The sequence below is a fragment of the Rattus norvegicus genome, chromosome 1 (assembly GCF_036323735.1).
Source record: "Rattus norvegicus strain BN/NHsdMcwi chromosome 1, GRCr8, whole genome shotgun sequence".
Lineage (NCBI taxonomy): Eukaryota > Metazoa > Chordata > Mammalia > Rodentia > Muridae > Rattus > Rattus norvegicus.
This window is the reverse complement of record NC_086019.1, coordinates 72,011,758-72,132,546: the sequence shown is the minus strand read 5'-3', so window position 1 is coordinate 72,132,546 and position 120,789 is coordinate 72,011,758. Positions and strand designations below refer to the sequence as shown.

At 37.4% G+C, this 120,789-nt stretch overlaps 1 protein-coding gene and 2 pseudogenes across 1 annotated transcript; 1 reads left to right on the top strand and 2 right to left on the bottom strand.

Moving 5' to 3' along the window:
- Nucleotides 1–16,791: 16,791 nt before the first annotated feature.
- On the bottom strand, nucleotides 16,792–30,416 carry Vmn2r116l-ps13 (vomeronasal 2, receptor 116 like, pseudogene 13; annotated as a pseudogene).
- A 24,256-nt stretch (nucleotides 30,417–54,672) lies between these two features.
- LOC134484198 (uncharacterized) lies at nucleotides 54,673–57,330 on the top strand (annotated as a pseudogene).
- A 14,323-nt stretch (nucleotides 57,331–71,653) lies between these two features.
- Nucleotides 71,654–87,211, bottom strand: LOC120097717 (vomeronasal type-2 receptor 116-like). The gene is made up of 6 exons (XM_039095864.2): nucleotides 86,997–87,211; nucleotides 84,765–85,056; nucleotides 83,600–84,412; nucleotides 81,665–81,892; nucleotides 74,396–74,519; nucleotides 71,654–72,573 (listed from the first exon to the last, which is right to left on the bottom strand). The coding sequence occupies exons 1-6, from the start codon at nucleotides 87,188–87,190 to the stop codon at nucleotides 71,654–71,656; spliced, it is 2,571 nt and encodes an 856-aa protein (XP_038951792.1). The 5' UTR covers nucleotides 87,191–87,211.
- Nucleotides 87,212–120,789: the final 33,578 nt, after the last annotated feature.

The following is a 120,789-nucleotide window of genomic DNA, read 5'->3' as shown; positions in this document are numbered from 1 at the left end:
AACTTTGTGAAAATGAACTAAGAGATGTTTATAAAAGTACACGCAACTTAAAAAAAACACAAATAGATTGGAAATAAAGAAAATCCTCCTGCCACATAATTATCAAAACACAAAATTTACAGAATAAAGAATATTAAAAGTAGCAAGCAACAAAGGCCAAGTGCTATACAAAAGAAGACCTATTAGAATTACACCAAATATCTAAACAGAAAATTTACATGAATGAAGGACCTTGTCAGATTGCTTGCAACCTGCATAACACCACAAATGTCAAAGTCAACTAGTATACCCAACAAGAATCTCAATCATCATTGGTGAAGAAAACAGTGTAGTTCCAGTAATTTAAACAAAATCTATCCAAAAATCCAGTGATACAGACAAAATTAGATGAAAATTGCAACCAAAGAAGTGTAAGTATATTCAAGAAAACAAGAGACATGTAATTTCATATAAGCAAAAACAAGGAAGCAAACACACTCACCACCACCACCATCAACATTACCACCACCACCACCACCACCACCACCACCACCACCACCACCACCAACAACAACAACAACAACAACAAAACCCTCATGAATTAATAATCATCAAACAATAATATATCAATAACATATCTCGATATAAACAAGCTTAATTACACCCTTAAAAACAAAGGCTAAGAGAATGGATGGAAAAACAGGATCCAACATATTGTTATATACAAGAAACATACCTCAGCAATAAAAGTAGACATTAGCTCAGATAAAAGAAATGAAAAGTTGAAAATTTTTTTACCTAACCAATAGTTCCAAGAAGCAAGCTGGTGTAGTCATTTCTCATGTCTAGCAAATAAACTTTCAACCAAAATTTATCAAAAAATACAGGGAAGGACACATCATCACTTTCAGAAAAGAAATGTTGCTAAAGCTTAATTCACATATCTAATCTTGTTGTGGATTGCCCTGCTGATGTTTGTATTCTGATTTTAATTTTGCTTCCTCAAGAAGAGCTGCCCTGATGAGGAATAGTTCACATACTCAGGTGATTTCATGTGAACCTTCTCCTATTTTAAGTGGTCAAAAAAAGGCTACAGCCTATGATTGGCAGTTGAAGGGAAACATTGGGCTGGAAGTTATAGAGTGTGGGGCAAGAGAGGGAGTAAAAAGGAAAAAGACTGAAGAAGGGGAGGTAGAAGGAACATGGAGCAGAACCACATGGTTCTGAGAAGCTACAAATAGCAAGGGATGTCATAGCTGGGAAAGACAGTAGTGTAGTGACAAATCTGACTAATCTGGGTGTATAGCTTTTAAATATTGTAACTGAGTTGTGTGTTTTTCCATGGGCTTATTTTGCTTGGAAATTTACTGCAACAAATTGGTGCCTATCATATTGATTAGAACCCAACTAACCTGAGAAAAAAGTCCACTGCCCCTTCAAGCACCAAAAATTACATCTGGGTAGGAAATCTAGAGCTTTCAGCAATGTGTGAATTGAAATCTGACTAGGTATCTGGATTATACAGAGATCTGCATAGTGGTCTCCTCCCCATTCCCCAAGCTGACAGCTCTAGGGAGGAGCATCACCTCAGCCTGGAGCTCGATTTGAGCAGGCTGGGTATCAGATTCCCTGGGAGGGCAAGGCTATCCTGGAATTCGACTTCCTGCAAGGCAAGAGGTACTTTTCTGACAGACACAGTGAGTTGATTAGGCATCTACAGAGGAGGAAGTCTTTCCCTGCTAGCTCCTCTCTATCCCCCTTGTCTACACAGGACTAGAGGACAGCCAGACTTGCTCTCCTGAATGTTTCTGCTACAGAATACTGGAGATCAGCACACAGGCTGCCAGCTGCAACCCAAACAAAAGAAAGAGATCCTGCTCAGAAACACTGAGTGTCAGACACTCCCTGCCAAAAAAAAAAAAAAAAAAAATGGAGAGGACTGAGGTGTCCTGAATCGAACAGAAGTGGGGAAAAAAACACAAAGGCCTACAAATCATGTAATAAGAATTATACATTGATTATACATACACACACATACATACATACATACATACATACATACATACAGATGAGAAACGTAATAAATACCTTTATGTGATGATAATTTGAACGGTTTGACAGGGATAGATTTAAATAAATTAGACACTTCGGAATTTATTATTACTGCAATATTTATTCTCTTGATTTACTGTGTCTTCTCATAAAACAGGGCCCTAGATAAAAACGTATGTACCTTAGAAAACAAATTAGAGCAAACACTTGAAAATTTCATAGATGAGACTGAGCAACAGACAAATAAACTTAAAACTTTGCAACATGGTCTAGAGAGAACACCAGATCAAAATGTCCAGGACAGTATAGATCATTATAAGAAGTTCAAATTGGTGAAGAAGAAAATGAAAGAAGATACAAAAATGACAAGATCTTCATGCTCATGGATTTGTATCATTAACAGTGTAGAATAGGTCATCTTCTTAATAGCAATCCCTAGATTCAAAGAATTTCCCATGAAATTTCCAACGTGGTTCTTTAAAGCCTTTGACAGAGCAATTTTCAACTTCTTATGTAAAAAAAGAAATACCCAGGGAAATTAAATAATGAAAAATTCTCAACAATAAAATAACTTTTTAAGAAAACATCATCACTGAATTAATTTGTATTACAGAGAAATCTTAATAAAACCTTTATGGCACTGGTATAGGAACAGACAAGTTGATCAATGAAATAGAATCAAAGTCTGAAAAAAAAACATGCACTTATGGACACCTGAATTTTGGCAAATATGCAAAACTATACCATGGAGAAAATAAAGCATTTCAACAAAAGATTTTGATCTAACTGGATATCTTCATGTAGAAAAATAGAAACATAACCGTATTTAGCACCCTGCAAAAACTCAAGTTCACATGGGCCAATGACCATTAAAACCAGATACAACTAATTGTGATTGAGTAGAACAAAGGGAATAGCCTTGAACTCATTGGTATAGGAGCCAGTTTCCTGAAATGAACATACATGTTAAGGCTCTAAGGTCACCAATTGATAAATTGGACATCAGGAAACTGAAAAGGTTCTGCTGGGCAGAGGATATTGTAACTAGGACAAAATGACAGCCTATAGGTCGGGAAAGGATCTTCAATTACAAATTCCAAAATGTATGAAGAAGTAAAGAAATTAGACACCAACAACCCAAATAAGCCAATTAGAAAATGGGTTCAAGTATCAGGTCTGAAGAGGGATAACAGAGATAGGTAGATGGTCTTAAGGATGAATATACATCTGCAATTGTTGGGGTGAGGTTGTGGGGGACATCTTGAGGACATGTTAGAGACCAGGGTTAGAGAAGCAAACAAGAATCAATAAGAGTGATCTTAGCAGGGACACCCAACTTCGGAGATGTAGAACCTGAAAAGGGTATCTCCTATGCTAGGCAGGCATCTCAGCAGGACAGCAGGAACACCAACATACCCACAATTTTTTCCACCCAATATTTATACTGTTTACAAGAAATAAAAAGATGGGTGGATGGTGCAGAGACAAAGGTAATGACCTAGAAATAATGATCCCATCTAAAGACCAGTACCATAGGCAAGCACAGATCCCATACACTGTTATTCATACTTTGTCGTGATTGTGGAAAGAAATCTATTGAGCTTGTCCTCTGAGAGGATCCACCCAGCAGTTGATTCAGATAGACAGTGACCCTCTCACAGTCAAATTATAGATGGACTTGTGGTACTCTCATAGAGTTGGGGAGATTGAGGGTCCCAAATGGATAAGGACCTCCATAGGAAGACTATCAGAATCAACTAACATGGATTCACGAGGACCCCAGGGACTTTAACAGCAAACAAAGAGCATATGGGGGCTGGAGTTAGGCTTTTCACTACATATTTCACAGAAGTGAATCTGGGAGTTCATATGGCTCCGGGACGTACAGAATGCAGGCTATTCCAAAATCTGTTGCCTGTCTGTGTGGAATGTTCTTCCCTCTGGGCGACTTGTCTGGCCTCAGTTGGAGATAATGTTTCTACTTCTGCAGAGACTTGATGTGCCAGGATAAGGGTTACTTAGGGGGACCTTCCCCTCCTAGAGAAGAAGGGGCGATGGGGGAGGGGAGATAATTCTGGAGGGGAGTGACCTTAGTGGAGGCAGTGATCAGTGATCAGTATGTAAAATTAATATAAAAAAAGTTCACCTGAAAGTATTGTAAGAGATGCAGACTTTGTATGTGAAAGGAATCATTTTACTAAGTTTAAGGAAAAAAGATGCTTAGGAAGTTTGTTTAAAAAAAGAAGAAGATCCCCGCCCGCAGCAGCTCTCTGCTCCCAAACCCCGTGGGAGAGAGACCTCACCGCCTGGTCAGGTGGGCACTCCCAAGGCTGCAGAGCGGAGGAGACCACCAACACTGCCCACCCCTGCCCACATCCATGGCCCAAGAGGAAACTGTATAAGGCCTCTGGGTTCCCATAGGGGAGGGCCCAGGAGCGGCAGGACCCCTGTGCCTGAGACACCGCCGGAACCTGAAGGAAACAGACCAGATAAACAGTTCTCTGCACCCAAATCCCGTGGGAGGGAGCTAAACCTTCAGAGAGGCAGACACGCCTGGGAAACCAGAAGAGACTGCACTCTGCGCACATCCAGACGCCAGAGGAAAACACCAAACACCATCTGGAACCCTGGTGCACAGAGGATCCCTGAAAGAGCAGCGCAGATCTTCCCAGTTGCTGCCGCCGTGGAGAGGACTTAGGCAGTAACCCACGAGCAAACTTGAGCCTCGGAACCACAGGTAGGACCAACTTGTCCGCTGCAAGAAACCTGCCTGGTGAACTCAGGACACACAGAGGCAAAATTGCTCTAGGACTGGGCACTTCCTGTGTTTACCAGAAGTCCCACACCCGCGGATCCCGGCCCGCAGCAGCTCTCTGCTCCCAAACCCCGTGGGAGAGAGACCTCACCGCCTGGTCAGGTGGGCACCCCCGAAGCTGCAGAGCGGAGGAGACCACCAACACTGCCCACCCCTGCCCACATCCCTGGCCCAAGAGGAAACTGTATAGGGCCTCTGGGTTTCCGTAGGGGAGGGCCCAGGAGCGGCAGGACCCCTGTGCCTGAGACACCACCGGAACCTGAAGGAAACAGACCGGATAAACAGTTCTCTGCACCCAAATCCCGTGGGAGGGAGAGCTAAACCTTCAGAGAGGCAGACACGCCTGGGAAACCAGAAGAGACTGCACTCTGCACACACATCTCAGACACCAGAGGAAAAAACCAAACACCATCTGGAACCCTAGTGCACGGAAGCTCCTGGAAAGGGCAGCGCATATCTTCCTGGTTGCTGCCGCCACAGAGAGCTCGTGGGCAGCACCCCGCGAGCAAACTTGAGCCTCGGGACCACAGGTAAGACCAACTTTTCTGCTGCAAGTGACCTGTCTGGTGAACTCAAGACACAGGCCCACAGGAACAGCTGAAGACCTGTACAGAGGAAAAACTACACGCACGAAAGCAGAACACTCTGTGCCCAGAACTGGCTGAAAGAAAACAGGAAAACAGGTCTGCAGCACTCCTGACACACAGGCTTCTAGGACAGTCTAGCCACTGTCAGAAATAGCAGAACAAAGTAACACTAGAGATAATCTGATGGCGAGAGGCAAGCGCAGGAACCCAAGCAACAGAAACCAAGACTACATGGCATCATCGGAGCCCAATTCTCCCACCAAAATAAACATGGAATATCCAAACACACCAGAAAAGCAAGATCTAGTTTCAAAATCATATTTGATCATGATGTTGGAGGACTTCAAGAAAGACGTGAAGAACTCCCTTTGAGAACAAGTAGAAGCCTATAGAGAGGAATTACAAAAATGCCTGAAAGAATTCCAGGAAAACATAAATAAACAAGTAGAAACCCATAGAGAGGAGACACAAAAATCCCTGAGAGAATTCCAGGAAAACACAATCAAACAGTTGAAGGAATTAAAAATGGAAATAGAAGCAATCAAGAAAGAACACATAGAAACAACCATGAATATAGAAAATCAAAAGAAGAGACAAGGAGCTGTAGATACAAGCTTCACCAACAGAATACAAGAGATGGAAGAGAGAATCTCGGGAGCAGAAGATTCCATAGAAATCATTGACTCAACTGTCAAAGATAATGTAAAGCAGAAAAAGCTACTGGTCCAAAACATACAGGAAATCCAGAACTCAATGAGAAGATCAAACCTAAGGATAATAGGTATAGAAGAGAGTGAAGACTCCCAGCTCAAAGGACCAGTAAATATCTTCAACAAAATCATAGAAGAAAACTTCCCTAACCTAAAAAAAGAGATACCCATAGGCATACAAGAAGCCTACAGAACTCCAAATAGATTGGACCAGAAAAGAATCACCTCCCGTCACATAATAGTCAAAACACCAAACACACAAAATAAGGAAAGAATATTAAAAGCAGTAAGGGAAAAAGGTCAAGTAACATATAAAGGCAGACCTATCAGAATCACACCAGACTTTTCGCCAGAAACTATGAAGGCCAGAAGATCCTGGACAGATGTCATACAGACCCTAAGAGAACACAAATGCCAGCCCAGGTTACTGTATCCTGCAAAACTCTCAATTAACATAGATGGAGAAACCAAGGTATTCCATTGCAAAACCAAATTTACACAATATCTTTCTACAAATCCAGCACTACAAAGGAAAATAAAGGGTAAAGCCCAACATAAGGAGGCAAGTTATACCCTAGAAGAAGCAAGAAACTAATCGTCTTGGCAACAAAACAAATTCACTATTCCTTAATATCTCTCAACATCAATGGCCTCAACTCCCCAATAAAAAGACATAGATTAACAAACTGGATACGCAACGAGGACCCTGCATTCTGCTGCCTACAGGAAACACACCTCAGAGACAAAGACAGACACTACCTCAGAGTGAAAGGCTGGAAAACAACTTTCCAAGCAAATGGTCAGAAGAAGCAAGCTGGAGTAGCCATTCTAATATCAAATAAAATCAATTTTCAATTAAAAGTCATCAAAAAAGATAAGGAAGGACACTTCATATTCATCAAATGAAAAATCAACCAAGATGAACTCTCAATCCTAAATATCTACGCCCCAAATACAAGGGCACCTACATACGTAAAAGAAACCTTACTAAAGCTCAAAACACACATTGCACCTCACACAATAATAGTGGGAGATTTCAACACCCCACTCTCATCAATGGACAGATCATGGAAACAGAAATTAAACAGTGATGTAGACAGACTAAGAGAAGTCATGAGCCAAATGGACTTAACGGATATTTATAGAACATTCTATCCTAAAGCAAAAGGATATACCTTCTTCTCAGCTCCTCATGGTACTTTCTCCAAAATTGACCATATAATTGGTCAAAAAACGGGCCTCAACAGGTACAGAAAGATAGAAATAATCCCATGCGTGCTATCGGACCACCACGGCCTAAAACTGGTCTTCAATAACAATAAGGGAAGAATGCCCACATATACGTGGAAATTGAACAATGCTCTACTCAATGATAACCTAGTCAAGGAAGAAATAAAGAAAGAAATTAAAAACTTTTTAGAATTTAATGAAAATGAAGGTACAACATACCCAAACTTATGGGACACAATGAAAGCTGTGCAAAGAGGAAAACTCATAGTGCTGTGTGCCTGCAGAAAGAAACAGGAAAGAGCATATGTCAGCAGCTTGACAACACATCTAAAAGCTCTAGAGCAAAAAGAAGCAAATACACCCAGGAGGAGTAGAAGGCAGGAAATAATCAAACTCAGAGATGAAATCAACCAAGTAGAAACAAAAAGGACCATAGAAAGAATCAACAGGACCGAAAGTTGGTTCTTTGAGAAAATCAACAAGATAGATAAATCCTTAGCCAGACTAACGAGAGGACCCAGAGAGTGTGTCCAAATTAACAAAATCAGAAATGAAAAGGGAGACATAACTACAGATTCAGAGGAAATTCAAAAAATCAACAGATCTTACTATAAAAGCCTATTTTCAACAAAACTTGAAAATCTACAGGAAATGGACAATTTCCTAGACAGATACCCGGCTCCAAAGTTAAATCAGGAACAGATAAACCAGTTAAACAACCCCATAACTCCTAAGGAAATAGAAGCAGTCATTAAAGGTCTCCCAACCTAAAAGAGCCCAGGTCCAGATGGGTTTAGTGGAGAGTTCTATCAAACCTTCATAGAAGACCTCATACCAATATTATCCAAACTATTCCACAAAATTGAAACAGATGGATCACTCCCGAATTCCTTCTACGAAGCCACAATTACTCTTATACTTAAACCACACAAAGACCCAACAAAGAAAGAGAACTTCAGACCAATTTCCCTTATGAATATCGACGCAAAAATACTCAATGAAATTCTGGCAAACCGAATCCAAGAGCACATCAAAACAATCATCCACCATGGTCAAGTAGGCTTCATCCCAGGCATGCAGGGATGGTTTAATATATGTAAAACCATCAACGTGATCCATTATATAAACAAACTGAAAGAACAAAACCACATGATCATTTCATTATATGCTGAGAAAGCATTTGTCAAATTCAACACCCCTTCATGATAAAAGTCCTGGAAAGAATAGGAATTCAAGGCCCATACCTAAACATAGTAAAAGCCATATACAGCAAACCAGTTGCTAACATTAAACTAAATGGAGAGAAACTTGAAGCAATCCCACTAAAATCAGGGACTAGACAAGGCTGCCCACTCTCTCCCTACTTATTCAATATAGTTCTTGAAGTTCTAGCCAGAGCATTCAGACAACAAAAGGAGATCAAGTGGATACAGATCGGAAAAGAAGAGGTCAAAATATCACTATTTGCAGATGACATGATAGTATATTTAAGTGATCCCAAGAGTTCCACCAGAGAACTACTGAAGCTGATAAACAACTTCAGCAAAGTGGCTGGGTATAAAATTAACTCAAATAAATCAGTTGCCTTCCTCTATACAAAAGAGAAACAAGCCGAGAAAGATATTAGGGAAACGACAACCTTCATAATAGACCCAAATAATATAAAGTACCTCGGTGTGATTTTAACCAAGCAAGTAAAAGATCTGTACAATAAGAACTTCAAGACACTGAGGAAAGAAATTGAAGAAGACCTCAGAAGATGGAAAGATCTCCCATGCTCATGGATTGGCAGGATTAATATAGGAAAAATGGCCATTTTACCAAAAGCAATCTACAGATTCAATGCAATCCCCATCAAAATACCAATCCAATTCTTCAAAGAGTTAGACAGAACAATTTGCAAATTCATCTGGAATAACAAAAAACCCAGGATAGCTAAAGCTGTCCTCAACAATAAAAGGACTTCAGGGGGAATCACTATCCCTGAACTCAAGCAGTATTACAGAGCAATAGTGATAAAAACTGCATGGTATTGGTACAGAGACAGACAGATAGACCAATGGAATAGAATTGAAGACCCAGAAATGAACCCACACACCTATGGTCACTTGATTTTTGACAAAGGACCCAAAACCATCCAATGGAAAAAAGATAGCATTTTCAGCAAATGGTGCTGGTTCAACTGGAGGTCAACATGTAGAAGAATGCAGATTGATCCATGCTTATCACCCTGTACAAACCTTAAGTCCAAGTGGATCAAGGACCTCCACATCAAACCCTATACACCCAAACTAATAGAAGAAAAACTAGGGAAGCATCTGGAACACATGGGCACTGGAAAAAAATTTCCTGAACAAAACCAATGGCTTATGCTCTAAGATCAAGAATCGACAAATGGGATCTCATAAAACTGCAAAGCTTTTGTAAGGCAAAGGATACAGTGGTTAGGACAAATTGGCAACCAACAGATTGGGAAAAGATCTTTACCAATCCTACAACAGATAGAGGCCTTATATCCAAAATATACAAAGAACTCAAGAAGTTAGACCGCAGGGAAACAAATAACCCTATAAAAAATGGGGTTCAGAGCTAAACAAAGAATTCACTGCTGAGGAATGCCGATTGGCTGAGAAACACCTAAAGAAATTGTTCAACATCTTTAGTCATAAGGGAAATGCAAATCAAAACAACCCTGAGATTTCACCTCACACCAGTGAGAATGGCTAAGATCAAAAACTCAGGTGACAGCAAATGCTGGTGAGGATGTGGAGAAAGAGGAACACTCCTCCATTGTTGGTGGGATTGCAGACTGGTACAACCATTCTGGAAATCAGTCTGGAGGTTCCTCAGAAAATTGGACATTGAACTGCCTGAGGATCCAGCTATACCTCTCTTGTGCATATACCCAAAAGATGCCCCAACATATAAAAAAAGACACATGCTCCACTATGTTCATCGTAGCCTTATTTATAATAGCCTGAAGCTGGAAAGAACCCAGATGCCCTTCAACAGAGGAATGGATACAGAAAATGTGGTACATCTACACAATGGAATATTACTCAGCTATCAAAAACAACGGCTTTATGAAATTCGTAGGCAAATGGTTGGAACTGGGAAATATCATCCTGAGTGAGCTAACCCAATCACAGAAAGACATACATGGTATGCACTTACTGATAAGTGGCTATTAGCCCAAATGCTTGAATTACTTTAGATGCCTAGAACAAATGAAACTCAAGACGGATGATCAAAATGTGAATGCTTCACTCCTTCTCTAAAAGGGGAACAAGAAAACCCTTGGCAGGGAAGAGAGAGGCAAAGATTAAAACAGAGACTGAAGGAACACCCATTCAGAGCCTGCCCCACATGTGGCCCATACATATACAGCCACCCAATTAGACAAGATGGATGAAGCAAAGAAGTGCAGACCAACAGGAGTCGGATGTAGATCGCTCCGGAGAGACACAGCCAGAATACAGCAAATACAGAGGCGAATGCCAGCAGCAAACTACTGAACTGAGAATAGGACCCCCGTTGAAGGAATCAGGGAAAGAACTGGAAGAGCTTGAAGGGGCTCGAGACCCCATATGTACAACAATGCCAAGCAACCAGAGCTTCCAGGGACTAAGCCACTACCTAAAGACTATACATGGACTGACCCTGGACTCTGACCTCATAGGTAGCAATGAATATCCTAGTAAGAGCACCAGTGGAAGGGGAAGCCCTGGGTCCTACTAAGACTGAAACCCCAGTGAACTAGACTGTTGGGGGGAGGGCGGCAATGTGGGGAGGGTTGGGAGGGGAACACCCATAAGGAAGGGGAGGGGGGAGGGGGATGTTTGCCCGGAAACCAAAGAATTATTATTAAGTATTAAATAAATTTAAAAATAATAGAAGAAACTAGGACGTTGGCATTGAGAGTCATAAAAATTGAGTAAGTAAACAAAATTAAAATTTAAAAAAGAAAACAATCTTTTTCAATTACAAAATATTTGACCATTAATCAGCAAAGTGTTATCTTCTAGTTGCTGAATGCATTCATTAAGAAGAACTGATTAAGTTTTAAGTGTTAGAAAAGTTGGTATATTTAGGTATTCTTTCCAAAATCAATTTTTCACTCACAAATCATGAACTCTACTCAAGTGACATTGCATTAGATATTTGTACTAATGTCTTGATTGATCCTTTTCAGAAAAATGTCTGGAAGTTGTTTTTTTTTTAATCTTTTGGGCTTCTGACAAATATTTTGACTATGACTTTAAAAACTCAAAATATCAGAAAAGACTCCTCAAAATATCATCAAATAGCAGAAGCACTCCCTTAAAACACTGAGAAGTGGATCTTTTCCCACTGTGCATGAGCTGATTATCTCCCTGATGAAAAAGAACTAATGGAGGGGCATGACCTATAGTATATGAAACATTGTATGACATGAGTGCCATCACTCAAGGTCATGTTAAAAATATCTACCATTAGCCATTCCAAGGAAGAACTGAAAAAAATATTTCTTCAGTATCCTACAGTTAAGGTCTGAGACTTCACAGTTAAAGTACATCTACTCTAGCCTTACCATAAATTCACTTGAGAATTTGGAAAGGTTCACGGTCTGTACACAAATTTTAAAATCAGAAATCTCACAATGATATTGTCCAAAAGCAAGAGTCCTGTGGAAATTATTAAATGTGAAGTCTCCATTAATAATAGTAACACCCCCTGTGAGGTGGTGTGCCATATTTTCTGTATACCGAGAGATTGTCACATTCTTTTTTTCCCCTCCATCTTTATTAACTTGGGTATTTCTTATTTACATTTCAATTTTTATTCCCTTTCCCGGTTTCCAGGACAACATTCCCTTAACCCTTGGCCCTCCCCTTCTATATGGGTGTTTCCCTACCGATTCTCCCCACATTAATGCCCTGCTCCTAACAATCAAATTCACTGGGGTTCAGTCTTTGCAGGACCAAGGTCTTTCCCTTTCACTGGTGCTCTTACTAGGTTATTCATTGCTACCTATGCAGTAGGAGTCCAGGGTCAGTACATGTATAGTCTTTGGGTATTGGCTTAGTCCCTGGAAGCTCTGGTTGGTTGGCATTGTTGTTCATATGGGGTCTCAAGCCCCTTCAAGGTCTTTCAGTCCTTTCTCTGATTCCTTAAACGGGGGTCCCATTCTCAGTTCAGTGGCTTGCTGCTGGCATTTGCCTATGTATTTGCTGTATTCTGGCTGTGTCTCTCAGGACAGATCTACATCTGGTTCCTGTCAGCCTGCACTTCTTTACTTCACCCATCTTATCTAATTTTGTGGCAGTATATGTATGGGCCACATGTGGAGCAGGCTCTGAATGGGTGCTCCTTCAGCCTCTGTTTTAAACTTTACCTCCTTAATCTCTCCCAAGGGTATTCTTCTTCCCCTTTTCAAGAAGGAGTGAAGCATTCATATTTTGGTCATCCTTGTTGATTTTCATGTGTTCTGTGCATCCAGGGTATTTCGATCATTTGGGCTAATATCCACTTATCAATGAGTGCATACCATGTGGGTGTTTCTGTGATTGGGTTACCTCACTCAGGATGATATTTTTCAGTTCCATCCATTTGCCTATGAATTTCATTAAGTCATTGTTTTTGATAGTAGAGTACTATTCCATTGTGTAGATATACCATATTTTCTGTATCCATTCCTCTGTCAAAGGGCATCTGGGTTCTTTCCAGCTTCTGGCTATTGTAAATAAGGCTGATATGAACATAATAGAGCATGTGTCTTTGTTATAGGTTGGGACATCTTTTGGGTATATCCCCAAGAGAGGTATAACTGGGTCCTCAGCTAGTTCAATGTCCAATTTTCTGAGGAACCTCCAGACTGATTTCCAGAGAGGTTGTGCCAGTCTTCAATCCCACCAACAATGGAGGAGTATTCCATTTCTCCACATCCTTGCCAGCATTTGCTGTCACCTGAGTTTTTGATCATAGCCATTCTCACTGGTGTGAGGTGAAATCTCAGTGTTGTTTTGACTTGCATTTCCCTTATGACTAAAGATGTTGAACATTTCTTTAGGTGTTTCTCAGCCAATCGGGTCCTCAGCTGTGAATTCTTGATTTAGCTCTGAACCCCATTTTTAATAGGGTTATTTGTCTCCCTGCAGTCTAACTTCTTGAGTTCTTTGTACATTTTGGATATAAGCCCTCTATCAGTTTTGGGATTGGTAAAGATCTTTTCCCAATCTCATGGTTGTCGTTTTGTCTTAACAACAGTGTTCTTTGCCTTACAGAAGATTTGCAGTTTTATGATATCCCATTTGTCGATTCTTGATTTTAGAGCATAAACCATTGGTGTTTGGTTCAGGAAATTTTCTCCAGTACCCATGTGTTTGATATTCTTCCCCACTTTTTCTTATATTAGTTTGTATCTGGTTTGATGTGGAGGTCCTTGATATACGTGGATTGAAGATTTTTACAGGGTGAAAAGAATGGATTGTTCTGCATTCTTCTACATGCGGACATTTAGGTGAACCAGTACCATTTGCTGAAAATACAATCTTTTTTCCATTGGATGGTTTTGGTTCCTTTGTCAAAAATCAAGTGACCGTAAGTGTGTGGGTTCATTTCTGCGTTTTCATTCTAATGCTCAAAAATAATGTATTCTCTCTGTTACAATAAATGACAGTACCATTTGTGGACCATGTCATGATTTGTTTGTAATACACTTCAGATTTCATTATATATAAATGCATGTTGACTGGGATCATGTTCACAAAGGCAAAGCAAACTGTATATTTTTCTATCTCTGTTCTCAAATGTGGATGACCTGATCATTGAAATGGCGAGAAGAATCCAGTTCCAACTGAAATGAATAATGAAGGGGACAAGGGCTAGGGCAAAAGATGTTTCCTTGGGGGCCAGCTAATACAAATAGGGAAATTATTAACTAAGGACATTATGGAAATTTCCATAAGTAAGGTAAAGAAACTAGAACAGAGACAGCAGCAAGATGCTGAATATGTACAGAAGAATAGTTAAAAATAATTTTGTACAAAATATTCTAGAAAACCTTTTATCTGTTACTTCTTCCTATATCTCTGTTTCAAACAAGGAAATGTGAAAACCCCATCAATTCTTGGAATAGTGTCCTAAATCTACATAAAATACATAATCCCAGAATGTCTGATCTCTTTACATTGTTCTTAGAATTTGGGAATGGCATCAATGGAGACCTTATTCCATGAATTCCCACCCTACAATATCTTACTTGCTGAGATTTGCATAGGTCCAGGTTTGTCAAAATGATAACAGATGTATTTCAATTTGGTCCTGTCAACAACAATGTGCATATCGTGTCATACTCACAAACATAATTAGGCAAAATGTTATGATTTTGTGCAGACCAATGAATAAGTCTGTCTAATTGTGAGTGACTCTTACAACCGCAAAGTGGGATCTCAAATACTAAAGAGTCATTTGGTTAAAACATTAGGGTTTCTGGTCATTTCATCCATGGGAAAAGCAAAGGTCACAGTTATCTTGTGATTTTCAATATTTCTGTAAAAGATTAGAAAATTTATTATGGACAGAGATCTACAGATATCATTTGTAGTCAATTTAACTAACATACTGAACAAGGTGGTATTGCTCCAATCCCTATGCTTTGAAACACATAAGAGATGGGAGAAAGAAGAAAGTGATTGGAATATATTTTTCCACCCATCAACTATGTGTATGTATGCATTTGTGTTATGTTTATGTTAGAGAATTTTGGAACTTTGTAATATGTATATATGTAAGTATTTTTGTGTGTGATTATACATATATGAGTGTGTGTGTGTGTGTGTGTGTATTCACATACATGCATGAATATATATTTGGGTTTGTCTGTGTAAAGTGTGTATAAATGTGTGTTCCATTTGTCATATCTTCACACATATATGTATGTAAAGATGTCTGGGTGTGTTTTACAACTTACTTCTTCTATCAATATGTGTATATATGTATGTGTATTATATGAAAAATAGTTGAAGTCTGTTTGTTGGAACTTTGTTACATTTACCCACTAGTGTGTGTATGTGTGTGTGTGTGTGTGTGTGTGTGTGTGTGTGTATCTATGCAGAAATATACATATATACAAAATGCTTGGATCCTGCCTGCTGGAAATTTGTTCCATCCTCCAACTAGTATGTGTATGTGTATGTGTATGTTTCTACACGTGCATCTGTGTATATGTGTACATAGGTGTTTATGTGAACTGCTTGGAAACTGCTTGCAGGAGCTGGGCTTCATTCATCTAGTGTGTGAATGTGTATGTCTTTGTCTGTATGTCTTTCTGCCTAAGTGTCTACATATGTATTGCTGGAACTTATCTTAGATTCAACCAGTGTGTGTGTGTGTGTGTGTGTGTGTGTGTGTGTGTGTGTGTGTGTGTTTGTGTATTTATTTCAGTGTTTGATCTTTTCCTTTCTTTTCTCTTCTCTAAATTCAGGATGTCAGAGCCAATAATCCCTATGAGTTTCTGAGTAAACCCATGTCTACTGTTCTAAGTACTGACTCGCACAAGCTGCCTATCTTCGGTTACTCTGTGGTGTCAAAGCTGATCTTTTGCATAAAGTCAGCTAAATTCCACACAGAGAAGAGATTATTTCAAGAGGCTGTTCTTTCTCTGACAATTTCACAAGGGTGTTGTTGATGATATACTTAAAGATGAGCATTATAATGTAAAGTGTCTAAAAAATAAGTCCAGTCATCTCTACCCATTTGTGATCCTTTCATTCTAGGTTCCTGTATTCTAAAACCTTAGGGGAACATTGAAAAGCAAACTCCCAGTATAAAATCTTTGTAACATTCTTCTATCCTCTATATCTTTTTTAAAATCTACGTAATTTTAGTTATTTGCATCTCTCTCTCTCTGTCTCTCTCTCTCTCTCTGTCTCTCTCTCTGTCTCTCTCTCTCTCTCTCTCTACTGTGTGTGTGTATGTGTGTATGTTTGTGTGTGTGCATCTGTGTGTGTGCATCTTTGTGTGTGTGTGTGTGTGTGTGTGTGTGTGTGTGTGTGTACGTGTGTGTGTATGTGTGTGATTATGGGCATAAATAGATTCAGTTAATTTTAGTGCCCAGAAGAGAACATCTATTTCATTGTAACAATTGGTACAGGTGTTTGGTAAGATCCGACGGTTGGACTAAGTATTGAATCAGTCCCCCTGTAAGAGCAGGCTGTAATTATGAATGCAATGACAACAATTCATCTTTGGAAATATTCTAACAACCTGTTGGTAAAAATATTCTTTTTCACTTTGTGCTCCTAGAATAATTCTTCTAACTATTATATAGCATCAGGAATTCATTATCTCCAGTTAAAGAGGAAGACTTTTAAACATTGTAGAAGATTGTAGGAGACAATAGGAATGTCAGTAAACATGGTATTGCTAGGCAATATAGTCACAGGAAACAGTGAGAGCCATTCGAAACACAGATAGGTATGGCAATATAATCCAATATTTGGTGATTATGAACCAAGTATATATTTTTAAGAATTTGTGAAATATGAACATGGGAAGATGATTTCACCCTGACCATTTGAAGAGAATTTTGTTCTGGTCTGAACAATACTGTGTAACATTTGGGAACAAAGATGCATCCCAGCATCCCTGCACTGGAGGCCAAAGTGGAGAATATCTCCACCGCCACCATCATCTTGCCTTTGGTGCTATGGTAAACAGGAATGAAAGTGACCCAGACACTGCAGAACACCAGCATGCTGAATGTTATGGATTTGGCTTCATTGAAAGCACCAGGAAGATTTCTGGAAAAGAATGCCAGAGTGAAGCTCCCAAAGGCCAGGGTACCCAAGTATCCCAATACACAGTAAAAGGCAGTGACTGAACCCTTATGACAAACAATGATTATATGGCCATGCTCACATTGTGCATCAATATCAACAGACGGAGGAGAAGCTCCCAACCAGACTGCACATAAAATGACTTGAATGAGAGTACAGACAAGAATGATGTAGTTAGAAGCCCCTGAAACAAGAATGTACTTCATCATTCTTTGTGAGGCTGTGATTTCGAATGCTAGAACGACAGTAATTGTTTTGGCCAACACAGTGGAAAGAGAAATAGTGAATACCACTCCAAATGTGATTTGTTGCAGGATGCAAGTGGCAGAGTTTGGATGGCCAATGAAGAGCAAGGGGCAGAGTAAACAAAAGATGAGTGAGATGAGCAAGATATAGGTGAGAGTGCAGTTATTGGCCTTGATAATAGGAGTGCTGTGATGCTTCATAAAAACTCCAAGAACCACGGTTGTGAATGCTGAGAAGCACAAGGAGATTAAGGAAATTGCCATTCCCAGGGGTTCTTCATAGCTGAGAAATACAACAGCTTTGGGAATGCAGTGATTCTGTTCCGTGTTGGAATATTGGTCCTCTGGACATCGGGCACACAAATCAATATCTAATAGAGAAATGAAGGTATTGTTAGTTCAACTTCAGCAATTTGACTGACAGGATATTTCATGTAAGCATATAGAAGAGGTGTTACCGTGTATGAGTCTAGTTGCTGAGAATGCATTGAATGTCACTGCTACATGAAATAATGGAATCTATTTTGTAATGGATTTAATCATCGTTAGGGAAATGAAAGTAACACATATTTTTGTCTATTTTACAGTATTCTTGTGATCTTTTATCATGGGTGTTTATATTTATTAGTGTCTTTGCATGTAAAATTAAGAGAAGTTCTTATTAACATGATAATAATTGTGTTTATATAGGGGAAGCATGACAGTGAGAGTGAGACCAGAAATTTATATGAATATAACATTGGTGTTTGTCCGTGCAAAACTAAAAGAAATTCATAGTTTATCCAATATGCAGTAGTAACACCACATTCCTAAACCTTTTCATAAAAAGAAGACAGCCTATTACTGAAGGTACAAATGTCTGTAATTTCCAGCATTGTATTTGTAGGAACCTGATAGCCATTCCACTGAGTCACTGAATGATTGCAATAAGAGATAATGTACTTTCTAGTGTAGAAGTCTTTTACATGGAACAATGCATTTGTTGAGAGCCATTATTAATTTATTTAATAAGAGAATACAAATTAAGCTTGCTTTTGAGCAGAATGTGTTGGTCTTGGCGAATACTCGAGTTTGCTTCATAGCACCAAGGTTAACTATCTCCAAACAGTGTTGTTGAATTTCTTATGTCTATGTCTAATGTGAAACTGCATGAATATTACAAAGCAACAGGTGGAAGTTGGTTACCTCCTACAATTTGATGGGATCTGGAGGTAAACCTATACCATCATGCTTAGTGGGAAAGGATTTAACTGCTAAGCCATCTTACTGACAAATAAGTGTCCCTATGAGATGTCACTTAAATTATATAGGTTTGTACAAAATAGACCAGAATAACAACATGCTTGTCATTTGTCTTTATTTTGTCTTGACAAAATAGTTATTTGATTAACTTGGGCTATGGTAGTGTCAATGCCATTGGAAATCTGTGGCTAATTCCTTTCAGATCAAAACAATTTTAACTAAACAATATGTAAAATTACTATTATGAATATGAATAGAGGAAGGAAATACTAACTTGAATATATAATAATTTTGTAAGTTATTATTTGCTGTCTTCACTCATCTTACAGAGAATAAGGATTATTTTTTTAACCATACTCAAATGGCTAACTTTGTCTTCCTTGTGCTTCTGTACATGTAATGTGTCCATAGAGTTATGTAAGGGGACATAGATCAAGACAACATAAAGAATACTTTAAAGATTCATGATCTATGTATGTTTTTTGAGAACATTAAACATTAGAAAATATCTTGTCTAGGGTACACTGGCACTGAAGTTTTCTTCTCACAACTGTTTAGTTGATAATATGCCATCTACTATAACTTTTGATGGAGGCAAAATATAGAACAATATCTACTTTTATCTTAATGAGGACATTTTAAATTATTTTATTCCTATGATGACTAACTAGGAACAAGACATATTTTATTTTAACTTCCACTGTAGACCACTTAAGCATTCCAATAGAGAAACAAGATGATGGTCTGTTTGAAGAACTTATTCCAGCAGGAAACACTCACTTGTCTCATTCGAAATCTCATTTTCTGGGCAGGGTTTGCAATGAAAACAGCATGTTGCATTTCCATCCTTCCCGAATTTTCTATATCCAGGACCACAATCAGCACTGCATACAGAAGTTGGCATCTAATGAAAAGTACACATATGCTGCTAACAGAAATTTTGCTTACTGCTTCTATAATTATACTACATTAGCATGTGATGTTAATGAACTAATTTTATATACCAACTGATTACCAGATTTTACTTAGTGCATTGTATGATGACTGACATCAATATATGGAAAAAATTGAGGAGAAGTTGAATTGTTTCCCAACTCCTTGAAATTCAAGAGCAAAAGCTGCTAGTGTCCTGTGTGCAAACACTACAGAGATTTCAAGCTTGTTATTCTAGTTAATTTCTCTCCCCTAAACACATAACACAATATAAAGATATAGAGAATCCTAATTAAAAAATTATCTCCATCACTTTAGCCTGTCATCCAATATGTGAGGCATATAATAAATTGTTAATTGATGTAGGAGTGCTCAGCCTATTGGGAACAATGTTGTCTCTAGCCAGTGGAATATTAGAAATCATGCAGAACAAGCCAGTATGCAGATTTAAATGAGTTTCCATTGCATTATCCAGATCCATGTCTTTTCTTTTCTTGAGTGTAATCCATGAGTCAAATGGACCTTTCCTTCTCACTTTGCATACTGTTACTGTATAATAGCAGCAACATAGTAGCAATTTAGGAGTAAAGGATATAAAACAGGAAACAAGGCCTCAAATAAGGCATCACATAGAGCCTACAAAGAGTGTGAAAAACTGAGGAAGATTTAGATTTCCTGAAGTTAATTCAAGTATTTCTTAAATTAAGAAAATCTTGGTTTTTCCAATGAATCTCATGATGGGTATCTATATGCTGCATTGGAATTTTGCTGATATCTTCATTCTGTATTTCCATCCTTTATTTCTTAGTTTCCTATTTTCATCACAGAGTTGAATATCTACAGATTCAACTCATGTTCTCTAGAAATCTGGTTAACCACAACTCTTCCTTTTTTGTGTGAAAAAATAATGTCTCACTTTATAGTATTAGTAGTTCTCATCTTCCTTTATAAATCAAAGCACAAGATTTTTCTTCTTTTTACTGGAAGTATTTTTCATTATTCATTTTCTCACTTACTAAGATTCTAAGACATATTTAGGATGAGTTGAGAACATGCATTTCCCTGTCCAAATTTTGTTTGTTTTACTTAAGGCAGAGTATCCATTTCAGCCCCCGTTAGAAAAGAGTCAGTGCGAAAGTCTGACTAGCCACAAATGCTTAGAGATTCTCCTCACACATAATTCAAAGAATGCAGATTAAAGGCATGTACCCCTACAAAACTTGGCCTCCTTTCTGATTTTAATGGAAATTATATGATACTCCTGTTCATGTAATACAATTTGACATAGACAACTTCATTATTGCATAACGTGTTCTAGTAGATTGCCAGATGCTTGTTTTTTCTTTTTTAAATTCTGAAATGATACTAGACTTCATTAAGAACACTTTCTGCATGTTTTTGTGTAAAATATAATTTTATCCTTTAGTTTATTTGTGTGATGATTTAGACTTAACTGATATGCACATTATTAGCCATGCTAACAATCATGGAATGAAGTTATTTGAGCGTAGGTACTTGTATTTTAGCTCTGTTCATTACGTCTATTGGTAAATGACATAGATGTTTAGTCAAGAATTATTTCAGGCATGGTCATCAATGATCAATGAAGTAGGAATCTAATTATATTCCTTCTGTTCAACTTTGTTATTTTACTTCCCTTCATCCCATTTTTATATGTGTGCGCCTTTCATGTGCGTAAAGGATATTTTAATATCCCTCAGGCAGGCCACAAAGGAATGTCCATTTTATGTTAATCATTTTATATGTTTCCATTTCAAATGTTATACCCCTTCCGTGTCCCCTCTCTACCAAGCCTGCTTTCCTTTCCCCTCCCCTTGCCCTCTAAGAAGATACTCTTCCATTTACACTTCCACTTCAAACTTCTTGTATCTCCCTTCTCTGGGGCATCAAGTCTCCACAGGAAAAAGGGATAAAAATGTCAACCATTAATAAACTAATAATTCCCCCTATTGCCATATTTATGTGAGTGTCCTATGCTGTTATCTTTAGCCATGGTGCTGTTTGGGTCATTACTACTACCAGGTCCATATCCTGGCCCCTGGTTCTGTGGAACCCAGCATCTTTGCTGATATCTGTGGTTTGTTTTCTTACCAACATTTCTACAGATATATGTGGTTGCTGCTGTCACAAGGTGAAATATCTAGGCTGGATGTTCTGCAGCCAATGCCCATGACCTGTGATAACACCAAAGGTCATGTGGATGTCCAAGCTGCTTAAGTCATGCTGTCTCCTGGAGCCATACTGATCTGAGTAAGCTTCACAGCTACAAGAGACAAGTGGAATTACAGGATCCATGCTGCTCCATATGGCCATTTCTCGATCCATGGTCCTATTGCACCATTCCACGTCTATGTTAATATCCATGGCCTATATTATGACGGTGAAGACTTGGGAATTTTCATGTTCTGGACTGTAGTGTGAAACCATGATGATGTACATGGGGTGTGCTGACTCTTGAGGACCTTGACAGTGTCTGTGGCCTAGCTGCATTTAGGCCCAAGGTTTCTGTCTCTGCTAACACTATAAAAAATGTAGAACACCATTATTTTTTCTTCTGATGCTGGAAAAAGGCTGGGCAACTACTTTTGCAGTAAATTGAATGATTATATATTCAAAAATGTGAGCGAGGTACAGGAAAGTTTTAGGTAGCAAATCCTACTGTCATCCCCACTCAGACACTTCCCCCACATTCCAAGGAAAAGAAGCAACTTAATCAGGAAGTAAATCCAAAAGAAGGCTTAAAATGTATGATAAAGAACCGGATGTTAGTTAATCACAATTGAGGATTTCTGGAGAGACTTTGGGAGGGAACAAATACATTCTATTTATAAAGCAGGAACCGAGAGTTTTGCCATGTTCCAATGAGTACAAAAATAACAGAATGTGGACATTTTCATTTTAATTTTTATAAAAGTTGCTCTAATGCAGAGGCAGATATGGAAGTAATGGGAACTGGGTATTATGTGAAATTCCCAAGGAATCAATAAAAATATTACGTTAAAAATAAACCAAACTCATTGTGTTTTTTTATTAGAGAAAATGACCATTAATGCTCAATTATTACTAAAATTATTTCTTAATTATTGTTCAGTTGTTACATTAATATTTGATACATTTTCAACAGACATTTTTCTGTCAGGCATTTGAATGTTGTTTATATGTTATTTTGACCTCTTATGCTCATCTTACTTTTTTAAAAGATGTATTTACTTTATATATTTGAGTACAGTGTCACTATCCTCAGGCACACCAGAAGAGAGCATCAGATCCCATTACAAATGGTTGTGAAACATCATGTGGTGGCTGGAAATTGAACTCAGGTCTTTTGGAAGAACAGTCAGTGTTCTTAACCTCTGAGGCATCTTTCCATCCCTCATATTACCTTTTCATATAAGATGGAGTTCTTTTAATGTTCTTAATTTTGTTCATGCTGAATATTTTTCTGTCTCCTTTTATTATAAGAAATAAACTTTCTGTATATTGTAATTAGATTGGGAATTATCTTTTAATTTTTGAAAGACAAAAATTTTATTCTCATCATTTGTTGCAGTCTAAAATTGCCAAACATATAAAGTCCATGTAAAAAAGGTGGCAAAATATGGAACCAATGTATTCACGTGAGAAGGGGAAATAGAATAGACACCATTGGTTAATGTGGTTATGCACTGAAGGGAGTTGGGTGGGATGAGAATATAATGGGATGACATGGGGAGAATGGAGTACAGACTATTTGGAGATACAATTTCTATGGGGTGGCATGTCTGAGTGAAATTAGAAAGCTAAGGCTGTAGAAAATCCCAGAAATCTATGAGGGTGACTTTAGCTAAGTCTCCTAGATAAGCATGATAGGGTGCCTCATGAACCTGGCAAATTTTCCAGGGTAGGGATTGAGTCAACATGCTATCTCCAAAATTTTGATCTAAATTTGTCTTACCTAAAGGTACATGTGAGGAAAGATGGAGCAGAGGATGAGTGGGTAAATAACCAATGAGAGGTTTAGCTTGAAAAACATCCCATGAAAGGAAGTTTACCCCTGATGCTGGACATAATATTCTGTTACACTTGAAGGCAAGAGCCTAATAGATCCATGATATGAAAGGAATCTCTCAGATATTAAAGGATGCAGATGTGGAGATCCATACCCAAACAATAGGTTGAGCATGTGGAATCCTGAACAGGAGGGAAAGAAGGATTTTAGGAGCAAGAGACTTAAAAGAAACCCAAGAAAGCCTACAGAGTCAACTAACTTTCCAACACAAGTCCTCAGAGAGACTGAACCCACTACCACGAATAATGCATGGGACTGACCTAGGCATTCTAAACATTTAACCATTCTGTAGATTTGTCTTTATGTGGGACTCCTAAGAACAATACTGAGGTCTGCATTTTACTCTGTTCCTTTCTTTTGTGACAGTTTATCCTACTGGGCTGCCTCTACTGATCCCAATAAGAGAATATGAATCTGTGCCTAGTTGTTGTGCAACATGATATGCCAAAGCATGTTGATATCTGGATAGTGGAGGCTACCCTTTTCTGAATAATGGTGGAGTAGTGAATGAGAGTGAAGTGAAATGTAGGAGAAAGAATAGAAGAGAAGGTAAGTAAATGGTTATCAGTAAATAAAGTTAAAGAATGAAAAAAATTAATTAAGTACATTTAAAAATGGGTGAAGCTAGTGGAACCTGCTGTCATCCAGAAATGGACTTTATAGGAATGAGGGTTCTCACCTTCAGCTTTCATATCTGCTCCTTGTCCCACTATAAATTTTAAGTAAAATTTGTCAAGGACTATACCATTTCAAAAGCTGAGTATTTCCTTTTCAAAGTCGCTGTTTATATGCTTCTAGCAGACAGATGTCTACGTTTTTCACATTATTTTGATATGTACTGCTACAATATAATGGACATACTCTTGATACCTAGAGTGTCTTCTTTTTCTTGTTCCTGGTGGTTTTAAATTTGATCTTTTAATCATACTTCCTTATTCATCTCTGACTTTCACTTTTCCTTGTTGTTTTATCTCTCTCATAGTTTGAATTTTCTACTTTTTATGCCTCTTCCTTCATGTCCTGCCTATTTTGTCCTCAAACTGGAGCATGCCTTTTGTTAGACTATCCACTAAGATATTCTTTTGGTTTATTTTGTTTATATATTAGTTTGAAGTTCTTTCATTATTTCGTAACTTACTGGAATCCCTTTGTCACATCCTCTCTCAGTGTCTCATTGTATCAATGTATTCACAATTTCATTGTATCCTCCCAGAGATGATTACTGCCCTCTTTGATGTTTTTTTTACTATTTATATAATAATTATTTGATTCCTAGTTTACTGAATCACTGAACATGTCTTTCATTTAAATCTATGATTCTAATGTTTGGAATATTTCCTTGATGATTCACATTTTATATTAGACTCCACATTGGCATTAGATTATGTATGAGTAGAACACAGTTAACATTTTTGTAAGTTCCAGTTATATTCTTCCAGTTAACAGTATATAAGACTCATGTGAGGCCTGAATAGAATACACAGGAGATTTCAATGTTATCCTCTAAATGGATATATAGTTCTGCAAGTATACTTTTAGCTCTTATGTTCTTTTCCCTAAGATTAGCATTCTTAAACATATTGTCGAAGAACAGTAATTTTAAATTTCATACCATCTGAGCAACAAGAGATTTTATTACAAATGAAACAGGGCAGTTTGAATATGACACATGAAAACTAATCACATCAGCATTCCAACCTATATTATACCTAGAATGCATATGAGATTTAATTTTAAAAATTCCTCAACTGCAAATTTTTATTACTAACAATTTCTCTCCATATAGAGAAGGCAACTAAGTACAGACTTCTGTGTTTGAATAAAATATGCAAGAATCAGTGGGGCGAGACAAGTTTCCTTTACTAAGTATTATCTTTTACAAGGTATTTTTCATTGCTGGAGCCATGGCTAAATTCTAGAGAACAATTGTTATTCATGAAGAGGACCAATGTTTGATTTCTAGCATCCGTTAAGTGGCATGAGCCTCTTGTAAATGCTCTGAGATTTGAATAAATCTTCAGCTACCCACAATACTACCCGTGCAGGTGTTGCACATGTATACATGCATACAACACTCTCATACCAGCATTAATAAGGAACAGAAAAATCCAGAGTGTTGTTCATAGGGTATGTAAATTTTTCATAAAAGGTTAATGTCTGGTTAGCAAGAGGTTTTGGAAATTTAGAATTAGTTATTAAACAGGTTTGAAAATTCCATTATAAAAACTGGTAACTTGGTTATGATGACTTTACTCTGTCCTTACAAAGAGCCAGAGTCTTTAAACATCCATTGAAATGGTTTATCAACAGATTGGAAATCACTCTGTAGTAGCAATAATGGGATTAATAGAATATTGCTTACTATACTGGAAATAATATCAAACTGTTTTCTGAAACAGTTAATATTAAAGGAATGAAATAGGTTCTGATACAATGCAAATATACTATATGCCTATTGAAGAATCCTCAATGAATTCCAAAAAGTCATCTTAAACATGAAAATATGAATATAATATAGGATTCTAGAAATTAGTCTCTCACATGACAATAAATTTCATTTCACCAGGTTTATGAAAGTTTGGATGCACGCACTTGACAGTGTAATTTAAATTAATACAATTAGGCTGAACCCACCTGTGCATTTCCTCCGGCCCACTCTGTTATCTCTTCAGAAAAATGTATCTGTTGACCATTTGGAAAATATGGACTAAACATTCCTATTCTAACTTTAAGTTCAAGGCCCTGTGGGGAATTCCAAACATAGAAAATATCATACACTTCCTGCAGTTTGTTTCTTCGGTTCATATTCTCTCTGTCCCCAACAGGATTAGTGAATGGGTTCTTCCTCAGAAAGGAACACAGCTGAAAGACAAGCACCACACTATAGAGTGTACTCTCTTCCTTAAAGTAAGAAAATATATTCTTATTTCATCTTAAAGGAAGCTCTATTGACAAAATGTAGGTGAAATTTCTCAGTGAAAATAAAGAGATGTGCAAAATTATGATGTTATTTTAGTTCTATAAGAGTAGATTAACTCTCAAGCACAAACATGCATGCAGACAGCAAAATATGTTTGCAATATAAAACATACACAAGCAAAAAAAAAGACTTGCATTCATATTGAGGTTCACACGTAATAGAAAAACATATTTATTTACACAAACATACACATACATGCCCAAACACACATGAAAATATAGATGTACACAGAGACAGACTATGTAGGAAAAACCTCGAACAGACACAGGTACACAAAAAACACATATGCATGTATACACACACAGAAATACATGCGTAGAAGAATAATTATGGGTAGACATATATATGTACTGACCTCTATATAGAAAGACAGTAACAGATAAATTGATGATATTGTATGTAGACAAACAAGCAAAAATGAAAAAAAACATACACAAAAGCACCCAAAACACGGAGGCTCCTGCAGACACATGCATTGATAATTATATGCAGGAATATACATACTGACAAAATTCATCATACAGAAAGAATTGGAAACAGACAATCTTATTTTCATTGACATAGGCAGATTGGCAAAAATATCTATAAAAACCTTTCTATTTCTACCTCCTTCTATATTTCTCTATCTAAATATCTAGATGTAGTCATAGATATAGATATATACACTGATATACAGAAACACAGAAACATAAATATACAGTAAGAGACAAACATTAACATACACTCCAACACATGAATGTATTGCACTGAATTCTAGCACTATTTTCTGTGTGCCTATTCTCAGTGCACTAACTGATTCCACAAGCCTAGAGTCAGAAGAGTGTGAGCAGGGATCTTTAGTTAAAACAATCCCCAACAATGATAATAACATATGTAAGAATTAATAAACAAGGACTCATCATGGACAGGACTCCTGTGGATGGACTAAATATATCTTCAGTATTAAAACATATATGATGATACTCAGTTAATATGTAATAAAATCACAGGTCTACACTGATGTATAATGCCTTCTACTCTATTCTCTTAACATTAGAGTTTTATACTAATATCACGATTTACTTAGTAAAAATTCTTTGATTTTGGAAAATATTTAGCACACTTATTTTGGGCATTTTACAGTCTCATAAAACTATGTATTGATAATACTAAACATCATCTAACAGTAGAAATATTACCTTCTTGCAGCTATAACTATAATTTTTGCCATTGTCCTGGGTCATATTATCAAACTTTTGAAAAGTCATCTCATGGAGTGCATGGGCAAAAGCGTACACAGCATTGTATATGTCATAACTCCCTTCAATAAAGGCCATGTCAAAAGTGTGTACCATTAGCCATTCCAGTGAGTGATTGGAAGAGCAGTTCTTCAGTGTCTTACATTTAGATGCTGAGAATTTACAGTTAAGGTGCATCCAATCCAGCCTTACCAGAAATTCATCCGAGTATTTGACAGGGTTTAATGTCTGGACAAAATTTTTAAACCCAGAAATCTCACCATGGTGGTGTCCAAAAGCAAAAGTCCAATATCCGTTACCAAATGTGAAGTCTTTCATACTAAGAGTGACATCCCACTGTGAGGTGGTGATCTATATTTTCTGTATACCTAGAGATTCCCACATTCTAAAGCTCACAACTAATGTACTGTCTGTGTCGCCATAAATGATAACAACATTTGCGGATGATGTCATGATTTGGCTGTAATACACTTCAGCTCTTGACATGTATAAATTCATACTGACTGGAATAATGTTGACAAAGGCAAAGCAGACTGTATTTTTTTCCATCTCTCTTCTCAAATAGGAGAGAAATTGGATGCTTGATCATTGTCTAAGATGACCAACCCTACCCAGTTCCAACTGAAATGAATTATGAAGGAGACCAAGGCAAGAGCTAGAGATGTATCATCAGAGGCCATCTGATATAGATAGGGAAATTTTTCATCATCACTCAAGACAGGATGATAGGGTCTATAAGTAAGATGAAGGAACTAGAACACAGGTAGCAGCATGAGATACATTGTATTCCTAAGAACTTATAAACACATTTTTCTGCACATTTCTAGAAATCAGAGCTAGCTATTATTTCCCCCTCATCTGTTTTTCATATAAGGTGATGTGGAAGCACTATCAAGCTTGTGAATAATCCGTTTGAACTACAGAATGTTGCCCAGGCCTAGTAAAATCATGCTGACACAAACAGATATATGATTTCATGATTGAATTCCCAACCTTCCCCCAATACACACAGACACACAGACACACAGACACACAGACACACACACACACACACACACACACACAGACACACACACACACACACAAAAAAAAACAAAACAACCCAAACCTTACCTTACCTGCTGAAATATGAAGTTGTTTAGGATTATGTGAAGTGTCACAGTTTTTGCCCAATTTAGTCTTGTAATTGCCATTACACACTTGGAGAATTCTTTACAGACATAATTAAGGAGAATATCATGATTTTGTAATCCCATAGAAATGTGACTGTTTAACTGAGATTCCCAATCACAAGAATATTCTGAGAATTTAAATATTAGTGACATATTTGGCAAAAGATCAGGGTTCCTGTTGATTTCATTTATGGAAAAAGCCAAAGCCAGAGCATACTTGTGGTTTTCAGTATGTGTTGTGTAAAAGGTTAGGGTTTTTATAATGGACAGCAATTTACAGATATCATTTGAAGTCAATAAAAGGACAGTCCTGCATTGAATTGCATTGTCCCCACCCCATAAATATTAATATGTGTAATGTGGTTAATATGACAAATGAAACTGGAAGTTCATAAATCCTTGAAATGTTCATGAAATGTCATCCTTCATAATTGATGTTATCACTATTAGTAATAATATCACTTTCCAAAAAGAATGCAACATATCCTTCAGCATCCATATGTTGCTTCCTTACTCTAAATAGAGAATAAATACTGGACTTTGTAAGACCTTAAATCCAGTGAATTTTTAAAGATCAAAATTTGAAGTTAGTGGTGGAAAGATCTCTTAGTTCAATTTTTGATACAACATAAACAGGGACCACATCTAGGAAATGTATGAAAGTAAGTGAATGCTTATATGAAAGCTCTACAGAGCTAGGTGTGTCACCAACATTAGTGACAATAGTACATGCACTGGAAACTACACTGTGATGGAAGGATTATTAGCAGACTCTATGGCCATTTGCATAAATGCACCTGGGATAAACTCACAGAAAATATATGGGGATTCTTTTGATAAGATACCATTGGCTACTATGATATGGAAACTGTCTAGGAGAGGGATGAATGTGATAGATAAATATTCACATTTGTTGTATTGCTCAGTTTGCATCTCTACATGTGTGAAGCTGGAGGGAAATCCTGTTTCAAATTAAAGTTGTAATATAACATTAAGTCTGTAATAGAATTTGGAATTATTTCTTGTTTTGCAGGTTAAAAACAGAGTACAAAATACTCATAGCTTTGCCTTGCTCCTCATCCTCAGTAGTTTTGACAATTATTGATGATGACCTTTCATCATCAGTAATGAAAACACAAAACAACTTACTGTATATCTGAAATGTGACTGAAATATTCATTCTCTAAATGCCATTTTACTGCATGCATCAAGAAAGTACATCCTATTCCCATGTTTCCATTCCTCTCTTCTTTCTGCTTCATTCTCCAAAAGCATCTGGGATAAATAAAATCAGCCACAAGAAGTGGAATGTTCAGGAGCAAGAAGAGTAAAATTATGGTAAACATAATTTTCCTGCTCTGAGCCTGGTAAAATTGATTGTAAAGTGCCAAACAGATCAGCAAATCAAACAGTTACCAAAGTATCCCCGTGTACTATTATCACTGTGACTGAGCAAGATGCTGCATATGTATTTGTTTCCTTTTTTAGAGTTGTTTCTTCACCCCTAGAAGAATCATTGACTCCCTCTCCTGAGAAGCTTCATCTCATGTGCACAGCGCATGTGATAAACATGGTTGATAAATACAGATGAGGATGGTACAGGTAGGTCAATGACATCACTTGTGTTTGTGAAAATTATGGTCCCTAGAAAGATTCTACTTTGTGAAAATTCGGTCCCACAACTGCCTCAAAATCTGCTTATATCAACACATAAAATAATATCAATGAATTTTATTAGTTGATAAATTAATGCTGTGAGACAAGCATTAATGGTTTAGAAAGGACTCAAAATCTCAGGTCACGGCCCTTTTGTCACAAATCCCCAAATAGGAAAAAGCACGATCATGTTTGGAGCTTTGGTATCCACTGAGAATGTAGTATGAACAATGTTACAACAGTGACAGGTATAGAATATTTAAACAAACTGTCTTCAGGACTAAAAATTATGAGAAATGCAGGAATGCCTTGAATATTGCTGTATTCAAAATTATCCAGGTCATTATAGAACCACAATTTACTTACATATTATTATTTTTATCAATATAATTATTTTGATTTGTAAATACATTCTCCTTTATATTTAGAATTTTATTTTCTTCCAATATATAGCATGAAAGTTTATATGAATTTGAAATATTTTGTTTATTTGCATTCTATTCAGTGTTCTGCTCTCAGTCCTCTTGCATTTTAAATATTCAACAAGATCCAAAGAAAATACTAGATCTGTGTATTCATTTCAAAACCTACATAAGTCCTAGCACTCATATTCCCACAAAATTTTAATGAAAAACTAAACTGAATATTTGAGTTCTAAAACATGATCTTCAATAGTGACCAACAGTTCTCACAGATCAATATCTTTAGACCTATTTCTCCTAATTTATATTTGATTTTCTACCTTGATTTTGCTAATTTTATATTCCTGTCGTTGCAGTGAAGAATTCTTACAATTAGTATCTTAGAAGCAAAGAGTAAGTGGTAAGTGAACCTCTGTATAATGAATAAACTATTATACAATTTTCCTCACTCTTCATCCCATAAGAAGAACAACAATATCAGCCAATCAGAACCCACAGAGTTCCCACGACTAAACCACCAACCAAAAGTACACACGGAGCAACGCTTGGCTCAAGCTGCATATGTAGCAAAAGATGTCCTTGTCAGACATCAATGGGAGGAGAGGCCCTAGACGTCAATGGGAGGATCTTGATCCTGTGAAGGCTTGATGCCCTATGTAGGGCAATTCCATGGCATTGAGTATGCCTGAGTAGGTTGTTAGTTGGAGGGGATTACCCTCATAGAAACTGGGTGAGGGAGGATGTGAAAGGAGGTTTCCAGGGGGACCCTGGAAAGGGGAAAACAATTGAAATACAAATTAATGAAATGTCCTATAAGAAACTGAAGAAAAAAATTCAAAAGAAAACAAGCTTTGAACCTTCAATGTCTTCAGAGTTAAAAATTATGGAAAATACAGAAATGCCTTGAATCTTGCTGTATTCAAAATTACCAAGAAAATCATAGAACCACAATTTACTTACATACTTTTTAATTTAATAGTATGACACTGAAAAGGTCTTTGCTATAATTCTACACCCATTCATATTAAAGGTATTAGAGAAATCAGAGATGGCATTTCCTTTTCTTTTCTTTATTAGATTTTTTAAATTTACATTTCAAAAGTTATTCCCATACCTGGTTTCCCAGACATAAGCCCCCTATCCCATCCCACTTCTCTTCTTCTAAAAGGGTATTCCTCTCACCAACCACCCCTCTTCTCTCCCCCAACAATTCCTTACACTGGGGGTTCAACCTTGACAAGTCCAAGGGCTTCTCCTTCCATTGGTGGCCAACAAGGCCTTTCTCCCCTACATATGCAGTTGGAGCCATCAGTCAGTCCATGTATAGTCTTTGGGTAGTGGGTTAGGCCCTGTAATCTCTGGTTGGTTGGTATGGTTGTTCTTATGAGGTTCCAAGCCACTTCAGCTCCTTAAATCCTTTCTCTAATTCCTTCAATGGATTCCCATTCTGAATTCAGTGGTTTGTTGCTAACATTTGCCTCTGTATTTGACGTACTCTGGCTGTGTCTCTCAGGAGAGATCTATATCCAGTTCCTGTCAGCCTGCACTTCTCAGATTCTTCATCAATATTATCTACCCTTGGTAGCTGTATATATATATATATATATATATATATATATATATATATATATATATATATATATATATGGGGCACATGTGTGGCAGGCTCTGAATGGCCATTCCTTCAGTCTCTGGTCCAAACTTTCCTCCGTATCCCCTCCTATGAATGTTTTTGTTCCCCCTTTAAAGAATAAGTAAAGCATCCCCACTTTGGTCATTCAACTTATTGAGCTTCATGTGGTTTGTGAATAATATCTTCGTTAATTTGAGCTTTGGGCTAATATCCATTTATCAGTGAGTGCATACAATATGTGCTTTATATGATTGGATTATCTCACTCAAGATGATATTTTCTAGTGCATTCCATGTGCCTGTGAATTTCCTGAAGTCATTGTTTTTGACAGCTGAGTAGTATTCCATTGTGTAGATGTACCACATTTTCTGTATCAATTCCTCTCTTGAAGGGCATCTGGATTATGTCCAGCATCTGGCTATTATGAATACAGCTGCTGTGAACATAGTGGAGCATGTGTCTTTGCTGTATGTTGGAGCAAATTTTGGGTATATGCCCAGGAGAGGTAAAGCTGGATTCTCAGGTAGTTGAATGTCCAATTTTCTGAGGAATCTCCAGATTGCTTAGCAGAGTGGTTGTACCAGTTTTCAATCCCCAAAACAGTGGTGGAGTGTTCCTCTTTCTCCACATCCTCTCTAGCATCTGTTGTCATCTGAGTTTTTATCTTAGCCAATCTGATTGCTGTGAGGTAGAATCTCAGGGTTGTTTTGATGTGCATTTCCCTACTTACTAAGGATGTTGAGCGTTTCTTTAGGTACTTCTCAGCCATTCAATATTGCTCAGATGAGAATTCTTATTTTAGGTCTGTTTCCTCATTTTCTTAGGGTTATTTCGCTCTCTGGAGTCTAACTTCTTGAATTCTTTATATATTTTGGATATGAGCCCTGTATCAGAGGTAGGATTGGTAAAGATCTTTTCCTAATCTGTTGGTTGCCGTTTTCTAGTGACAGTGTCCTCTGCATTACTGAAGCTTTGCAGTTTTATGAAGTCCCTTTTGCCAATTCTTGATCTTAGAGCATAAGCCATTGTTGTTTTGTTCAGGAAATTTTCCCCAGTGGCCATGTGATCTAGATTCTTCCTGACTTTTTCTTCTATAAGTTTGAGTGTATCTGGTTTGATGTGGGTGTCCTTGGTCCACTTGAACTTAAGTTTTGTACAAGGCAGTAGGAATGGTCCAATTTGCATTCTTCTACATGCTGACCTATACATAAACCAGTACTATTTGTTGAAAATGCTATCTTTTAGCCATTGGATGATTTTAGCTCCATTGTTAAAGATCAAGTGACTGTGTGGTGTGCGTGGGTTCATTTCTCGGTTTTCCATTCTATTCCACTGATCTACCTGCTATTCTCTGTGCCGATACCATACAATTTTTATCACTATTGCTCTGTAGGACTGCCTGAGGTAAGGGAAAGTTATTCCCACAGAAATTCTTTTATTGTTGAGTATAGTTTTTGCTATCCTGTGTTTTGTTATTCCAAATGAGTCTGCCAATTTCTGTTTCTAACTCTATGAAGACTTGTGTTGGAATTTTGATAGGGATTACAGTGAATCTGTAGATTGCTTTTGGCAAAATGATCTTTATTACTATATTAATCCTGAGAATCCATGAGCATGGAAGTTATTCCTGTCTTCTTAGATCTTCTTCAATTTCTTCAGAGATTTGACGTTCTTGTCATACAGATCTTTCATTTGCTTGTTTATATCACACTGAGGTATTTTATAATATTTGGGACCATTGTGAAGGGTGTCATTTCCCTAATCTCTTTCTCTGTCTGTTTATGCTTTGTGTAGAGGAATGCTACTGAGTTGTTTGAGTTAATTTTATACCCAGCCACTTCGCTCAAGTTGTTTATCAGGCTTAGGAATTCTCTGTTGGAATTTTTGGGGTCACTTATGTATACTATCATATCATCTGCAAACAGTGATATTTTTATTTCTTCCTTTCCAATTTGTATCCCTTTGATCTCCTTTCATTGTCTCATTGCTCTGTCTAGGGCTTTGAATATTATATTGAATAAGTAGGAAGTAAGTAGGAAGCCTTGTCTAGTCCCTGATTTTAGTGGGATTTATTCAAGTTTCTCACTGTTTAGTTTAATGTTAGCTACTGGTTTGTTGTATATTGCTTTTATTATGTTTAGACATGGGCCATGAGTTCCTCATCTTTCCAGTACTTTTATCATAAAGGGGTATTGAATTTTGTCGAATGATTTCAGCATCTAATGAAATGCTCCTTTTTTTCTTTAAGTTTGTTTATATAGTGGATTACATAGATGGATTTCCATATATTAAAAAATCCCTGCTTCCCTGGGATAAGCGTACTTGATCATGATGAATGTTTGTTTTGATGTGTTCTTGGATTCAATTTGCAAGAATTTTATTGAGTATTTTCGCATCTATATTCATAAAGGAAATTGTTCTGAAGTCCTCCCTCTTTGTTGGGTCTTTGTGTTGTTTAAGTATAAGCATAATTGTGGCTTCATAGAAGAAAACTGGTAATTTGGGGAAGAGGTGCTTAGTCCTGTTAGAACTAGATGTCCCAAAGTGTGGGGGCAGGGTTACCCAAGGTATCTTTCCATTGTCTATGGTTAAGGAGAGTGGTAATTGGAGGAAGAATTTCTAAGGGCCGAACTGAGAGGAGATGAAGAAGTTAGGAATGTGACTAGGATGTGATGTGAATTAAAATAAATTAATAAATTATGGAAAGAAAAGAAAAGAAAAAATAATTTTTACTTTCATAATATACTTTGATTATGGTTTTGGCTCTATCTAATTCATCCAGCACCTTACCACATCCCTTTTTACCTGGATCCACCTAAATTTTCCCTCTCATTAGAAAACCATTAGTCCTTTTTGGGATACTAGCATATATAAATATAAACTGGACTAAGATAAATAAAAATTAACTCATAAGAATTAGAAAAAATGTAAGCATTAGGAACCCGAAATGTCATGAAAATTAGAGGCTCATATGTTTACAGTACTAGGAATATCATTAAAACTCTAATATTGGAAACAAAATATATGTGCAAAGACCATTTTGGTTAAAATGAGAAAAGAACAATGGTTTACATTAAAAATTTAGAGGTAAGGGGATAGAACTGGAAGGAAATTTGAGACATGGACTTCCAATGTAGTAATTGAGTTCACTTTCTGTTGTCCATATTGTGTTGGGCATGCAGTCTATCTTGATAGTAGTTTGTTTCGTGATGGAGACACGTTTAAAATAAACTAAATTTTTATTGGAAAGTGGTTATTAAGTAGAGATTGCTAATGGATTAGGGATGGGGTATGTTCACATTTCTTATTTCAGTGCAAGATGATTCTGGAAGACTGATGTAGGCACTTTATCTTTTGTTTCTATCCTTGTGTGTCTATTGTGTGCTATTTCTGTTTATTAAGAAAGGCGTGTTTCTTTGGTGACCTAAACCACCACTGGTACTCTGAATTTCTAATCGTCCCTTTCCTTGGCCTGCCCGGAGATATTTTAAGGAGAGATCACATTTACATTTATGAATCTCACTCTGAGCATTTTATCTGGGTGCTGATGTCCGGATTTCTTCTCTTCTATAGAAGAAAGATTTTCTGATGATGGCTGGGCAATGAATTGTTTTATGAATATAACATAATGCTATTAAAAAGTCATATTATTGTTATTTTTATAAAAGTAATAGCATTTGTTTTCTGGGATATTGGTCTATCTATTGTCTACTCTTGGTCACGCAAAGCATTATTTCCTTGAATTCAAACGCATGGAGTGGGTAAACTAAACAATCATATATTGATTGCTTGTTTACTCCTACAGCAAACCCTGCAATATACACCATAGCTACCGTGTAGACAGGACACCATTGTAGAACAATGGTTTTTATGTTGCCATTACCGTTTCTTCCTTGCTAATATGCACTGTACCTTCCTGCACAAAAAAAAAAAAAAAAACCCACTGGAAAAATGGGTGAAGGCTCTGATTAGGCCCCATCACAAATACTCCATGTTCATTACGTTTTATATGTGTTTTTAGAAATGATGCAGCACTCTAATTTTGGAAGTAGCTTACTATATCAAATATATAGTATATCCCTTTATCAAAACGGTTAATTAGAAGTGGTGCAATCTCTGTAGTAGAAGTTTCATTTGTTAACAATTGAGCTGGTGGGATAGCTGTCTTCCTTATTTGGTTATTTCATCTACATCTGTGTCATAGATTCATATAATTGTAAAATCGTCCACTGTTTTAAATTTCTAGATTATTCAACTGGCATTTACATTTTTTATACTCTTTTTTTTCTTTATTAATTTGAGTATTTCTTATTTACATTTCGATTGTTTTTATCTTTCCCGGTTTCCGGGCCAACATCCCCCTAGCCCCTCTCCCTCCTCTTATATATGGGTGTTCCCCTTCGCATCCTTCCCCCATTACCGCCCTCCCCTCTACAACCACGTTCACTGGGGGTTCAGTCTTAGCAGGACCAAGGGCTTCCCCTTCCACTGGTGCTCTTACTAGGATATTCAATGCTACCTATGAGGTTGGAGCCCAGGGTCAGTCCATGAATAGTCTTTGGGTGGTGGTTTAGTCCCTGGAAGCTCTGGTTGGTTGGCATTGTTGTTCATATGGGGTCTCGGGCACCTTCAAGCTCTTCTAGTCCTTTCTCTGATTCCTTCAATGAGGGTCCCGTTCTCAGTTCAGTGGTTTGCTGCTGGCATTCGCCTATGTATTTGCTGTATTCTGGCTGTGCCTCCTAGAGATCTACATCCGGTTCCTGTTGGCTTGCAGTTCTTTGCTTCATCCATCTTATCTAATTGGGTGGCTGTATATGTATGGGCCACATGTTGGGCAGGCTCTGAATGGGTGTTCTTTCTGGCTCTGTTTTAATCTTTTCCTCCCTACTCCCTGCCAAGGGTATTCTTTTTCCCCTTTTAAAGAAGGAGTGAAGCATTCCCATTTTGATCATCCGTCTTGAGATTCATGTGTTCTGTGCATCTAGGGAAATTCAAGCATTTGGGCTAATAGCCACTTATCAATGAGTGCATACCATATGTGTTTTTATGTGATTGGGTTACCTCACTCAGGATGATATTTTCCAGTTCCCTCCATTTGCCTATAAATTTTATAAAGTCATTGTTTCTGATAGCTGAGTAATATTCCATTGTGTAGATGTATCACATTTTCTGTATCCATTCCTCTGTTGAAGGGCATATGGGTTCTTTCCAGCCTGTGGCTACAATAAATAAGGCTGCTATGAACATAGTGGAGCATGTGTCTTTGTTATATGTTGGGGTATCATTTGGTTATATGTCCAAGAGGGGTATAGCTTGATCATCAGGCAGTTCAATGTCCAATATTCTGAGGAACCTCCAGCCTGATTTCCAGAATAGTTGTACCAGTCTGCAATCCCACCAACAATGGAGGAGTGATCCACTTTCTCCACATCCTCACCAGCATTTTCTGTCACCTGAGTTTTTGATCTTAGCCATTCTCACTGGTGTGAGGTGAAATCTCAGGGTTGTTTTGATTTGCATTTCCCTTATGACTAAAGATGTTGAACATTTCTATAGGTGTTTCTCAGCCATTCGGCATTCCTCCACTGTGAATTCTTTGTTTAGCTCTGAACCCCATTTTTTAATAGGGATATTTTTCTCCCTGTGGTCTAACTTCTTGAGTTCTTTGTGTATTTTGGGTATAAGCCCTCTATCAGTTGTAGGATTGGTAAAAATCTTCTCCCAATCTCTTGGTTGTCATTTTGTCCTAACCACAGTGTCCTTTGCCTTACAGAAGCTTTGCAGTTTTATGAGATCCCATTTGTCGATTCTTGATCTTAGAGCAAAAGCCATTGGTGTTTTGTTCAGGAAATTTATTCCAGTGCCCATGTGTTCCAGATGCTTCCCTAGTTTTTCTTCTATTAGTTTGAGTGTATCTGGTTTGATGTGGAGGTCCTTGATCCACTTGGACTTAAGCTTTGTACAGGGTGATAAGCATGGATCGATTTGCATTCTTCTACATGTTGACCTCCAATTGAACCAGCACCATTTGCTGAAAATGCTATCTTTTTTTCCCATTGGATGGTTTTGGCTCCTTTGTCAAAAATCAATTGACCATAGTTGTGTGGGTTCATTTCTGGGTTTTCAATTCTATTCCATTGGTCTATCTGTCTGTCTCTGTACCAATACCATGCAGTTTTTTATCATAGTTCCTCTGTAAAACTGCTTGAGTTCAGGGATAGTGATTCCCCCAGAAGTCTTATTATTGTTGAAGATAGTTTTACCTATCCTGGGTATTTTGTTATTCCAGGTGAATTTGCAAATTGTTCTGTCTAACTCTTTGAAGAATTGGATTGGTATTTTGATTGGGATTGCATTGAATCTGTAGATCGCGTTTGGTAAAATGGCCATTTTTTTCTATATTAATCCTGCCAATCCATGAGTATGGGAGATCTTTCCATCTTCTGATGTCTTCTTCAATTTCTTTCTTCAGAGGCTTGAAGTTCTTATTGTACAGATCTTTTACTTGGCATTTACTATTTACTTTCTTTCCACACATTCAATTCATTTTCAATTTCTCTACCACTTCACCAAATGTTCTTGAAAGTAGTTTTAATTTTTATTTCCATGGTGACTAAGAATGTAGAAAATTCCTAAAGGTAACACACATTTGAACTTCCTATTCTCAGAATTCTTACTTTTGTACCATTTAAAAATTGAGCTAACTTTTTTTGATGTTAAATTTTTCATTCATTAAACATTACTTATGTTCGGTGTCTATATTATAGTATTTGGAATGGAGTTTGTCTTTTTATTAGATATTTTTGAAATCTGTATTAAACCTTAGTGTGCTATAATTTTGAAATCTAATTGTAGGTTTTCTAATTCATAGAAATTTTTGTATAGTGTAGTGACAGTTGAGGTCCACTGTGATTATACTCATACAATGCATAATTTAACATAAGTCTTTCTATATTTCCAGCTTTATTCCTTTTGCTTTCATTATTTGGTCAATCCACAAGATTATTTTATCCTATTTAAGATTTGTTTTTACAATCCTGTTTTTTATTTATACTTTTATGAAATTGCCTAAGGATTGTTTTTGAATATTAGCATTAGCAGAAAAGGCCAGTGTCTAAATCCAGACAGCCCACAATGAGCACTGGAAAAACATTTTGATTTTCAGGTGTGTTTTTCCATTGTCTTTGGCTGGCCTAGGTGGGTGGGGGTGTGCTCTGCCATGCTGCCATTGTGTACTCTAGAAGACAGGTCTACATTTCCCCTTTCGTTTTTTTCTTGGCTAGTAAGTCCTAAGTGTAGCCTGGAAGAAGATGAAAAGGTCAACTTTGAAGGGAAGCTCAAAGGAAGAATATAGTCTTGGTAGCACAGTAACAGAGTGAGAATCAGTTATTGGGTTAATGGGGGAGGGGAGCAGGGAGCTGCATCTCCTTTGCCAAAGGGCATAGAGGCTCTGGGAGGCAGGACTTGGGAAGTTTGACCACGCTTACACCATATGACTGAAGGCAGGGTGTTGGACTTTGGGAAGCCACAGGAATACCACTCCTGGAGTGTGAAGCACGATCTGGAGTGCTAGAACAGTCAGCCTGAGTGGTTCGTAGTTCCTAGGCCTTCAGGGAGACCCAGGGCCATCTGGTTCCCAGAGTCGGGGTCTGCTGGCAGGATCCTGCTCAGGGCCCAGGTAAAAGGAGGGAACTGTAGCTGATCCCACGGTGGGAGTCCTTTGGCTTGTGGGAGATTGACTGTAAGCTTGGGTTTAATGGCGGCCACAGCTAGGTGCTCAGGGAGGCCTTCTATGGAAGAGTAGTCGGTGGATTTATAGGCGAAGTCCTTCTCTACAGCTCCTGCAGGCAGCTCCAGCTCGAAAAAGACAGTTCTTGGTTCCAAAGCTTTTATTTGTCATGGAAGAAAGTGGATGAATAAAACCTTATCCCAATGTCTCAGGGTGGGCCTGAGACTAAAACACTTGCAGAAAAGCGAATTGGCTAGGCTTCCAGGCCTTTAGGTACCTCATTATAAGGAAGATCTGTCTATTGCTAGTAGGGGGACATGGTAGGGAGGCTTAGATGTGTCCTAATCCTCTTTGTAGGGGCCCCAAGGCTTCCATGGCTTTGTTAATTGCCCTCAAATCTTGTAGCACCAGCTGTTCTCCAACCAGCTGTGTTAGGACTCTATGCTTCTCCCTTGATTGAGACCACTGTGGGTCCCAGATGGCTTCACTGCAGAGCTCATCAAGGCAAGGAGTATTAAATCTTTTTTTTTTTTTTTTTGTTCTTTTTTCCGGAGCTGGGGACCGAACCCAGGGCCTTGTGCTTCTTAGGCAAGCGCTCTACCACTGAGCTAAATCCCCAATCCCATTAAATCTTACAATGTTCCCTAGAATTGGGTGTGATTTCGAGGAAGGTTTTTTGCATCTCCTTGGATATTACTTTCTTTATAGGTAAAATCCTCTAATTTAAGATGGTCTCTTTCTGATTAGGTGGTGAGAATTACCTCTAAGTCTTGTAATATATCTCTTCCTTGCTGTATTGGGGGAGGTAAAGTAAGGGGAGAGGCAGGTGGAAGCTCCTTTGTTGTTTTTTGATTGTTTGTTTGTTTCATTATGTTTTGTTTTTTAATGGAACCCTGACCTTGAGTGGGAGAGGGAGGGGTAGAGGAGCAGACCACTTGTTTGGAGTCTCTCCTGAAGCATAAGTAGATGCTGGTGGTTTTTTAGGATCCTGATATTTGAGCTCGTCTGACTGAGCAGGTTCAGTAGCTGTGTTGCTATCAGACTCTCCTATTTTAGATTGTCCTATGCATTGCCGAATTGCTGCTAAGATCAGCAAAATTCACGGAAGGGTGGTTATCCTTGTTGGGTATCTCTGTTTTTCATGAGAGAAGCTACTCCGATCCATGAGTCTAGGCTATAAATATGGTCATTGGCCATACATGGCACTATCTGGAGGACTTTCTTCCAAAAGAAGGAGGTTTGGTTTTGGCTATATTTTTATTTCACAAAATTTTCCATGTTTGACAATATTTCCAGCTAACATATTAAGTCCAGGAGGAATTTTAGCCTTTAGACATCTGTCCTCTTTTCCCTAACTGGTTTGATGCAGGCTAAGCAAACAGTCAATACTGGATGAATATGAATTGGTTATCAGAGAACACTAGAGCAATGTGAATAATTGAATATGTTTCTAGACTAAGATATGAGTGTTTTTAGAAAACACAACAATAGGGCTGGAGAGATGGCTCAGCGGTTAAGAGCACCTGAGAACTCTTCCAGAGGTCCTGAGTCCAACTCCCAGCAACTACATGGTGGCTCACAACCATCTGTAAAGAGATCCAATGCCCTCTTCTGGTGGATCTGAAGACAGCTACAGTGTACTTATATATAATAAATGAACAAATAAAAAAAATAGAATTTAAAAAAAAACCACAACAACAAAAATTCTCCCCACATTTTCTAGCTTGGAATTTCTAGAAATGAGTAGATGATTACATATGTTCTATTTTAAAATCCTAATGCATTTCTGTTGGATAATAAGTACCATTTTTTTGTTTTTGTATCAGATTTTTTAATTTATATTTCAAATGTTTCCTGTCCCATTCCCAGTTTTCCTGTCCACAAATCCCTTATCCCACTTCCCTCCCCTCCTTCTATAAGAGTGTTCCCTCACTCATCTACCCAGTTTTTCCCCCCTCTCCACCCTGACATTCCTCTAAACTGTGGAGTCCAACCTTGGCAAGAGCAAGGGCATTTCCTCCCATTGGTGCCCAACAAGTCCCTCTGTAAGACTTGAGAAAAGCGCTCCAAGACCTATGTTCAGGATGTCCAACTTACTAGACACAGAGATGGAGATCGATGTAAAAAAAGGATGTCTACTGATCCAGTGCACTGAGGTCATTCTGCAGTCATGGTAGAGGCAACCCCCAAGAACAGAGGCACACAGTTTTTATGCCTTTTAGGAGTACATATTACATCAGTAAGTTTACAGTTTGAACTTATTGGCTCAGCATATTGACCTTTAAATCTATTGGCTAGTAAATATAAGACACACATTCACCTCCATCAGGGAGGTAGCTCCCAGCAGGGAGCTATCTTTGGCATGCAGAGGGGGTGGTGCTGGAGTTCCTGCCCCTACTTCAGTTGTGACACTTCTTTTTTTTTTTTTTTTTTTTTATTAACTTGAGTATTTCTTATATACATTTCAAGTGTTATTCCCTTTCCCGGTTTCCGGGCAAAATCCCCCTCCCCCCTCCCCTTCCTTATGGGTGTTCCCCTCCCAACCCTCCCCCCATTGCCGCCCTCCCCCCATAGTCTAGTTCACTGGGGGTTCAGTCTTAGCAGGACCCAGGGCTTCCCCTTCCACTGGTGCTCTTACTAGGATATTCATTGCTACCTATGGGGTCAGAGTCCAGGGTCAGTCCATGTATAGTATTTAGGTAGTGGCTTAGTCCCTGGAAGCTCTGGTTGCTTGACATTGTTGTACTTTTGGGGTCTCGAGCCCCTTCAAGCTCTTCCAGTTCTTTCTCTGATTCCTTCAACGGGGGACCTATTCTCAGTTCAGTGGTTTGCTGCTGGCATTCGCCTCTGTATTTGCTGTATTCTGGCTGTGTCTCTCAGGAGCGATCTACATCCGGCTCCTGTCGGCCTGCACTTCTTTGCTTCATCCATCTTGTCTAATTGGGTGGCTGTATATGTATGGGCCACATGTGGGGCAGGCTCCGAATGGGTGTTCCTTCAGTCTCTGTTTTAATCTTTGCCTCTCCCTTCCCTGCCAAGGGTATTCTTTTTCCTCATTTAAAGAAGGAGTGAAGCATTCACATTTTGATCATCAGTCTTGAGTTTCGTGACACTTCTTGAATAGGGTGTTTACTCAGCAAATTCTTCTGAAGTTCCCAATCACCTGATGTTTTCTAAGATAGCTTTGATCTGCTTGGTTCTAACATTCCACACCTCCTCTGCTACATATGCAGCTGGAGCCATGGGTCTGTCCATGAGTACTATTTGGATGGTGGTTTAGTCCCTGGGAGCTCTGCTTGGTTGGTATTGTTATTCTAATAGTTAATAACCCCTTCAGCTCCTTCAATCCTTTCTTTAACTCCTCCAATGGGGACCCTGTAGTGCAAGGGCACATATATCCCTGGTCCAGGGGAATTTTTTTTACAGGACAGGGAGTTGTCCATGACAGAAAAGAGGAGAAATGTGTTGGCCAATGGGATCATTCCCTTGGCCTATTGGCTTTGTGGGATTCTACCGAGGTCCAAAACACAAAGCCTTCCCCAAGATTTAAGACCTGTCAGCCAACCTATGGCTTTTAAGTGGCTACTGCATTATCAGGTTTTCTATTTGTTTTAAGGAGAAGTTAAATAGATAGACTTTGTCAATGCCCATTATGTGCTGTCAGAATTTAAACGGGATAGAGGGACTGTCTGCCAACACCAGAGAGTAGCTCTGGCCAGGAGACTTTGTAAGAATCTGTTGGAAGACCCCCACTCAATAAGGCCACAGAGACCCAGAATCGCTATAATCTGGAAGAGGTTTATTGTTCCAATGAATGATAGGGTCCCCAAACTCCCAGGCAAGAGGAGACCCCAAGCTCACAAAACACACTTTATTAACATTTTGGCGGGGAATTGAGCAGTCGGCTGAGCTGGAAGACTGGGATTGCTTACCCTGAGGAACATTTAAAATTATTGGTCAACTCGAATAGGAAGGTTGTCTTCTTCATTTGACCCTGTCCTGCCCAATGTTTTTGTGTATGTGTTCTTTTAAAGTTATGCTAAAAATCTAGAGAAATGAAATCAATTCTCTTAGAAGCTTTTAGTCTTTGGACCTTGACTAGAGATAGTTTACAGCCTAGACATGAGAGAGAATGTGTTTATAAAAACTGTCTTCGAGGACTCTCTGGAGATGCTTTGGTGAAAGAGAAGGAAAATGAGCTTAAGCTTTTTTGGAGCTCTCCTAAGGACAGAAGGAGATCAGAGTCTTCCTGCCTCCTTCGTGGCTCCTATTGGAGAAAAGCTTATTTCTTGTTCTGGGTACTTTAGATGGGATATCTGGGTCCCCTTGGTGGGAAACCATCTTGTTCTTTCCCTCTAGGTCTTGTGTCTGTCCTTAGTGAACCAAGGTGACCATGTCTCTCAGTTTATTTCTCTGGTTTTTGTTTGTCTCTCACACACAAAAATCTCTGATAAGGTGCTTCTCTTAAAATTACTGCTAGAAAAAGTGAGAATTGTGTTTGGTCTAAAGATTAAAGATATGTGTAGACGTTTCATTTTGTTTCTGACTCATTTTAAAAGTATAAATATGTTCTACATGCCTTGGATATAGATTACTGGATTTTAAAGTTATTGGGTATGTTTAAAAGTTTGTAACATTGGTAACCATATGTTAGATAAAAACTGGTAACTTGGTTAGAGTAATTCTAGACAACACGTAGAATGAGCCAACAGAGGAAAACAGGTGTTTAAAGGTTGCTCTAACTTTTGTAATACTTTGTACACTTCTTATCCTAAAAACTACTTATAAAAGATAAAATTTTGAGAAGTATATTTTTGAGGTATTGGAGGCTACACTGTTGTGCGTTCGTGTACAGGAATTGGCATTCAAACTTTATGGCCTGAGGGATGGACTGGTACTTTAGGAGAGATTGGATTTTGGAGACTAGATTGTTGGTGGTTGAATTTTGCTTTCCAAAGTTTTGGTTATCGTCTGGATTGCAAAGATTCTGGTTAAAAATTGGCAGTGTTCCAATAGCTGCAGTTTGCAGTTTGATAAAAAAACAGGCTCAAGATTCTAACACACACATATTTGTAATTAAGAAAAAAATCAAAGAGTTAGAGATTGTTACAGGATTTATGAAGGGTTGTTGAGGCTATGGAACTTGTAAGAACATTACATACAACCTGTTTGTTTACTTTAACTACCAATTCAAGACATATACAGAGTATTATAGCTTTGGAGGATTGCTTTTATGTTGTTTCTTTATGTCCTGATGACTGTGAAAGGTTTTCATTTAGTTGAGTTTGATTATAATTTTGGAGAGCCCGTGAAGTGATCTCATTGGAAAGTTTTGCCTCAACGAATCACTTATGGCCCTACATTATGTAAAAAATTGTCGCTGCTTCAATAAAGAAGTTTAGGACTTTGAATCTTTCAGTGTATATTTTTCATTATATGGATATTTTATTAGCTAATCCCTCTGAAAGAGTTTTACTACAATTCTTTGCTCTTATACAAAAAAACTTTTAAAATTTGTGGAGTAGTTGTTGCTCCAGATAAAGATTCAAAGGTAATATCCTGTTTAATATTTTAGACATCAGTTATATTCTAAATAAACTGTGGCACAAAAAGTTCAAGTAAGTAAAGATAGTTTACTTTAAATTATTTTTAAAAGCTTCTAAGAGACTTTAATTGGTTAATTAGCTAAGACCTCAACTTAAGTTCACCACAGGAGGACTTAAGCATTTGTTTGTTATCCTCAAGGGAGATGCAAATTCTAATTCCTCTAGACAATTAATTGGTGAAGGAGGGATAGCTTTGCAGAAGGTAGAGAAAGCTAAGTGTTAACAACAGATACATTAATTATATAGACTATGGTCAATTGTTGGTTGTTTGTACTCTCTTGTACTCCTTTGACAAAAGAGACTATTACTATGGAGTCATTCATCCACTCCAAGTTAATTTAACTCCCTATTATAAAGCTGTATTTGTGTTATTATAGAATTGTAGGATAGAGTCACGGAAGTATTTTGGCAAAGAAACTGATGAAATATTTATACCTTATTACAAACAACAATTTAATTGGTTATTGTGGAATACTGAGATTTGGTCACTTTGCCTTGAAATACACCCATTTTTGGATAAAAAAAGTTCTAGAAAGCAGAGATTATTACAAGATTTAAGAGAAATTAACAAAACTATGATGCCCATGAGACCTTCTCAGTCTGTTCCTCTTTTCTTGTGGCTATACTCACCCCCAAAAATGGCATATGACACTTATTGCCTTAAAATATTGTTATTTTACTATCCCACTAGATCGTAAAGATTGTAAAAGGTTTGCTTTTAAATTTCCTTCCATAAATTTTCATGAGCTTTCTCCTTGCTGTCATTGGGTTGCGTTACTTCAGGAGATGGCCAATAGTCCTACTATGTTTCAGGTGTACATGGCCTGTGCCTTAAAGCCTTTGTGGCAAAAGTATCCACAGTTATGTGTGATACTGATTATTGCTCCAATAGATAAATAATACTGCCTATGATAAACTTTACAAATACATAAGAAATTTCATCTTAATGTTAATTTTTTGAGGTTTCCCTGTACAGTAACTCAAGAACAAACAGCCCAAATATTCAGTCAATGTCTTCAGAATACCCATTTATTTCCTCTCCCAATTTGGGAGTTAAATCAAGATGATTACAGCCTAATGATATTTGACAAATGTTAACCATATTATTGAGATTCCTTATGACTCTTAATTGTAAGGAATTACTATCAAATAGTTATAAAACAGGTATTATAAAACTTTAAAACAATGTCTTAATTAAAAAAGGGGGGAGTTATATCCTTATATGCCAGATAATTATTGAATAATGCTCTTTTTATTTTAAATTTTAAAATTTGGATGCCAAGGAACCCTCTGAGTGTTTATGGCACTCTGTGCCATATACTTAATCTAGGTAAAATGGAAGGATCCACATATTGGGATATGGAATGATCCTGTTCAGGTATTTATAGTGGAGAAAAAGGCATTTTCTTGTTTTTTTCTGTACATTGCTACAGGAATGTGCTAGCTGCCAGAGTGAATGCTGAGACATGCTAATCTGGGAAAAAGAATGATGTTGACTGTGAACTTGCTGAGGGCCCTGACAATGTTGACAAGGAAGCTGTTTTGGACAAATTATTTCTGACCCATTTTTGCTTGCCTATATCCCAGATTTGACAAGGTGCCTTGCTTCAAGATTTTAGATCTTGTGGGACAGAGAACATGGAGACTGTAATATGCCTTCAGAAATTCAAAGAGAGGTTATGACTCTTCTCTTTCTTTTATTGTGACAAGTTATACTGACTTGTCAAGCCAATATTGAAAATAACAGTTTTCATTTGAAAGGTTGGTTCTAGACATTTTCAGAGATATTTAAGGATGGAAATTAATCAACATAATTCACTACATAAGCAATCTTAAGGAGAAAAATAGGAACATTTTATTAGAATCTGAAAAATCATTTGACAAAATTCAATAACCATTCATAATAAAAGTCTTAGAAAGATCAGGAATTCAAGATCCATACTTAAATATAGTAAAAGAAATATACATGAAGCCAATAGACAACATCAAACTAACTGGAGAGAAACTTGAAACAATTCCACTAATATCAGGGCCTAGAGGAGGCTCCCAAATCTCTCCACACTTACTTAATATAGTACTTGAAGTTCTAGACAGTGCAAGTAGACAGCAAAAAGAGGTCAATTGGATATGAATTGGAAAGGAATAAGTCAAAATACCGCTATTAGCAAATGATATTTTGACTATATAAGTGACCCCAAAAGGTCCAGCAGAGAATTCTACAGCTGATAAAAAACTTAAGCAAAGTGGGTGAATTTAAATTAACTTAAACAAATCAGTAGTCTTCCTCTACTCAAAGAGTAAACAGGCTGAGAAAGATATTAGGGAAATGACATCCTTCACAGTAGTCACAAATAATATAAAATACATCGGTTTGACTTTAACCTAGCAAGTGAAAGATCTGTGTGACAGGAATTTCAAGTCTTTAAAGAAAGAAATCAAAGATCTCAGAAGATGGAAAAATCTCCCATGCTCATTGCTTGGCAGGGTTTATATAATAAAAATGGCCATTTTCCCAAAAACAATCTACAATATCAATGCAAACCGCATCAAAATTTGAACTCAGTTCTTCATAGATTTAGAAAGAGCAATTTGCAGATTCATTTGAAAAAGCAATAAACCCAGTATAGTGAAAACTATTCTCAAAATAAAAAATCTTCTTGGGAGAATTAGCATCCTTATTATCAAGGTGTATTACAGAGAAATAGTGATAAAAACTGTATGTTATTGGAGACAGATCAATGGTATGGAACTGAAGACCCAGAAATGAACCCATACACCTGTGGTCACTTGGTCTTTGACAAAGGAACTAAAACTTTACAATGGAAAAAAATACAGCATTTTTAACCAATGTTGTTGGTTCAACTGGAGGTCAGCATATAGAAGAATACAAAATGACTCATTTTTATATCCTTGTACATAACTCAAGTTCAAGTGGATCAAAGACCTCCACATAAAACCAGATGCACTGAAACTAATAGAAGAGAAAGTGAGGAAGAGCCTTGAACACAGAGGTACAGGGAAAACTTTCCTAAACACAACACCAGTGGCTTATGCTCTAAGATCAAGAATCATCAAATTGAACCTTGGACAATTGAAAGCTTTTGAAAGTAAAAGGACACTGTCATTAGGACAAAATGGCAACCAAGAGACAGGGTAAAAGTCTTTACCAATCCTACATCTGATAGAGGGCTATTATATACAAAGAACTCAAGAAGTTAAACAACAGAAAATGAAATAATCCTATTACAATGAGGTACAGAGCTAAACGAAGAATTCTCAACTGGGGACTACTGAATGGCTGAGAAGTACCTAAAGAAATGTTCAACATCCTTAGTCACCAGGGAAATGCAAATCTTAACAAACCTAAGATACCTCCTCACACCTTTCAGAATGGCTAGCACCAAAAATACAGGTGATAGTTGAGGCTGGCCAGGATGTGGAGAAATAGGGACACTCCTCAATTGTTGTTAGGATTGCAAGATGGTACAACTACTCTGAAAATCATTCTGCTGGTTCCTCAAAAAAAAAAAAAAAAGAAAGAAAGAAAAGAAAAGAAAAGAAAGTAGAAATAAGTAATACCTTGGAACCAGCTCTACCACTCCTGGGCATACACCCAAAAGATGCTTTGATATATAACAAGGACAAATGCTCCAATCTGGTCATAGCAGCCTTTTTCATAAAAAACAGAAGCTGGAAGAATTTAGATGTCCTTCAATAGAAGAATGGATTCAGAAAATCTGGTACATTTACAAAATGGAGTACTACTCAGCTATTAAAAACAATGAGTGGGGTTCAGGGTTTAGCTCAGTGGTAGAGTACTTGCCTAGCAAGCGCAAGGCCCTGGGTTCCGTCCCCAGCTCCGAAAAAAAAAAAAAGAAGAAAAAGAAAAAAGAAAAAAACAATAAGTACATGAAATTCGTGGGCAAATGTATAGAACTACAGAATATCACCCTGAGTGAGGTAACCCAGTCAACGTGACAAACATGATATGCACTCACTGATAAGTGAGTATTAGCCCAAACATTAGAATACCTAAGAAAAATTCACATATAAGAAACCCAAGAAGCAGAAAGACTGAAAGGTTGATGCTTCACTTCGACTTTGAAGGTAGAACAAATACTCGTGGGAAGAACTAAAGGGTCAAAAAGTGGAGCAGGGACTGAATCTCCAGTCCACACAACTCATACTGTTTGGGAAATATACAGTCAAAATTCACTGGAGATACCTGTAGTACATACTCTTTTTTTTTTAAGATGTTGTGATTTTATTTCTATTTCTTTTTTATTTTTTCTCCATCTTTATTAAATTGTGTATTTCTTGTTTACATTTCAATTGTTATTTCCTTCCCTGGTTTCCAAGCAAATGTCCCCCTAACCCCTCCCCTTCCTCTTTGATATGGGTATTCTCCTCCCCATCCTCCTCCCAATACTGCCCTTCCCCCAACAATTCTGTTCACTGGGGGTTCAGTCCTAGCAGGACCAAGGGCTTCTACTTCCACTGGTGCCCTTACTAGTTTATTTATTGGTACCTATGCAGTTGGAGACCAGGGTCAGTCCATGTATAGTCTTTGGGTAGTGGCTTAGTCCCTGGAAGCTCTGGTTGCTTGGCATTGTTGTTCATATGGGGTCTCAGGCCCCTTCAAGCTCTTTCAGTCCTTTCTCTGATTCTTTCAACGGGGGTCCCATTTTCAGTTCAGTGGTTTGCTGCTGGCATTCGCCTGTGTATTTGCCATATTCTGGCTGTGTCTCTCAGGAGAGATCTACATGTGGTTCCTGTCAGCCTACACTTCTTTGCTTCATCCATCTTATTTAGTTTGTTGGCTGTATATGTATGGGCCACATGTGGGGCAGGCTCTGAATGGGTGTTCCTTCTGCCTCTGTTCTAAAATTTGCTTCCCTATTCCCTCCCAAGGGTATTCTTGTTCCCCTTTTAAAGAAGCAGTGAAGCATTCACATTTTGGCCACCCTTCTTCAATTTCATGTGTTCTGTGCATCTAGGGTTATTATTATTATTATTATTATTATTATTATTATTATTATTATTATGACAAAATATTATTGAGTCTCTAAAAGAATTTGGTGTTGTTTCTTGGATAGCAGGTACAATGAACAGGATAACATTGTCCTGATCACCATTATCAGAACACTTGATAAATTTTCATGATGACATTCACAAGGAAAATATAAAAGCATCTATTGTTTATGGAGAATATTGTTGAAGTACTCTTTCTCAACTGGTCATTTCACTATTCCAAACGTGAAGATACATCCTGTTTTCAGGTTTCCATTCTTCTTTTCATTCTGTTTCCCTGTCCAAAAACAGCTAAGATTAATGAAAGTGACCATGAGGAGTGGAATATTCAGGAGCAAGAAGAATAAAATAAAAGTGAGCATAGTTTTCCTAAGTCTGGGCAGTAAGAATGGTGAAGAGCCATGCTGATCAGCAAATCAAAGATGTACCTATACATACCAGACTCCTGTCTTTCTGTAGCCAAAGCAGAGGTTACCTCTGTATTCATACCTTCCTTTCTCCAGGTGGTTTCTCACCTCTTGAAGTATCTTTGGCAATTGTTCTGGAGCTCAGTATCTGTTGTCTATAGTGCATGTTTAGACTTGTGATAAATACCAATAACAATGTTTTAGCTAGTTCCATGACATCACTGTGATTTTATAAATTAAAGTCCCAGGAAGGATGACAATTGGGAAAATATGGTCCCAAGACGGCCTCAAAATTTGTTTATGCGAACCCTTTTAGAATGATGTCAATGGATTTTTTTAGGTGACACAAAGTAAGAAATGCATTAATAATTCAAGAAGGTCTTTAAGAGTCAGTGTGTATGATTAAACTTTGAGCAAATTGTCACAAATTTCCTGAAATAGAAAAATACTGCCTCACAGTTTAGAGTTAGGAGAATCTGTGGACTATGCTATAACAGTGACATGAATGACCTGTGTTCTCATTGCCTTGATAAAATATAATTAAGCCAAATCCAGTAATACCTTGCATCCAGCTCTATCCAGAACTCTCCAGGACACCAGAGAAGCACAGCAAAAATATATGTTAAATATTGGTTTTGAAAAACTGAAGAAGATTCAGTGAAAATGCCAAAACTCTGTGCCTCATCAGATATGACATAAGACTTAGCATTTGTTCAATCAATCATTATTAATTATAAACTAAGCTGAATTTTGGGTTCTAAAACATGAATTCCCTCCCTGAACCTCAGGTCTCACTTATTAATACCTGTCTTGATAGGTTTCTTTTAGTTATTTTTTTTTCATTTTCTAGCTTGATTCACTCCTTTTACATTCCAGGAGTGACTGTGAAGAAGTCTTGTATTGAACCTCCATGCAACTCCTCCCATACACAACCATGTTCTTTCCCAAATTCTCAATCTGTTTCTTTCTTTCATTTTAAATTACTCTTCAAATATTTTTTACAGTCCATACATTATCTCCCTAGTGGTCCACCCTCTGTCCGTTCCTTATTCCATACCTCAGCCCCTATCTCCAAGAGGATGCTCCCCCACGCCCCAGGTCCACCCTCAACTCACGAGACCTTCACACACCTTGGCACCTTAAGTCTCTCAATGTGAGGTGCATCTTCTCTCACAGAGGCCTGACCAGGAAGTCTTCTGCTGTGTATATGTTGGGGACCTCATATTTGCTGATATACACTGCTTGATTCGTGGTGCAGTGTCTGAAAGATCTCAGGGGTTCAAGTTAGGTGAAAATGCTAGTCCTCCTATGGGGTAACCCCTCCTCTTCAGCTTCATCTAGTTTTTCCCTAATGGAAACACAGGGGTTCCTGGCTCCTGTCCATCACTTAGTTATAAGTATCTGCATCTGGTACTTTCAGCTGCTTGTTGGGCCCTTCTGACAGAAGGTCTGTTAGTTTCCTGTCTGTAAGTATACAATAGCATCAGAAATATTGTCTCGCTTTGGAGCCTCTTGAGCTGTATCCAAATTTGGGCCTGTCACTGGATTTTCTTTCCCTCAGGTACATCTCAGGTTTTGTCCTTGCATTTCTTTTAGAAAGGAACAATGCTAGGTTAGAGCTTTTGACTGAGTGGTCACAACCCCATCCCTCAACTTGATGTCCTGTCTTTTTACTGTAGCTGGACTCTACAAGTTCCCTTTCCCGACTGTGGGGCCTTTCATCTAAGGTACCAACTTTGAGCCCCCCTCCTACCTCCCGAGTTTACTTGTTTCCATTATGTCTGCTGTCCCACAGGGCTTCAGTCCTGTCCCAACTTAATACATGGTCTTGTTCTCCACCACTGTTCCCATTTTCTCTCTCCCCAACTTCCTCCCTCCCTCTCCCATCTGCCTGATTGCTTTCTTCTCCCTCCATAGTGGCATTGAGGTATCCTCACTTGGGTCCTTGGGCTTGTTAACCTTCTTGAGTTCTGTAGGTTATATCCTGAGTATTCTGTACTTTTCTGGCGGATATGCACTTATTGGTGAGTACATAACATGCATGTCATTTTGAGTCCGAATTACCTCACTCAGGATGATATTTTCTAGTTCCATCCATTTGCCTGAACAACTCATGATGTCCTACTTAATAGGTGAGTAGTAATCTATTGTGTAAATGAACCACGTTTTCTGTATCCATTCTTCCTTTTTGGGACATCTGGGTTGTTTCCAGCTTCTGACTATAACAAATAAGGCTGCAATGAACATAGTGGGACATATGCTCCTGTGGCATGGTGGGCATCTTTTGGATATATCCCAAAAGGTGAAATCCCAAGAATGTTTTTATTTGCATTTTTTGATCACTCATGATTTGGACATTTCTTTAAGGGCTTCTCAGCCATTCAGTATTTCTATATTGTATATTTTCTGTTTAGTTCTATTTTATCCCATTTTTTGATTGATTTTTTTTAAATTTTCTTGTTCCTTATCTTCTTGAGTTCTTTATATATTTTGGCTCCTTGCATTCTATCAGACAGGTGGTTAGTGAAGATAATTTCCCAGTCTGTAGGTTGACGATTTGCCCTATTCCCTATGTCCTTTAACTTACAGAAACTTTGCAGTCCCATGAGGTCCCATTTATCAGCCTGAGCCATTTGACATCTGTTTAGAAAATTTTCCTGAACCCCAAAGCCAATGAGTTTGAGGCTCTTTCCCAATTTCTGTTCTGTTAGATTCAAGGTATCTGGTTTCCTGTTGAGGTCCTTGATCCAGTTGGACTTGAGCTTTGTTCAAGGTGTGAAATATGAATCTATTTTCATTTTTCTACATACAGACTGCCAACCACACCAATACCACTTATTAAAGATGCAGTTTTCTTTCCATTGTATATTTTTGGCTTCTTTGTCAAAGTTTCAGTATCCATAAGTGTGTGGCTTCATTTTTGGGTCTTCAACTCTATTCTACTGACCAACTTGTCTGTGTAGGTACAAATATCATGCAGTTTTTATAACTATTATTCGGTAATATAGCTGCAGGTCAGGGATGGTGATTCCTCCATAAGTTCTTTTATTGTTAAGAATTGTTTTGGGGAGGAAGAGACCGGAAAGACAGAGAGAGGAGCTGTGGCACCACAACATGGATGCTGACCTTACAATTCCACGCTGTACCTTTACAGAATATCACATTGGTGTACTATATTTATGACATTATTCTGATTGGACCAAGTGAGCAGGAAGTAGCAAACACTTTGGACTTATTCGTAACACGTATGTGTATCACAGGATGGGAAATAAATCCAAACAAAATTCAGGAACCATCTATATCAGGGAAATTCTTTGGAGTCCAGTTGTGTGGGCCATGCAGAGATATTCCTTCTAAAGTGAAAGATAAATTATTGCATCTGGCCCCTCCCACCACCAAGAAAGAAGCACAACATTTACTGGGTCTATTTGGATTCTGGAGACAGCACATTTTTCACTTGGGTGTGTTACTCAGGCCCATTTACCGAGTGACTCAGAAAGCTGCTATCCTTTTACGGGGCCCGGAACAGGAGAAGGCCCTTCAACAGGTCCAGGCTGCTGTGCAGGCTGTGATACCACTTGGATCATATTATCCAGGAGACCCGATGGTTCTTGAGGTGTCAGTGGCAGATAGAGATGCTGTTCGGAGCCTCTGGGAGGCCCATGTAAGTAAATCACACAAAGGGATCTTTGGGGATTTGAAGCAAAGCTCTAACATCATCTGAAGACAACTATTCTTTTGAAAAACATCTCTTGGCCTGCTATTGGGCCTTAATGGAAACTGAATGTTTGACAACAGGACACCAAATTACCATGCGACCTGAGCTACCCATCATGAGCTGGGTTTTATCAGACCCTCAAAGTCATAAAGTAGGATGACGTGCAATACAGCGGTCTATTATAAAATGAAAGTGGTATATACATAATCAGGCCCAAGCAGGTCCTGAAGGAACAAGCAAGTTACATGAAGAAGTTGCTCAAATGCCAGTGGTCTCTACTCCTGTTATGATGCCATCTGCTGCCAAGCAGGTACACATACCCTCATGTAGTGCTCCCTATGATTAGCTGACTGAAGAAGAGAAGACTAGGACCTGATATATTGATGGTTCTTCATGTTATGCAGGCACCACCCAGAAGTGGACAACTGCTGCATTACAACAGCTTTCTGGCACAACCCTGAAAGAAACTGGTGAAGGGAAATCGTCACAGTGTGTAGAACTTCGAGCAGTAGACATGATATTACAGTTTGTTTGGAAGAAGAAATGGCCAGGTGTATGATGGTTCGCTGATTCATGGCTGTAGACAATGGATTGGCTAAATTTTCAGGGACTTGGAAAGATAGTGATTGGAAAATTGATCAGAAAGACATCTTGGGAAGAAATATGTGGATAGATCTCTCCAAATGGGTAAAAGATGTAAATATATTTGGTTCCTATGTAAATGCTCATCAAAAGGTGACTTCTCCTGAGGAGGAATTCAATAATCAAGTGGATAAAATGACCCATTCTGTGGATAGTCAGCCTCTTTCCCCAGCCATTGTCATTGCTCAATGGGCACATCAACACAGTGGCCATGGTGGTCAAGAAGGAGGTTTTCTTGGGCACAATAACAGGGATTTCCATTTACCAAGGCTGACCTGGCTGCTGAATGACAGATCTGACAAAAGCAGAGATCAACACTGAGCCCAGATATGGTACCATTCCTCAAGGTGACCACCTTGCAACCTGGGGCAGGTTGACTACATTGAACCACTTCCTTCGTGGAAAGGAAAATGTTTTGTTCCTACAGAAGGAGATATTTATTTTGGTTATAGATTTGCCTTTCCTGTGCATAATGCTTCTGCCAAAACCACTGTCTGTGAATTTACAGAATGTCTTATACATCATCATGGTATACTGTAGAAACACAGTATTGCTTCTGAACAATGAAATTATTTCATACCCAGAGAAGTGAGACAGTGGGCCCATGATCATGGAATATGCTGATCTTACCATGTTCCCCATTATCCTGAAACATCTGGTCTGTTAGAAAGATGGGATTTGAAGACACAGTTACAGTGCCAACTAGGTGGCAGCAGCATGGAGGGCTGGGGCAAAGCTCTTCAAAAGGCAGTATATGCTTTGAATCAGCATCCGATATATGGTACAGTTTCTGCTAGAGCCAGGATCCATGGTTCTAGGAATCAAGGAGTGGAAAAGGAAATATTTTCACTCACTATCATTCCTAATGACCCTCTAGGAAAATTTTTGCTTCCTGTAATCCACAACCCTCGGTTCTGGTGGCCTAGAAGTTTTGGTTCCAGAGCAGGGAGTGCTCCTACCAGGAGCCACAACAAACATTCTATTGAACTGGAAGCTCAGACTTCCCTCTGGTCATTTTGGGCTTCTAATGTCCTTAAACCAACAGGCTAAGCATAGAATAACAGTGTTATGAGGGGGGGGATAGATCCAGATTACTGTGGGAAAATTGGATTGGCTTTCCACAATGGAGATAAGAAGGATTATGTCTGGAGTGCAAGAAATCCTTTAGGGCGTCTCTGAGTACTACGATGCCCTGTGATTAAAGTCAATGGGAAACTACAACAGCCTAATCGAAGCAGGATGGCAAAGGATGCAGACCCATCAGGAATGATAGTGTTGTTCACTCCTCCAGGGAAAGAGTCAAGACCTGCTGAGGTGCTGGCACAGGGTGGAGGAAATACAGATACGGTAATAGAGGAAGGTAGTTATAAATACCAGCTAAGGCCACATAACCAGTTGCAGAAATGAGGATTATAAAGTACTATGAATGCTTCTGTTTTGTTTTGTTAAGAATACATTTGTCCTCTTTCACTTTCTTTAACATCAATTGGGATTATAGTGTCAATACTAAAAGAATGTTCCCAAGGGTCATTGCCCCATTGTCAATTTACAAATGCCTTTACAATTAAATGAGGAATATTTATATAATGTTAGGCATATTCATGACCTTTTTATTGTTTTATATGGACATGAGATGTTATTTGTGTCGAGTTGACAAGGGGTGGATTGTAGTGGCTATTCCTGGTTGTCAACTTGACTATATTTGAAATGAACTACAATCCAGAATTGGAAGGCCCATCTGTGATCCTGATCTTGAGGATGGGAGATACAAATATCTGACCTGGATATTGAGGCATAGTAGCTATGAATCCCAGGAGACCAAGGCAAGGAGATTTCTGAGTTCAAGGTCATCTGGGACAAAGCAAGTTCCAGATCCAGGCATGGTGTTACAAACCTTTAATCTGGGACACACCTTCTGCTGGAGACCTATATGAAGATATTGGAAGAAGGAAGATTTCTCTCTCTCTCTCTCTCTCTCTCTCTCTCTCTCTCTCTCTCTCTCTATCTCTGTCCTCTATTCTTCCTCTTCTTCTTCATCCTCCTCCTTCCCCTCCTCCCCCCTTCCTCCTCCTCCCCCTCTTCCTCCTCCTCCCTGCCTGCCTGCCTGCCTGCCTGCCTGCCTGCCTGCCTGCCTGCCTGCCTGCCTGCATGCCTACCTGCCTTATGGGACTGAACAGCTGCCAGATCCTTGTACTTGTGTTCACAGATGCTGCTGATCATTGTTAGGGAGTTGGACTACAGACTGTAAGTCATCAACAAATTCCATTACTCTATAGAGACTACCCATAAGTTCTGTGACTCAAGAGAACACTAAGTAATACACATTCCAAGACAGCCGCCAAATTAAGTTCATCAGACTCAACCAACCAGATGTGGGGCACAACAGGAATGATTGCACACTGTTGCAGTCGATATAAACAGGGTCTCCCAGCACTGACCTGAAGTGGAAACTTAAGGGTTCTTTGGAAAGTCAGTTCTGCTGGATGCATTTTGCTAAAGCAGACACATGAAAGAACATTTTGCTGAAGCAGACTCAGGTGAAAAGATGTTCTGCTAAAGCAAGCAGGTGAAAGGGCATGTGATCAAGGATTTTTGCTAACAACACTCGTGTATTGGGCAGCCTTGCATTGCATACTTGAGCTCCATTTGTCCAGACTCCATAAGAGTCCCAAAAATCTCCCGGAGGTGTGCTGCAGCTTCTTGACACTTTTGAAGGTCTCAGGCTTATTGGCAGAGTAATGTCAGCTGAGATAGACTTATGTGCTGTGGCAAGTCCAGTGGAGGACACATGATGTTTGTGAGGAAATAAAGTTTCATAGTTTCATAGATATGAGAAACAAAGTTATAAAAACAAGGTTTTGAGAAATATATCTGGTGGTCAGGATGCCTGTAACAAACTTGTGAACTTTCTGAGAGATACATGATGTCATGCTGCACAGTGATATTATAAAGTTCTGGTGCTCAAGATATTGAGGCATTTCTGAGTAAACTAATTAAGACAAAAAAACCCAAAACAACAACAACAAAAAAAAACAGAAATCAAACAAACAAACAAAAAAACCCCAACTATTCTCAGAAAGAACCCACCAACCCTTCCTGTGGCAAATTCCAGGAACAACTGCAAGATGTCATCCTGACCCTTCCCGACCTCCCAGTTCACCCCCCCCCACTCTAAGGGATGTGTCAAATTAGCCCTTTCCCAGTGATTCACCAAGGTCAGGTGTAGTAGAGCTGGATGAGGAAAGTGACAAACAGAGCCAAAAACAGCCCCTTTAGATGACCGGCCAATACCTGACCAGATACTTTGTCCTGTGTACCACCAATGAGAATGGGCCAGCTAACCCTGTTGCTGAAGTCTGCTCTCTGTAATAAATAAAATTTGTGTGCTTTTTGGGTTTAGGGTTGCTTCTCCCTGCGTGGACAAGAAACCCCACTTACATGGATTAAAAAAACTCAAGGCAAAAAAAAATTGTTTTGGCTATTATGTTTTTTGTCCAGATAAATTTGAGAAGTGCTCTTTCCATTTCTTTGAAAAATTGTGTTGGAATTTTGTTGTCCAGGATTGTCTTGAGTGTTTTTGTTAGATTGGTTATTTTTACTGTGTTAACTCTACCAATTTCTGAGCATGGGAAGTCTCTCTATATTCTGAGGTCTTGAACTTCTTTCTTGAGGGACTTAACATTCTTATCATACAGATCGTTCATTTGTTCAATTAGATACACCCCAAGATATTTTATATTATTTGTGACTACTGTGAAGGATATAGTTTCTCTAAATTCTCTTTTAACCCATTTACCATTTGAATAAATGAAGGCTACTGATTTTCTTCACTTAATTTTATACCCAGCCACTTTACAAATGTAGTTGATCAGCTGTAGAAGTTCTCTGGTAGAATTTTTGGGGTTGCTTATGTGTACTATCATATCATCTGGACATAGGGATACCCTTATTTCTCCTTTGCCAATTTGTATCCTCATGATCTTCTTTTGTTGTCTTACTGCTCTAGCTATAACCTCATGTACTATACTGAAGAGGTATGCAGAGAGTAGGAGGCCTTGTCTTGTCCCAGATTTTAGTGGGATTGCTTCAAGTATCTCTTCATTTAATTTGATATTGCCTATGCTTTGCTGTATATACATTTATTTTTTTAGGTATGGGCCTTAAATTTGTGAACCATCTAATACTTTTAATGTGAAGTTGTGTTGTATTTTGGAAAATTCTTTTCTAGCATCTAATGAAATAATCATGTGATTTTTTTCATTGAATTAGTTTATAAACTGAATTACATTAGTGGACTTTCATATATTGAACCAACTTTGTATTCGTAAGATGAAGCCTACTTACTTGATCATGGTAAATGATGATTTTGATGTGTTCATGGATTCAGTTTATGAAAATTATATTGAGTATCTCTGCATTGATGTTCATAATGGAAATTATTCTAAAGTTCATTGGTTCCTTGTGTAGTTTAGGTTTCAGAGCAATTGTGGCTGCATAAAATGAATTAGATACTGTTCTTTCTGTTTCTATTTTATGGAATAGTTTGAGGAGTATTTGTATTAGCTCTTCTCTGAAGGTCTAATAGAATTCTCCACTAAAGCCGTCTGACCCTAGGCTTTTTATGGTTAGGATGTTTTTAATTACTTCTTGTATACCCTTTAGCTGTATGGGCCTGTTTATATAGCTTACCTGTCTTGATTTAACTTTGGTATATTATAACTTTCTAGAAAATCATACACTTCATCTAGACTTTGCAATTTTGTTGAGTATAGGCTTTTGAAGTAGGATCTGATGATTTTTTTTAAATTCCTCTGTTTCTCTTGTTATGTCTCCATATTCATTTCTGATTATGTTAATTTTTCTGATTTTCTCAAAGAACCAGCTTTTAGTTTTGTGATTCTTTACATTTTTCTCTGGGTTTCTATTTGGTTGATTTTTGCCTTGGGTTGGACTATTTCCTGCATTGTATTCCTCTCGAATAGAATGTGTTTGCTTCTGTTTTGTTTTAGAGCTCTCATGTATGCTGTTAAGTTGCTACTGCATGATCTCTCCAACTTCTTTACCATGGCACTTAGTGTTGTGCAATTTTTTCTTAGCACCGCTTTCATTGTATCCCATAAGTTTGGGTATGTTGTGTCACCATTTCCATTAAATTCCTAGAAGTCTTTAATTTCTTTCTTTATATCTTTCCTGTCCAAGATATCATTGAGGAGAAAGTTGTTCATTTTCCATGAATATGTGAGCTTTCTGTTGTGTCTCTTTTTATTGAAGACCAGTCTTAATTATTGTTGATGTCATAGGATGCATGCAATTATTTCATATTTCTTATATACGCTGAGATTTGTTTTGTGACTGATCATATGGTCAATTTTGGAGAAGGTACCCTGAGGTGCAGAGAAGTAGATATATTCTTTTGTTTTAGGGTGAATTGTTCTGTGAATATCTGTTGAGTCCATTCGGTTCATAACTTCTGTTAGTTTCACTGAGTCTCAGTTTGGTTTTTGTTTGCATGATCTGTGCATTGATGAGAATGGCATGTTGAAGTCTCGCATTATTATTGTTTGATGTTCATTGTGTGTTTGGACTATAGCTATGTTTCTTTTACAAACATCGGTACTCTTGAATTTGGGGCATAGATGTTCAAAATTGTGAGGAGATCTTGGTGGTTTTTTTCCCTTGATATGCATGATGTTTTCTTCCTTATATCTTTTACATTTTTGCTTTATTAGTTAGATAAGACTACATAATTTTCCTACTTCCTTTTAGTTTCTTGAGTAGCTCCCAGATGCACTCCACATTCTTTCTCTGTCTCCTTCTGTCTCTTTGTCTTTCTCTCTATCTCAGTCACTTGCTCTCTGAATCTCTCTGACTCTTTCTAATTCATGATTAGTTAACTGTTGCTAATTTTTGATCAACATATATTATGAAAACACATGTATCATAAAAAATTAAAATTTTCAGAATAAAAGTACACCTACGTCCCTAGTCCTGTAATCTAGTCTAGTCTAGTAATCTCCTTGCAACAAAACGAAAAGAAGAGAGCCACAAAAACATAATTTAATCTCTAAATACAAAAATACCAGGAACCAACAATCACTATTCCTTAATATCTATCAACACCAATGGATTCGATTCACCCAATAAAAAGACAAAGAGTTACAAACTGGATACATAAAAAGACCCAGGCTGGAAAACAACTTTCCAAGCAAATGGTTCAAAGAACCAAGCTGGAGTGGCCATTCTAATATGGAATAAAATCAACTTTCAACCAAAAGTCATCAAAAAAGAGAAGGAAGAACACTTCATATTCATCGAAGGAAAATTCCTCCATAATGAACTCTCAATCCTAAATATGTATTCTCCAAATTAACAACATCAGAAATGAAAGCAGAGACATATCAACAGAATCTGAGGAAATTCAAAAAATCATAAAATCTACTAGAAAAGCTTGAAAAACTTGAGAAAGTGAGGAATCTTCTAGACAAATACCATGTACCAAAGTTAATTCAGGAACAGTTAAGTCATCTAAGCAACCACATAACTCCTAAAGAAATACAAGCAGTTATTAAAAGTCTCACCACCAAAAGGAGCCCAGGCCCAGAGGGGTTTAGTGCAGAATTCTAACAGAAATTCATAAAGAACCTCATGCCAATACTGTCCAATTATTCCAAAAAATACAGACAGCTGGAGAACCAGAAAATTCCTTCTATGAAACCACAAGTACTACTATAACTAAGCCATACAAAGGCACAACAAAGAAAGAGAACCTCAGACCTATTTCCTTATGAATATTGATGCATAAATACTCAACAAAATTTTTGCAAAAGGAATCCAAAAACACATCAAAATAATAATCCATCATGATCAAGTAGGCTTCATCCCAGGTATGCAGGGATGGTTCAATATACAGAAATCCATCAACCTAATGTACTATATGAACAAACTCAAAGATAAAAACTACATGATCATTTCATTAGATTCAGGGAAAGCATTTGACAAAATCCAATATCCTTTCATGATAAAAGTCCTGGAAAGAGTAGGAATTCAAAGCATATACCTGAACATAGTAAAAGCAGCTATATACAGCAATTCAGTAGCTATCATCAAGCTAAATGGATAGAAATTTGAAGCAATCAAACTAGAATCAGGGAATAAAGAAGACTGCCCAATCACTCTCTAATTATTCAATATAGTTCTTGAATTCGTAGACGAAGCAATGAGACAAAAAAAAGGAGGTGAAAAAGATACATTTTGGAAAGGAAGAAGTCAAAATATCACTATTTGGATATGATATGAAAGCATATTTAAGTGACCCCAAAAGTTCCACTGGAGAACTACTTAAGTCTGATAAACAACTTCAGCAAAGTGGCTGGGTATAATATTAACTCAAACCGATCATTAGCCTTCCTCTACTCAAAGGATAAACAGGCTGAGAAAAATATTAGGGAAATGACACCTTTCAAAATAATCCCAAATAATATACAATTCCTTGGTGTGTGTTTAACCAAGCAAGTGAAAGATATGTATGACAAAAATTTCAAGTCTTTGAAGAAAGAAATTGAAGAAGATCTCAGAATATGGAAAGAATGCCCATTCTCATGGATTGGCAGGATTAATATAGGAAAAATGGCCATTTTGCCAAAAGCAATCTACTGATTCAATGCAATCCCTATCAAAATTCCAACTCAATTCTTCATAGATTTAGAAAGAACAATTTGCAAATTCATTTGGAATAACAAAAAACACAGGATAGATGAAACTATCCTCAACAATAAAAGAACTCCTGGGAGACTCACCATCCATGACTTCAACCAGGATTACAGAGCAATAGTGATAAAAACTGTATGGTATTGGTGCAGAAACTGGGAGATAGATTCGTGGAATAGAATTGAAGACCCAGCAATGAACCCAGACAACTATGGTCAGTTGATCTTTGACAAAGAAACTAAAACCATCCAATGGGAAAAAGATAGCATTTTCAACAAATTGTGCTGGTTGAACTGGAGGTCAGCATGTAGAATAATGCAAATTATTATCATGCTGTTCAAAGCTTAACTCCACGTGGATCAAGGATGTCCACTTCAAACCAAATATGCTCAAACTAATAGAAGAAAAAGTGGTGAAGAGTCTCGAACACATGGGCACTGGGAAAAATTTCCTGAATAGAAAGTCAATGACTTATGCTCTAAGATCAAGAATCAACAAATGGGACCTCATGAAACTGCAAAGCTTCTGTAAGGCAAAAGACTCTGTCATTAGGACAAAATGGCAACCAACAGATTGGGAAAAGATCTTTACCAATCCTACATCCAATATAGGGCTAATATCCAAATCATACAAAGTACTCAAAAAGTTAGACTCCAGACAGTTAAATAACCCTATTAAAAATGGAGTTCAGAGCTAAACACAGAATTCATAGCTAAGGAATATCTAATGGACGAGAAGCACCTAAAGAAATGTTCAACATCTTTAGTCATCAGGGAAATGCATATCAAAACAACCCTGAGATTCTACCTCACACCAAACAGAATGGTGAAGATAAAAATTTCAGGGGACAGTAGATGTTGGCAAGGATGTGTAGAAAGAGGAACACTCTTCCATTGTTTGAATTCCATTGTGGGATTTCAAACTCTTACAACCTCTCTGGAAATCAGTCTGGATGATCCTCAGAAAATGGGAAGTTGCACTACTTGAGGACCTACCTCTGACTCTCTTGGGAATATATGGAAAAGATGCTCCAACATACAACAAAGACACATGCTCCACTATGTTCATAGCAGCCTTTTTATAATAGCCAGTAGCTGGAAAGGATCCATATGCCCTTCAAAAGAGGAATAGATACAGAAAATGTGGTATAGCTACACAATGGAGTACTACTCAGCTATCAAAAACAATGACTTCATGAAATTCTTAAGCAAATGAAATGAACTTGAAAATATCATCCTGAGTGAGGTAACCACATCACAGAAAAACACACATGGTATGCACTCATTGATAAGTGGATATTAGTCGAAAAGCTCAAATTACCCAAGATGCAATCCACAGACCATATGAAATTCAAGAAGAAGGATGAACAAAATGTGGATACTTCCCTTTTCCTTAAAAAAGGGAACAAAATTTCCATTGGAGGGGATAGGGAGGCACATTCTCTTACTAGAATTCATTTTTGTGGTTGCACAACTTTAGTATAGTCATACAACTGTGTAAGAATGGAGAATATAAAACTTGAGAGAATAGTGTCTTCTAACTAGGGGCATTTAAGGAGATTGATTATACTTTAAGAGGACTGAGTTCAACTGCAGCACCCTATGGAAGATAACAGTCATCTCAATTCTATGTCTTACAAGTCAGAGACTTATTCTTGTGTTTGTAGCTCCTGCATGCATATAATTAAACAACCATATAAAGAAAAAATGAATTATTTTACAATAGAAATCTACTATTTATCATTTATGCCTGGGGATATTTATACTATAAATTCACTATCACTTATAGTTCCTATTTAATACAGTATTATCAAGACCAATGTTTTATTTCAACAGTAATGTGATGAATGCAGAGTTTGGATGGCCAGAGTTGCACAAGCCAGTGCAGGACGAACAACGAACAGCTTTTGAACTCATGGAGTATGGCCCACCAATTAGCACCACCACTATGGTTATATCTCTGTGTCATTAACCATAACGGGGCAAAGTAATAATTAGCGCTTGATCTTAGTGAAGTTACTTCAATTTAGATAATATTACAAAGAAGCTCTGATAGTCAAAGCCCAGGATTTTGGGCTTAGAAAAGATTCCTGTTACTAGTGTGCTTTTCCTTTTATTATTAATATAGTACTCACTAGGTATTAGCCCACCCCTTTTGAACAGATATCTGCAGATCTCTGAAGGTAAACTGTTTTGTAGTGATGCTATATAGACTTTGTAGATTACTTCTTATTTCCTAATGATGATCCTAAAAATTCCTAAAATTATAACAGTTATTTTAATTTAAGCTCTTTTATAGTGAGATTGCTTTTAGGTTTGATCTGATAGTCAAAACTGCAATGAGAACTCTGTTAGTTTCCCATGAGTCACCGTTTATCTGCTTCTGTACAGTAACCAGACATTCTACTGCTGAAAGCACATTCCCAGAGGTGGTAAAACTGTTAACCAAAGTCATAAAAAGGGAACAAATGGTTTATTATAGGTGTGAGGACAGAAGATTAAATATTGAATGGGTATATCTTTCAGCCTCTCAGGAGGCAGTATCTCTAGCACTCACAGTAATAATACTTGATCTTTTCCAGTCATTGCAACTAGAGCAGATTAATGATTCAATCACAATTCCAGGAAAGAACTTAGAGATGTAGATTTTTAGCACTGACCATCAGACTCAGAAAGCATTTGAAGAAATAAGAAATACTTTGATTACTTTAGCTAGTGACTCTTTAAGGTCAGGGAACAAAAAAATTGACAGCACTGCCTGACCTGACTCTAACTGAGGCAGACTGGTGATGATGGATTTCTTATACTCTTTTTTTCCAACAGCTTCCTAATATAATTTAAGAAGAAATTCTGATTAGTATATATGTATTTAGAAAGTTTAAAATGAATATGATTGAATTTTATAGAGAAGTGTAGTTCTGCGATTCTTTTAAGATTCCTATAAGGTTCACTGGTTGGGTGCACAAAAGCAACTGACCCCTGTGGTTGAATTAGGTAAAAGCTGGAAGAAACTGAGAAGTTTGTCAACCTTGTCTCAATGAGCAATCTCAATTAAACTGGACCCCAGAGACCTCTCAGACACTGGATTACCAACAAGCAGAGTACACTAGCTGAGATGAGGCCTTCAACATGTATACAGCAGAGGACTCCTATGTAAGGGTTTAGTTAGAGAAGATACATCTAAACCTCAAGAGACTGGAGGCCCAGTGGTATCAGTGTGGTATGGACATCCTTGTGGAGATTGGGGAGTTCAGGGAGGAGGTATGGGATGTAGAACAGCCAGGGGTATGGACTGGGAGGGAAATAAAATCAGAAGTGTAAAAATAAATAAATAAAAAATTGAAAAAGCTTAAATTTTAATGATACAGTTAAGTGGAACTAGTGGTTTTAAAACTTAATATGAAAAATACTCTATAACAAATAAACACCATAATTTCTGAGCACAGGGAAAAAGGTTACTTTATAGAAAAGTATTAAATAATTTCTATGGATTGAGAAAAGATCTTTACCAAACCTATATTCCATAGAAGACTAATATCCAATATATACAAAATATTCAAGATATAAGACTCCAGAGAATCAAACAACCCTATTAAAACTGGGTACAGAGCTAAAGAAAAAAACTCTACCGTGAGGAATACCTAATGGCAGAGAAGTACCTAAAGAAATGTTCAACATCCTTAGTCATCAGGGAAATGCAAATCAAATCAACACTGAGATTCCACCTCAAAACAGTCAGAATGATTAAGATCAAAAACTTAGTTGACAACAGATACTGGTGAGTATGATGTGGTAAAAGAGGAACACTCCTCCATTGTTTGTGGGATTACAAGCTGTTACAACAAATCTGGAAACCAGTCTGGAGGATCCTCAGGAAAGTAGATATAGTACTACATGAGGACCCACCTATTCCACTCCTGGACGTATACCCAAAGATGCCCCAACATATAACAAACATACATATTCCACTATGTTCATAGCAGCCTTATATATATATATATAATAGCCCAAAGCTGAACAGAGCCCAGATGACGTTCAACAGCAGAATGGATACAGAAAATGTGGCAGGTTTCAACAATGTAATTCTGCTCAACTATTCAAAACAATGATTTCATGAAATTCACAGGCAAATGGATGGAACTATAAAATATCAGTGTGAGTGAGGTAACCCTATCACCAGAAAAACACACATTGGATGCACTCACTGATAAGTGAATATGAGCCCAAAAGCTAAAAAAACCCAAAATACAATCCACAGACCACATGAAGCTCAAAAAGGACAAACAAAATGCAGATGCTTCAATCCTTCTTAGAAGGGGGAACAACAATGTTCGTAGGAGGACAGAAGGAAAAACGAAGACAAAGTCTGGAGCAGAGAGTGAAGGATAGCCATCCAGAGACTTCCCCATTTGGGGATCGAGCCCGTATACATACAGCCACTAAACCCAAATAATATTGCTGATATCAAGAAGTGCATGCTGACAAGAATCTGACATAGTTGTTTCCTGAGAAGCTCTGCCAGCGCATTACAAATACAGAGGCAGTTGCTGTCAGCCAACCACTGAACTGAGAACAGGGTCCCTGTGGGAAAGAGAGCTGTGAAAAGTACACTTACTCTTGGTTGAGGCATTTTGAATCCCAGGAAACCCTAATAGGGATGGCAGGCACATTCCTAGCCTCCCAGCTCAAGGCCTCACTAGCTACAGCTCTCCACAAACCCCTATAGAGAGGCTTGAGAGACACCAGTCACATAGAGCAATGCCCCAAGCCTCTCTTCCAAAGGTGAGGACAGGTTACCTAGGCTCAAGACAGATCAGTCATAGAGGACAACACCCTAAACCCCTCCTCCACAGGTGAAGAAATGACAATAGGTCAAGTAGGCTCAAGACAGATCAGTCTAAGAAACAGAACCACACCCCTGAATATGTAGACAAGGTCTTCCTAAGCTCTCAGGCCAAACAATAGGAAGTACCTGCTGTCAGATACTGACCCATCCAAAAAAAAAAAGTATTTAAGAATCCTGTTCAGAATTAAAAGGGTACAGGGATTATTCCATCTTCTGAGAGATTCTTTCATAAGAGCTGTAATATCCCTGCTTGGAGAAGAGATCTGCTCTCCTGAAATCATCACTGCCAGAAGCTCCCCTCCACCCCTCCCCAGCTCTGCCCATTGTGAGCAACCAAAATGAAGCTTCAATGGCAGAAACAGAACCAGCAGTGGAGGAAGCAAAAGCTGGTCCCCCTACCTTCCTGAGTTCTCTCCCTCTTGCTGGAACTCATGCACCTAGCTGAACCACCCCAGCACCAGAGACCCACAGGTCCTCAGTGGAAGAGTTACAGAAATGATTGAAGGAGCTGAAGGGGTTTTCAACCCCTTAAGAAGAACAATATTAGCCAACCAGATCTCTCAGAGACTAAACACACTATCCAAAGAGTACACATGGACAGACCCATGGATCCAGCTGCATATGGAGTCAAGGATAGACTTGATGGACACCAATGGCAGGAGAAGACCCTGATCCTATTAAGACTCCATACCCCAGTGTAGGGGAATGTCAGATCAGGCTGGCAGGAATGTGTAGGTGAGTAGGGGAACACCCTCATAGAAGAAGCAGGAAAAGGGGTGGGATAAGGAGTTTATAGATGGGAAACTGGCAAAGGGGATAACATTTGAAATGTAAATTAAATATTTCCAATATAAATAATATCAGAAAAAAATAAAGATTTCTTTCTTTTTTTAAACCCCCGATCGCTGTTTGCAAGAAAGAGAAACTAGCTGAAATACCTTCTTGTTTGCATCTTGTTAATCAGTAACAAGTTCTTTCTTTACCTTACCTGTATTATGTAATATTATTTACTGTCAAGGTATTGGGAACATAGTGTTTTTTCATGACTGATGTAGGCTAGCCCCGGGACACAGCTCCTGAGGTGGGGAAGCATGGTCTGTGGCAGAGGACAAAGGTGCAGCTGGCTCGCTGTACCTGGGATACAAGGAGGTAGGGACCCTCAGGTTCTCATACTCTCACTGAATGCCTTAGAATTGCTGAGAACAGAGTGGGACTCCACAAGCTGGATCTAGCCCAGGGCCAAGGGTTAAAAGAGGGATAGCACTCTGGTTGGTCCTGTGGGGGAGAGGTTTTGGCTTCAAGGCAGCACTGTGGAGGGCTGTAGGCTGGGTGGTAGGGAAGACTGGCAGTGCAGGGAGGACTTCTAAGCAAGATTAGACAATGGCTTTGTAGACCAAGGCCTTCTCTGTGGATCCCCATGGTGGATCCCAATGAAAAGAAAGAGTCCATTGTTTTAAGGCATTTATTGGCATGGCTGAAAGCAGATGAGTAAAACCATACCCCTCTTTTCAAGGTTGGCCTGCAGGGAGGAGTTTCTGGGAAGGAAAGTTTATTGGCTAAGTCTCCATGTCTTTGACTATGTCACATAATAGAAATCTGTTCTGAGTCCCTGTGACCTGTAATGACTTGCTTTAATCTGTGGAGGGGGTTGGGCTTAAGTAACTGATGGCCAAAATTCTATGGAGGGATGCGGCTACTGACTGGCCTGGTTTACTGCGAGTCAGTCTAAATGCCTGCCATCTTTTATAGGGTCACTGGGCTTTCAAACCTCTGATCAACTGGGAACCAGTCTGCATTTCACTGACCCACATGTATGTACATATATAAAGTTCTTGTGAGAATTTGTTGGAACTTTGTTCCATCCATCAAATCTATATGTATGTACATGTAACGCTTGCTGGGTATGTTGGAGCTTGCTTCTTCCAACAATTGTGTTTATATATGTCTGTATGTTATATGTAAAATTCTTGAGGCCCGTTTTTTGGAAATTTATTCCACCCAACCTCCAGTACGTGTATATATCTGAATATTTATTTACATGCATATATGCTTATATGTGAAATACTTCAAGTCTGCTGGTTGAAGCATTGCTCCAGTCATTTAACATGTATATATGTATGTGTTTGTCTGTGTCTGTCTATATGTACATATTTGCATGTTTCAAGTGACTGCACCTTGCTTTTGCTTCAACTATTCTGTGTCAGTTTGCATGCAAGTACTATCTTTTACATGTGAGTGTACATGTGTGTGTGTGTGTGTGTGTGTATGTGTGTGTGAATATTTGATTTCCCTGTTTTTTATCTTCTCTAACAGCTCATTGCCAGAATCAACCACAATTAATTTCTGAAGCAACCTCCATTAGCTGCTGTCAGGGCTGACAACTATTGGCTGCATACTTCAGTTTACTCTCTGGTATCAGAACTGATCTTTGTCGAAGCCCTATAAATTCCACAGATTAAGATTATTTCAACAAGTAGTGCTGTCCTTGAAAATTTCACAACTGTGTCGTTTATGGTACACTTAAAGTTGAGGGTTCTTATTAAAAATGCCTTAACATAAATCCAGTCATCTCTACCTATGTCCCATCCTTTTTCTGTAAGTTCCTGTAATTCTGAACATTGAAGAGCAGACTGCCAGTGTAAAGTCTTTGTAATATTCTATATTTTTAACATTTTATGGAATTTGTGTGTGTGTGTGTGTGTGTGTGTGTGTGTGTGTGTGTGTGTGTGTGATTATGTGCATAAATAAGTTCAGGTAAATTTGGAGCCCAGAAGAAACCATCTGATCCTTTGTAACAATTTTACAGGTGGTAGTTTATAGTACTTGGTGGGATTGATTATTGAATCAGTTCCTTACAAGAGCAGGGCTTTATTTATATTGTTGTGACGTCAACCCGTCTCCTGAAATATTCTATCAACCTGTTGAAAAAATAATTCTTTCTCTTCTCTGTTCCCAGAAGAACTCTAGTTCTGAGAATGTTTCAAAATTCTATTACCTCTTTCTGGAAAAGAGGAGGATTGATGTAGAAAATAGTGGAAGATTATACGTGATAAGGTAGACCTCAGTAGACATGATATTGCTACACAATATCACCAAAGAGAACAGTGACAGTCATTCTAAAAATAGACATGGCAATGTAATCGCATGTTTGGTAATTATGAACCAACTATGCATGTGTAAGTCAACTTTATAAAATGTGAATGTGGGAAGATGACTTCTCTCTGATCATTTGAAGAGAATTTCTGTCTGGTCTACACAGTATTGTGTAACATTTTGGAGCAAAAATGCATGCCAACATTCCCGCACTAGAAGCCAAGGTGGAAAAGATCTCAACAGCTACCATGACCTTGCCTTTGGTGCTATGGTAAACAGGTAGGAAAGTGACCCAGACACTGCAGAACACCAGCATGCTGAATGTCATGGACTTGGCTTCATTGAAGGTGACAGGCAGGTTTCTGGAAAGGAAAGCCAGGGTGAAGCTCACAAAGGCCAGGCAGGCCAGGTATCCCAGGACACAGTAAAAAGCAGTGACTGAACCCTTGTTGCAAACAATGATGATGTGACCATGCTCAGACTGTGCATCAATATCAACAGAAGGAGGAGAAGCTCCTAGCCAGATGGCACATACAATAATTTGAATGAGAGTACAAATGGGAATGATGTAGTTAGATGCCCTTGAAACAAGAAAGTACTTCATCATTCTATGAGGGGCTGTGACTCTGAAAGCCAGAATGACAGTGGTTGTTTTGGCCAACACAGTAGAAATAGCCACAGTGAACACAACTCCAAATGTGATTTGCTGAAGGATGCAGGTAGCTGAGTTTGGATGGCCAATGAAGAACAAGGGGCAGAGGAAACAAAAGATGAGTGCGATGAGCAAGATGTAGGTGAGAGTGCAGTTATTGGCCTTAACTATGGGAGTTCTGTGATGTTTCACAAAGACTCCAAGAACCACAACTGTGAGTGCAGCGAGGCATAAGGCCATTAAGGAAAGAGCCATCCCCAAGGGTTCATCATAAGAGAGAAAGATACGAGCTTTGTGAATGCAGTGATTCTGCTCTTGGTTAGCATATTGGTCCTCTGGACACTGGACACACAATTCCACATCTGATGGAGAAATGAAGCTATTAGTGCAGCTTCAACAATTTTACTGTCAGGATATTTCATTTACGTACATAGAAGTTTTTCAATATGTGAATCTGTTTGCTGACAATACAGTTAAGATCAGTTAAGGGCAATAACATAATTGATTTCAGTAATAAATATTTATTGTTAGTATGGAGAATGAAAGCTACCAACTTTTTAGTCTATTTTGCTATATTGTTGTGATCATTTATCATGGGTGTATATTTTTTAAATGTGTTTATATGTAAATATAAGAAATGTTCTCATGAACCTGAGAGTAATTGGGATTATGAGGTTCAACTATGAGGTTGAGAATGAGAACTGACATTTACATGATATCAATTTTTTACCAGCAAAAATAAATAAATCATACCTACTTTTGTCTCATTTTGACTGTAGTAATCCAATATTTATGAGACTTTATCATAAAAGGCTGTAACCCTATCATTGAAGGTAAGATACTCTCTAATACCCACCTTAATATGTTTAGAAAATCTGATTGCAATTTGACTGAATGATTACATAATTGTAATAAGGGATAATATTTTTTTCAAGATTTGAAGTGTTTTATATGGAATAATGCTTTAGTTGTCAGCCAGTATTTAATTTGTTTCAGGGTTATCTGAATTTAGCTTGACTGTGAAGAGAATGTGTTAATCTTAGAGAGTATTTTTGTTTTGTACCCAGCATCAATGTCAGGAGTATTCAAACATCCCTGTTGAATTACTTATGCGTATGATATATGTAGAACTTCATGAAAATCAGAAAAGAAATGGTTGGCTACCTCCTATTGTATGGGTTTGCGGAATAAACTAACTTCATGATACTTAGTGGGAAAGGATTTAATTGTTAAGGCATCTTACTGTCCATAAAATACTTTAAGGACTTCTATTCAATTATATAAGTTGACACCTTAAAAAAAGGGATAAATGCATGGCTATCAATTGACTTTAGTAAATCCTGACTAAATATTTATTTTACTAATATGGGCTATGCATGTTCCACCACCATATGAAAAATTGTGGCTAATTCCTTTCAGGACAAAACCATTTTAATGTATTCTATTGTGGAAAATATTAACTAGGTGCTATTTATACTAATATGGAATAGAGAACTCCTAATATTTATACATAGTGTGTAAACAGTGATTCTCACTTTCCTACATTCAAATAACATTGAACATTTTTTAAAAGTTTCTACTATAATAAAGACATAAGTTTCTGTACAATTTTTTAAAAATAAATGGATTTGTTTCATCAAAAAGTGTCTTTATTATACAAATCTCCTATCTTACTCTTAACAGTTTCCAATAAATTAGAAATTATCATTTACTTTTGCATTAGTCTTACAAAGGACTTTGATTTAATTCCCACTACCCACATGCCTTATTCTGTATTACATGTCCTTCTGTAGTTGATAGTTGTTCATAAACTTATGTAAGGGTACATACATCAAGACAATATAATATAAATGTTTTAAAGATTCTTGAAATACATATATTTTTAGAGAGAATCAAGAGAAAATATCTTCTCTAGAACACATTAACACTATATTTTTCTTATTAAAACTGTTTATTTGAGAATATGTTATCTACTATAAATTTTTGATGTTTCAAAGATATATGACAAGTTCTACTTTTGTCTTAATAAAGATATTTTCAGTTATTGTATTCATATAATGACTAACTTGGGAAACTGATACATATTGTTACCATAGTGTTCTATTTTAGAACACTTCAGTATTTCCTATATGGGTTCCAGTTAATAATCCATTTGAAGATCTTATCCCTGAAGGAAAAACTCACTTGTCTCATTAGAAATTTCATTTTCTGGGCATGGACTGCAGTCAAAACAACAGGCTGGCATTCCATTCTTCCAGACTTTTCTAAATCCAGGACCACAATCGGCACTGCACACAGAGGTTGGCATCTAAAGGAAAAAAGAGATGTATCGTGCTAGCAGGTGTTTGACATACCCCTTCTGTAATTGTGTTAAATAGGTATGTGATATTAATGAGTTTATTTTAAATAAACCAACAAAGTTACTGGATTTTACATAGTACATTGTATGACAGTCATCAATATAAGAAAAAAATTGTGGGAAAGTTGAATTGTTTCCCATCAACATGAAATTCAGGAAGAAGAGGTAATAGTGTCTTGTATGCAACCAGTGCAAATATTGCAAGCTGGTTATTCTATTTAATTCTCGTCTCCTTAAAACAAAGTACATTATAAACACACAAATAATCCTCATAGAGAGATTATCTCCATCAGAATAGTCTCTCATCATATATGTGAAACATATTTTAAATTGGTAATTGATGTAGGAGTGCCCAGCTTATTGGGGGCAGTGTTCCTTCTAGGCAGTGGTACATTACACATCATGAAGAACAAGCCAGTAAGCAGAGTTCCTTGAGTGACTTTGTTTAAGTTGCATTATTCAGACCTTGTCTTCCCTTGATTGTAACTCATGAGCCAAATCTAACTTTTCTTCCTCACTTTCTTTATAGTTAGTGTTCAATTACATCAACTTAGTATTCAAGTATGTGTAAAGGCATACAAAACCAGGAAAATACAAGCTGAAATATCAGAATACCAAAATAATGTCAACAAGTTTAGGACAACAAATCTTAAGAAACTAAGTGGAAATAGAAAAAAAAAACAAAACAAAACAGCTGCATATGATCACCACTATTGCATTTTCGTGAGGAGATGCTGAGTTCCTGTATAGTGAGCTGGAAGATGGAGGGTTTCCTAAGAGAGAAGTCTTTACAAAGCCGGTAAATATGATGAAATTTTACATGGCTTAAAATTAATTATTTCCTAAGTTAAGAAAATCTTGGCATTACAATGACTCTGGTGATGGGTGTCTATATGCTGCAATGTAATTTTGCTGATACTTTGTGCTGAATTTGCATCCTTTGTTTCATGTGCCATTTGATGTTGCCATCACAGAAATAGTACACACAGGATCCTGTGATGGTTTCCGGGAGTATGATTAAGCACAACCCTCCTTTTAATATTTTGTTTTTGTTGAAACAGGGTCTAAATATGTCGTATTGATAGATTTCAACTTATTGTATAGATAAGGACAGACTACTTTCCTTCTTTTTATATATTTATTTTTAATTATGTGATTTCATACCTAGATTTTAAACACTGTTTTGAGGCTGAGTTGAAAAAAAACACATTTTCCCATCTATATTCTGCTAATTAAATTTAAGGCAGAATATCCATTTCATCTCTGATTTGAGTAGATTCAGTAGTAAAGGCAGACTAGCCATGAGTGGAAAGAGATTATCCTGACACTTAATTCAAAGAGTACAGATTAAATACACTAAAAACCTTAACCATATATCTAGTTTTAATGGAAATTCTTTGATCCTCCTCTCCATACAGTACAATGTCATTAGTAAGTTTACCATAGAAAACTTTACTATTACAACATGTGTTCTCTTAGTTTGTCAGGTTTTCGTTTTCCTTTTTTTTTTTTTTTTTGGTTCTTTTTTTTTTTTTTTTCCGGAGCTGGGGACCGAACCCAGGGCCTTGCGCTTCCTAGGTAAGCGCTCTACCACTGAGCTAAATCCCCAGCCCCTCGTTTTCCTTTTTAAAATTCTGAATGAACTCTATATTTTATTAAAAGTCTTTTCTGAATGCTTTTGGATAGTAATAGAGTTCTATCCTTGAATTTAGGTTTGTGATGTTTGACACTTAACTGATATGCATATGTTGAACAATGGAATAAAGTCATTTTTGTGCAGCTGTAGCTTTTTGTATTATGAATGCTACTTATGTTTTCAAAACACCTGTTTGTACTACAGTGTCTTCAAGTAGCTTCTTGGAATCTGTCCTCAGTTGGATTTCATTTGTAAATTAAGACACCAAGAACCAATAGCTGGGAAGGACCGAAAGAGTCTACTTTTAGCCTTCCCAGGGCTTGGAACCAAGAGAAGGAGGAAGGGAGAGGTCTGCCTGCTGGATACTTGGAGTGCCAACAGAGGAGAGGCTGACTCCCATAAGGTAAAAAATACAAGGAAAGTGCCCCAGACTCTGTGCCAAGAAAACCTGCCCCAGAATGCTGTCTGATTGTAATTATGTGCAGCTAAAAAGGAATATAGAATTAATAAGTAATAAGTAGGGATTAACAGCATGGAGGTAGGGCAGTGACCCAGCATTTGTGCTCTTTAATTCATAAGAAAATATAAAGTCTATATGTGTGTTTCATTGACTAACATAAATCATTGAGGCAGGTAGCAAACCAGATGCAGGATTAATTAATACATATTACAAAACACAGGACCTGATCCTTCAGTTGGGATGTTGAAGTCTGTTGGAAGTTCTTAATCAAGACTCAGGAATGTCCACAAAAGATAAAGGCAGGAAGACGATGGTCTTAAAACCCATACCCAAAGTGACACACCTACTCCAACAAGGCTACTATTCCAAATAGTGCCAATACATGGGTGAAGTATATACAAACCCTCACATTCTGTGAGTGCATAAATAACAGAAATTGGACTTTTAACCATAATTTTTTCTTGTTTTTCTTTTTTTTCCAAGCTGGGGACTGAACCCAGGGCCTTGTGCTTGCTAGGCAAGCACTCTCCCACTAATCTCCAACCCCTTAACCATAATTTTTTTAAAATAAATATTTGTACAGTGCTATCATGGAGAAGCAAAATGAGACAATTGGAAATTTAATATGATCATGGTGCATGATATGAAATTTCGAATGAATCAATAAAAATTATGTGAAAAATAAACTAGACTCTTTTTTTATGATTTTTGAGTACAGGTGACCACAAACATTCAAACATCACTAAAAATATTCTGTATATTATATTTTAGTTGTTATTTCAAAAGTGTTAGTTGTTATTTTCGAAAGTGTTTTTCCTGTCACTCGAGTGGTGTTTATACATTATTTTGATCTCTTGTGTTCATCTTAGTATTAAATATGATAGAGTTCTTATAATGACTTTCATAGTGCTCATTGTTGAGTTATGGTTTTTGTAATTGTGTTCATCCTGAAAATTTTGTTGTCTCCTTTTATTATAAGTAATAAATTCACTGGTTATAGTAACTGAGTTGGCAGTTACATCTCTAAATGTTTTAAATATATATTTTTAAATTCTCCTCCTTTAAAAATATAAATGGTATGCTACATCGAACAAAACTTAGGAAGATAAGTAACAAAGATAGAACAAGGTGGGACACATATATCTCCCTGAGAAGGGGAAATAACGTAGACATGGAGGGTGAGTGGGTTTGGTGACTGAATGGGAGTGTGATGGGATGAGAAAAGAAGGGGTAGACTAATAAACAGGTTGTTTGAAGAGAGCACTAAAATGGGAGTGGCAACTCTGAGTCATGCTAGAATATTAAAGCAATAGAAACTCCCAGAAATTTATGAGGATAACTATGGGTAACCTTCCTTGAAAAATGGGGTATGGAGTCTGTAATGGCCATCTCCAAAAACCAAGAAGATTTTCAGTGTTGGGATTGAGACAATACGCTAAACACAAATCCATAACCTACAATTTACCCTGCCTAATCATGTGCAGGAATAAAGATATAGCAGAGGATGAGGAGATAACTAACCAATGACTGGCATAGCTTGCAAATGTTGCCAAGAGAGAAAGCTCACCCCTGATGCTGGTTAAAAAAATTCTGAAATATTTGCATGCAAGAATCTAGCAAATCATCATATGAGAGAATTCAACAAGCCAGTGATGAAACCATTTCAGAAATCAATGCCCCCAAATAGGCAAAGTTTGGGGAATCTTGGATAAGAGGACAAAGAACTGTAAGAGCAAGAGGGATCAAGGATACAAGAAATCCTACATATCAACTGACCTGGAACCCAAAGTCACAAGAGTCTGAACCACATACCACAAAAATTCACAGGACTAAACTACATCCTCTAAACATGTGTAAACTTGTGAAGCTTGGTCATTACATGGGGGCACCTAAAAGCAGTAGCAGGTCCTGTGTCTGATTTTGTTTTCTGCCCTTGTGATTTTTTTCTTTTACATTTTGTCTTTTATAGGATTTTTTAATTTACATTTTAAATGTTATCCCCTTTCCCAGTTTCCCCTCCAGAAACCTGCTATTCCATCCATTCTTTTCATGCTTCTGTGGGAGTGCTCCTTTACTGACACCACCCACTCCCACCTGCTAGCGCTGACATTACCCTACACTGGTGCTTTGAGCCTTGACTGGACCAAGGGTCTCTTCTCCCACCAAAGCCCAACAAAGCCATCCTCTGCTATGCATGTAGATGGAGCCATAGGTCCATTGGTGTGTATTCTTGGGATGGTAGCTTAGTCCGTGGAAGCTCTGGGATGTTTGTTTGTTTGTTATTATTGTTCTTCTTATGGGGTTGCAAACCCTTTCAGCTACTTCATTCCTTTCTTTGACTAGTTCACTGGGGACCCCATTCTCAGTTCAATGGTTTCCTGTGAGCTTCCACCTTATATTCACCTTATATTTCAGGCTGTGGTACAGCCTCTCAGGAGACACTTGTATCAGTCTCCTGTCAGCATGCACTTCTTGGCATCCTCAATATTGTCTGTGTTTGGTGTTTATATATGTGATGGATTCCCCCAGGTGGGGCAGTCTCTGGATGTCCTTTGGTATGCACTCATTGATAAGCAAATATAAGCCCAAAGGTCAAGCTAGGAACACCCAAGATACAATTTAAAAAACAAATGAACTCAAGAAGAAGGAAGACCAAAGTGTTGATGCTTCAAACCTTCTGAGAAGGGGAAACAAAAATACCAAGAGGAAACAATATGAAGACAAAGTGTTGAGCCCTGTGAATCTTACTACCTTCTCTGCTGCCTCCCCTGGTCCCATTAGGAGAACATGAAACTGCCTAGTTGTGCAAAATGATATGCCAAAGTAAATTGATGTATGACCGTGGGCTCCCCTTTTCTGAAGAAGGAAGGAATATCGGATGGGAAAGAGGGGAATAATAGGAGAAGGACTAGGAGTAGGAGTAGAGTAGGCAGTGTAAATTGGTGTACAGATATAAAGATAATAAAAGAATGAATTCATTAACTACTTTCATTTGAAAATGAGTTTTGCTGGTGGAACCTGCTGTCATCCAGGGAGGGACTTCCTATGGAGTTCTCTCTTGCAGCTTTCATATCCTCACTTTGTTCCACAAAAAAAAGTTACATATGCCAAAAATATTTCATTTTTAACATTTATCATTTGCTTTTTAAAAGCTGATTTAGACAAGTATCTACACCCCATATTAGTTTGCAAATGTAGGGCTACAATATAATGAATTTACTATTGATACCTAGAGTGTTTCCTTCCTTGTATTGTTCCCTTAGGATTTACATTTGATCTTTTAATCATGCTCCCTTAGTCACTGTGATTTTCTTTTTTTCCTTGTTTTAATCTGTGTCATTTTTGAGGTTTCTAATTCTTATGTCTTGTCTTCATGTATTGTCATGCCATCTTGAACGTGAAGTATTCATTTTATGTGTCTTTTCACTAATGTATTTATTTGTTTTATTATGTTTTTCCATTTCATATTTTAGTTTGAAATTTGCTCATTATTTTATAACTCTCTGGATGTTCTTTGTCATATAATCATACAGTGTTTACTAAAATTTTGATAATTTCATTGTATTCTCTAAGAGGTGGCTATTTCATTCTTTGATTTTTTTAACATTCTTATAATCATTTTTGATTCTTTATTTAGTATAACCTTGACTATATTCCAAATTAGGTCTGTAACTCTAAGGTTTGAATCATATTTCTCTGATGTTTTTCTGTTTTTATTTACTAGTTTCCACAATGGGATTATGATATATATGAATAGAACACTGGTGGGATTTTAAAAAAAAATCTATAGTTTTTCATTGAATGTGTTAGTAAGAGTCAAGTAGGGCCTGGTGGAAAACACAAGAGATTTTAATGCTATCTTTTTTATGTATATCTAGCTCTGTAACTTTACCCTTTTTATGTTCTTTTTCCTAAGAATGATATTCTTAATTACATTGGGAAAAACATCAAGAATAAATTTTGTACAGTATGAGCAAACTGAAAATCACTTCATTTCAAGCATGAAGACTCTTAACCAACTTTGGGACATTTTCAATATTACACATTAAAATCAAGCACAATAGAATTCATCCCTATACTATATGTAGTATGTATATGACATATTTAAGTTTAAAATTTCCTGAAAAGCAAACTTTATTATTACCAATTCTTCCTCGTATTGAGAAGGAAACTATGTATGTCCTTGTTTGTTTGAATGATTTATGCCAGAATTAATGAGGCTGAAAATTTTACTCTAGTCACCTGTATCTTTCACAAGGTATGAATAAGGGCTATCAACATGACTTAGCTCTCTAAAACAATTGTTACCAGTGTAGAGGATCCAAACTTGATTTCTAACCCCCACTGAGTAGTATTGAGCTCTTGCAAATGCTCTGAGATTCGAATACTCTTCAGTCATCCATATATACCAAAAACGCAGGTGTAGCACAGATATACATTCATTAAAACAACACCCATATTCATATTTAAAATAAACCAGGAAAAATAAGATACAGTTCATAAAATAAAATTGTCATAACATGTTTATGTACTGTTAGCTAGAGGTGTTGGAAATTTAGGACTTTAGTAAATAGACTTTAAAATTACATAATAAAAATTGGTGACTTGATTATGTCGAATTTACAATGAGCCAGAGATTTATACATAATTTAAAGAGGTTCATTATAGACTAGAAGTCACTCTGTAGTAGTAAAAGTAGCACTAATAAAATTGCTCCCTTTACTGGAAATAATATCAAATTGTTCTGTAAAACTATTTTATGTTAATGGTAAAGACAAGAAACAGGTTCTGATATGATGCAACTACATGATATGCATGTTAGAAGCTCTCAGTGAATTATTAAAAACTCATCCAAAAAAATAAAAAGAAGAAACATAGTTTAGGAGGGTAGAAATTGGTCTCTTGCATGACAATCATTACATTTTACCAGATTCAAGGAAGGTAGGATGCACATTCTTAACAGTCTAATTTAAATCAGTACAGTTAGACAGAACCCACCTGTATACTTCCCGTGGACCACTCTAACATATTTTCACATAAGTGTAGCTGTTGACCTTTTGGAAAATATGGACTAAATATTCCTATTTTCACTTTAAATCCAAGTCCCTGTGGAAAATTCCAATTATAGAAAATGTCATACTCTTCCTTCAGTTTGTTTCTTTGATTCATATTCACAGTGTCTCCAACAGGATTTGTGAATTGAGTCTTGCTCAGAAAGGAATAAACCTGAAAAACAGGCACCATACTGTAAAATATAATATATTCCTTAATGTAAGAAAATGTATTCTTGTTTCATCTTAAAGGCAACTTTATTCAGAGTATGCAGGTGAAAAACCTCAGTGAAACCTAAGGGATAAACAAAACTATAATGTTCCTGTAATTTTAATTATCTAAGAGGAATTTAGCACAGAAGCACAAAGATATGCAGATACCAAACATGAATTTGTAGTATAAAATATGTGAACATATGAAAAATAGACAGCCTGGATTTCTTATTGAGTTATATACAAGGAAGAAGCTCACACTTATTACACAAACATACACATATATGCTCAAATACACATATGAAAATACAGATACCCACAGAGCCAGAATATGCGTCAAGAAAGTCAAACCAACACAGAAATACAAAACGTAATTATACAGGTACACACATAGAAACACATGCAAAAACATGCACAAAACATATACATAGGTAGACAAAAACAAATACTAACACCTTCACTGAATGACGTTGGCACACGAACAAGATGATGCTCTCATAAAAAGACATACAGACCAGGAAAAGAGAAATGATTAAATGAAAGAAGTATACAGAAAACACAAAGGAAAATGTGTGTTTGCCGTGAAAATATATATGTAAGAATAAACACTTAGAAAAATCAACCATACAGAAAGTAATTGAAACACAGCGAAATTTTATGTTCACTTACACAGACAAAAAATATAGGTGTACAAAAGGCACACACACACACACACACACACATACACACACACAAACACACACACACATCTGAATCATCTATTACTATGTATCTCTCTCTCTACATTATCTGTATGTAGACATAAACATAGATATAGAAATGAACACAGATATACAGAAACAAAGAATATACAGTAACATACATCCACACACATAAACACACATAAATGCAGTAAACTGAATTCTAGCACTATTTCCTGTATACTCTCAGAAGATCAATAAAAGAACATAAACAAAACCACACAATCCAAATGAGCAAATATAGACACATGCATTGATAAATATAAACAGGAATATAAATTTAGACAAAGTCAACCATACAGAAAGTAATTGAAACACAGACAAATATATGTTAACTGCCATAGACTGACATAGATGAAGATACAGAAATACATATATGAGTCATCTAATGTTACCTGTCTCTGGTTCATGTGTATGTGTATAAATACAACTATACAGAAACAGAAAATTAGAATATACACCCACGTATGGGAGCACACAGGCGTGTAGTAAACTGAATTTAAGCAGTATTTTCCCTGTAAATAATCTCAGAGCAGCAAGTTATGTCCCTAGACTACAATGGGAACTAAAAAAAGTTGCAATCTCTCACTAAAACAATCCCCTACAGTGATTAGAATATATTTGACAATTAATGAATAAGGTTCAAAATTGAATGGATTCATAAGGAAGGATTGAATATGTTTTCAGTATTAAAATATGTGATTAAATTCAGGAGATCTGAAACAAAATTACAGTTGTACATTCACAAATTATAACTTCTACTAAATTCCCATTACAATAGAGTTTCAGACTAATAATAGAACATTAGGAACAGCGTTCATAAATCATTCTATTTTATAATATATATTCTAGTACATTTGGTTTAGGCATCTAAGAGAGTCTTAAAGACATTTATAACATGAAACATCATATAATGGAAGAAGTACTACCTTCTTGCAGTTATAATTTTCTTCTTTATAATTGTCAAGGAGAAGATTATCAACATTTTGAAAAGTCATCTCATGGAGTGCGTGGGCAAAAGCATACACAGCATTGTATATTTCATAACTCCCTTCAATAATGGCCATGTCAAAAGTATGTGTCATTAGCCATTCCAATGAGTGATTAAAGGAGCAGTTCTTCAGTGTCTTACATTTATTTTCTAATATTTTACAATTAACATACATCCATTCCAGCTTTACCAAATATTCATCTGAGTATTTGAAAGGGTTCAATGTCTGAACAAAATATTTAAAACCAGAAATCTCACTGTGGCGGTGTCCAAAACCAAAAGTTCCATATCTGTTATCAAATGTTAATTCTTTCTTAAAAGGTGTGACATCCCACTGTGAGGTGGTGACCCATAGTCTCTGTATACCTAGAGATTCCCACATTCTAAAGCTCACAGCTAATGTATTCCCTGTATCACCATAAATGATAACAACATTTGCAGATGATGTCATAATTTGGCTGTAATACACTTCAGCTTTTGACATGTATAAATTCATATTGACTGGAATAATGTTGACAAAGGCAAAGCAGACTGTATTTTTTTCCATCTCTCTTCTCAAATAAGAGAGAAAATGTGTTCCTTGATCATTGTCAGAGATGGCCAACCCTATCCAGTTCCAACTGAAATGAATTATGAAGGAGACGAGAGCAAGGGCTAGAGATGTATCATCAGAGGCCATCTGATATATATGAGGAAAAATTTCATGATCATACAGAGCAGGATGAAAGTGTCCATAAGTAAGCTGACGGAACTAGAAGACAGGAAAGTATCATGAGGTAGAATGAAATCCTGAAAAAGTATAAACACATTTTTGTAGAGTTCTAGAAATCTGAGCTATCTATCACTTCCCTCATCTCAATTTCATATGAGGACATGCAGAAGCCCCTACAGAGACTCTGAAAAGTACCCTTGAACTACACAGATTGGCTCAGGCCAAATAAGGTCATAATGGCATCAAGATATGTCTAATTTCATGAATTTCCACCATGCCCCTAATACAGACACATGAACACATCCACACACACACACACACACACACACACACACACACACACACACACACGCACGCATGCATGCACGCATGCATGCACATACACATTTACCTGCTGAAATATGAAATTGTTTAGGATTATATGAAGTGTCACAGTTATTTCCCATTTTAGTCCGCTAAGTACCACTCCACACTTGATGTCTTCTGTACAGATAAAATTAGGGAGAATTTCATGATTTTGTAAAGAAAAATTAAAGAAACTTTTGTATTGGGATTCCATATAACAACTGTGTTCTGAGGATTTAAATGCTAAAGACATATTTGGCAAAAGATCAGGGTTGTTGTTGATTTCATTCATGGAAAAAGCCAAGGCGAGAGGATACTTTTGGTTTTCAGTAGGTGTTCTGTAAAAGGTTACAGTGTTTATAAGGACAGGACTTTACAGATTTCATTTGCAGTCAAAAGAAGGACAATCCTGTACTGGATATTATTGCCCTTACCCTGAAAGATTGAAGTGACCAGTGTGGTGTGTTTGACATAACTATAGAAGCTGGAAGCTCATAAAGCCTTGAAATATTCATGGGAGTCCATAAGTGAGATGTACAACTCTCATATTCTCACAGAGATAGTTTTTGCTTCTCTTGTTTTAGAATATTTGCTAATGAGATAAATAAGTCACACTTCACTTTGACCAAAATCAAAATATGGTCACATATTCTTCTGAAATTAGTGAGAAATATGAAAAATACATGGTATATGTGAGCCATTAAGTATATGGTATTTTTATGAAATATTCTATATTGGTAAAGGCAGTAACAGAATGACAATTGAGTTCAGAGCAATCTTTTAAGGCAATACTTGGCTCACGTAGCTAAAATTCATTTTCATTAGGAGCAAATATATTTATTATATCCCCACATAATCATCCTTATCTTAAATCCTCGTTTTTTCTAAAATGCAGTTGCTATGGAGTTATACTGTTTTGTTTATGTTTTTAAAAAGCATAATAACTCGTTTCAGAATTATTTAAAACATCTGACTAATCAACATTAAATATATTACTTCTTTACTACTTTTCACTAACAGCTAAATATATGTATTCCAGTTAGAAACTGTACATCTGTTGTGTTTTTATATATTAAAAACAAACCCTTTAAAATATTGATTATAAATACACAGAAAAATATCTTTAAAAATTTTAGTAACACACTACAGAAGTTTGAGACTAGTACTTGTAAAAATCAAACACTAACTCCTACATATTAAACACTAAGAAACATACAGTAATTGAGTCATTAGAGTGACTTTGTGGTCTGAAGTACTTTGTCTGAAAAAAATTATCAGAAGTCCACAAAATCAAAATGGAGACAGTGCCCACACTGCTAAAATATGCAACTATACTTTGTAAAATTATTTAAAAAAAGACATAGGTGCTAAATATTAAAATTTTCTGATTTAATAACAGAAAGGTAGAAATAATAATGAGGTAAAAATAGTAAAGCAAATATGTTCTAATACGCAACTTCTATATCCTTATTTTACAGTATTGCCAACTATATGTCAAATTGTCACCTAGGAAAGTGATAAGGGAAGTAACTAGTCACTACTACTAGTAATATGTCACTTTTCAAAGAATGGAAACATGTTTCTTATAATCAGTACATTTCCTCTTTTTTATAGAGAGAACTAGACTTTGTAAGACATAAAACCCAGTGAAGTTATACAGATCAAAACATGAAGTTCTCAGAAAACAGATTTCTTACATCAATTCTTGATGCAGCTTTAGTTCACAAATGGGGACCAAATGGAGAAAATTTAATAAAGTAACTGAAAGCTATATATATATATATATATATATATATATATATATATATATATATATATATATATATATATCTTCACTAATATGGGTGTTTTCAACATTAGTGCCTGTAGCAAATGCACTAGAAACTATACTCTGAAAAGAGGACTCTATGGCTATTTTTCTAAACAAATGTAGGATAAAGTCACAAAAAATTGATGGTGTTTCCTTCGTTAAGAAACCATAGACATCTATGCTATGGAAACTGTTTAGGGGAGGATATATGGGGTAAATAAAGGTTGGAGTTTTTTTATTGCCAAGTTTCAATCCCTGTATGTGGGGAGGCTGATGGCAAAAATATACCCTAGGTCAATTTAAAGTGGTAATAGAGCATTACATCTCTAAAGGTATTTGTAGTTATTTCTTGGTTTGCAAGTTGATAACATAGTACAAAATATCTTTGGAATTGCTTTTCTCCTCACCCTCAGCAGTCTAAGGAAATGTTAATGATGTCATTTATACAGAAAATACAAAAGTACTTACTGTATATTCGAAATATGACTGAAATACTCTTTTTCCACGGGCTGTTGCACTGCTGCAATAAAGAACATGCAACCTGTTCCCAGGCTTCTGTCCTGGTATTCATTCTTCATACTCCAAAAGCATGTGGGATAAATCAAACTAGCCACAAGAAGTGGAATGTTCAGGAGAAAGAAGAGTAAAATGAAGGTGAGCATATTTTTTCCTGCTCTGAGCCTGGGCAGTATTGATAGTTAATTGCTTCACAGATCAGCAAACATGTAGCAGTTATTCCCATCTTCTACACTGGCCAAGAAGATGCTATACCTCTATTCATGTTTCCTTTTCTACAGGTGTTTCCTCATCCCTGAAGAATCTTTGACAATGTCTCATGAGGAGCTTCATTTGATATCCACAGTGCATGTGATAAACTTCTTTGATATATATAGATGAAAATGGTGTAACTTGAGGGCTGACATCACATGTTTGTGGAAATTAAGGTCCCTGGAAAGATTCCACTTTATGGGAATTAGGTCCCACTTCTACCCAAAAAAATCTGTTTATGTGAACACTTCAAATAATTTTAATGGATTTGGTTAATTAAGCTACCGTTTGACAGGTATTAAGGGTTCAGAAAGAACTCACAAATTCTGATGTCAGGGTTATAAACTGGCCATCGCATCACATATCCTCGGGGAAGGATAAGCAGTGTTATGTTTAAAACATTCAATATCCACTGAGAATTAAGTATAGGCAATCCTACAGCAGTGATAGGTACAGAATATCTAAACAAATCTGTGCTATGTAAGCACATTTATGTCTTCAGGATAAAAAATGACAAACAAATCCAGAAATGTCTTGAATCCTGCTGTACCTAAAACTATGCAAACTCCATCATAGAACCACAATTTAATTACATATTAAATGTTGCTTTTTAAAAAAATGTTTTCTTGAATATTTTATCTATTTACTTTTCAAATATTATCCAATTCCCCCTTGTTCACATAACTCCTCCACCTCTCCCTGCTTCTATGGGGATGCTACCAGTCCTACCCACCCACTGAAAACTTCACATCATAGCATTACCCTACATTGGGGAAATGAGCACTCAGAAGACCAAGGACTTATTCTCCTGTTGAGGCTGAAAAATGGCATCCTCTGCCACATATGTGGCTGTAGTCTTGGGTCCCTCCATGTGTAGTCATTGGTTGGTGGTGTAGTTCCTGGGAACTCTGGTGGGGTTTGGTTGGTTGATATTTTTGTTTCATGTTGCAAAACCCTTCAGCTCCTTCAGTTTTTTTTTCTCTATCTCCTACATTGGAGGTCCCCTGTTCAGTCCAATGATTAACTGCAAGCCTCCTCAATCTATATCAGTAGTGCTCTCACAAAGGTTCTCAGGAGACACCAATATCTAGCTCCTATCAGCAAGTAATTCTTGGTATCAGAAATAGACACTGGGTTTGGTGGTTGCATGTGGGAGGATCCCCACGTGGTGTAGTTTCTAGATGACCTTTTCTTCAGTCCCTGTTCCATTCTTTGTCCCTGTATTTCCTCCTGTGAATATTTTTCCCCTTTCTAAGAAGGAATGAAGCATCCCATTTTGGTCTTTATTCTTCTGGGGCTTTATATGATCTGTGATTTTTTTCTTAGGTATTCCAAACTTTTAAGCTAATATCCACTTATAACTGAGTGCATACCATCTGTGTTCTTTTGTAACTATGTTACTTCACTCAGGATGATATTTCCTGGTTCCATTAATTTGCCTATGAATGTCATGAAGTCATTGTTTTTAATAGTCGAGTAGTACTCCATTATGGAAATGTACAATATTTTTTTGTATACATATGTCTGTTGAAGGACATTTAGGTTCTTTCCAGATTCCAGTTATTATAAATAAGGCTGAGATGAACACAGTGCAGCAAGTGCCATTGTTATATGTTGGAGCATCTAAGGGTGTATGCACAGGAGTGGTATAGCTGTGTCCTCATATAGTACTGTGTCCAATTTTCTGAGGAACCACCAGACTGATTTCCAGAGTGGTTATACCAGCTTGCAATCCAACCAACAATTGAGGACTCTTCCTCTTTCTCTACATATTCGCCAGCGTCTACTGTCACTTGAGTCTTTGATCTTAGCCATTCTGACTGATGTGTGAGGTGGTATCTCAGAGTTCTTTTGATTTGCATTTCCCTGATAAGTAAGGATCTTGAGCAATTCTTTAGGTGCTTCTAAGACATTTGGTATGTGTCAGTTGAGAATTCTTTTTTTAACTCTGTGCCCCATGTAATACGATTATTTAAATCTGTGGAGTCTAACCTCTTCAGTTATTGAATATAACTCTAGCAGATGTAGGATTGGTAAAGAACTTTTTTCGATCTCTGCTGTTTTATCCTATTGACAGCCTTTTCCTATAGAAGATTTGAATTTTTATGAGGTCCCATTTGCCAACACTTGATCATACACCATGAGTCATTGGTGTTGCATTCAGTAAATTTTCCCCCGTGTCTATATGTCTGAGAGTCTTCTCCACTTTCTCTTCTATCAGTGAATCTGGTTTTAGTTGGAAGTCTTTTGATCCACCTGCACTTGACTGTTGTACAAGGTAATGAGAATGGTTCAATTTCCAATCTTCTACATAAGGACCTCCAGTTGAACCAGCACCAAGTGTTGACAATGTTGTCTCTTTTCCATTGGATAGTTTTAGCATCTTTTTCATAAATCAAAGGACTATATGTTTGTGGGTTCACTTCTGCATCTTCAATTCTATTCCATTCATCTACCTGCCTGTATCTGTTCCAATACCATGCAGTTTCTATTATGACTGCTCTGTAATGCACCTTGAGGTCAGAGATGGAGATTCCCCCATTTTTATTGTTGAGAATTGTTTTTGTTATTCTGGGTTTTTCTTTTCCAAATTAATCTGCAAATTACTCTTTCTAGTTCTGTGAAGAATTGAGTTGGAATTTTGATGGGGATTGCATTGTCTGTAGATTGCATTTGGCAAGATGACCATTTTCCAAATATTTATCCTATCAATCATTGAATGTTGGAGATCTTTTTACCTTGTGAGCTTTTCTTTGATTTCTTTCATCGGAGACTTGAAGTTCTTGACATACAGATCTTTCACTTTCCTGTTCAGAGTCAGACCAAGGTATTTTATATTACTTGTGGCTATTGTGGAGGGTATCGTTTCCCTAATTTCTTTCTCAGCTGTTCATCCTTTGAGTAGAGGAAGGTTACTGATTTGTTTGAGTCAATTTTATATTCACCTACTCTGCTGAAGTTTTTTTATCAGCTGTAGAACTCTCTAGTGGAATTTTTGGTGTCACTACTGTATACTATCATATTATTTGCAAATAGTGATATTTTGGCTTTTTCCTTTACAATTTGTATCCCTTTGACCTCTTTTTGTTGTCTAATTGCTCTGGCTAAGTCTTCTAGTACAATGTTGAATAGGTAGGGAAAGAGTGGGCAGCATCGTGTAGTCCCTGATTTCTGTGGGATTGCTTCAAGTTCCTCTCCATTTAGTTTGATGTTGGATACTGATGTGCTGTATATTGCTTTTACTATGTTTAATTATGGGTCTTGAATTCCTGATCTTTCCAAGACTTTTGTCATGAAACTTTTGAATTTTGTCAAATGCTTTCTCAACATTTAATGAAATGATCATGTGGTTGTTTTCTTTGAGTTTGTTTATATAGTGGATCATTTTTGATTGATTTCCATATATTGAACCATCCTTGCATCACTGTGTTGAACATGGTGAAGAATCATATTGATGTGTTCTTGAATTTGGTTTATGAAGATTTTATTGAGTATTTTTGCACCAATGTTCATGAGGTAAATTGGTCTGAAGTTCTCTTTCTACATAAGGTCTTTGTGTTGTTTACTTATAAACATAATTGTACCTTGAAAGAAGGAGTTGGGTAGTGTTCCTTCTGTTTCTATTTTACAGAATAATCTTAAGATATTATGTCTTCTTTGAAGGTCTGTTAGAATTCTGCACTAAACCCATCTGGTGTTAATTTTGTTGTTGTTGTTGTTGTTGTTGTTGTTGTTGTTTGGGGAAGTTTTAATGGTTGCTTCTATTTCTTTAGGAGATATGTGACTGTTTATTTGGTTTATCTAACCGTGATTTAACTTGGGTGCCTCGTATCTGTCTAGAAAATTGGGCATTTCCTTCATAATTTCCAGTTTTGTTCTGTATAGGCTTTTGTAGTAAAATCTGGTGATCTCTTGAACTTCCTCAGTTTTTAATTTATGTCTCCCTTTTAATTTCTGATTTTGTTGTTTTGGATACTCTCTGTGCCCTCCAATTAGTCTGGCTAAGAGTTTATCTATTTTGTTGAATTTTGCAAAGAACCAGCTCTTGCTTTTGTTGGTTCTTTGTATAGTTCTTCTTCTTCTTTCTCTTCTCCTTCCTGTTCTTCCTCTTGTTCTAACTCTTCCTCCTCCTCCTCCTCTTCTCCTTCTTCTCCTTCTTCTTCTCCTTCTCCTTCTCCTTCTTCCTCCTCTTCTCCTTCTTCTCCTTCTCCTTCTTCCTCTTCTTCCTCTTCCTCTTCTTCCTCTTCCTCTTCTTCCTCTTCTTCCTCTTCCTCTTCTTCTTCTTCTTCTTCTTCTTCTTCTTCTTCTTCTTCTTCTTCTTCTTCTTCTTCTTCTTCTTCTTCTTCTGCTTCTGCTTCTGCTTCTGCTTCTGCTTCTGCTTCTGCTTCTGCTTCTGCTTCTGCTTCTGCTTCTTCTTCATCAGTTCAGCTCTGTGTTTATTATTTCCTACTGTCTACTCCACTTGTGGGAATGTCCTTCTTTTTCTTCTAGACCTGTCAGGTATGCTATCAAGCTGTTAGTGTATACTCTGTCCAATTTCTTCTTTGGAGGCACTCAGAGCTATCAAAATTCCTCTTAGTTTTCCTTATGTCCTATAAGTTTGGGTATATTGGGCCTTCATTTTCATTAAATTCTAAAAAGTTTTTAATGACTTTCTGTCTTTCTTGGCCACATCGTCATTGAGTAGAGTATAGTTCAGTTTCCATTTCTATGTGTGCTTCTTGATGTTTTTGTTGTTACTGAAGACCAGCCTTAGTCCAAAGTTATCTGATAGAATGCATAGGATTATGCAATGTCTTTGTATTTATTGAGAACTGTTTTGTGACTGATTAATTATATGGTCAATTTTTGAGAACATACCATGAGGTGTTGAAACAAAGTTATAGTCTTTTTTGTGGATGAAATGTTCTTTTTTTTTTTTTAAGTCACCATTTCCTGGTAGAAGTTCTAACTCCTGGACTGACCAGAAGATTCTGTAAGATTTTTTTTTATTAACTTGAGTATTTCTTATTTACATTTCGAGTGTTATTCCCTTTCCCGGTTTCCGGGCAAACATCCCCCTAATCCCTCCCCCCCTCTTCTTTATGGGTGCTCCCCTCTCCATCCTCACCCCATTGACGCCCTCCCCACAGCAATCATGTTCACTGGGGGTTCAGTCTTAGCAGGACCTAGGGCTTCCCCTTCCACTGGTGATCTTACTAGGATATTCATTGCTACCTATGAGGTCAGAGTCCAGGGTCAGTCCATGTATATATAGTCCTTAGGTAGTGGCTTAGTCCCTGGAAGTGCTGGTTGCTTGGCATTGTTGTTCATAAGGGGTCACGAGCCCCTTCAAGCTCTTCCAGTTTTTTCTCTGATTCCTTCAACGGGGGTCCTATTCTCAGTTCAGTGTTTTGCTGCTGGCATTCGCCTCTGTATTTGCTGTATTCTGGCTGTGTCTCTCAGGAGAGATCTACATCCGGCTCCTGTCGGCCTGCACTTCTTTGATTCATCCATCTTGTCTACTTGGGTGGCTGTATATGTATGGGCCACATGTGGGGCAGGCTCTGAATGGGTGTTCCTTCTGTGTCTGTTTTAATCTTTGCCTCTCTATTCCCTGCCAAGGGTATTCTTGTTCCCCTTTTAAAGAAGGAGTGAAGCATTCACATTTTGATCATCCGTCTTGAGTTTCATGTGTTCTATGCATCTAGGGTAATTCAAGCATTTGGGCTAATAGTCACTTATCAATGAGTGCATACAATATGTGTTCTTCTGTGATTGGGTTACCTCACTCAAGATGATATTTTCCAGTTCCAACCATTTTTCTATGAATTTCATAAAGTCATTGTTTTTGATAGCTGAATAATATTCCATTGTATACATGTCCCACATTTTCTGTATCCATTCTTCTGTTGACGGCATCTGGGTTCTTTCCAGCTCCTGGCTATTATAAATAAGGCTGCGATGAACATAGTGGAGCACGTGTCTTTTTTATATGTTGGACATCTTTTGGGTATATGCCCAAGAGAGGTATAGGTGGATCCTCAGGTAGTTCAATGTTCAATTTTCTGAGGAACCTCCAGACTGATTTCCAGAATGGTTGTACCAGTCTGCAATCCCACCAATAATGGAGGAGTGTTCCTCTTTCTCCATATCCTCACCTGCATTTGTTGTCACCTGAGTTTTGAACTTAGCCATTCTCACTGGTGTGAGGTAAAATCTCAGGGTTGTTTTGATTTGCATTTCCCTTATGACTAAAGATGTTGAACATTTCTTTAGGTTTTTCTCAGCCATGCGGCATTCCTCAGCTGTGAATTATTTGTTTAGCTCTGAACTCCATTTTTTAATAGGGTTATTTGTCTCCCTAAGATCTAACTTCTTGAATTCTTTGTATATTTTCGATATAAGGCCTCTATCTTTTGTAGGATTGGTAAAGATCTTTTCCCAATCTGTTGGTTGTGGTTTTGTCCTAACCACAGTGTCCTTCGCCTTACAGAAGCTTTGCAGTTTTATGAGATCCCATTTGTCGATTCTTGATCTTAGAGCATAAGCCATTGGTGTTTTGTTCAGCAAATTTTTTCCAGTGCCCATGTGTTCGAGATGCTGCCCTAGCTTTTCTTCTATTAGTTTGAGTGTATCTGGTTTGGTGTGGAGGTCCTTGATCCATTTGGACTTAAGCTTTGTACAGTGTGATAAGCATGGATAGATCTGCATTCTTCTACTTGTTGACCTCCAGTTGAACCAGCAACATTTGCTGAAAATGCTATCTTTTTTCCATTTGATGGTTTTGGCTCCTTTGTCAAAAATCAAGTGCCCATAGGTGTGTGGGTTCATTTCTGGGTCTTCAATTCTATTCCATTGGTCTATCTGTCTGTCTCTGTACCAATACCATGCAGTTTTTATCACTATTGCTCTGTAATACCCCTTGAGGTCAGGGATAGTGATTTTCCCTGACGTCCTTTTATTGTTGAGAAGAGTTTTAGCTATTCTGAATTTTTTGTTATTCCAGATGAATTTGCAAATTGTTCTGTCTAACTCTTTGAAGAATTGGATTGGTATTTTGATGGGGATTGCATTGAATCTGTAGATCGCTTTTGGTAGAATGGCCATTTTTACTATATTAATCCTGCCAATCCATGAGCATGTGAGATTTTTCCATCTTCTGAGGTCTTCTTCAATTTCTTTCTTCAGAGTCTTGAAGTTCTTATTGTACAGATCTTTTACTTGCTTGGTTAAAGTCACACCGAGGTACTTTATATTGTTTGGGTCTATTATGATGGGTGTCATTTCCTTAATTTCTTTCTCAGCTTGTTTCTCTTTTGTGTAGAGGAAGGCTACTGATTTATTTGAGTTAATTTTATACCCAGCCACTTTGCTGAAATTGTTTATCAGCTTTAGTAGTTCTCTGGTGGAACTTTTGGGATCACTTAAATATACTATCATATCATCTGCAAATAGTGATATTTTGACTTCTTCTTTTCCAATCTGTATCCCCTTGATTTCCTTTTGTTTTCTGATTGCAAGAACTATATTCAATAAGTAGGGAGAGAGTGGGCAGCCTTGATTAGTCCCTCATTTTAGTGGGATTGCTTCGAATTTCTCTCCATTTAGTTTAATGTTAGCAACTGGTTTGCTGTATATAGCTTTTACTATGTTTAGGTATGGGCCTTGAATTCCTATTCTTTCCAGGACTTTTATCATGAAGGGTGTTGAATTTTGTCAAATGCTTTCTCAGCATCTAATAAAATGATCATGTGGTTTTGTTCATTCAGTTTTTTATATAATGGATCACGTTGATGGTTTTCCGTATATTTAACCATCCCTGCATACCTGGGATGAAGCTTACTTGATTATGGTGGATGATTGTTTTGATGTGCTCTTGAATTCGGTTTGCCAGAATTTCATTGAGTATTTTTGTGTCGATATTCATAAGGGAAATTGGTCTGAAGTTCTCTTTCTTTGTTGGGTCTTTGTGTGGTTTAGGTATAAGAGTAATTGTGGCTTCATAGAAGGAATTCGGTAGTGCTCCATCTGTTTCAATTTTGTGGAATAGTTTGGATAGTATTGTTATGAGGTCTTCTATGAAGGTCTGATAGAATTCTGCACTAAACCCTTCTGGACCTGGGCTCTTTGTGGTTGGGAGACCTTTAATGACTGCTTCTATTTCCTTAGGAGTTATGGGGTTGTTTAACTGGTTTAAACAACTGGTTTAACTGGTTGTTTCCTGATTTAACTTCGGTACCAGGTATCTGTCTAGGAAATTGTCCATTTCCTGCAGATTTTCAAGTTTTGTTGAATATAGGCTTTATGATGATTTTTTGAATTTCCTCTGAATCTGTAGTTATGTCTCCCTTTTCATTTCTGATGTTGTTAATTTGGACACACTCTCTGTGTCCTCTCATTAGTCTGGCTAACGGTTTATCTATTTTGTTGATTTTCTCAAAGAACCAACTTTTGGTTCTGTTGATTCTTTCTATAGTCCTTTTTGTTTCTACTTGGCTGATTACAGCTCTGAGTTTGATTATTTCTTGTCTTCCACTCCTCCTTGGTATATTTGCTTCTTTTTGTTCTAGAGCTTTTAGGTGTGCTGTCAAGCTGCTGACATATGCTCTCTCCTGTTTCTTTCTGCAGGCACTCAGAGCTATGGGTTTTCTTCTCAGCATAGCTTTAATTGCGTCCCATAAGTTTGGGTATGTTGTACCTTCATTTTCATTAAATTCTAAGAAGTCTTTAATTTCTTTCTTTATTTCTTCCTTTACCAGGTTATCGTTGAGTAGAGCATTGTTCAACTTCCACGTGTATGTGGGTGTTCTTCCCTTATTTTTATTGAAGACCAGTTTTAGGCTGTGGTGGTCTGATAGCACGCATGGGACTATTTCTATCTTTCTGTACCTGTTGCGGCTTGTTTTTTGACCAATTATATGGTCAGTTTTGGAGAAAGTACCATGAGGAGCTGAGAAGAAGGTATATCCTTTTGTTTTAGAATAGAATGTTCTATAAATATCTGTTAAGTCCATTTGGTTCATGACTTATCTTAGTCTGTCTATGTCTCTGTTTAATTTCTGTTTCCATGATCTGTCCATTGATGAGAGTGGGGTGTTGAAATCTCCTACTCTTATTGTGTGAGGTTCAATGTGTGTTTTGAGCTTTAGTAAGGTTTCTTTTATGTATGTAGGTGCCCTTGTATTTGGGGCATAGATATTTAGGATTGAGAGTTCATCTTGGTGGATTTTTCCTTGATGAATATGAAGTCTCCCTCCTTATCTTTTTTGAAGACTTTTAGTTGAAAATTGATTTTATTTTATATTAGAATGGCTACTCCAACTTGCTTCCTCCAACCATTTGCTTGGAAAGTTGTTTTCCAGCCTTTTACTCTGAGGTAGTTTCTGTCTTTGTCTCTGAGGTGTGTTTCCTGTAGGCAGCAGAATGCAGGGTCCTCATTGCATATCCAGTTTGTTAATCTATGTCTTTTTATTGGGGAGTTGAGACCATTCATGTTGAGAGATATTAAGGAATAGTGATTATTGCTTCCTGTTATATTCATATTTGGATGCGAGGTTATATTTGTGTGCTTTTCTTCTCTTTGTTTTGTTGCCAAGACGATTAGTTTCTTGCTTTTTCTAGGGTGTAGCTTGCCTCCTTATGTTGGGCTTTACCCTTTATTATCCTTTGTAGTGCTGGATTTGTCGAAAGTTATTGTGTAAATTTGGTTTTGTCATGGAATATCTTAGTTTCTCCATCTATGTGAATTGAGAGTTTTGCAGGACACAGTAACCTGGGCTGGCATTTGTGTTCTCTTAGGGTCTGTATGACATCAGTCCAGGATCTTCTGGCTTTCATAGTCTCTGGCGAAAAGTCTGGTGTGATTCTGATAGGTCTGCCTTTATATGTTACTTGACCTTTTTCCCTTACTGCTTTTAATATTCTTTCTTTATTTTGTGCATTTGGTGTTTTGACTATTATGTGACGGGAGATGTCCCTTTTCTGGTCCAATCTATTTGGAGTTCTGTAGGCTTCTTGTATGCCTATGGGTATCTCTTTTTTTAGGTTAGGGAAGTTTTCTTCTATGATTTTGTTGAAGATATTTACTGCTCCTTTGAGCTGGGAGTCTTCACTCTCTTCTATGCCTATTATGCTTAGGTTTGATCTTCTCATTGAGTCCTGGATTTCCTGTATGTTTTGGATCAGTAGCTTTTTCTGCTTTACACTATCTTTGACAGTTGAATCGATGATTTCTATGGAATCTTCTGCTCCTGAGATTCTCTCTTCTATATCTTGTATTCTTTTGGTGATGCTTGTATCTATGGCTCCTTTTCTCTTCCTTTGGTTTTCTATATCCAGGTTTGTTTCCATGTGTTCTTTCTTGTTTACTTCTATTTCCATTTTTAATTCCTTCAATTGTTTGATTGTGTTTTCCTGGAATTCTTTCAGGGATTTTTCTGATTCCTCTCTATAGGCTTCTACTTGTTTATTTATGTTTTCCTGGAATTCTTTCAGGGATTTTTGTGATTCCTCTCTGTAGGCTTCTACTTGTTTATTTATGTTTTCCTGTGTTTCTCTAAGGGAGTTCTTCATGTCTTTCTTGAAGTCCTCCAGCATCATGATCAAATATGATTTTGAAACTAGATCTTGCTTTTCTGGTGTGTTTGGATATTCTGTGTTTGCTTTGGTGGGAGAATTGGGCTCCGATGATGCCATGTAGTCTTGGTTTCTGTTGCTTGGGTTCCTGCGCTTGTCTCTTGCCATCAGATTATTTCTAGTGTTCCTTTGTTCTGCTATTTCTGACAGTGGCTAGACTGTCTATAGGCCTGTTTGTCAGGAGTGCTGTAGACCTGTTTTCCTGTTTTCTTTCAGCCAGGTATGGGAAAAGAGTGTTCTGCTTTCAGGCGTGTATTTTTTCTATCTACAGGTCTTCAGCTGTTCCTGTGGGCCTGTGTCTTGAGTTCACCAGGCAGGTCGCTTGTAGCAGGAACGTTTGTCTTACCTGTGGTCCGGAGGCTCAAGTTTGCCCGTGGGGTGTTGCTTATGAGCTCTCCGTTGGGGCAGCAACCAGGAAGATCTGCTCCGCCCTTTCTGGGAGCTTCCAGGATGGTATTTGGTGTTTTCCTCTGGAGTCAGAGATGTGGGTAGAGTGTAGTCTCTTCTGGTTTCCCAGCTGTGTCTGCCTCTCTGAAATTTTAGCTCTCCCTCCCACGGGATTTGGGTGCAGAGAACTGTTTATCTGGTCAGTCCCTTCAGGTTCCGGCGGTGTTTCAGACGCAGTGGACTTGCTGCTCCTGTGGCCTTATCCAATGGAACCCAGAGGCCGTATACAGTTTCCTCTTAGGCCAGGGATGTGGGCAGGGGTGGGCAGTGTTGGTGGTCTCTTCTGCTCTGCAGTCTCAGGAGTGCCCACCTGTCCCGGCGTTGAGCTCTCTCTCCCATGGGGTTTGGGAGCAGTCGGATGAAATGTTCTAAAGATGCCTTTTATATCCATTTGGTTCACAATTTATGTTAATTTCTCTGTGTCTCCATCAAGTTTCCATTTCCATGATCTGTCCATTGATGAGAGTGGTTTTCTGAAATCTCCTACTATTACTGTGTGTGGTGTGATGTATGCTTTGAGCTTTAGTAAAGTTTCTTATATGTGTGCCCTTGCATTTGGAGTACAGGTGTTCAGAATTGAAAGTTCGGCTTGCTAGATATTTTATCTTTGATGAAAATGAAGTGTCTTTCCTTATCTTTTTTGATAACTTTGGTTGAAAGTCAATTTTATTGGATATTATATTTTTTTGCAACTGCAGCTTGATTCTTTGGACTATTTGCTTGTAAAAACGTTCCTAAACTTTTACTCTTATGGAGTCTCATTCTTTGTCACTGAGATGTGTTCCCTATATGTAGTAAAACTCTCGGTCCTGTTTAAATAACCAGTCTGTTATTCTATGTCTTTTTCATTGGGAAATTGAGTCCATCAATGTTAAGAGATATAAAGGAATAGTGATTTTTTTCTTTTATTTTTGTTGTTCAAGGTGGAATTATATTTATGTCCTTATCTTCTGTTGGGTTTGTTGCAAGATTAGTTTCTTTTCTTTTCTTTTGTTTTCCAGGGTGTAGATTCCCTCATTGTGTTGGGGTTTTCTATTTATTATCCTTTGCAGGGCTAGATTAGTGGAAAGGTATTATGCAAATTTCATTTTGTCATAGACTATCTTGTTTTCTATACCTATGCTAATTGAGAGTTTTGCTGGATATAGTAACCTGTGTTGGCATTTGTGTTCTCTTAGGGTCTCTGTGACATCTGTCTAGGATCTTCTAGCTTTGCTAGATTCTGTTGAGTGTTCTGCTGAAATTCTGATAGGTTTGACTTTACATATCACTTAACCCTTTTTCCTTACTGCTTATAATATTCTTTTCTTTGTGTGTGTATTTGGTGATTTGACTATTATGTGACAGGAAGGAGGGATTTCTTTTCTGGTTCAATCTGTTTGGAGTTCTGAAGGCTTCTTGCATCTTCATGGGCATCTCTATTTTAGGTTAGGGATGTTTTCTTCTATATTTTTGTTGAAGGTATTTACTTATACTTTAAGTTGGGAATAATCATTCTCTACTGTACCTATGATTCATAGGTTTGGTCTTCTGATTGTGGCCTGGATTTCCTGGATATTTTCGGTTAGGAGCTTTTTGCTTTTTGCATTTCCTTTGCCTATTGTGTCAATGTTTTCAATGGAATCTTCTGCCCCTCATATTCTCTCTTCCATTTCTAGTATTCTATTGGTAGTGCTTTCACCTGTGCCTCCTGATCTTTTTCCTAAGATTTTTATCTCTGGGTTTGTCTACTCTGTGGTTTCTTTATTGTTTCTATTTCCATTTTAAAATCCTGAATGTTTTTGTTCAATTCTTTCATATATTTGGCTGTGTTTTTCTGTAATTCTTTAACGAATTTTTATGTTTCCTCTTTAATGGCTTCAAAGTGTTTAGCTGTTTTTCCTATATTTCTTTAAGGGAGTTATTTATGTCCTTCTGAAAGTCCTCTATGATCATCATGAGATGAATTTTAAATCCAAATCTTGCTTTCCTGGTGTTTTGGGATATCCAGTATTTGCTGTGGTAGGAGAACTGGGTTCTGATGATGCCAGATAGTCTCAGTTTCTGTTGTTTTTAATCTCCCAGTATACTTCCAGTAAATATTTTTGTAATATTCAAGTGAGACATGGTTAGAACATATGTGAGACTTCTCCTGTACTTTTTGAATTTATATCTAGCTCAGAAGCTTTTTTTTAGCTCATATGTTCTTTTCCATGAAAATGAATTTCCTTACCATTACAGTGAAGAATATTACCTATAAAAATCATAACTGTGCAACATGAAATATCACTTCAAATCAAATCATGATTGAAGATTTTTTTTCAACTTATATATTTTAAAAAATCAGTGATGGTTTCAGTTGGGCAGCTTCAATTTGAAATCTGAAACCCATGCTCATCAGAATTCATATTTATAAATTATGAAGGAACCAAAATGAGATGTTTTATTTACACATTTTTCAAAAACAACTTATCATTGTTGCCAGTTTCCCTCCACACAGAGAAGGAATATAGACATACATTTCTTTGTTTGAGTGAACTATGCAAGAATTAAAGGTGCGAACGCAAGATTTTTAATTGATTAATTTATTTTACAAGGTGTGATTCATGTTAGAAGACATGTCTCAGCTGTCAAGAATAATGTGTAGTCATGAAGACAAGTGAAGTTTGATTTCCAGCCACTGAGTTGCAATAAATTCGGGCATGTTTCTGGAGTTATGAATTCCTGTTTATTCATCCATTAAGCACACAGGCAGGTATTACACAGACATACATGCAGAAAAAAACACCCATAACTATACGAAAAATAAAGAAAAAGTGGATAATTTATAGCATCTAAATGTATGATGAGAAGTGTTGCATATTTAGTACTTAGTAAATGGCTTTAAAAATTATAAAATAAAAAATAACAACTTGTATATTTTGACATTTACCATCTACAGAATGAGCTTGAAGTTTTTTGTCAAGTAGATCAATAGGATAGAACTAAAGACTCAGAATTAAACCCACATAACTATGGTTATCTGATCTTTGACAAAGAAGCCAAAGTCATCTAGTTGGAAAAAGACAACATATTCAACAAATGGTGCTGGTTTAAGTGACACTCAGCATGTAGAAAAATGTTAATTGATCAATTCTTTTCCTCCTTATACAAAGCTCAAGTCCAAGTGGAACAATGACTCCCACATAAAACCAGATAAACTAAATCTAATAGAAAAGAAATTGGGAAAGAACCTTGAATATTTCAGCACAGGGCTAAGTTATCTGAACACAACACCAGTGGCTCCGGCTCTAAGATCAACTATACATACATAAGATCTCCTAAAATTGAGAAGTTTCGGTATGGCAAAGGACAATGTCAACAGGAAAAAAGGGCAACCTAAAAATTGGGAAAAAATCTTTAACAACCCTATATCAAATAGAGGGCTAATATTCAATATATGCAAAGAACGTAAGAAGTTAGATTCCAGAGAAAGAAACAGCCCTATTAAAAATGGGGTACAGAGCTAAACAAATAAATCTCAACTGAGTACTCTCAAATGGCTAAGACACACCTAAAGAGATGCTCATTATCCTTAGTCACCAGGGAAATGCACACCAAAAGGATCCTGAGATTCCACCTCACACCAGTCAGATTGGCTAAGATCAAATGCTCAGCTGAGTGCAGATGCTGGGGAGGGTGTCAAAAAGGAGGAAAAATTCCTCCATTGCTGGTAGTATTTCAGCCTGGTACAACCACTCTTTTGAAATCAGTCTGGCAGTTCCTCAGAAACTTGAACATAGTTCTACCTTAAGACCTAGCTATACTATTCCTGAGCATAGACCCAAAAGATACTCCAAAGTATACTAAGGACATATGCTCCACTATGTATACAGCAAACTTCTTTATAATAGCCAGAAACTTGAAACAACCCAGATGTCCCTCAACAGAGGAATGGATAGAGAAAATGTGATACATTTTCACAATGGAGTATTACTCAATTATTGAAAAACAATAACTTCATAAAGTTCACAGGCAAATAGATGTAACTAGAAAATATTATCCTGATGAAGTAACACAGTTACAAATGAACACACATGGTATGTACTCACTGATATGTAGATGTCAGGCCTAACACATAGAATGTTCCTGATACATCTCACAGATAATATGAAGCTTAAGGAAAAGAAAGACCAAAGTGTGACTGACTCAGTCTCACTTAGAAAGGGAAACAAAATAATCATGGGAAAGAGAGGGAGAGAGGGATCTGGAAGAGAGAGAGGATGGTGAGGAAGAAAGGAGTCAAGATAAGGTGTGGACAGAAACTAGGAGAAGTAATGAGAGTCAGGAAATGGAAGAGAATTTGATAGCAATGTGGCACAGGGAACTGGGGATAGCTAATAGGAAGTCCAAAATGTCAGGAAAGCAAGAGGCTCCCAAGACCCAAGAGGGATGACATTACTGGAAATACCCAACAAACAGGATATGTAGAAGCCACATTCAGAGTTTAGACATGGCCCATGGTTGACAGATGATGTCACCCAGCCATCTCAAAAATATTAAGCCAGAATTGCTCCAGTCTAAACAAAATTAAAGGACAAAGGATTGAGTAAAGAGAGAAGGAAAGGCCATCCCGACAATGCCCCACCTAAGAATCCATTCCATCTGCAGCACCAAATTCAGGCATTATAGCAGATGCTAAGAAGTGCTTCTTTACAGGAGCCTGGTATAGTTGCTCCCTGAGAGGCTTTGGGAGAGCCTGATTAATATATATGTGGATGCTCATAGCCAACCAAAAGACTCAACATGGGGACCCCAAAGGAAGAGATACAGGAAGGACTGAAGGAGCTGAAGGGTTTTGCAACCCCATACGAAGAAGAACAATATCAATGAACTAGACCATGCAGAGCTCCCCGTGACTAAACCATCAACCAAAGAATACAGGGAAGGACACATGGCCCTAGCTTACAATGTAGCAGAAGACTGCCTTATGTGGCATCAATGAGAGGGAAGACCATTGGTCATATGGAAACTCAGTGACCCAGCATAGGGGAATGCCAGGGCACTAAGAAAAAAGTGCATGTGGGGGTGACTGTGAGAGGACCATCATAGAAGCAGGGTAGAGGATGATGTGATAGGAGTCATGAGGAGGGGAAATTTGGATAACATTTGAAATGTAAATAAATAAAATATCCAATAAAAAATCACTGTGTAGTAGTAAGCCTGGGACCAAGAGAATTTTCCAGACTTTACTAGATACACTATAAAACAGTTTTCAAAGAAAGATTTATATTAAGAACAAGAAAAATGTTCTCATATAATGAAAACAAATTGTATGCATGTCTGAGTCTCACAACAAAATATTCAAAATGTAATATCATAAATGAAAACAAGACTTCTGGTTCCTGCCCTCATGGAGAACTGAAACCCAGTCCCAAAGAGCCATGTGAGGCCTGAGTACAGAGGTAAGACCAACATTACTGCTCCAAGTGACCTGCCTGGTGGTCTCAGGACACACTCACACAGGAACAGCTGAAGACCAGTACACAAGAATGACTACACGCATGAAAGCAGAACACTCTGTTCTCATAACTGACTGAAAGAAAACAAGAAAACAGGTCTACAGAACTCCTTACACAATCCTGTAGATGGTCTGGCCACTGTCAGAAATAGCAGAACAAGGTAACACCAGAGACAACCTGATGGCAAGAGGCAAGCACAGGAACCCAAGCAACAGAAACCAAGACTACATGGCATCATTGGAGCACAATCCTCCCACCAAAGCAAACACTGGATATCCAAACACACCAGAAAAGCAAGATCTGGATTTAAAATGACATTGGATCATGATGATGGAGGACTTCAAGAAAGATATAAAGAACTCCCTTAGAGAAATGAAGGAAAGCACAAATAAACAAGTAGAAGCCTATAGAGAGGAAAAACAAAAAGCCCTGAATGAATTACAGGAAAACATGATCAAACAGGTGAAGGAATTAAAAATGGAAATAGAAGCAATAAAGAAAGCACAATATTAAACAACCCTGGATATAGAAAACCAAAGGAAGAGACAGGGAGCCGGAGATACAAGCTTCAAAACAGATTATGAGAAATAGAAGAGAGAATCTCAGGAGCAGAAGATTCCATAGAAATCACTGAAATTACTGTCAAAGATAATGTAAAATGGAAAAATCTACTGGCCCAAAACATGTAGGAAATCCAGGACACAATGAGAAGATCAAACCTAAGCATAATAGGTATAGAAAAGGGTGAAGACTCCCAGCTCAAAGGAACAGTAAATATCTTCAACAAAATCATAGAAGAAAACTTCCCAAACCTAAAGAAAGAGATGTACATAAACATACAAGAAGACTACAGAACTCCTAATTGATTGGACCAGAAAAGAAACTCCTCCTGTTACATTATAGTCAAAACACCAAATGCACAAAACAAAGAAAAATATTAAAAGCAGTAAGAGTAAAGGTCAAGTAACATATAAAGGTAGACCTATCAGAATTACACAAGACTTCTCACCAGAGACTATGAAAGCTAGAAGATTCTGGACAGATGTCATACAGACCCTAAGAAAACAAAAATGCCAGCCCAGGTTAATGTATCCAGCAAAACTCTCAACTAACATAGAAACCAAGATATTCCATGACAAAACTAAACTTACACAATATCTTTCTACAAATGCAGCCCTACAAAGGATAATACATGGTAAAGCCCAATAAAAGGAGGCAAGCTACACCATAGAAAAAGCAACAAAGTATTCCTTTTGCAAAGAGAGAGAGAGAGAGAGAGAGAGAGAGAGAGAGAGAGAGAGAAGACAAGCACACAAACATAATCTCACATCCAAATACAAATATACCAGGAAGAAACAATCACTATTCCTTAATATCTCTCAACTTCAATTGACTCAATTACCCAAATGAAAAGAAACAGATTAACAAAATTTATGCACAATGAGGACCCAGCATTTTTCTGCCTACAGGAAACACACATTAGAGAAAAAGGCAGACACTACTTCAGAGTAAAAGCCTGGAAAACATCTTTCCAAGCAAATGGTCTGAAGAAGCAAGCTGGAGTAGCCATTCTAATATCTAATAAGATCGATTTTCAACCAAAAGTCTTCAAAAAAGATAAAGAAGAACACTTCATATTCATCAAAGGAAAAATCCACCAAGATGAACTCTCAATCCTAAATATCTATGCTCCAAATACAAGGGCACCTACATACATAAAAGAAACCTTACTAAAGCTCAAAGCACACATTGCACCTCACACAGTAATAGGAGATTTCATCTCCCCACTCTCATCAATGGACAGATCATGGAAACAGAAATAAAACTGAGACATAGACAGTCTAAGAGAAGTAATGAACCAAATCGACTTAACAGATATTTGTAGAACAATCTACTCTAAAACAAAAGAATATACTTTCTTCTCACCACTTCATGGTACTTTTTCCAAAATTGACCATATAATAGGTCATAAAACGGGCCTCAACAGATAGAGAAATATAGAAATAATCCCATGTGTCCTATCAGACCACCACGGGCTAAAGCTGGTCTTCAATAACAATAAGGAAAGAACGCCCACATATACATGGAAGTTGAACAAAGCTCTACTCAATGATAAACTTGTCAAGGAAGAAATAAAGAAATTAAAGACTTCTTATAATTTAATGTAAATGAAGGTACAGAGTACTAAAACTTATGGGACACAATGAAAGATGTGCTAAGAGTAAAACTCATAGCTCTGAGTGCCTTGCAGAAAAAACAGGAGAGAGCATGTATAAGCAGCTTGACAGCACTACTAAAAGCTTTAGAACAAAAAGAAGCAAATACACACTGGAGGAGTAGAAGGCAGGAAATAATCAAACTGAGAGCTGAAATCAACCTAGTAGAAACAAAAAGGACTACAAAAAGAATCTACAGAACCAAAAGCTAATTCTTTGAGAAAAGCAACAACATAGATAAACCCGTAGACTGACTAATCAGAGGACACAGAGAGTATGTCCAAATTAACAAATCATAAATGAAAAAGGAGACATAACAACAGAATCGAAGGATATTCAAGAAATCATCAGATCCTACTATAAAATCCTATATTCAACAGAACCTTAAAATCTGGAGGAAATGAACAATTTCTAGACAGATACCAGGTAACAAAGTTAAATCAGGAACGGATGAACAATTTAAACAACGCCATAACTCCTAAAGAAATAGAAGCAGTTATTAAAAGTCTCCAAAACTAAAAGAGCCCAAGTCCAGATGGGTTCAGTGCAGAATTCTATCAGATCTTCAGAGAAAAACTCATACCAATACTTTCAAAACTATTCCACAAAACTGAAACTGTTGGAGCGCTTTCGAATTCTTTCTATGAAGCCACAATTACTCTTATATCTGAACAACACAATGACCCAACAAAGAAAGAGAACATCAGACCAATTTCCCTTAGGAATGTCGATGCAAAAATAGTCAAGAAAATTCTTGCAAACCGAATCCAAGAGCACATCAAAACAATCATTCATTAGGATCAAGTGGGCTTCAATCCAGTTATTCAGGGATGGTTTAATATAGAGAAAACAATCAACATAACCCACTATATAAACAAACTGAAAGATAACAACCACGTGATCATTTCATTAGATGCTGAGAAAGCATTTGACAAAATTCAACACTGCTTCAGAATAAAAGTCCTGGAAAGAATAGGAATTCAAGGCCCATAACTGAACATAGTAAAAGCCATATACAGGAAACAAGTAACTAATATTAAACTAAAAGGAGAGAAACTTGAAGCAATTCCACTAAAATCAGGGACTATAAAAGGCTGCCTACTCTCTCCCTACTTATTCAAGATAGTTCTTGAAGTTCTAGTTAGAGCAATCAGACAACAAGAGGAGGTCAAAGGGATACAGATTGGAAAAGAAGAAGTCAAAATATCACTATTTGCAGATGATATGATAGTATATTTAAGTGATCATAAAAGTTCCACCAGAGAACTACTAAACCTGATAAAAAGCTTCAGCACAGTGGTTGGGTATAAAATTAACTCAAATAAACCAGTAACCTTCCTCCACACAAAAGACAGACACGCTGAGAAAGACATTAGGGAAATGACACCCTTCATTATAGTCCCAATTAATATAAAATACCTCGGTGTGACTTTGTCCAAGTAAGTGAAAAACCTGTATGGTAAGAACTTCAAGCCTCTGAAGAAAGAAACTAAAGAAGATCTAAGAAGATGGAAAGTTCTCCCATGCTTATGGAATGGCAGGATTAATATAGTAAATATGGCCATTTTACCAAAATCGATCTCCAGATTCAATGCAATCCATATAAAAATTCTAATCCAATTCTTCATAGCCTTAGACAGAAAAATTTGCAAATTCATCTGGAATATCAAAAAACCCAGGATAGCTAAAACTATCCTCAACAATAAAACTACTTCTGGGAAAATCACCATCCCTGAACTCAAGCATTATTACAGAGCGATTGTGATTAAAAATGGTATGGTTTTCGTAGAGAGACAAGACAATAGACAAGTGGAATAGAATTGAAGACACAGAAATGAACCCATACACCTATGGTCACTTGATTTTTGACAAAGGTGCCAAAACCATCCAATTGAAAAAAAATAGCATTTTCAGCAAATGGTGCTGGATCAGCTGGAGTTCAGTATGTACAAGAATGCAGATGAATCCATTTTTATCACTCTGTACAAAGCTTAAGACCAAGTGAATCAAGGACCCTCACATCAAACCTGTATACTCAAACTAATAGAAGAAAAAGTGGGGAAGAATCTCGAACACAGGGTCACTGAGGAAAATTTACTGAACCAAACACCAATGGGTTATGCTCTAAGATCGAGAATCGACAAATGGGATCTCATAAAACTGCAAAGCTTCTATAAGGCAAAGGACACTGTTATTAGGACAAAACGGCAAACAACAGATTGGGAAAAGATCTACACCATTCATGAAACTGATAGAGGGCTTATATAAGAACTATACAAAGAACTCACGAAGTTAGACTGGAAGGAAACAAATAACCCTATTACAAAATGTGGTTCAGATCTAAACAAAGAATTCACAGCTGAGGAATGCCCAATGGCTGAGAAACACCTAAAAAAGTGTTAAACATCTTTAGTCATAAGGTAAATATAAATCAAACCAACCCTGTGTTTCGACCTTACACCAATGAGAATGGCTAAGATCAAAAACTCTGGTGACAGCAGATGTTCGGGAGGATGTGGAGAAAGAGGAACACTCCTCCATTGTAGCTGGGATTGAAGACTGGTAAAACCATTCTGGAAATCAAGTATGGACGTTCCTCAGAAAATTGCACATTGCACTACTTGCAGACCCAGATATAACCCTCTTGGGCATATACCCAAAGATGCTCCAACAAATAACAAAGACACATGCTGCACTAGGTTCATAGCAGCCCCATTTAAAATACCTAGAAGCTGGAAAGAATCCAGATGCCCTACAACAGAGGAATGGATACAGAAAATGTGGTACATCGACACAATGGAATATTGCTCAGTTATCAAAAACAATGACTTAATGAAATTCATAGGCAAAGGGATGGAACTGGAAAATATCATCTCGAGTGAGGTAACCCAATCACAGAAAAACACACATGGTATGCACTCATTGGTTAGTGGATATTAGGACAAATGCTCGAATTACCACTAGATGCACAGAACACATGAAACTGAAGAAGGGTGGCCAAAATGTGAATGCTTCACTGCTTCTTTAAAAGGGGAACAAGAATAACCTTGGGAAGGATTAGGGAGGCAAATTTTAGAACAGAGGCAGAAGGAACACCCATTCAGAGCCTGCCCAACTTGTGGCCCATACATATACAGCCACCAAACTACATAAGATGGATGAAGCAAAGAAGTGCAGGCTGACAGGAACCAGATATACATCTCTCTTGAGAGACACAGCCAGAATATGGCAAATAAATAGGCGAATGCCAGCAGCAAACCAGTGAACTGAGAAAGGGACCCCTGTTGAAGGAATCACAGAAAGGAATGAAAGAGCTTGAATGGGCTTGAGACCCCATATGAACAAGAATGCCAAGCAACCAGAGCTTCTAGGGACTAAGCCACTACCCAAAGACTATACTTGGACTGACCCTGGGTTCTAACTGCATAGGTATAAATGAATAGCTTAGTAAGTTCACCAGTGGAAGGGGAAGCCCTTTGTCCTGGCAGGACTGAAACCCCAGTGAACAGGTTTGTTGTGGGGAGGGCAGTAATGTAGGGAGGATAAGGAGGGAGATACCAATGTAGAAGTGGAGGGGCAGGGGTTAGGGGGATGTTGGTCTGAAAACCAGGAAAGGGAATAAAAATTGAAATATAAATAAGAAATACCAAATTTAATAAAGATGGAGGAAAAATGAAAATAATGTACATAATATAGGAGGCTAGTGATTGGTTACTCATGAGACAATCTACTTTAACTTAGCAAATAACATGGAAGAGAAATGTCCCCATTTGATAGTATTAAATACTGTGTAATTTAAGTTCAGTTAAATCCTAACTGACTATTTCCTGCAGCCTACTCTATCATGTCTTCAGATAACCAGAGCTGTTTCCCACTTGAAAAGGATGAAATAAAGTTTCCTATCTTCACCTTAGTCCAGTCCCTTGTGGAAAATTCCAAATGTAAAACATATCATAGTCTTCCTGCATTTTTTTTCTCTCTGATTCATATTTACTCTGTCCCCAACAGGATTAGTGAAATGTGTGTTCTTGAGAACGAACTGCAGCTGAAAGATAGGCAGCATAATATAATGTATATGGCCTTCCTTGAAGTAATATATATATATATATATGTATATATATATATATATATATTCTCATTTCAACTTGCAGGCAACTGTAGTGAAGGCAGCAAGGAAAGAGTTCACATTGAAACAAAAGAATAAATAAAATCATTTTAATATTTTTAATATTTTTTCTATTTTAGCTTTCTCAGAGACATGCATAGAGACACAAAATATGTGTTTAAAATATGTGTACATACTGATACACCTACTTACAGACAGACTTATATTCATACAGAGATATACACATAGTAGAGGCTAAAGTTATTTACACACACATACAGATATGTAACTAGTCATTCATATAAATATTCATGCACATATAGAGAGAACTGTGTTTACCCTAAATCAGAAAAAGTCACAGGGACACACAAATCCCTAACACAGAAACACATATAAACAAATGCATATCCACGCGTCTATGCACATGCACACTTGTACACGCACAAATATCACAGAAATATACAGATAGGGAGATATACACAGGCTCAAACTCCCACAGAAAGATACCTTTACACCTAAAAATGTTCATGCTCACATCCAAGTACAGACATATAGACAGGCATAGCTACAAAGCAAAACGTGTGTGTGTGTGTGTGTGTGTGTGTGTGTGTGTGTGTGTGTGTGTGTGCAAGAACATAATAGAACACACAAAACACATACATAGGCCCATGCAGAGACAAGCAATGATAAACACAGGAAAATAAACATAGGCAAAATCATCCATACAGTAAGATATTGACACACAGACAATATTATTTTAATTTCCATAGTCTGTCAAATAAATCAAAACATGTACTTCTGTGGCACCACAGAGAAGTACAAAACATATGACCATACACACATAAAGAAATATAAAACATATAATGTGTTTAATGAACAGAATCCTTGCACTCTTCCGTGTGCAAATACTCTCTGAGCACGCAGAGAGTTCTCCTATTTTTGGGACAAAAATAGTTGAGAATACTTTTGAATACTATCTCATTGACCACTACCACTGCTACAAAAACCTTCCTCAAACATTCAGATTCTAATTCATATAGGTTAGATTCAATTCACCCATTTACCTTTCCTGTTCACTGAGTCCCAAAGGGTAGCCCCAAGTGCCCTGGACAGTCTGCTATACCCCGTGGACCTCTACTTTCCTGACTCATGTCTGCCCAAACTCATTAAACCTGTACATTCTGAGGGAAAAAAAAACCCTGTATATAATGAACCACACTCATCTGCAATGCTCATTGAGTCCTCTAGGGCACTCTAGTCTTCCCTGAGTAAGCTCCTATGCCAAGCATACCTCTGATCTCCCATCATTTCTCTGCCCACTTTCACAAGCCTGCAGATCTTTACTATAAAGACCTGCTGACCTGGATCCATATCGACAATTGATATCCATCAGACGCCTGGCCCAACAGAACTTTTGCCCTTAAGCTTGTTGCTAGTTTGAAACCTCCATAATTCCTCCAGCTCTCTACCACCTTCACAGGAGTTGAGGCTCCTGAACTATATAGAACTGTTGGTTCAGTGTCACACAGCCCAATGATACTATTCAGAGGTCTGCCGCAACAGCACAATTGACTTTAAGCCTTCTCTAAATAACTACTACCATTAGAACATCCTGGAGCCAAAGATATCAGATGACTAAACACCCACAAAAAATAAATCATAAAACTCAGGTCAATATTATAGCTGCAGAGCATAACTACAAAATTGAAACAAAGAAAATTTTTCTAAAATCAAATCTCATAAAGAAGATAGAGGTCTTCAAACAAGAAATGAATAAATTAAAGATGTACAGGAAAGTACAAATAAATATGTGAACAAAGTAAGCAAAACTATTCTAGATGTGAGAATGAAATTAAAAGGAATAAAGAAACCACAAACAGGGAATTCTGGAGTTCGAATCTAAGGAAAATAATAGTCACAAAAGATGCAAGCATCAATAATACAATAAAAGAAAAAGAAGAGATAATCTCAGTGTTAAAAGAAAGAGGAGAAGAAATTGATACATCAGTCAAAGATACTGTTATCTAAAAAAAATTGTACACAAAAAAATCCAGGAAATCTAGGATATTACGAAAATACCTAACCTTAAAACAAAGGAATGGAAGAATTTGAAGAGTTCCAGCTTCAAGAACAAGAAAATACTTTCAACAAAATCATAGAAGAAAACTTTTTGAAAATGAAGTAAGAAATGTTTATAAAAGTACAAGAAACTTAAAGAACACAAATTAGATCGGAAATAAAAGAAACTCCTCCTGCCACACAATTGTCACATCTCAAAATCTACAGAATAAAGAATATTAAAAGTAGAAAGCAGGCGACAAAGGCCAAGTGCTATACAAAAGAAGACCAATCAGAATTACACACAACATCTAAAACAGAAACTTTACATGAAAAAAGGACCTTGTCAGATTGCTTGAAACCACTAAAACACCACAAATGTCAAAGTCAACTAGTATACCCAACAAGAATCTCAATCATCATTGGTGGAAAAAACAGGGTAGTTCCAGAAAAAATCCAATTTAAACAACATCTATCAAAAGTCCAGTGATACAGACAATACTAGATGAAGATTGCAACCAAAGAAGTTTAAGTACATTCAAGAAAACACAGGAGACAAGTAATTTCATATAAGCAAAAACAAGGAAGCAAACACACCCACCATTACCACCATCACCATTACCACAACCACCACCACCACCACCATCACAACACTACGACCACCACCACCACCACCACCACCACCACCACCAACAACAACAACAACAACAACAACAACAACAACAACAACAAAACCCTCAGGAATTAATAATCATCAAACAATAATATATCAATAACATACCTCAATATAAACAAGCTTAATTCCACCCTTTAAAACGCAGGCTAAGAGAATGCATGGAAAAACAGGATCCATCATATTGTTATATACAGGAAACATACCTCAGCAATAAAAGTAGACATTAACTCAGCTAAAAGAAATGAAAAGATGAAAAATTTTTTACCTAACCAATAGTCCCAAGAAGCAAGCTGGTGTAGTCATTTCTCATGTCTAGCAAATAGACTTTCAACCAAAATTTATCAAAAGAGGCAGGGAAGGATACATTATCACTTTCAGAAAAGAAATGTGGCTAAAGCTTAATTCACATATCTAATCTTGTTGTGGATTGCCCTGGTGATGTTTGTATTCTGATGTTAATTTTGCTTCCTCCAGAAGAGCTGCTCTAATGTGGAGTAGTTCACATACTCAGCTGATTTCTTATGAACCTTACCCTATTTTAAGTGGTCAAATAAAGGCTACAGCCTATGATTAAGCAATTGAAGTGAAACTTTGGGTTGGAGGATATAGAGAGTGGGGCAAGAGAGAGAGAGAGTAAAAAGGAAAAAGACTGAAAAAGCAGATGTGGAAGGAACATGGAGCAGAACAACATGGTTCTGAGAAGCTATAAGTAGCAAGGGATCTCATAGCTGGGAAAGACAGTAGTGTAGTGACAAATCTGACTAATCTAGGTATATAGCTATTAAATATGTAACTGAGTTGTGTGTTTTTGCATGGGTTTATTTTGCTTGGAGATTTACTGCAACAAATTGGTGCCTATCATATTAGAACCCAACTAACCTGAGAAAAAAGTCCAGTGCCCCTTCCAGCACCAAAAAATTACATTTGGGTAGGAAATCTAAAGCTTTCAGCAATGTGTGAATTGAATGCTGACTGGGTTTTTGGGGTATACAGAGATCTGCAGAGTGTTCACCTCCCCATTTCCCAAGCTGACAGCTATAGAGAGGAGAGGAACATGACCTCAGGTTGGAGCTAGATTTGAGCAGTGTGGGTATCAGATTCCCTGGGAGGGCCAGGCTATTCCGGAATTCAACTTCCTGCAAGGTAGGAGGTACTTTTCTGACAGACACAGTGAGTTGATTAGGCATCTACAGAAGAGGAAGTCTTTCCCTGCTAGCTCCTCTGTATCCCCCTTGTCTACACAGGACTAGAGGACAGCCAGACTTGCTCTCCTAAATGTTTCTGCTACAGGCTACTTGAGATCAGCACACAGGCTGCCAGATGCAACCCAAACAAAAGAAAGATATCCTGCTCAGAGCCACTGAAGTCTGCTGACTGTCTATTGTCAGATACTCCCTGACAATAAAAAAATGGAGAGTACTGAGGTGTCCTATATGGAACAGCAGAGGGGAAAAAACACACAAAGGCCTCCAGATCATGTAATAAGAATTATACATTGATTATACATACACACACACATGCATACATACATATATACCTACATACATACAGATATATAGATGAGAAATGTAATAAATATCTTTATGTGATGATAATTTGAACGGTTTTACAGGGATAGATTTAAATAAATCAGACACTTTGCAATTTATTATTACTGCAATATTTATTCTCTTGATTTACTGTGTCTTCTCATAAAACAGGGCCCTAGATAAAAAAGTATGTGCCTTAGAAAAAAAATTAGACCAAGCACTTGATAATTTCATAGATGAGATTGAGCAAAAAAATACATAAACTTAAAACTTTGCAACATGGCCTATAGAGAACAGTAGAACTCAATGTCCAGGAAAGTATAGGTGAAGATAAGAAGTTCAAGTTGGGAGGTTGGGGATTTAGTTCAGTGGTAGTGCGCTTGCCTAGCAAGCACAAGGCCCTGGGTTTGGTCCCCAGCTCCAAAAAAAAAAAAAAAAAAAAGAGAAGTTCAAGTTGGTGAAGAAGAAAATTAAAGAAGATACAAAAATGACAAGATCTTCATGCTCATGGATTTGTACCATTAACGGTGTAGAATACATCATCTTCTTAATAGCAATCTATAGATTCAATGAATTTCCCATGAAAATTCCAACATGGTTCTTTAAAGCCTTTGACAGAGCAATTTTCAACTTCTTATGTAAAAACAGAATACCCAGTAAAATTAAATAATTAACAATTTTCAAAATAAAATAACTTCTTAAGAAATCATCATCAGTGAACTAATTTGTACTACAGAGCAATCTTAATAAAACCTTTATGGCATTGTTATAGGAACAGACAAGTTGATCAATGAAATAGAATCAAAGTCTGAAAAAAAAAACTACACACTTATGGACATTTGAAATTTGGTAAATAAGGCAAAAGTATACAATGGAGAAAATAAAGCATTTCAAGAAAAGATGTTGATCTAACTGGATGTCTTCAAGTAGAAAACAGAAACATATCCATATTTAGCACCCTGCAAAAACTCAAGTTCACGTGGATCAATGACCATTAAAACCAGATACACTAATTGTGATTGAGTAGAACAAAGGGAATAGCCTTGAACTCATTGGTATAAAAGCCAGTTTTCTGAAAAGAACATCCATGTTAAGGCTCTAAGATCATCAATTGATAAATTGGACCTCAGGAAACTGTAAAGCTTCTGCTGGGCAGCAGATATTGTGAATAGGACAAAATGGTAGTCTATAGGTCGGGAAAGGATCTTCACCAGCAAATTCCAAAATGTATGAAGAAGTAAAGAAATTAGACACCAACAACCCAAATAAGCCAATTAGAAAATGGGTTCAAGTATCAGGTCTGAAGAGGGATAACAGAGATAGGTAGATGGTCTTAAGGATGAATATACATCTGCAATTGTTGGGGTGAAGATGTGGGGGACATCTTGAGGACATATTAGAGACCAGGGATAGAGAAGCACCCAAGAATCAATAAAGTGATCTTAGCTGGAACACCCAACTTTGGAGTTATAGAACCTGAAAAGGCTACCTCCTATGCTAGGCAGGCATCTCAGCAGGAGAGCAGGAACACCAACATACCCACAATTTTTTTCACCCAATATTTATCCTGTTTACATGAAATAAAATGATGGGTGATGGTGCAGAGACAGAGGTAATGACCTAGAATTAATGATCCCAAGTAAAGTACCATGGGCAAGCACAGATCCCTTACACTGTTATTCATATTTTGTAGTGCTTGTAGACAAGAATCTAGCGAGATTGTCCTCTGAGAGGATCCACCCAGCAGTTGACTCAGATAGAGAGTGACCCTCTCACAGTCAAATTGTAAATGGACTTGGAGGACTCTCATAGAGTTGGGTAGATTGAGGGTCCCAAATGGATAAGGACCTCCATAGGAAGACTATCAGAATCAACTAACTTGGATTCATGAGGCCCCCAGAGACTTTAACAGCAAACAAAGAGAATATGGGGGCTGGAGTTAGTCCCTTCAATACATATTTCACAGAAGTGAATCTGGGACTTCATATGGCTCCCAGATGTACAGAATGCAGGCTATTCCAAAATCTGTTGCTTGTCTGTGTGCAATATTCTTCCGTCTGGGCTGCCTTGTCTGGCCTCATTTGGAGAAAATATTTCTACTTCTGCAGAGACTTGATGTGCCAGGATGAGGGTTACTTAGGGGGACCTCCCCCTCATAGAGAAGAAGAAGGGATGGGGGAGGGAGATAATTCTGGAAGGGAGTGACTTGGGTGGGGGCAGTGATCAGTGATCAGGGTCTAAAATTAATATAAAAAAAAGGTCACCTGAAAGACTGTATGTGAAAAGAATCATTTTACTAAGTTTAAGGAAAAAAGATGCTTAGGAAGTTTGTTTAAAGAAAGAAGAAACCAGAAAGTTGGCATTGAAAACCATGAAAAATGAATAAGTAAACAAATAAAATTAAAATTTAAAACAGAAAATAATCTCATTTAATGACAAAATATTTGACAATTAATGAGCAAAGTGTTATCTTCTAGTCATTGAGTGCATTCATTAGGAAGAACTGATTAAGTTTTACGTGTTAGAAAAGTTGGTATGATATTTAGGTATTCTTTCAAAAATCAATTTCTTCACTCACAAATCATCAACTCTACTCAAGTGACACTGCATTAGATATTTGTACTAATGTCTTGATTGATCCTTTTCAGAAAAATGTCTGGAAGTCATTCTTTTTTCTAAATCTTTTGGGCATCTGACAGATGTTAAGACTAAGGCATTAAAAACTCAAAATATCAAAAAAGACTCCTCAAAATATCATCAAATAGCAGAAGCACTCCCTTAAAACACTGAGAAGTGGATCTTTTCCCACTGTGTATGAGCTGATTACCTCCCTGAAAAAAGGACCTAATGGAGGGGCATGACCTCCATTATATGAAACATTGTATGCCATGAGTGCCATCACTCAAGGTCATCTCAAAAATCTGTACCAGTAGCCGTTCCAAGGAAGCATTGAATAAGTATTTCTTCAGTATCCTACAGTCAAGCTCTAGACTTCACGGTTAAAATACCTCTACTCTAGCCTTACCATATATTCACTTGAGTATTTGAAAAGGTTCATTGTCTGGACAAAAATTTTAAAACCAGAAATCTCACCATGATACTCTCCAAAAGCAAGAGTCCTGTAGGATTTATTAAATGTGAAGTCTCTATTAATAATAGTAACACCCCACTGTGAGGTGGTAAGCCATATTCTCTGTATACCTAGAGATTGACACATTTCCCCTCCATCTTTATTAACTTGGGTATTTCTTATTTACATTTCAATTTTTATTCCCTTTCCTGGTTTCCAGACTAACATTCCCTAACTGGCCTTCCCTTTCTATACGGGTGTTCCCTTTGCCATCCTCCCCACATTAACGCTCTCCTCCTAACAATCACATACACTGGGGGTTCAATCTTTGCAGGACAAAGGGCTTTCCCTTTCACTGGTGCTCTTACTAGGCTATTTATTGCTACCTATGCAGTTGGAGACCAGGGTCAGTCCATGTATAGTCTTTGGGTAGTGGCTTAGTTTGTGGAAGTTCTGGTTGGTTGGCATTATTGTTCATATGGAGTCTCAAGCCACTTCAAGGTCTTTCAGTCCATTCCTGATTCCTTCAAAGGGGGTCCCGTACTCAGTTCAGTGGTTTGCCTATGTATTTGCTGTATTCTGGCTGTGTCTCTCAGGAGAGATCTACGTACGGTTCCTGTCAGCCTGCACTTCTTTACTTCACCCATCTTATCTAGTTTGGGGGCTGTATATGTATGGGCCACATGTGGGGCAGGATCTGAATGTGTGTTCCTTCTGCCTCTGTTCTTAACTTTGCTTCCTTAACCCCTCCCAAGGATATTCTTCTTACCCTTTTCAAGAAGGAGTTGAGCATTCATATTTTGGTCATCCTTCTTGAGTTTCATGTGTTCTGTGCACCTAGGGTAATTCAAGCATTTGGGCTAATATCCACTTATCAATGAGTGCATACCATGTGGGTTTTTCTGTGATTGGGTTACCTCACACAGGATGATATTTTCCAGTTCCATCCCTTTGCCTATGAATTTCATTAAGTCATTGTTGTTGATAGTGGAATAGTATAGCAGTGTTTTGATGTACACATTTTCTGATCTAGCTATTATAAGTAAGGCTGCTATGAACATAGTAGAGCATGTGTCTTTGTTATAGGTTGGGGCATCTTTTGGGTATATACCCCAAGAGAGGTATAGCTGGGTTCTCAGATAGTTCAATGTCCAATTTTCTTAGGAACCTCCAGATTGATTTCCAGAATGGTTGTAGCAGTCTGCAATTCCACCAACAATGGAGGAGTGTTCCTCTTTCTCCACATCCTCACCAGCATTTTGATCTTAGCCATTCTCACTGGTATGAGCCAAAATCTCAGGGTTGTTTTGATTTGCATTTCCCTTATGACTAAAGATGTTGAACATTTCATTAGTTGTTTCTCAGCCATTCGGCATTCCTCAGCTGTGAATTATTTGTTTTGCTCTGAACTTCATTTTTAATAGGGTTATTTGTCTTGCTGCAATCTAACATCTTCAGTACTCTGTATATTTTGGATATAAGCCCTCTATCAGGTGTAGGATTGGTAAAGATCTCAGAATCTGTCGGTTGTCATTTTGTCCTAACAACAGTGTCCTTTGCCTTACAGAAGCTTTGCAGTTTTATGAGATCCCATTTGTCGATTCTTGATCTTAGAGCATAAGCCATTGGTGTTTTGTTCAGGAAATTTTCTCCAGTGCCCATGTGTTCAATATTCTTGCCCACTTTTCCTTCTATTAGTTTGAGGGTATCTGGTTTGATGTGGAGGTCCTTGATACACGTGGATTTAAGAATTTTACAGGGTGATAAGAATGGATCGATCTGCCTTCTTCTACATGCTGACATTCAGTTGAACCAGCACTATTTGCTGAAAATGCAATCTTTTTTTTTTGTTGGATGGTTTTGGCTCCTTTGTCAAAAATCAAGTGACCAGAGGTGTGTGGGTTCATTTCTGGGTCTTCATTCTAATGCTCAAAGATAATGTATTCTCTCTGTCAGAATAAATGATAGTACCATTTGTGGACAATGTCATGATTTGTTTGTAATACACTTCAGATTGCGTTATATATAAATGCATGTTGACTGGGATCGTGTTCACAAAGACAAAGCAGACTGTATATTTTTCTATCTCTGTTCTCAAATGTGATAGAAAGTGGATAACCTGATCATTGAAATGGCAAGAAGAATCCAGTTCCAACTGAAATGAATAATGAAGGGGACAAGGGCTAGGGTAAAACATGTTTCCTTAGGAGGCAGCTGATACAGATAGGGAAATTGTAAACTCAGGACATTATGGAAATTTCCATAAGTAAGGTAAAGAAACTAGAACACAGACAGCAGCATGATGCTGAATATGTACAGAAGAACAGTTAAATATAATTTTCTACAAAATATTCAAGAGAAACTCTCATATGTCACTTCTTCCTACATCTCTGTTAAAAACAAGGAAATGTGAAAGCCCCATCAATTCTTGGAATAGTGTCCTGATCTCTTTACATTGTTCTTAGAATTTGGGAATGGCAACAATGGAGACCTTATTCCATGAATTCCCACCCTACAATATCTTACTTGCTGAGATTTGCATAGGTCCAGGTATGTCAATATTATAACAGATGTATTTCAATTTGGTCCTGTCAACAACAATGTGCATATGGTCTCATACTCACAAACATAATTAGGCAAAATATTATGATTTTGTGCAGACCAATGGATAAGTCTGTCTAATTGTGAGTGACTCTTACAACCGCAAAGTGGGATCTCAAATACTAAAGAGTCATTTGTTTAAAAGATTAGGGTTTCTGATCATTTCATCCATGAGAAATGCAAAGGTCACAGTTTTCTTGTGATTTTGAATATTTCTGTAAAAGATTAGAAAATTTATTATGGACAGAGATCTACAGGTATCGTTTGTAGTCAATTTAACGAATATACTGAACAAGGTGGTATTGCTCCAATCCCTATGCTTTGAAACACATAAGAGATGGGAGAAAGAAGAAAGTGATTGGAATATATTTTTCCACCCATCAACTATGTGTATGTATGCATTTGTGTTACATTTATGTTAGAGAATTTTGGAACTTTGTAATATGTATATATGTAAGTATTTTTGTATGTAATTATACATATATATATATGTGTGTGTGTCTGTGTATTCACATACATACATGAATATATATTTGGGTTTTTCTGTGTAAAGTGTTGTAAATGTGTGTTCCATTTTTCATATCTTCACACATATATGTATGTAAAGATGTCTGGGTGTGCTTTACAACTTACTCCTTCTACCAATTGTGTGTATATATGTGTTTGTATTTTATGAAAAATAGTTGAGGCCTGT

What these genes read in the sequence shown, in the direction of transcription:
- LOC120097717 (XM_039095864.2), bottom strand. Translation starts at nt 87,190, where the DNA reads ATGCTCACCTTCATTTTACTCTTCTTTCTCCTGAACATTCCACTTCTT. An exon ending in ACAATTTCATATTTCAGCAG is followed by an intron (nt 84,413 to 84,764) that starts GTAAATGTGTAT and finishes CCTGTCTTCTAG; the next exon opens with TTCCGTCAGCTTACTTATGG. An exon ending in GGTCCACGGGAAGTATACAG is followed by an intron (nt 74,520 to 81,664) that starts GTGGGTTCTGTC and finishes TTTTTCCTTTAG; the next exon opens with ATGCCAACCTCTGTGTGCAG.